The sequence below is a fragment of the Hydractinia symbiolongicarpus genome, chromosome 11 (genome assembly GCF_029227915.1).
Source record: "Hydractinia symbiolongicarpus strain clone_291-10 chromosome 11, HSymV2.1, whole genome shotgun sequence".
Classification (NCBI taxonomy): Eukaryota; Metazoa; Cnidaria; class Hydrozoa; order Anthoathecata; family Hydractiniidae; genus Hydractinia; species Hydractinia symbiolongicarpus.
Window position 1 is genome coordinate 17,882,424 of NC_079885.1, and position 121,896 is coordinate 18,004,319.

At 33.6% G+C, this 121,896-nt stretch overlaps 9 protein-coding genes across 12 annotated transcripts in view; 5 read left to right on the top strand and 4 right to left on the bottom strand.

Annotated features, from left to right (window-relative positions):
* LOC130614273 (protein SOX-15-like) overlaps window positions 1–325 on the top strand; it is a 3,618-nt gene extending 3,293 nt beyond the window's left edge. Inside the window, exon 4 of the mRNA XM_057435695.1 lies at window positions 1–325. This exon is cut by the window's left edge and continues 1,162 nt beyond it. The gene's annotated coding sequence lies outside the window, so the exon portion shown is untranslated.
* An 8,959-nt stretch (window positions 326–9,284) lies between these two features.
* Window positions 9,285–13,134, bottom strand: LOC130614345 (nuclear envelope phosphatase-regulatory subunit 1-like). The gene is made up of 6 exons (XM_057435768.1): window positions 13,010–13,134; window positions 11,276–11,347; window positions 11,068–11,141; window positions 10,742–10,851; window positions 10,457–10,511; window positions 9,285–9,500 (listed from the first exon to the last, which is right to left on the bottom strand). The coding sequence occupies exons 1-6, from the start codon at window positions 13,050–13,052 to the stop codon at window positions 9,423–9,425; spliced, it is 432 nt and encodes a 143-aa protein (XP_057291751.1). The 5' UTR covers window positions 13,053–13,134; the 3' UTR covers window positions 9,285–9,422.
* A 582-nt stretch (window positions 13,135–13,716) lies between these two features.
* LOC130613489 (peroxidasin homolog) lies at window positions 13,717–17,374 on the bottom strand. The gene is made up of 5 exons (XM_057434825.1): window positions 17,314–17,374; window positions 17,035–17,202; window positions 16,688–16,904; window positions 16,355–16,634; window positions 13,717–16,196 (listed from the first exon to the last, which is right to left on the bottom strand). Exons 1-5 carry the CDS (start codon window positions 17,372–17,374, stop codon window positions 15,063–15,065), a joined length of 1,860 nt encoding a protein of 619 aa, XP_057290808.1. The 3' UTR covers window positions 13,717–15,062.
* Window positions 17,375–20,042: 2,668 nt separating this feature from the next.
* On the top strand, window positions 20,043–23,167 carry LOC130613490 (peroxidasin homolog). The gene is made up of 7 exons (XM_057434826.1): window positions 20,043–20,103; window positions 20,215–20,382; window positions 20,513–20,729; window positions 20,813–21,033; window positions 21,235–22,321; window positions 22,426–22,511; window positions 23,025–23,167. The coding sequence occupies exons 1-7, from the start codon at window positions 20,043–20,045 to the stop codon at window positions 23,165–23,167; spliced, it is 1,983 nt and encodes a 660-aa protein (XP_057290809.1).
* A 7,590-nt stretch (window positions 23,168–30,757) lies between these two features.
* Window positions 30,758–41,843, top strand: LOC130613971 (uncharacterized). The gene is made up of 2 exons (XM_057435351.1): window positions 30,758–31,775; window positions 38,609–41,843. Exons 1-2 carry the CDS (start codon window positions 30,894–30,896, stop codon window positions 39,809–39,811), a joined length of 2,085 nt encoding a protein of 694 aa, XP_057291334.1. The 5' UTR covers window positions 30,758–30,893; the 3' UTR covers window positions 39,812–41,843.
* A 3,891-nt stretch (window positions 41,844–45,734) lies between these two features.
* LOC130614274 (DNA replication complex GINS protein PSF2-like) lies at window positions 45,735–52,682 on the bottom strand. Of its 2 annotated transcripts, none has more exons than XM_057435696.1 (7): window positions 52,563–52,682; window positions 51,410–51,426; window positions 51,018–51,145; window positions 48,791–48,905; window positions 47,723–47,852; window positions 46,911–47,037; window positions 45,735–46,313 (listed from the first exon to the last, which is right to left on the bottom strand). In XM_057435696.1, exons 3-7 carry the CDS (start codon window positions 51,123–51,125, stop codon window positions 46,194–46,196), a joined length of 600 nt encoding a protein of 199 aa, XP_057291679.1. In that variant the 5' UTR covers window positions 51,126–51,145; window positions 51,410–51,426; window positions 52,563–52,682; the 3' UTR covers window positions 45,735–46,193. The 2 variants fall into 2 exon arrangements, with proteins under 2 accessions (XP_057291679.1, XP_057291680.1); XM_057435697.1 differs by having other exon boundaries at window positions 47,753–47,852; window positions 52,563–52,679.
* A 4,163-nt stretch (window positions 52,683–56,845) lies between these two features.
* Window positions 56,846–62,869, top strand: LOC130614177 (plasmanylethanolamine desaturase-like). Its single transcript, XM_057435589.1, has 4 exons — window positions 56,846–60,499; window positions 60,791–60,910; window positions 61,267–61,358; window positions 61,663–62,869. The coding sequence occupies exons 1-4, from the start codon at window positions 60,232–60,234 to the stop codon at window positions 62,143–62,145; spliced, it is 963 nt and encodes a 320-aa protein (XP_057291572.1). The 5' UTR covers window positions 56,846–60,231; the 3' UTR covers window positions 62,146–62,869.
* A 1,038-nt stretch (window positions 62,870–63,907) lies between these two features.
* Window positions 63,908–78,504, top strand: LOC130614606 (zinc metalloproteinase nas-14-like). Of its 2 annotated transcripts, XM_057436043.1 has the most exons (9): window positions 63,908–64,097; window positions 64,508–64,585; window positions 74,753–74,905; window positions 75,238–75,358; window positions 75,742–75,829; window positions 76,008–76,095; window positions 76,332–76,422; window positions 76,815–76,954; window positions 77,303–78,504. In XM_057436043.1, the coding sequence occupies exons 1-9, from the start codon at window positions 64,073–64,075 to the stop codon at window positions 77,812–77,814; spliced, it is 1,296 nt and encodes a 431-aa protein (XP_057292026.1). In that variant the 5' UTR covers window positions 63,908–64,072; the 3' UTR covers window positions 77,815–78,504. The 2 variants fall into 2 exon arrangements, with proteins under 2 accessions (XP_057292026.1, XP_057292025.1); XM_057436042.1 differs by lacking the exon at window positions 63,908–64,097 and having other exon boundaries at window positions 64,217–64,585.
* A 1,272-nt stretch (window positions 78,505–79,776) lies between these two features.
* Window positions 79,777–121,288, bottom strand: LOC130614374 (1-phosphatidylinositol 4,5-bisphosphate phosphodiesterase gamma-1-like). 2 transcript variants are annotated; one of them, XM_057435803.1, is made up of 38 exons: window positions 120,820–121,288; window positions 119,143–119,286; window positions 118,404–118,497; window positions 117,090–117,137; window positions 116,706–116,787; window positions 116,410–116,490; window positions 116,017–116,060; window positions 115,489–115,540; window positions 115,214–115,321; window positions 114,389–114,504; window positions 113,920–114,005; window positions 113,624–113,741; window positions 113,385–113,470; window positions 113,152–113,234; window positions 112,801–112,861; window positions 112,620–112,687; window positions 111,482–111,598; window positions 111,151–111,182; window positions 110,818–110,943; window positions 105,593–105,773; window positions 105,471–105,493; window positions 105,183–105,317; window positions 104,865–105,021; window positions 99,158–99,178; window positions 99,010–99,075; window positions 98,765–98,868; window positions 98,408–98,501; window positions 84,838–84,904; window positions 84,596–84,684; window positions 84,314–84,467; window positions 83,892–83,988; window positions 83,364–83,534; window positions 82,997–83,102; window positions 82,544–82,658; window positions 82,013–82,171; window positions 81,682–81,770; window positions 81,408–81,568; window positions 79,777–81,110 (listed from the first exon to the last, which is right to left on the bottom strand). In XM_057435803.1, exons 1-38 carry the CDS (start codon window positions 121,049–121,051, stop codon window positions 81,062–81,064), a joined length of 3,816 nt encoding a protein of 1,271 aa, XP_057291786.1. In that variant the 5' UTR covers window positions 121,052–121,288; the 3' UTR covers window positions 79,777–81,061. The 2 variants fall into 2 exon arrangements, with proteins under 2 accessions (XP_057291786.1, XP_057291785.1); XM_057435802.1 differs by having other exon boundaries at window positions 84,838–84,910; window positions 120,820–121,287.
* Window positions 121,289–121,896: the final 608 nt, after the last annotated feature.

Genomic DNA, 121,896 nt, shown 5'->3' on the forward strand with positions numbered 1-121,896 from the left:
ACAAGTAACTTTTATCGATTAAAAAAGCGATGTACACAAGTGTTACGTTTTACTTGTTACCATGGCAATCTCCACATCACTTCGTCCATTTCTTATTCACCTTTGATTTAATTTTCATAAATTTATCTTCGTTGAAACGAAGAAAGGTATAGATAAATGTTAGTGTCATTGAGATACGATTATTTAACAAAGTATAACTCCGTGTAATATATTCTCATCTTGTTCAATTTAGACAAACGGATAAAATATAAAATTATGAGTAATAAAAACAGTGTTATATTTAAGAACGTTAACTTTTTTTTGTGAAAAGGATCAACCTAGAATATTTTTGTGTGCTGCAAATACGGCTTCGTGTAACTCAAATCTGTCTTCATTACGGTCAAACATGCTAATAAAAATAGGAGCTGAAGCCTTGCGCATTTTGTCAACGTTAGTCTGACCACTCTAATTATAGTTGTTGTTTTTGTATTTATACTTAAAAAAGATGTACATAAATATTCACGATTGCTTTTGCAGAGATCATCAGTCAAATGTGAATAAAATAGTTCGCCTAACCGCGCCTTGCTTTTTATGGAAATCGCATTTGGGTTTCTATAAAAAACAGAGACCTGGGCAAGAGAATGAGTTTTTAATTGTCGATAATGAGGCTATTAAAAGCATGGCGGTTGACACGCCTAAAGAAGCATTTATTAACACCATGCAAATTCTTCCCTAATTTGTTATTTATCGGCTTCACTCAATGAAAAGTATTAACAAACAGAAAAATTCAATATTTGTTTACACCATCTGTTTGGTTAAGCAAGCAAATGTACATTTATTTATCTTCCCTTGTGCACGTGGTATTTGACAAGTCGAAACGAAAACACATGTGTAACACCTGATCAATGTGTTGTAACAATGTGTCAAATCACTTTTATAGGACGTGAGAACGCGGTATATCACATCACTGTGTCATTGGCCGCATGTGAAAAATGGGACACATTTTAAATCTTGGTGGGAAGTATTATCTAGAAAGCCCAAAAAAATAAACAAGGATAAACAAAAAGACTAATTTAACGAGAAAAGGATAAAATCAAGGTTAGAAATAATAATATGGTAAAATATGGTCTAATATCAAAAAAAATTATTTACGTTTAAAATTTCCAAACCCACTGAATTTTACAGAGGTGATGTAAAGGAAAAATTACAAGTAAAAATATGAAGCTAACGCTAAAGGTTATTTTTTTAATTTATCCAGTAATTTTAGTTCTAAGCATTTCCGAATGGATATTTCTAAGCTAAAAAAAATTCGTCATATTTACTAATTTTTCTAATTTTTTGGACCACAAGGAAGCATTAAAATTGCAGGTACTCTTCATTTTCTTATAACAAATTGGTTTGACCGAAAAAGATTTTGTATAAAAGAAGGTAGTTTTTGTACTATTGCTTTGTAAAAGTTATATTCTTCACTTATGTATAAAATGTAGCTATTTTAAAATGATGTAAAAAAACTAACAATTTTGGTTCACATTTCATGTAATCTTTGACAGAAAGGAATCCCCCTTCCCCCCCTCCCACCCACATCGCTAAAAAGATGTACAAAAAACTGGAAGTCTGTCATTGCAAATTCGTCCCCATGGCTCTTTTCACTTCTTGATATCCGGATGGCAGTGAAAAAACCCAAGGGCACAAGATTGACCCTAAAGCGTCCTTTATGTCCAAAATCTGCCTGTTCGTAGAAGAAATATGGAATGACTAAAATAGTGTCAAAACTGAAATTTAAGTCCATAAATTTCCTCACAAAGCCATTTACTTGCAAAGAAACTTAAATAACGAATTATTTCTGAAAACATATAGGCAACTTATTCAACACTTTTTGGGTCGTAACCGCGTTTACTTTTATTTTATATTATACAGTGTTTTTACGACCATACAATAGTGCATGTTTCTTTATATACTAAATTATTTATTGCAATGATAAAACTAAAAAAATCGAAAAGTAATTCGAGCAGACGTAGATAAAACATAACGTGTTAAATTTTTTTTCCAACATTAAGCCAAGTAACAATAGGAACGGAAGCAATTAGCGCGCTAATGTGCCTGCTAATGTGTTTTAATTTCAGTAAACATCAAATATTGACACTTGCACTTGTGAACTGTTGAAATGTGAGATGAAAAAATGTTTTTATATACGCGACAATATAAAACTTGCCTTTTTCCTGGTACTTTGTTGAAACTATTATCTACTTTGTTGAAACTATTATCGGCTTTATTTACTCAATTTATCTACTTTGTTAAGCAAACCAACCTAAGGTTAAATGCTTTTGTCTCTCAAACAAAAATGGATTATAAAATCAACAAATGGCCCGTAAATATATGCAAAAATATTTTTAGAATGCATGCGTCAGCAATAATTATGGATGTTTTGTTTTGGCTTTAATAACGCATTGTTAGCAAAATTTTGATATCCTCACCCATCTTATTGTGCGTAGCAGGACCCTTTAACCCCTTCTAACGCCTCCCCACCCTCAGCTATTTTAATCAATTTAATGTTTAAAGTTCATTATTTTTTGGTATTAGCAAAACCTTGAATGTTCTTAACATGTTCTAAAGTTTTGGACTGCTACGTCATTTCATTTTTTTTTATACAAATTATTTAATTTTCTTACACAAAAACAGTAAGTTTATTTCTAACTAAGCTAAAAAAAAGTAGCTTTACTAATTTTTCTAATTTTTTGAATCACAAGGAAGCATTAGAAATGTAGGGACTCTTCATTTTCTTATAACAGATTGGTTTGAACAAAAAATTAAAAATTTAGGTGTAAAAGAAGGTATGTAAAAGTGTTTTAGAAGGCTGTTGATATATCATTCTATTAAAGCTGATATGATACAACGATATTAAAATCCATATTGTACTGTATATGTTATATAGCTATGCTCGTTATTTTTATAACAAAATGTTCTTTCTTATTTACATGACCGTCCAATAAAAAAATTAGTTACTTTAAAAAAAGGTGCAGGAACATCAGATTCACACCCAGCCTGACAATTAATTATGCAATAGTCAATTATTATTGTTCATGCGATTTGCATAAATTAAATTTTTTATTTTCTCATGACAAATTCTAAATAATAAATATATATTTTTTATTTTCCTCTTATTACTATGCGCATGTTAAACTTAAGAACAAACACTAAAAATAGTTCGGTGTTATTATTAAAAAATAATGTCCGATACATAGTCAAACAAAGCGGGTTAAGTTTCTTTTATCTTTTCAACAATTTAATCAGTAGCTTCTGTTCACTGCAAACCGCTTTTCTTTCTATACACCGCTTTGTTTGTTTGTTTTGTTTCTGTACATATTTATTATTATTATTACTATTATTATTATTATTATTATTATACATGCATCGTGAAACATTAAAATATAAATAATGAAATTGTAAAAAATGTGGCACAAACGTTTTTTACAATAACCGCCTGAAAGAAAAATGTGCCTTGAAAAAAAAGTCTGATTAAAAAATATGGGAAACTCAGTAAATTTAAAATAACCGCTCTATCTTTGAATGACAGCCCCACCCTCTGAGTCATTCAATCCTTCTGAACTGATGGTAAAAGTGATTGTCATGCTTATTGTACCAATGATATAGAAATGTAGTATGAAGAAGACCTGAGGACGAGGTTGTTCTAAAATTATTTTAAAAAGTAATCTGTCACGTATAATACCCATCACTATCTTAATAAGATGATCACGTGGTTACGTGGTTACGTGGTTTACTGCAAAAGTTGCGATATTTGCATTGTGCATTTGCAGGGAATCTTTATTTAAATCATAAATTGTGTCAAACTTTTTTTGTCATACTTTCAACTAATTTTAAGGCTTCTTGCAGCTATTAAAGGGCGCCAAGATGAACATTTGCAGTTATTATAGTGCGCCAAGATAAGCAAATTTTCTTTTAATCGACCGCCTGAGGGCAGTCCGTGGTTTGGGCCGCTTTCCCCACTCTTTAACTTTGCACGCTGTTTCGGTGCCATTTTATCTATTGCTTTCGCAAGGCAAAAACAACGGTACTCTTGGATGAGACGATCATTTTCACTCACTCAGACATATATATTTCAGATGACTATCTCCATCAGTCGCTACGTAGGGACGAGTTCTTGACAATGGTGCCTTGTTTGTATTGGCGAAAGTAACACAGTGAAGCAGCTCAAACCACTCAAAACTAGTTTTATTTTACGTATTTTACATCAAATTGGTAGAAAAAATTGAAAATCCCTTTTTATTTCACAGGAACATTCACGGAGGTCAAATAATTCGTTTGTTTCTTCTTAAAAATTTAAACTTTATGTTATCAATATGTATTTTTTGTCAAATTAAAAGTTCAGAAGAAGAAGTAATGTTACAAAATTATTTTAAGTAACATAATGTTGAAAGTCATGGCGGGTGTGAACTTACGTGAAATGATTTTTTTACCGTGCGATCTTATTTCATACAACAAATTATGGCAAATAACTTTTACATCTCTCCGCCTTTTTTTCTTTTGCATTATTCTTCGTAATATTATTAAAAAAAGCAATAAAGCTTTGCTTCGTTAAAATTAATTTTGCTACGAAAAAGTAAGATGGAACATCTTTTAGTGGCTACATACTTTCTCTTTATTTACAAGGATCGATATGGAACGATGTTCCTGCCTTTTGCTTAAAATCATTCGATTTGTCAATTCAATGATGCACTTAATTGCTTCAATTATGACAAACAGCTTTTCGATTATGTAATATGACTATTTATTTATTTACTTATTTATTTATTTATTTATTTATTTATTCATTCATTCATTCATTCATTCATTCATTCATTCATTCATTCATTCATTCATTTATTTATTTATTTATTTATTTATTTATTTATCTATTTTTATATTTATTTATTTATTTACTTATTTATTTATTTATTTATTCATTTATTTATTTTTATATATTCATGTATTAGTAAAAACTAATATAAACCAATTATTAAAAACTAAAAAGTATTAAAATTATAAAACGTTCAGAATAATTGTCAATACGAACACTGCCAATATATTCTCGTGTTTCGTACCAAGGCTTCAAACATATTCAAAGAGGACGCCTTTTTTAGGGACCCTAATAAGTGAATCCACGCCATATCCTAGGTGTAGTATATCACTTTGTAAGCCCGTCGCATTTTGTAACCCATTTTGTCGCACTTTGTAATCCCATAGCACTTTGCTATCCCAAACCTATCGCACTTTGTAATCCTTTCATGTCGCACTTTGTAATCCCATCGCACTTTGTAACCCTTTTTGTCGCACTTTGTAACCCTTTTTGTCGCACTTTGTAACCCTTTTTGTCGCACTTTGTAATTCCAAACTTATCGCAGTTTATAATCTTTTTATGTCGCACTTTGTTAGCCCATCGCATTTTGTAACCTATTTTGTCGCACGTTGTAATCCCATTAAATATTCCTCTTGTACAGGATGACAGTTACAGCTACACGTCGATTTGTTCATAGCTGATGTTTTCCAAAAAGACAAAGTTATTTAAGTTATTTACAATAAACTTCTAGACAGACTTGTTTAAAAAGTAAAACAGATTTGAGACTTTACGAAAAACTTGTCTGAAGACGACTTAATGCAAAACATTGTCTTAAGTAAGGTATAGACAAACTTCGACAAGAATTAATTCATGTTTAAAAAAAGATGTGCAACAAATATTAATGTGAAAAAAAATAGAAAAGAACAACACAGTGACTAAAAAAGAATATCAGATAAATGTACCTGGCAGAAAAATACAAGATATTATTCTGAAAGTGGAATAATAGAACTTTCTTCTTTATATGCACTAAATGCCCAGTATTTATACGTTTCTTTAGCTTAGAAGTATTAGAAGAAAAAGTATTCACTAAAAAAGTAAAAAAAAAATCTTATGTTCATTATTTTTTAGGGATTACAAAGTGTGGCTTGGTTGGATTACAAAGAGCGACAGGATTACAAAATGCGATGGGATTACAAAGTGATAGACTACACTAAGGATTCTAACACAGACTTCTCTCCTGAGCTCAAAAGAATGGGACAGTTTTATCAAACGTAGACCGTAGATCATCATCATCATCATCATGATGATGATGATGATCATCATCATCATGATCATCATCATGATGATGATGATGATGATGATGATGATCATGATGATAATGATCATCATCATGATCATCATTATTATCGTATAATATAACAGAGAAAATAGTACCTAAAATATTCAATTTCGTTGAACTAGTAGCGGGACCGAAGGACTTGACGTCATTATAGCAGAGAAAGATTGTTAAATTTGGTTTAAAAGATATAAAACTATCCGCTGGCATTCTCTTAATTTTACTAACATTAGTCGGCAAAAAGTGGCCTTTTTAGTGAAGTTCAGGCGTGTGTGATGTTTATGATATATTTATCACAGTGGACTCAAATTATCTGTTCATTATCCAGTGGATTCAAAGTTCTCCACCATTTTGATTTGGAACAAAAATTGATGTTGTTGTTTTCTCCGACCTATGAGCCCTTAAGGGAAGAAAAGTTTGCGCAACAAAAGTTTGCGGAATTAAAGATTGCGAATTCATGGTCAAAAAAGTTAGTAAATTGCGGAACTAAAGATTGCGAATCTCATATTTTGTGTCAAGAAATTACAGAATTTAAAATTGCTAATTGAAGCATTGATCCATGAATTTTTAAAAAAAATTGCTTGATAATTTTTTTCATCTTGGTTAGACATTCTTATAGCAAAACAACGACAGAAATAACTCTTTTTCTGGGAAATCGACAAAGTTGGATTGCTAATTTTATTTTTTTCTTGAAATTGCGTAGAAAAGATTGCGAATTGCGTTACTTTTTCAAGAATTGTGGAAGAAAGGATTGCAAATTGCAATTTTTTTAGAAATTCGGGAAAAAAATAGTTAGCAATAGTTTCTTGAGCAATACTTTTTTTCTTTAAGGTAGCAAATATTGGTTTATACTGATTTATATTGATACAATTTGTGCCAATAGTTTAGGTGGTGAGTTTAGGTGGTGTTGATAAGTGTTTCAAATTTGTCAACATGAAAGGATAAGAAGAGCTTCAGCTGTTTTTTATTGAAACTTTGAAGAATTACTTTTTTGATACGAAAGGAAGCTTTTATATCATAGTTTAAATATGTTCAGATTTTTATTTGCAGTTAATTTTTGTTCTTCTTCTTTTGGTTATATTTTTAGGTTCTAATTACAAAAATTTTAGTGAACTAATATTTGAACGGTCGATGCATATTTATGTTAAAATCTTATGTAGCTAGTGATATCTTGATGTTCTCAACTTTCTCAACTCAACAACAACTCAACAACTACGTCAAACTCTACAGCATGCAGATTGAAGGTCGATAGGGTGAAATAAGCAACGATCTCATCTGCTGACTCCTGTTAAGACTGTCAATACTTTGAAATACGGTGGAAAGAAATGTTGTGGCAAAAACGTTATCGTCCTTCAAGTAGCTAACGGTTGCTACCTTTCGTCAAGCGGTCAGTAATCGTCAAGTTTTAAACCAATCAAATAGCAGAAAAATAATAACTAGAAGGCAGAACAACAATTTAAAGATGGAATCCGAAAAGCATGGACGTGTTTTGTTGCGAAACAATTTTCTAGAAATTAATTTATAGAGCTGTGCTTCTCCACTATATTTCGGTTTCGTCGCGAATTTTCCTGCATCGTATTAAAATTCGTCGTAAAAAAACCTCTATTGGTGATTCGATTTTAGCGGGCTGTTTTTGTTGCACAATACGAACTCCTCTACCGGCAATTCTCTCAATTAGGGGACAGGGAAGAAAATACAAATGTTTTTTAATTTGTTTTTTATTTTCATGTGAATTGTTGCAACAGCGTTGATTTAACTTAGTTTAGCGGAAGAGAGGATGCTTTAGCGCAATAAATATAGGTAACACATCGTCAAGTTGACCATGGGTTATATATAGTTCGTGGGTAAATTTCTAAAAGTCTGTTTGCTGTCGAACTGAAGCAGAACAAGAATCCCTTCGACTTAAAGTTTTCCGCCATTACCAATAATCTGAAAAAGTACTGAACTCTGAAGAGGACTGAGTAATATGGGGGAACAAAATCATTGAATATTTTGAAGTTTTAAAATTCAATTTTTGATTATTATTGTAACTTTAAATGATAGTTAACTTAACTTACATAAACTTCATTTCTCTATAAGAACAATTTTAAAAGAAAAATAATAAACCTGAAAATTGATGAACAATAAAAACAAAATAAGAACAACGACAAGGCTGAAAATTTATCTATTTTCTCTTTTTCTCTGAAAAACAACTTGGAAAATATCTTTTAAGGCGGCAGCAATTTTTTTTGCATAATCAGTTACGAAAGGTTATTTTCAGACTATATATTCATATTTTTTCTTTTGTAACATACTTTTCACGATTTTATAGCTATAACACATATCTTTTACCAAAAATATTCAACCTCAACAATTCCTCTTTAAATTAAAATTCATGAATAATTAATTACGTGCTTGCGAAATTGTACAGAAGGAAATGACGTAATTATTAAAGGGAAACGTTAATAACATCAAGACGATCTTCATTATGCTACACTGTACGAGCTTTAACTTTCGATATCATATGAACTTAAAAATTTTAGGATTAGGATTTTCATTGGCTTAAAACTCATTTTAGCCTCGTTCTTAGAAAAAAATCTGTCAAAACGAGGTCTGTCTGTCTGTCTGTCTGTCTGTCTGTCTGTCTGTCTGTCTGTCTGTCTGTCTGCCTGCCTGCCTGCCTGCCTGCCTGCCTGCCTGTCTGTCTGTCTGTCTGTCTGTCTGTCTGTCTGTCTTAATTTTTTGTTTGGAAATATAGTATAGCAAACCACGCCAATATGTGAGTTTAAATTAATTAATTTAAATTTTATCATGCTGTTGGTGCACAATAATTTAAGACGTTCTATGTATTGTCCTTTACCCGATCCGTGCACAAATAAAAGCTGTCTTTATTAACTCCATTTTTCATCCTAAAATCCCTTTGAATTACCAAAAAGCCGGATTAATCGAATTGTCGTTTAGTTGAACACTTTACGTTTTCCTTACTATACTATATACGCAATTTCTGAACAGACTGTTACCTTGCATGTAAAAGGTTATCAAGTTAGACTTATATTTTAACTCGTTTGAAAATTCAACAGCTTTTTATTAAAACGCGCGTTTCTTTTCAAACTACGTGGTAAAAGAAACGAAGCTTTTAAAAAAATACAGATCAAATTATGGAATAAAAAATCAATTCACTTCATATAAATGTTGAAATTACACGGTGTCGCATCACCACAGCATAAGCGTACACTATACGTATAGGTTAGGCATATATTTGTCTTGCTTATTATCGTCTGTAGCTTTTAGAGGTCAACCATGTCCTTGATACATTTTATGGTACGAGTCAACGTCTTTTGATAGGCGAGGTTTTAAAATTAATCTACCTCTCTAAAAAGATAAACTCATATGTCATATAAAATAAAATCATATAAAATCATAAATCATGACACCAACCAATTATAACATTAAAGCTACATTCACACCCTTACATAAAAATTATTTACATGTGCATGTGGCTTAGCAGATGACATTTCGTAAGGATGAGAGAAATATATTTTATGTTTTTTTTTTCAGGAATAGATGAAATAACATCATAACAAAACCTCAACATAGCTGGTATTTTATACATTTTTCTATAGCTGACGGCATTTCAACGTTCCAAGACTGACCTCTTTATAACAGACACGCCAAACAATGCGTCATATGAATTAATTCTTGTCGAAGTTTGTCTATACCTTACTTAAGACAATGTTTTGCATTAAGTCGTCTTCAGACAAAAAAGTTTTTCGTAAAGTCTCAAATCTGTTTTACTTTTTAAATAAAATATGAAATCTACAATATATTATTTTTAGGGTATTCCTTCTCGCAAAATCGGCCTCTCGACACACTTTATGGTCGATTTCTCTTTACCTTAATACTCCGGAGCAGGTTTTCAAAGCAATGTAAGTTAATTTGGGAAGAAGATTTATGCAACGAACATCTCTTTGTTCCGGACATGTTTTAAGCCATGATAGAGTGAACTATAGAGAAGTTTCACTGCACTTAAATTCTCAGCGGAAAACTAAGCCGATAAATTTTTTTCGGAAAGCAGAATGCAGTGCAAGATGTACTAAAAGACTCAAAATATTACTTTCATAATATGCGCATTTGGAAAAGCTTATGAAATTACCCACTTTCTATAAAACACTTGAGACGCACCGACATACTTCATAGAGCCTGAAGTTCGAGATTAAACCAACAATCGGGCAAATTCAAGGGAGAAATTGATCGGCACTTGTCACAAGGACTTTTTTGCATTTTGACAGAGAATTTAACAATACATACGAAAATCGACAACAACTCACATCATCACACGACATGTTAAAATCTTCCAGTATTTTTCTTGATCTAGCTAAAATTCTACAAGCTGGTTAAGGTAGCATACGAATCTCCGTGCACACATGAAGAATATCGAACGTAACCCATCGTATCTCAATAAAGTTTCTGATAATTTCCTACAAAATGGATCGAATTTTGAACATCTTGTCTAATTATGCACTCATACGGAAATCTATTATGTCAAAATGAACTCACTTCTGTGAACAGACACCTGTTAGTTTTTATATCTGGTTTCAAGTGGAAAAGGATACATATTTTGTGCAACTATGCGTTTATGAGCACCAAACAAAAATAAGATGATTAATATACACAAATTAAGAGCGAATAATCTATGATTAACCAATGAACTAAGAAATGAAATCTAAAAGAAAGAAAAAATATCATAACTTATTTTAGTAATTACAGTGCACTTTCTCAACTGATAAAAATTCTACATTTACAACAGCCAACATAATTCAAAATCTTTCAAAACTAAAGTTCTGAAACCTTGCAAGTTATTGTTCGTTAAAAGAAATATGTATCACTGGGTTTAACTGCTTTACTAAAGCAGAACTAAAAATACAGGTTCCATCTATACCTCTGATGTCTGATGATCAAGTGCCCAGCTCCAGCCAGTAGATGCTGTTGCAAAACACGTGACAATTAAAACCACTAAGAATATTAAGATATAAAAAATAAAATTATATATTATTTAAACATAAGCAAGTGGTGGTCCCTAAGCCACATTCCTGGCGCTCCTTTCAAAATTCTGCTTATAATATACAAGATAAGCAAAATGAACTTACATCTCCATTTGTTTGCAGTTGGACCAAGAGAGCTGATATATTCAACAAGCTTTCTTTCGAATGCTTTTAAATCTACAATAACAGCACATAAAAAAATATGGAGTCAAACATAATTTAAAGAGATGACACATTATATACCTGTACTAAGCCCCTTTCCCAGATGTGTGACAAAGTTTACCTGGACTGAGATCTTGTGAATATTTCTTCTTAGAATCCAATATTTTTTTATTTTTCAAAAATTCTATATTTTATAAAAGAAACCTGAAAATCTGCTGAAATTTATTTATAAAAAATAGCTTTCTGTTCGTTGTGATGCACACCTGTCTAGATACATGCTTAGTCTGGACTGTTCGCTATTATGGGAAACCTGTAAAATACTTAAACATCCATTAGCTACCTTATTATTAAAAATGAAAAAATCCTCTGAAAATCATATTACCCAGCTAATAGTACTTTCACTTTGAACCATTAGTTCAAAAATAAATGTGCCTCAGGAGCACTGGCATTATAACAAATGGCTTAAAATCTCAAAATAAATATTATATATGTGACCATCCACAGACTTCAGAAAGGAGTTTCTGTTCTGTAATTCTCATTGTGGTGTGCCTCAAAATCTTCTAAATCTAATTAGGAAAATTGTTCAATGCTTCCTCTTATTACTCATGACATTTCATTTTATTGTCTCCAGTCCAATTCAAAGTCATGATTTCTTAGCCAATTAAAAAGTTCAGTTGTGTCACTTTCACAATTTCAGCCCTAGCCAATACTATGGAAAACGTCCAAGTGCAGGTAATTTTTTTAAAAAAATGTGCTTGCCTTAAAATCGTCAGATTTTTTCTGCTGATATCAGCATATTTAAGCTCTTGAGTCCAAGCCTTTAAAAGATGTTTGAAAAAAATAAAGAAAACCGCTTTTTTTAAATGGTATTACTAAAAATGTGTGTGAAGCATACTGAGAATGTTGGGTAGTTATATAGCTTTTCGCCCATTCCTGTATATATGTATCTGGTTTTCATTTCTGGTCATTGCATCGCAAATACATACTGCATCTGCTGGCTGGTTTGTTTTGATTAATAACACATACACAGTGTTACATTTTTTGTTATTTACGGCCACAGTTGCTTCTGGGAAAGGCCTAAATGGTTGCCCTTAGCCTAAATAGTCTATTCCTTGAATAAGTTGATCTGACGACTTTTGACTAATTTTAATTAATTAATTTTTAGTCTTGTAAAGCAAACTATACCAAACTTTGCTCAAACAGATTACTTAAAACAAGCAACCCAAAAAATAGCCAACTGGTTGTTGATCTCCTAACTAGTCTATGGAAAATCTGCTAACTAAGCTGCTATCCTATATTTGGCATGATAGTCTAATTTGCAGTTGTCCCTGACTAAACTCTCTGGACTGGCTAAACATGTGTTTAGCTAGCTAGCTAGCTAACTTGAATATTTGAATATAAATATAAATATTTTGATTTATAGCTTATAATCGTGACGTCGACATAATGTTCTAGATGCGGATCAGGTGATTCTAAATCATGTTTTTTTTATTTTTGGTGTGATTGCACAGGCGAGCCACACAATGCAGGTGAGTTCTGAATATGTGAGCATACAAGAAAGAAAGAAAAACAAAAGCAGCTTTACAATCTACATAAGATCAAAATTTCTAGATTCCTAAACACGCACGACAGGCACTACTATAACCAAGCAGATATAATAAGATAATAGCCAACTACCTTCAGCCTGGGCCATAGACGCAAACGCACCAACAGCCGCCATTTTGATTTTTTGTTTTGATTTTTAATACCCTTTGCCTGGGACAAAAAATGTAGCGTTCAGAAATTTTTCATGGGTAGTGTGACGAAGTTTTTCCTAAAAAAAACTCTTATGAAAGAATCTTGTTACAAAAGAAATACTTGAACCACCTTTATTGGATTTCCTTTATTATTCACGCAATTCTAGTTGATATTGGTTGAAAAAATAATCCCACCTCTCTGCATGCGAGATTTCCGTAATTTCTCAGTCTGTACCGTATTCTGAGATCAGGACGGCAACCTAACATCAGAAAGTTACGTATACTCCAATATTTCCGTCGCATATAGCGGTGAAAGTAGTTTCACTCACGAAATAGATTTGTCTGTAATTTATTTGTGTTTTTACGCATTATAACTCTGTAGCTTTTTCATTTGTGGAAAATAATACTAACCCAATTTCCATACTATGGAAAAATAATCCGCCGCTCTAATATTCCCGTCTCTCTCTCTCTCTCTAGCAACCCTCCTTTATTTGCGAGGGTTGTAATTTATAGTATTTACATCAATAATCTAGATTCGGCGTCGAGACTTCCAAATTTCATATTGAAGGAAATAAATCAGGATAAGCGTTCTTTTTGAAATTGTTAACAGGGAATTAAAACATTGAAAGGAATGGTACACAAGAAATAGAATTTCGTTAAAAATGTAATTAAAACAAAATATTTTAATATTATGAATCTTCTAAAATATCACTCAAATTACCTTGTTTGATTTTAAATAACATACATAAACATTACAAAGGAATAATCCATGAATTTTTGAGGTGTTTTGTCGAATAAACATGCTTGTTGCATATTCCCCAATTAAAGTATTTCTTCAATTTTTTTCCTGAAATCTCAATAATATTGTGGCGCTACGCACACTAAGTAATTGGGGAATTTTATGTCATAAAATTTTCGTCAATATAATGCTGAGTCATCTATTCCCTGTAGCAGTGCGGCTTTACGATTCCCACACATCCTCAACTCAAAGCGTCACCTAATTCTATTGAACGCTAGTAAAACATAAGATGTAGACATAACAGGTTTTTGATAATACATATTGTTTTACCTGAATTGGAAACTATCCCTTGTGTCTTAAGGTAGAAGGGGATGGTGTGGTAAAACAAACTGTGATAATAATACCTACTTTCTTCAAGACAGATTTAATCCACTTTACTACAGTGGATGAAACAATTGCATTGTGGGGGTTTAAAGTGTAAACAACAACTGTGGAGTATCTCGTCATGCTTTTCCTATCCAAATAACAGGAAATAGTATCAACTACACATCATTTTTATTCTCTAAAAACTTTTCTAATTTAACAGAAGGAGAAGATGAACCTTTTTTCTAGCTTTATTTAATTTGACCAAAGTAAAAACGTAATTATTATCCACTCAAATCCAAATGAGAAATCTCAGAACCTCTTGATGCAGAGGCTCAACTTTGCTAACTTTGTCAGATAGAATTTGCATAGGCAAATCTTCACTGTCTGGGAGCGTATTGAAAAAATAATTTTTTTTACAAATAAAATTTGATCGAGGTCCTGTTGGCCGTAAATTAGGCACACTAGCTATAACAATCATAAGTAAGCAATCTTCAGGATGTGTACCTAATTTTTGAACTTTATAGGCTGTTGATAGGCTCAAATAGCTGACCTGACCTATGAACAATATAGATTGCTTTATATATAGTCGTGAAAATCAGATTATTTACAATCTGTCTTCTTATTAGTTGTAAACGAAACGAAGCTTTTCCATTGGCTTTTCAGTAACAAAAAAAAACAATGGCCAGGGTCCACGCAAATGTTTTAGCCTAAATATCACAACCCCGTACATCCAGCCTAGCTACGCTCTCTGTATCTCTCCCTCAATGCAATTTTAAAAATTCCGCCTCGCGTAGCGGTCGGCGGAAATCAATAAAACTGAAACAAAAAAGAATCGATAATTGGAAATTACTGGTTATATTATGATATCACATCGGGATTACAACCTTTTTTAATAAAAATGACCTTGATAATAATTGAACCAAGCACTGTATTCAATATCTGGTATACTACCACATTCCTTTCGTATTGTGGAAGATCTCGCAGCTTGAAATACATCCTCCTGAACAGAAACGATACCATTCAACGTGTCGCATAACACTCTTGCCATTTTCACTTTCTTGATTTGCTCCTTCTGTGCGTATGTGAACATACCAGGTTTTTCGAAATAGTAGTTGTCGCCATCTCTTAATCTTTCGAATTGTATTTTTTGAATACATTGGAAGGTTGGTCCCAACATCTTTCCATTGGCCAGATTTTCAGCCATACCAGCAGCAAATATGTCGATATCGTTCGGGTTACTGTACACCGTTTGGAGTCTCGAAATTACTTCGTCTGACATTTCTCCTCTCAAATCGGAAAACGAGAACACAGGTTTTAAGTTGCATATTTGCCTCCAAGCGCCGTAGGTTGGTATTCCATGATCTCTAGCTCTTTGGATATTTAGTGCTGTCAAATCATTGTGCCGGTTTTCTCCAACTGGTACGAATAATCTTCGTGCAATTCCAAACGCAAACGTCGTATCTACTGCTTGCGATTGATTAGCCAGTAAGCCGAATACTGTCGGTTCAATACCACGCTGACGAATTGGAACAGTGTTGAAAAATGAAGCTTGAAGGGAGACGTCGTTGAACGCCTTGTCAAAGTTACTGTTGAGTTGAGGCCATGCAGTAGGAACCAATGTGTGACCAAAGCGGAAGGCTGCTGTGGAGAAAACGTTAAGTATGCTGGCATCCACTGATGGATCGTACCCTCGGTAAGTTTTCAAATCTACAATATTTGGCAAGAATTCGTTATAAACTATATTTTGAAAAATGGCGATGTTGATTTTTCTTGCAGTTTCGAAAAGAAATTCCTCGCTAGCTGCTCTGCTCACTCCTTGAAGCTTTTTCACAATGTGGTTATGATTTCTGACGAAAACAACGTGAATGGTATTCAATGCAATGTTTTCATCTCCACGTGCTGGATCACCAACCAGAGAGCAGCCGGCAGGATTATTGCATTCAGGATCTGACGCTGGAAGTCTTATGGGCAACAAATCAGATTGATCAACTTTCATTAAACCAGATCCTAAATTACGTAGAAATTATTAGTTGAATAAGGAATTTCTCCCACATCTTAAAACGCTTTTAAGCTATTCGATTCCAATGCCTGTTAATGACAAAGCATGGTACCAGATTTGGTGATTCTTTGATGCAGGCGTAAGAGTATTTTCTAGAAACAGCTTGTGTTGTATTAGTTATTAAACTGATACACTCTCAACAATCTCTTACCATCTAATCTTCTTAAGCTTTTGTGAACTTCTAATTCGCTACTGTATACTTGAGAAAGGTCGATATATGAGGAAACTTCGTTAATTTGTTCTCTTGTTGAACGTTGTCCAAATCTGGATTGACAAACAGGAAACGAGCGAGCGAAGGACGTACAGGTTTGTCCATTTCTTTGAAATCTTATTGGAAAACAAGGATATGTAAACGCTGTCACGGATCCACACCTGAAGAAAATATGGATATTTACTCCCACGCTGAACCTGCCTTTCTTTTAACCAGACACGTTCTGTGAAGAATGTGAACTTACCCAGCAGAAACATCGCAGCTTGGATGTTCAGTCAGTCCGAAATCGTGGTCAAGGAACTGTCCAAATGCCATAAACATTGCTGACAAGCCTCTGGTTCTTTGCACATTTTGATTTTGGAGTGAAAATACAGCGCCTGCTACTTGATTGGCGGTAGGTACCACTGGACTTGTTCCAGGAAATCCACGAGGAGTATCAACACCGTCAACATAATCACCAGCTAAAAAATAAATTGTCTTAGTGTTTAGTTACGGACGAATTTAAAAACTACAAACTAATAGCGAATGTGTGTATTATTGCTCCTTTAAACTGAACGGTTTAAAAAGGTATTTTTAAGAAAGCATACTAACGTAGTAATCTGGTTAATCCTGTGAACGCTGCTCCTTGTGTTGGACGGTAGTAGTTGTTGCAGGTTCCATCAATGGAACGAAATCCTTTGTAGTATCTGTACGGATTACAATATGATGTTTGAACGGCAGGAACACAATTTGATAACGTGTCTCCAGGATTGAAAGATCCTAAAATGAAATAACTTGCGCCTAAATCAAACATTTTTCACAGGTAAACTACAAAACTGTTGAATAAACGCTCTCTACTTCTACCATACTATTTTTTAAAGGTTCACTTACCTTGACATAGACATTGCCAACACAACGATAATACCGCTGAAATAAATAACATCGATTTCATTGTTAGTTCTTTTCAATACTATTGAGAAAGCTGAGTAAAGTGAAATGCGAGCACAGCGCTATTTATGTAAAATAAGGCCTCCAATGCTTCCCATCGAGTATTCCGGTTGTCTGCCCTTTTTGTGACCTTTTCCTTTCTCGGGTAAAATCGCTTTGTAATTCTTATCTTGCTTGCAGTGTCATTGTTAAAGGATGTTGTGATAAGAGTAGCTTTGGCAAGGCAAGACGGAGTATTGCACCCCAAACAGAAACAGTGGGATAGATTCACCTGTCCAACAATTAAAAGGTGCTATGCATGTTTGGCAAGAATAGCTTTATCAAGGTAAACTATGTGTGTTTTTGACAATTATTTTCAGTTTCGTTATTTCAGTTTCTGATTTTTGATTATATGTCCTTCAGAAGGTTTGGAGTAAAGTGTAACTTGCGGTTTTAAGCTTGTTTCCGTTGAAATCCATACTTTTTTTTTTACAACAGTTGTTATGCAACAGTGGTAGAGATGGAAAAAAATTCAAGAATTTCTTATGGAATATTCTTGTTATTGAAGTTATTATTTCGGTTTGTCTATTCAGTATTCATATCTCCCGAAACGTCGCCTGCTAAACTATCATGTTCAAGAAATGATAAACTTTCCACAGAATATTCTTGTGTCGGTTTGTTTTACAACCTGTGTCTCAAATAAACAGTGACTGTGACTGACTTTCAGATAGTGAAAATTCAAAATCAATATACATTGCGTTCTTCTTACTCAATGAAACCTAGAAGGATAATAGATGTCTAGTTACAACTTTTCTCTACAGTTTAGAAAATAGCTTTTCCGCATCTGTTAATAAAGTCTTTTAACATTGGAAGCAAGGTACTCAATGGTGAGCAATTGATATAGGAACAGTAACGTAAAAACAGGTTCTTTAGCAAGTGGCTAGGAAATAATGAACGCAAAAATTGATAGTCTAAACACATAAAAAAATAAAGTTAAAAAGAAATCAGTAAAATAAATTGATGATAAAAGGGTGACAAGACATTCCCAATGCATGAAAAGTATTTTTTGCGAAACTTGGCTTAAAAGAGAATTCCTGTTACCTTTGTTAATTTTAATTACCGGTTGCAATGCTTACCCCGCACTGGACATGTATGTGCCAAAACAAACATAATTGTGTTTAATGACGCTTTTGTTGTTTCCTGTTCGTAGGTGAAACACTGCAAATATAATTTCAAAATATTGTGCCTGAAACTACAAAATGTTGTTGTCTCATGTATCTGTAATTGTGGGGAGAAGAAAAGAATGTCGATGAATGTCGATGTTCTATAACAATGATGAAGAGAAGAGAAGATTTTGCATTGTGTATACAAGGTGCAACACGCAAGTTTATCACACAAAACAAACAAATTAATGCCCAAAAAATTTGAAACTAATAAATCATCTACTCGTCATCAACATCGTTTTTGTGGAATGTGAACTGATCCATAATTAAGTGTTAATTAAGTGTGAAATTCAAAAAATTGATTTTCACACGCAATTTCTCTTTTTTTTCATTATTATTTTTTTTTTAGTGTAAGATTTTGCTTCTCTCCAAGCCTGCTATATTTTGAATTTGATTTAAGATTGGGAATGTACGGCCATGATATATAAAATTAACAATGATGCTGAAAATAGAATGGTGTTTAATCTTATATCAAATTTCGTTAGTCCAGCAAGTTCTTTTAAATTCATGTCCTATCATTAAAACGTTTTGCGACGATACAGCTTTTTCGTGCATCCCTCTGTTAATTGACTTTGTTATTTCCATGTTGTAATGAGTATGACATCACTTGAAGTCTGTCTAGACAGCTTACTCGTGTGTCTACAGGATACAGGTGTAATACAATAATAGTTTTGCTATTCGTTGCTCAATACACTCTGTCACGATGTAAAAAACAAAAAAGACATATGTCGACATTGTGTTTTATTTTTTGTCAGCCTTTTTTCAAATTATTTTTTCGAAAAAAATGAACAAATAAGATAGAAATGTTTTTAATCAGACTTTTTTTATTGCTTTTGTTTCTGGAATCGTACAATTTGACTTTTTTCCTGTTTTTTTAGAAATAAATAAATATTAACGATCTTGTTAGAAAATAGAACCAATATCCTTTTACTTATTTCAATTTTGATGAAATAAAGGCCAACCAATTTTTTTTGTTTTTAATCTTAAAAAGTTCTTATTGTCTCTTGGAGGAAGATTGTCCGAAATTTAAATTTTCAAAAATAACTCTAAAAATATCAACTTTCCAAAAGGGAGACACCTTTAATTAGCAGTTTATTTTAGGTAGGTTCGAAGGTTAATTACCGAGATTGTGAGGTAGGATGTTAAAGTGGAAAAATGTAGCACTTTGCCAAACATGCATAGCATCTTTTAATTGTTGGACAGGTGAATCTATCCCACTGTTTCTGTTTGGGGTGCAATACTCGGTCTTGCCTTGCCAAAGCTATTCTTATCACAACATCCTTTAACAATGACACTGCAAGCAAGATAAGAATTACAAAGCGATTTTACCCGAGAAAGGAAAAGGTCACAAAAAGGGCAGACAACCGGAATACTCGATGGGAAGCATTGGAGGCCTTATTTTACATAAATAGCGCTGTGCTCGCATTTCACTTTACTCAGCTTTCTCAATAGTATTGAAAAGAACTAACAATGAAATTGATGTTATTTATTTCAGCGGTATTATCGTTGTGTTGGCAATGTCTATGTCAAGGTAAGTGAACCTTTAAAAAATAGTATGGTAGAAGTAGAGAGCGTTTATTCAACAGTTTTGTAGTTTACCTGTGAAAAATGTTTGATTTAGGCGCAAGTTATTTCATTTTAGGATCTTTCAATCCTGGAGACACGTTATCAAATTGTGTTCCTGCCGTTCAAACATCATATTGTGATCCGTACAGCTACTACAAAGGATTTCGTTCCATTGATGGAACCTGCAACAACTACTACCGTCCAACACAAGGAGCAGCGTTCACAGGATTAACCAGATTACTACGTTAGTATGCTTTCTTTAAAATACCTTTTTAAACCGTTCAGTTTAAAGGAGCAATAATACACACATTCGCTATTAGTTTGTAGTTTTTAAATTCGTCCGTAACCAAACACTAAGACAATTTATTTTTTAGCTGCTGATTATGTTGACGGTGTTGATACTCCTCGTGGATTTCCTGGAACAACTCCAGTGGTACCTACCGCCAATCAAGTAGCAGGCGCTGTATTTTCACTCCAAAATCAAAATGTGCAAAGAACCAGAGGCTTGTCAGCAATGTTTATGGCATTTGGACAGTTCCTTGACCACGATTTCGGACTGACTGAACATCCAAGCTGCGATGTTTCTGCTGGGTAAGTTCACATTCTTCACAGAACGTGTCTGGTTAAAAGAAAGGCAGGCTCAGCGTGGGAGTATATATCCATATTTTCTTCAGGTGTGAATCCGTGACAGCGTTTACATATCCTTGTTTTCCAATAAGATTTCAAAGAAATGGACAAACCTGTACGTCCTTCGCTCGCTCGTTTCCTGTTTGTCAATCCAGATTTGGACAACGTTCAACAAGAGAACAAATTAACGAAGTTTCCTCATATATCGACCTTTCTCAAGTATACAGTAGCGAATTAGAAGTTCACAAAAGCTTAAGAAGATTAGATGGTAAGAGATTGTTGAGAGTGTATCAGTTTAATAACTATACAACACAAGCTGTTTCTAGAAAATACTCTTTCGCCTGCATCAAAGAATCACCAAATCTGGTACCATGCTTTGTCATTAACAGGCATTGGAATCGAATAGCTTAAAAGCGTTTTAAGAGTGCGAGAAATTCCTTATTTAACTAATAATTTCTACGTAATTTAGGATCTGGTTTAATGAAAGTTGATCAATCTGATTTGTTGCCCATAAGACTTCCAGCGTCAGATCCTGAATGCAATAATCCTGCCGGCTGCTCTCTGGTTGGTGATCCAGCACGTGGAGATGAAAACATTGCATTGAATACCATTCACGTTGTTTTCGTCAGAAATCATAACCACATTGTGAAAAAGCTTCAAGGAGTGAGCAGAGCAGCTAGCGAGGAATTTCTTTTCGAAACTGCAAGAAAAATCAACATCGCCATTTTTCAAAATATAGTTTATAACGAATTCTTGCCAAATATTGTAGATTTGAAAACTTACCGAGGGTACGATCCATCAGTGGATGCCAGCATACTTAACGTTTTCTCCACAGCAGCCTTCCGCTTTGGTCACACATTGGTTCCTACTGCATGGCCTCAACTCAACAGTAACTTTGACAAGGCGTTCAACGACGTCTCCCTTCAAGCTTCATTTTTCAACACTGTTCCAATTCGTCAGCGTGGTATTGAACCGACAGTATTCGGCTTACTGGCTAATCAATCGCAAGCAGTAGATACGACGTTTGCGTTTGGAATTGCACGAAGATTATTCGTACCAGTTGGAGAAAACCGGCACAATGATTTGACAGCACTAAATATCCAAAGAGCTAGAGATCATGGAATACCAACCTACGGCGCTTGGAGGCAAATATGCAACTTAAAACCTGTGTTCTCGTTTTCCGATTTGAGAGGAGAAATGTCAGACGAAGTAATTTCGAGACTCCAAACGGTGTACAGTAACCCGAACGATATCGACATATTTGCTGCTGGTATGGCTGAAAATCTGGCCAATGGAAAGATGTTGGGACCAACCTTCCAATGTATTCAAAAAATACAATTCGAAAGATTAAGAGATGGCGACAACTACTATTTCGAAAAACCTGGTATGTTCACATACGCACAGAAGGAGCAAATCAAGAAAGTGAAAATGGCAAGAGTGTTATGCGACACGTTGAATGGTATCGTTTCTGTTCAGGAGGATGTATTTCAAGCTGCGAGATCTTCCACAATACGAAAGGAATGTGGTAGTATACCAGATATTGATTACAGTGCTTGGTTCAATTATTATCAAGGTCATTTTTATTAAAAAAGGTTGTAATCCCGATGTGATATCATAATATAACCAGTAATTTCCAATTATCGATTCTTTTTTGTTTCAGTTTTGGTTTATTTTCTTGTTTGAATCTCGAACCTCGTTTGGATCGGGAAGTTCCAAAAAATAAAATTTCAATAGATAAAATTGTGGGTAAATCTCCAACTGTAACTTTATGATATCTTTTGATCTGATTCGTGGGTAAATTATCATGTTAAAAATATTCTCTATCAAGGGAAGGAGATAAAAAATTAGGTAAAGTTCTTGTGTGAGGTCAAATAGGGTTTACGATGAAGAAAATATTAATTACAGATTGGGTGTCCCTACTTTTCCGAAAGAATGTTGTGGGGGTTAAGAGATTACCTAAGAAACAAGGGGCTTTAGGCCTTTTCTCTTACACCGCTTTCTGTTCGGGTAATATGTATAATATGTATAATATATATGTATATATGTACATATATTTATCCGTGATAAAACCAAAGCTTTTGACTGACAACAACAGCCATTTTATCCTTAAATTTTGAACGTTTTAAAAAGAACTTTTCCGTTTAAATAATTTGTATTTTTACTTTTAATATAATAAGTTATTCTGTTAAAAACCACATGTTCTTAATAGAAAGGACTTTTTCTGTGATTGATCAAGTATTGATCCAAAACATGATGTAGCTCTTGATAAGTACACCCTTTGCATCTTGTGCAAGATGGATGTAGGTACAAATATCTCAACCTCCGCCCTAGCTCGTGTGGCGTTTTTTTATATGAGGATGAAACGCGGACGAGGCCCTTGTACAACAGACTTGTTCAACTAATTAGATCCCGCGTACGGCTTTTTTAAAATATGTTAAAAAGATAGTCAATGCTGTTTTAGCAAGTGTTGCATTCTTTATCAACAACAAATATGGCGATGAGCATTACGATTTTTTTGGTAACTTCTTCATGAAGAAAATATTTATTAATTCACAATATTTTTGATTTTCCTTGAATCGTTAAATTTATCGAAACTGTTCAATATTTTTATATATTACTTTGGTTTCCCACTAATGCTGATAAAGGCAGCTGGCAACTCAAATGGTGCAATTCAGAAGTAAGGATGAGCATCGGTCCTGCGAACGAAAGTAATAGGTGGAAATACTGTTGGCTTGGAGATGCACAAACATTTACAACAATAACAAGTAATTTTTTTTATAATATAACCAATGGCCTACAAAGCATAAAAAGCAAATTTCTAGAATGTAAAAATTCATTTATGTACTTTTCCCATACAGGTTAGAACTGGTCATCATATGCATACCAGGTGTCCGAGCAGCGAACCTCGTCAAATAACACAAGCTGTTACATTTTTTATATACTACTCGTTAGCCCGTGGAAAAACCACGGGTTCGCCCGTCGCAGCTAAGCTACCATTTTGCGTGACAGACAGTCGGACGGACGGACGGACAGACGTATACGGGCATTATAATATAGATTTCGGTTTTCGTTAACTTCCTTCCTCTCTCACTCAAAATTGCCCCTGGATGACAAAACTTGAATCCGTATTAAACTGGATGTTTAACGCGAATTCAAATTTTGTCATCCAGATGATGGCAAGACTTCTGTTTTATCGTTAAGACAGCAGATTCCCCCAAATCCTCAAACAACGTCTGGACGGTGTTTTCCTCAAAATTTAAACCTCATAACTTTTTTAAGAAATTTTGATTTTGAATAATTGCGCTTAAACAAGTGACTACAATGACATGCACCACAGAATGACTAGAAAGCTATTAGTTAACAAAGGTTACTTATTCTTTGATTCTACGGTGTATAAAAAACAAGTAACGCTCTCGGTCACTCCCGCCACTAAAACACCATCTTTGATTGAAAACGCCACGCATAATTTTTCTCTGCATGCTTAATTTTGAGCAAATTTTAGTTTTGTTTACCAGGGCCTCGTAGGCGTTTTATCCTTATAGAATACTAAAGGCCCTGGGATCAAAGTTGCATGATTTGATTCTAAACTCAGCGACCTAGAAAGAGTTTCTGTCTAAAAAAAGTCATGAAATAGTAATCAACCAACGCATATTTTTACCGTCATTCTTCTAATTTAATCCTCCGGTAAAAATAATTATTTTGAAGGAGTCGTACTAATAATAAGAGGAAATAAAATACCTTGGAAATTGAAGTTGATTGTCGTACTAATAATTAGAGTAAAATAGGAATCAAATCGTATTAAATTAGGGGTTGAAAAATTGAAAACACACTTTTTGGTACTTTTTATTTTTTTTTTCTTTCTTTTTTAAACTCTTATTTATACCAACTTTTCTTCTCCCTTCAAAGTTTTCCAGTTCCTTGAGAACTTTCTCTCTCATTTGATTGTGAAGTTTTGCATCGACTGTTTTGAAGACAAAATCAGCTGGTATCTCCATACCTCCTTGTGGAAGATCGAATGAGAATCTTCGCTCTCCTGTTACCTTTATTGATAACGTGCCTTCGTATTTAAGAAAAAAGAATATCAGTTGCGAGAGAAATTTAGGCACATGTCCAATTGTTTGTCCATTATCTAATACAGCAATGGAATATTTATCTTCAACCAAAGCACCCGGTCTCACTTCTGGTTCGCTCGTTAAAATTGATCCTATTTCAGCTTTCCATTGCTTCCATCTGTAAATATGATAACCTCTGATGCAACAAGGAACAGTAAATTCTTTTTCCAATGGTATTGGTATCTCTAAATCAAGAAGTAGTAATGGAGTAATATCGTCGGTCATTTTTCTACAACTTTTCTGAGTACGAATACTGACGTCTTTGCATTTCGAATCCAATGTTTTTGTTCGGAGGAAAATCCAAATGATATTGCGAGCTCATTGCATTGCAAATCGAATGTTTCTTTTCATAGAGGAAAACCCAAATGATTTTACAAATTCAAAACAATCGATTTGGAGCACTCTTTTCTTTTGTCAGTGCTGTTAGTCTGTCGCGCGTGGTATCATCATGTCAACCCAAACCAAACTGTTTGGCTATTTTCAAAGCAACGTTAAAAACCAACGAAAGCGTCAATCAACAATATCCTCTTATTTTGATCCTGGAACTGCAAAAGATGACGACGTGGTTTATTTAGGCAGTAAGTAAAACTTTAGTTTAATGTGCCTCAAATTATGATTTCAACTTTGAAATGAAAGTGACAGAATAACTCATAGGGGTGATTTTTTTTCTCAAATACTATACATTTGAGTTTAAGTTATTATTTGCTCAAGGATTCTTTCTATTATTATTTTCAGGACAAATAGCGCCTCCTCCAAGTAAGAAGCCTGTTGGTAGGCCACCCAAACCGTACACAGGTGAACAGATCGAGCGAATGATAGAAAAAAATCACGACTTCAACAATCTAAAGCAACAATCTCAGCATTTCGAATCGATCATATGTAATTTCTATCTACACCAACGAGCCAATATCGTCGGTGGAAACGAACACACAACACGTAAGAGATTCACTGAAAAAACGAAAATCGAAATGCGAGAACACTACGCACTCACGAAAAGTTATACCGAATCAGCCAAAGCTTTCCATGTGCAGGAGTCAACTCTTCGAAACATCGTGAAAACTCCACGCAGAGCAGTTAAGCTGAGTGATAAAGGGAATCGTTTAGGAGCTGGTCGACCAATAACATATCCGTTGGAAGTCGAGAATGATTTGATTTGATGGATTCTTGAACTTAGAGATTTGCATGTCCCAGTGTCTGTTCTTGCGTTACAAGAGAAAGCAAAAGGTGTCGTCCAACCTCACAATCCTGATTTTAATGCTAGCCGAGGCTGGGTCGCGAAGTTCTTTCAACGACATCGTTTGTCACTGCACAGCAGGACATCAGTGAGCCAAAAGCTTCCACGTCAATTGGAAGAATCGACTTCGAAGTTTTATGCAGATGCCGGTCGTTTCATGAGAATTGGGAAATATCCCAGATCATTGGTGGGAAATATGGATGAAACTCCAGCTTTTTTCGATATGGTCCCAACAAAGAGCATCTGTAAGATCGGTAGCAGAGAATGTGTTGTTCGAACGTCAGGGAATGACAAGAAACATATCACCATCGTCCTTTCAGCTGCTGCTGACGGTACTTTGCTACCGCCGATGCTGATTTTTAAAGGGAAGACTGAAAGAACTATCGGAAAATTGCGTGTTCCTGAAGGGTTTGTCGTAAAAACTCAAGAGAAAGCATGGATGGATGAAGATCTCATGATTGTTTGGCTGGATGAGATATGGGTCAAATATGTGAAGAAAATCAACAAAGAGCTCGGATTGGAAAACTCCCTGTTAACCTATGATGCCTTTTCTGCTCACAAGACAGACACTGTGGCGAGTAAGCTGAACGAAAACAAATCAGATGCCTTAATGATCCCAGCCGGTTGTACTTCAAAGTGTCAGCCAATGGATGTATGTATTAACAAACCATTTAAAGCAATTCTACGAAAATGTTGGGTCGAGCATGTCAACAAAGCAGTCGAGAAGATGCCCACACCTACACCTAGCGATTATAAGCTACCTCCGCCAACCAGACAGGACATGGTGGATTGGGTTGAAAAGGCATTCCAAATTATTTCAGATGACAAGGATATGATAATGAAATCCTTTGATGTATGCGGAATAACTACCACAGATCCTTCAAAAGTCCGAAGTGGCGAATTTTATTCAAAATGCATGGAAAAAGCTAAAACCATCCTAGACAGTGACGATACTGAAGACGATCCATTTACTTTGTAAATTAGATTAAAATTTTTCATGTTTTTTTAAAAAAGAAAGTTTGAAACAAAAAAATTACGTGTTTTTTACTATTCGTACTATAATTAGAAGAAAATTTGACCTTTATCGTACTAAATTAAAGGAAAATCTGAAATTAGTAATTATGGACTCGTACTAATAATTAGAGTTAAATAAATTATTTCATTTTGCCAAAATAATTAATTCGTACTAATTAGAGGACGGATTAAATTAGAAGAATGACGGTATGATGCAACTTTGTGATTTTTATCGTGTAGTCCAAATAAGGAAGAATTTTCAATTTAAGTGTGCGTTTAATCTTCTCAACATGTTCGTAAAATGTATTTTAACATCATATCCGCCTTTCTGGCTGGTAGTCATAGCAACAGCGAAATGACTGTGATTATCCATCCTACGCACGAGACAATTAATTAGCCAATTCGTGTTGCTGTTGATTAAGAAAGTTATAATCGCTTTGTTAGAATTTTATTAACAATGACACATCAAAATTTTAACACACGCCCGTGGGTAAGAAGTTATAACAATATTGGCTCCACATCTGCTTCTAACAAAAGCAAATAACCTCAAGAATTCAGGCACTGCGTACTTTGTCAGGAACAAAGTTAATCTATAGAGATTATAAATTTTTACGATTTGAGGTAAGTTGAAAGCTTGATTGAAGGTAATAAAAGTGTGACTTCACAAATTTCACCTTACCAATAAAACTAATCTCACGTCCAATTACACAACACTTCCGAACAAGTCACGTGACAATGACTTTATTTGATGTCTTTTGATATTCTGATCTTTTTTTCAAATCTGGTCTGTAAATTTTTTGCAAACTAGTATAAAGACCATCCATTATGAAAGTGCTAAAAACTGGTTCGTACTTTATTCTCAGAACATTTTTGATATAAATTGGCCGTATCAAGTAGCCCAATGCGAAAAGTCTTTAGAAAAATAATTTCCCTTTATTGGAACTTTCGTTTTTTTAGCAATGCTATTATCCTAGCAAAATAGTTGTAAAGTGCATTTTTCCTCACCCCCAGATCTTCTTCTGACTTCTCCATCATCCGAACAGCAATACAGTAAGAGGCGCTGAAAACGCGCTTGTTTTATCAGGACGCTCCGTTATTAAATCTATTTAACAAAGACCATTTTAATGAATACTTCCTCGACTACTTCCTTGTATATTAATTTTAGATATTTTAAGTACCAGATCGAGGCTATGTATCAGAGTGAGGCTATTTAAAAGATTGAGGTTATGCATCAGAGTGAGGTTATGCATCAGATTGAGGTTATGTATCAGATTAAGGCTTTGTATCAAATTGAGGTTATGTATCAGATTAAGGCTATGTATCAGATTGGGGTTTTGTATTCGATTGAAGTTATGTATCAGATTGAGGCTATGAATCAAATTGAGGCAATATATGTAACAGATTAAGGTCAGTCTCAGATTGAGATTAGAAAGTACTTTTTCTTCTGATCTAAACGGAGTAACGGAGCAGCGGAATGACGGAGTAACGGAGTTATTGCTGGACATTGACAAGACTATTGAAAAAATAATTACTGTTTTAAATGATAATATAGCTATTGTAAAAAAATGTTCAGAAAAATGAGCAGATATAATTACTGTGGGTACTTTTAGGGAGGTCTAGATAAATGCGTCCGCTTTACCACAACAGTGCGCGTTTCAAGGGTGTTTGCTAGGTGGTGGTTTAGAGCAGTTGTCTTGTTAAATTTTTCAAATAGCTATATTGTTCATTTTATGGATAATTAGTTTAAATTATCAACAATTAAAAATTAATTAAATTAAAATTGTTCCTGATTTGCTATACAAAGGATCTTATTTGAGGATTTAGCGTTATGCATTTGTTGAAATTTTGAATAATATCGAGGTATCTTTCATGGGTTTTTTTAATGCTTCGTCTAAAGTAAAAAAGATTCACTTAGGAAAATATTAAGCGAATGTGCTTGTGCGACGGTGCACGAAATAGGAAATAGCTTGAAAACTGAGCAGAAGTAAGTAATATGCAACACCAGTCATTCAGCGTATAAAATAAATCACAACAGGTTTGAACGTGAACAGTAGATAAATGTGAAATTATCGCTGATCGCCGAAAGACATTAAAACAAGTAACCATCGATCTTTTTGTATAAAACAAGTAACCATCGATCTTTTTGTATAAAACAAAAGATGTGACATAAACACGTTATTCGTATAAACACAATGAAGGGTTTCCACGGAACGAATTGTGAGTGAATGGAGAATTCGGAGACGAGCTGCGAAGTATCTTTTTGATTTTCACGTGAAACGAAAAACATGTGGCGAATTTAAAATACTGAATGTGCGCACTCTTTTGGGTATTAAAAATAAGACAGTTGTTTTGAATTCTTTCCAGTAATAAGTTTTCCTGAGAATAAACACTGAATATTGCGTTTTGAGGTTTTGATTGGTTAAGTTTACAGCGAAATATTTCGCCGAAGCGAATTTTTTAAAGCAGAATGAAAACAAATAAAACTGCGCATGGTCAGATACATTTCGCCAGCGAATTCGCTGTCCAATTCGCTTCGTAAAAATCCTCCTTAAACGATATGCCACAAAATATCAAAATAATTAATAATTCTGACAAAGTGACATTTCTCAGCTTCTATCGGTAATCTTTATTTATTTCAATAATATTTATACATATATATTATATATACATGATTGTTTTATCAGTTTAAAAAATCTGTTTTCCATAAAGTCCTGATTCAAATTAAAAATAGTAGATTAGTTATATACAAATATTAATAAACATCTAAAAAGAAAAAAGACATCCAAAACATCAGAAATAAGGGTCCTGCGAAAGGAGTCTTAATGCACTAAAATTCCTCTTCGAAGCAGCAGAAGTCCTGTAGACAATGTTATGACAGAAAAGGATTCATTGATCGAGGTGTGTTGTGATAACTCCACCATGATCTAAAGGCGCGAAGTGCAATCACACCTAAATTGAATAAAAATCTTAAGAAATCTTAAAGAACAAACAAATTCATATTTTATACTTCTCTTTTTCTTATTTTTTTTTAGATTATAGTTAGTTTATTATGTGGCTTGTTATGTTGTTCGATTATTATTCACTGTGCTATACAGCTAAAAACTTTCATTGTAAACCAACAGTAAGATTAAAAGAATTCCATCTACACCACTGTGTGTTTGTGCTTCCAGAGATACCATACGATACACACGCTCTTCTTTACTACAATCCAATATTTTTGCAAGCAGCCATTTCTTCTGACAAGTAAATGTTCTGCTATGCCAGGCGTATACGCATTTGTGAAATGTCGATTAAATTCGATTAAATATTTCCGATTGTCGTTGATTATGTCAGCATTTTCGCTTTCTACTACGGTTTTACCCCGGTTATGATATGTCGATAATTCGGCATGGACGTATTTGTGGGTAATTAAACCTTTTAGCCAAATTTTGCTTGCTTTAATTAATATTGAATACCACTTGATGCTACACTTGATCCTTATAACATTGTAGATATTTCCTTGATTTTATTTAGAAAGATGCATTGAGATAAAAAAAATGGTACGAAAATTTGACGCGATTTGAGCAAAACAAGTCGCGCGCGCTCTGCCTGACACTCGTTTTCGGAATTGGTGTAAATCTCTCGTTTCGTTGCCGTGTGTTTAGTTACACTTTTTTCTGGGAAGAAGAACTTGACGACAACAACCCCACATTGAGTACAATTTTATTTACTATGTCTGAAGAGGAAGCAGATGATGAAGGAGACACACATATTGTTTAAATAAAAAGTATGATAATTTGTTTTTTATATACATTTGTTATGGGTTGTGCTGTTGGAAAAGAAATAGCTGATGGAAATAAAATTGATGATAATTTGCCTCAACTTGAAGCAGGCACCCTTGTGAAAAAGTCAAAGCCAAACTTCGAGGATTTTACTGTGCTGAAGCCAGAACCTGTTTTAAAAACTCCAAAATATAGAACTAAAATTGACTCAAGAGTAACTTCAAAATATGATGTAAAAGCTCTTATAGGAAAAGGTTCTTTTAGTGATGTGCTTAGGGTTGAGTGTAAAACTTCGAAGCAGCCTTATGCCATAAAAGTTGTGAAAGTTCATACGTTACAAGAACAAGAAGTTGTTAAGTCAGAACTTCATGTGTTAAAACATATTGACCATCAGTTTGTTATTAAATTATATGAAGTTATAATATCGAAAGAGTGTTCCTATATGGTCATGGAATTAGCAACTGGAGGTGAACTTTACGATAGGATAAAAAGTAGGGGCCACCTCGAAGAAAAATATGCTTGTAATATAACGCAAATGGTTTTATCTGGTATTACTTATTTACATTCAGAAGGTATTACACACAGAGACTTGAAACCAGAAAATTTGTTATTTTATCACCCGGGAAATGATTCTAAAATATTAATTACAGACTTTGGATTTGCTAAAATTCTTTCAGATGAAAAAGAAACCCTTAAAACTTGGTGTGGTACGCCAGAATATATAGCTCCTGAGCTTCTAAAAAAGGAACCATATGGAAAAATCGTAGATTTATGGGCGCTTGGTGTTATTGTTTATGTTATGTTGAGTGGCCATTTACCATTTAGTGCTGACACAGCACCAAAATTATTTAAACAAATTATGGATGGTGTTTATGGATATCAACGTGAGGTAAGAATTTGTTTTTTTGTATTTTTGCTGTTAATTTTATTTTCAAAATGCTGTCTTCATTGTCAAAAGACTATTTTATAAGCTTACTATCTAAATTGACTTATTACTATTTTTGATCTAACAATATAATTTTTTTTATAATTCATAAAGTTTATCTTTTATTACTTTTTCTTTTTTACTCAATTGCCAAATTTCATTGAGCTAACTTTTGAAACATGACAACTAATGTGAGTATGTGAAGAATTTCCCCTGCGTAGCAAAAAATCTACAATGTTAGAAAAATAATGGTCATAAAAATAAATACCACAAAACTTATAGAGTCATATAGATGGGATTATTTTTATTTGTCTAAAAACAGTCCTGGATCAAAAACAATATTTCACAACGATGTGTAAGAATTCTGTATTTGTATACATCATAAGTAACAGCGTCCATCAAATAAAACATGTTTACTGTCGGTTTTTTACAATAACTTTTTTTTGCTATGTTGCATGATTATGATACTTGCTAAGTTTTAATATTTATCTATTAGGCACCTGTATCCCAAATTTTTAGGTTCCATACCTCTCAGAGCCTGAAATATTGACTATTACTTGAAACTACCCTTAAAAAATCTTTATGAAATTCTTATAATTAGGAAGATATATGAGCTTTTGTTAGGATTATCCATAGAACTTAAAATTTCCAACACAACTTTATTTTATCCAGGGGAATCATTCCGTAATTTTTTGAAACACATTATTAATTTGATTTCCTGATTTTTTATAGTTGATTTTTGACATGTCAACTGTTTAAAAACTGGAAAATATGCTAAATACTTTTTATTTAGCTGTCAGAAACTTTAAATATATTGTTAGCATTCGATCTTTAACTTAAGTAATTAAATTTTAAGCAGATAGTGGTGTTTTGGAGAAATTTCAAGCATGCAATGAAGTCACAAAAAAACTATGCTTAACATTTTTATATGACATTCCAATTGTCCTACAAGAATCGATATGTTTGCCGACTCCATTCTAAAGATGTACAGTATTGTTAATGTAACTTTTTTAATATGATGTAATAACCTAATGTAATGTAACCTAATGTAACACATGTAAAATGCAAGCTATTGTTTAAAAGCACTAGTGACCCCAAAGGCTATTAAAATTTATTATATATTTTTATTAAATAAACAGCCACACGTGAAAAAGGAAATGCTTTTGAAAAAATTTTTTGAAACTGTTTTTAGATAAAAAATATGCTTATTTTTAACCTTCGTTAGAACTTATTCCCATCATCTTAGAAGGTATTATATATGAATATTTTTAAGCTGTGACATGACATTTTCTCATCATTTTAGATCAAAATACAGCAATTTTTAAGTTTCGCAGGGACATTATGTAGTCATTTTATAACGAATTGCAGCATCTTTCAGCCTTTGTGATTCAGCATTCTGAGCGGCAGCAGAAATTTGCAGATACAATCTTCGAATTTAACATAGCACTTTGGCAGATTCATAACTCACGTCGTCAAAATTCTGCCGGCGTAATTTTTGCATTGACAGCGTACGTTGGCAGATTCATAATTCATGTCAGGAATTCAAACTACGGCCACATGAATGTGAGAATGAATGAACTGAAAGAAACAAATGTGTGAATAAATGAAACAAAAGAAAAAAATTGTGCTGAAGATAATTACAGTCGTATGTCTGAGCACCTAGGTATTTCTGCACTTACAGGTAAACATGTTAAACTTGACTCTCAGACCACCGCTGTTCTCGAACATTTGATGTCTTGTAATCACTCTCCAGCATTGTTTCACAACTTCTCAGTACTTGCATAGTACTTAATACTAATGATTTCAAACTTACTCTGATAAAGAGTTTATCAATTGAGCGTGACCCTCCTATTGAGAATAACGCGGTATAGCCTATGCCTTTAGACTTATTTTGATAGTTTTATAGCTACAATTTAATTCTTATTGTTATAATTAGTATTTAAGCGTAATCGTATGAATTAGAATTAGTGTGAACCTGGGTGTTAAAGAAACCATACTTAGGAAAAAATAGATTTTGGATATCTCTTAGATTTTGTCAGGTATTTTTTCTTTCTTGATATATCAAAAAACTGCTCTACTAACTTGGTACAAGTGTTATAAATACGGTGTGATAAATAAAATGTGTGAAAAAGTTAAAACATTGCCTTGCTTTATGTTTATATCTTTTTCTTTCGTTGATCACATGATGTTAGAATAATTAAATACAACACTAGGTTATAAGCTAAGTTTACATGAGATAATTAAAGTTAGTTTGTGAGACACGGACTCTATTGTTTTGGACATCCAAAAATAGCTAATGTATTTAGTACTGGATTAGTGATACTAACAACAGTTCAGACACTATCGAAAGTTTGTGTGGAGATGCAACTATTAAATACATGTAAAGGTACATAAAAGCATTACATGTATGACTAGTAAACGATTTTTCCACGTACTAATGGTTTGCCTATATATTGTAATACTGATCGCATCTCTGTAAAATATAAAGATGGTAGCAGTGAGTAGTGAAACACAAATTCCCTTAATTTTTTGAATGTGCGAATTCCGGTTGTTTTTTCCATGTGCTAACAACTAGTTTACATTGCATTTTTATTCTCTTTTTTTTTATTCAACAAAATTTGTATGTGACATATTTTTTACAAATAGTCAGTTTTTATACATATTCGAATAAACAGGCACTTTTAAAAAAAATGACCTTATTGATAAAAATTTCTTAGCAATTGCGAAATTCAATAACAAAAAGGTGATGTGAACTTTTGAATGGAAGAATAACAAAAGTAAATATTAGGAGTATTTTTCTGTTTTTTTTTAACATTCTTTCAAATACATACTTTTGTGAATGACACACACCAAAAAAAGTACACCGTACTATGTCAATGTTTACAAAATCCAGTGATTAACCTTCTTTAACTTTTTTGTAAATTTTTTCTTATAAAAAAGGTGTTGTTGTGGTGAAATTTAAACTTGATAAACTTTTTTATCCATTGAAACAGCTGTGACATTCATTGATTGCTGTAGCTTTGAAAATTTGTGAAGTGCACATTTTTATGCATATTATTAACCCTATTAACACCAGCCTTTTTAGTTCTTGTAGCACAGGGGGCATAAAGTGCCCGTGGGCCATAAATGTGCAACTATTTATGCTTAGGTGACAAAAGTTGGCATACTTGTAAAAAGTCCTAATACAAATAGATTCCAGGTAAGAAATTATTTCAATTACGTCATTGGGATCAGAAATAATGTCACACATGCGTATTATAAAAGATCATTTTTCCAATTTCAGAATAGATTTAAATTTCTTAAGCTTTACTAAAGATATGGCCTTAAGTGTTGGTACACTTATTCACTGGATTAGAAGATTGTGAATAAAATTTATATAGGTCTTTTTTTTTTCTTTAACAAATCAGTTTTAAGAATGTATTTTGTATATTCAAATCTATAGAATGTTAAAAATTTGACCATATTTGGACGCTGCAGGACTAAATATTGAATTCATGTAAATTTCAAATATTGTTGCTGTCATATTTTCTCTTGATCTTGTTGTAATTTGTTATGCAAATTATTAAGAGGTATTTTTTTCGTCCTATTTTTTCGTGTTCGTGACTGCATGAGAAGAACATTATATTCTCTTTGTTCATGATTTTGGGTTTATTGGCATATTGCAACACCATTATATTTTATATGTTCATGACTTTAATAACCTTTATATGAAATATTAATGAATACAACATTATTAATGAAGTATGGTTAGTGTGTAAAAAAACGTTTTATAATTCAATGTATATATACTTATTGAATACATGTGGAGACTAGAGTAGTTCATCAATTTGTTTTGCTAAACAAGTATTATATATTTATTAAGAACATTTCTACTTTTACAACCATCCTTTTTGTAGCAGATTCAGATGGCTTTGGTGTTTGTAAAGCAGTTGTAAAGAATTTTTGACATTTATTTACTCCTAAGCATTTTTGAATTTTTTTTTACTCCCAACACACAACCAGCATGCATACCTTGCTTTTTTACTGTTTGAATCTTCTTGAATAATGACCATAGAAAATATTTCATATTTTATTGTATTAAATCATGCGATAATATTTTTTTTACGAACTGTAGCTAATCATTGAAAATTGAAATACTTCTGAAACAAGGATAGCAAACTTATTAATGTTTGTTTAAAAACCTTTTAATGCTTGTTTACACTCTTCTGAATCACAGTAGATTACAAAACCGTTCTTTTTTTATTGGAATCCATCAGCAAAAAATGACAAAGCACATTTGGGTGTCTCAATAAAAATTGCACAAGTATGGGAAAAAATTAAATTTTCTGCGAAGCAAAAGTTTGTAGCAAGTACTGTTGCGTACGCATGATGAATTTGCTCTACAGCCTGTGCATGCAAGCATCTAGCTTCTCTCAAGGATAGTTAAGTTCTATTTAAGTAGAATCTGTTTTGACGATGATGATGATTTTGTTCTTAAGGGTTGTTACTTAGTCTCAGTTGTCGTTTTCTCCGTATGTTCACTAAGTAAATCTCTTATGTTAGAAGAAGTTTTGTAGTTGATACAAATGATTAAATGATCAGACATAAAGAAAAATAATTTCAACTTTATTTTTGTGACTTTTTTTTACATTTGTAACAATTGTTACACCAGTCAAGCTGTAAGTTTTCAGAGAGAAAAATCTGTTTTTAGAGATATTACACCATGGTGTAACATTTACCAGGGCTGCGGTTCCTTGTCGTTTCATAGTTCTTTAGAAAATTTGCGAAATTAATTTCCACAAACTATTAAGCTTTTTGCAAACCACAAAAATAAATTCTGCAAAATTTTTAAAGTTTAAATCGCGAAAAAATATCAGCTTTAAAACCAAATCCTCTGATGTTGTTTAGTTTTTTATCTCATTGTGCTGATATCTCTAAAAAGTAGCATAAGTAGCTTTAACTTAAAAGTAATTAGAATTTTGAAAAGAAGTTCGGACTCTAAAATTATGCAGAATTTTTTTTATTTTTTTTTTATCATCCTGCGAATAATAAATTCCTGCAAAATCCATTGAAATTAATTAAAGGTTTTTGACATTAGAGTATGTTCTTTTCACAAATTGTTCACCTCTTAGTTTGGGGTTATTTCTTTGTGAAATTTTATTTTTACTATGAGTAGTGATGAAAACTGAGAAAAGTGAAAAGAAAAATCATTCATTTTAAAAATGTTATAGATAGCTGTATATTTGTACTATTTAAATTGATTATAAGCAGCAAATTTTTTTTAATTATGAACATAAATACAAATGAATATGTCTTAATTATAGTCAGCAAAATGCACATGTAAAATATGTTGATCAGCATTTCAAACTCTACTCAATAAAGGGAACAGTTAAACAAATTAGTTTTTTTTTTCGTCTAATTTTTCAAAATGTCAGAAGAGGTACATGTTTGTTTCATGGCTTGCATTTAGAAACATTTCTAAGTTATTCGAGAATTGTGTTACGAAAAAACATTGTTAGTGTCTGCCACCCTAAATCTTTTTTGCTGCTGTAGAATGATAGAACATGTAGCTGGCTCAAGATACCTCAAACCGTGGTAACATAGCATATATTTTTTCAAACAAAAAGCAACCAACATTCTTGAAATTACATCCATCCTTACTGTCAGCCATTTTGATTTAAAATGATAATTTTTGTAATTAAACTTGTTTGAAATCCGAACAAAAACATACGAAAAAGACGTTTGTAAGGCTGGTGGTCATAGCAACGCGCGTCAACATGTCCTCCAACATCGGGCGCCTTTTTTAGAAAATTATACACATTTTTTCAATCTTTTTTTTTATCAAAACAAGTAAAAACTTTTTTTTTAATTTATTATCAACTGCGACTTAAACGACTTCTTTTAATATGTCCCTTACATGGAGCATTTTTTTTAAAGTGCAGAAACCAGCACAAGCCTACCGTCTTCCCCTTGGTTTTTTTTGGGGAGAGGCACTTGATTCCGTGCGTAAAAAAGTTGTGAAATACTGCATTCAAAGCTTTTACTAATTTCATATTTTCATTTATTTCCTTCAATTTTAAATCAGATATAGCTCTTTATGTAATGATTGGCCCGCTAATAATTCGGTGTCCATAGTAACAGCTTTAAAAACAAGAATTTATAATAAAAGGAATGGCATTATCTGTTAAGACATTTGAAGAAATAGTAGAAATTTTAACAATAGAGCTGCAATCATCACATGAAACCAAAAGTAAATCTTTTGTTTTTCTTTCCTTTGGAAATAAAATTGTCATATTTTGATTTTATTGCATGCAATAATCTCCAAAACAGCAAATGAATAAAAAAATTATATATGCGTAGAAAAATTGCACATAAGGAGCGCCATTATGTGTTTAAAAACACTGACTAAATAGATATCCGATTTATACTCTGCCGCCCACGTGTTATCTTAAAATAGCTGTGATTCGTTTTACAAAACAGCGTGTTATGTTGTTTCTCTGAAAAGCGTTCCTTATTATAAAGATTAAGTTAATCGCTTTAGGTTTATCTACTGCGTGCTGAAATTAAAAAAAGTTCACGTCAAACGAACAAAAAAGAATTAAGAAAGCTTTTTCACATAAAGTAACATAGAAAATGCAACGATATCCGATAAAAGTAGTTTCTCATCAACATTTCGAATTTTAAACAACCTTTTACCCAGACCCTTAGTTTGTTTGTTTATGGAAATGTTTATTTGTTTGTGGGTTTTGTTTGTTTGTTTTTTGTTTGTCCATCTTTCCTCAAAAATCATATACGTCTTTTGTTTGTTGATGTTATAGGTATGGTTGAGTGTGTCTGAACAAGCTAAAGACTTCATCGATAAACTCCTTCATGTCGATCCAGATTTTCGTATGAATGCCAACTCGGCATCGTCCCATCCTTGGATGTCTTCTTATCCTCCTTTGCATAAACTGAAAAATGTTCAGAGAAATAAAAAACGGCTGAAAGCAAAAATATCAGACCTAACCACGAAGGAAGGTTTTATTCCATTGACTAATCGTAAGCGCTTTTCTGTTGAGTATGACAAAACGAATGGCGATCATTATGACTCCAATAAATTGGAGAAGAAACCTTTTGCAGAAAACGCAAGAGTAGCACAAAACGGCTTAATACTTCCTTTTACGAGCGATTTTTCGCATGACGTCATATCAAAGGACAAGATACTAGAAGATAACGGAAGCACGATGTCTCCTAGCAACATCGATTCGCTGCTCGCTACCGAAGATACGAACTCAGTGGCGAGTAATTTAGAAATGTTTCAACAATTTTACCAGAAATACGCAGCGACTGACGATCCAGTGATCAGGGAGCAGATGAAACATGAATATATGCAAACACTGCATCAGAGTAACTTGAGATTGCCTGTTCAAGTTGGCAATCAAACCCCTATAAATAATAATGGCTTTACATTTCCTAACAGAGGTTCGGTAAAAGACCGCAAACGTTCAGTGCACATGCAGTTCGAAAATATCGACGAAGACCCGGATAACGAGTCTTTGTCAACGAACACGAAAATGGATTTATCAAAGTTAGATCGCATTCACGCGAGCGGGGGTTCGCTCGTGTCGTCGCCTTCTTTTAAATCAGAGCATATACCAATCGAAACGAATTTACGCTCTGGTTACATAGAGAAAGTTGGCGTGTGGCTGACGGATCAAGAAGGGAGAGATAAGAAGGGAATGCGGGATAAATATAGTGCTGCCGACCAGTTTTTCACGGACGGTCGCACTATGTCGGCCAAAAGTAATTTGACCGTTAGTGATCATTCACAAGCCAGTTCGTTTAATAGATTCCTGCTACCCAACTCATCAGCAACACAAAAGTCACGACTGGATATGTCACAGAACATTTCGTTTCGTCAAAACGCCAGTTTGGCTTCGAATCCAACGACAGAGGAGATCACATTTACAAATTCTTTCACATCATCCACAGCGTTCCAACCGCTCATATTAGAGAATGTTGGCCACGCTAGTTTTGCTTGATCTCTCACGCGGATATGTTGGCTCGTCCTGCGCATAGTCTTTTACAGTTCAATTTTAAGACATTGGTTTTTAATACAACAGCCTTATTGGTCTAACCCAAAATTTTGGCGCATGCGCCTTTTGGCAAGGTTGAACAAAATGAACCCAACAATGGTTTGCGATGGTTGGCTGCTCACATGTTACTTTTCTTAATTAATAGAAGATAAAAACATGTTTTTATTATTTTGCTGCGCAAATCACTTTTTCAAATTGATACCATGCGCCTTTCAATACGAGGCTTCAATTTTATAAAGTCCCATATATTGTTTAGAATATTAATTTGAGCTTGTTGATTTCTTTAGCAAAAAACAGACAGATTCAAATTTTTTTATCACTTTCAATTTTCTCGTACATGAGGTGCATACACACTGTTTTATGTTTTTTGTTGTTTTTTATTGTTTTAAGGTCTTGCCGAACATGTATATTTAAAAGATTTATTTTCATTTATTGCATACATGTAAATTATAACATATCGCAACCTAGTACCAAGCGGCCTTTATATTTTTGGTGCAAGTCGATGAAATCCTGTAAAGCGCCCGGAAACTACATGTTTTTTTTTGATAAGCAATTGAAATTCCAAAATGAGGAGTTATTGTTGTCAAGAAAAACTGCTCACGAAACAAAAAAAAAACATTTTGTTAGCTTCACATAATGCTTAGCATATGCTTAAAAAATGACCAAATTTAAGCCCACGATGCTTGTGAATGTTATGCCTACAAAAGAACACATGTAGATTGAAAACAATCCATGTCCAGCAACTTTTTTTTAAATTTTTTTTTTTCAATCTTTTTACCAGCCCAAGTTTTGGAATGTAGATACAGTTTAAATTTTTTTAGTGGGATTGAAGTTTTTTCATTTTTCTAAGAGTTATTTTTTAATATACTTTTTCTGTTATTCTCCTAGAACCCGTGTTTGAGAAATATTTTCTCACCTTCTTTGACATTCGTTTAAGGCTTGGGCAAAGCATGCAACATTTCGTCCAACATAAATTTCAGAAGTTGTTGGATGCATAGATTTGACACATAGTTTTTGAAAGACGAAAAAGAAGAAAAAAATCGTGTTGGATGAAGTTTGACATGAGTCAAACTTTTTATCAACATTTTTCTCCCACATCCACCACAGTGTATATGTTGGATGCATTTGAGGTAAATTTCATCCAACTCATTTTCTCAGTGTGATGCGTAACTACTCGAATACTATTTTCAAAAGTTTTTTTTTTGACAATGAATTGTGTTTTTTATGGAATGTTTTATAAACAAATCTCCAATAGTAGGAAGAACATGTGGAAAGGAAAAATAAGTCAGCATGACAGCCATATCAAGTGATTTAGAAGACCAAGAGAAAAACGCAGGAAAAAAAATGCTGAAAAGTGTAAAATGGCTGAAAACACTGACAATGACAAAAGTAAAAAAAAAAACAAGAAAAGGTCAGCTTTTATTGGTCTAGTTCTACCTCCCCCCCCCCCCCCCCTGTAACATTTCTCGGAACCTTTGTCTGTCTTCGATCGAAGTTCTTGGATGATATTCGTAATATACCCCCTTTCTTTTCTTTTCTTCACTTAGTTTTTTGTTTTTCCCAAAAAGGTTTCATCATTCGACTAAAATGATGCAATGTCCTTGAATGTGAATTGTCAAATAAATGAAACAGTATGTTGGATGAAACAACTCAAATGCAAAATTCAAATTTTTCAGCATTGTAAATGTCCTCCAATATTCATCAACATTCTCATCAAAATGTTGGACGCATTTGCACCCGCCTTGAGAATAAATAATTGAAGGTAGTTTTCAGAGTAAACGTTTAAGGGTGTTTTTTTTTCATGTATATATATTTGTTTATGTAATGCATATTTGTGTGGATATTATTTTGTCCAACTATTTTCTACCATTCTTTATTTGTTCTTATTTGTGGTTGTATATAGCGAGGAATTGTAAATGACGCAGTATTTTTCAGTTTATAAGAATTCTTTTTTGGATTAAAATATTAAGTAAATAAATCTTGTTCTTTTATTGTTGTTCTTAGCCTGACTTCCTCAATCGACATTCCCAGGACAAAAAGAGTCTGGCATTCCTGAAAAGTCTTAAAAATGGAAAATACTAAACTTCGTCACTGTTAAAGAAAGAAAATTTGAGAAAGTTCAGGGTAGCCGCTGATTCTAGAACCTCTTAAAAAATTAGTTTCTCTTAAAAAAATAGTTTCTCGCGCAATATCCACCAAAATTCGAATTGTGCAGTAATGTATATATCACTCAGGATATCGTCTCTCAATGAAGATATATTTGAAGTATGACATATTTCATTTAACAGGTTATTTCTTTGCTTCTAAAGCGTTATGCAATTCAATTATTGTGTGTTGAAGGGATTTTTTCCAATATTACAGAGAGGACAACATATCTTAAAGGGAAAAATTTGTTTTTGCAAGAAGATCCGTGACATGAAATTTGGGCGAAATTATTGTTGGCGTATTTAGTTAATCTAACGCTCTTTGCCTTTTTAACACCCTCGTTCTATTAACGCCACCTTTTTAACACCCTCGTTCTATTAACGCCACCTTTACATGCTTAAAAAGGAGGCTTTTAATTTAAATTTGAATTTTTAACAAAAAAAAAAAAAATGCGCAGAGAAGACATGAGTAAAATTTATTGATATTTTTAAATAAAACGCCCACTTTCTAATTAACGTTCTCCTAATCACCTTAATTCATCAAATTTCTGTGCTCGTCTAATTTTCGGTGCATTCAACGTGCGAAAATTTAATGTGTGCGGAATATTTCTTTTAAGAAGGTGCGCGAAAATTTAATTGAGCGGAACTAGAAAAAAAATTAATAACGAATTTAGCAATCTCGATCCCAGGACTCATTGTCTCTTTAATGCAAAAACGGCGAGACGAATTCTTTCTTTCTCACCTCCCTAATATCAAAAAGAGAAAGGAATACCCTGGGGTCGAGGTTGGAGATTTAAATTAAACATAAAATTATATAGAGTTGTGTGAACACCGGAATTATAATTAAAAATAGTTTGCGGAAATTTAATCTTGGATAAATTTACTGAAATCTATCAAACAACTCCTAAAAACGAAGAATTTTGTTATCTCCGCAATGAAATGTTCACAAAAAAAGAAAAGTGTTTTGAAACTGCAATTATGACGCATTTTCAAAAACTTAAGATTTTTTTGTGCGGTGCTTAATCTATGTCGGCGCTTAATTTCATGGCGGCGCTTATTCAAAAAAAAGATATGGACTTCTTTAACAACTGAACCAGTTGCATTACCTGCGATTATTGAGTACTCCCAGCCGTGGACATATAACTGCTTTTTCTTGTAACAGTGGCTCTGCTCATCAAGTGAGCAAGCAATAAGCAAATTTAATGCTCAACGCATAGAGGAAGAGGGGGAGCTGGTCATGTTTCGAAAATCACCTCACTATGCTTCTTCTTGGTGGAGCCTTCAGATTACCTGTTTCTGCGTTAATTTCCCCTAAAGCTAACCGCTCATCATATCTCTTACGTTTATAGGACTCCCATCCTATCAGTTTTCGGTTAAAGAACCTTAACGATTACAAGGCCCCAAGAACGTTATCGACCCGAAAATGTGTTAAATCGGTACCCATCCTTCCATTTGGAGAACTTGCAATGGCAGCTTGACTTTTAAACTTCGTTTATATAAGCTTTTACTGCGCAAGTGGTGTTTCCAGGACGGCAGACTAGTGCTCGAAATCGACCAATTTAAAGCAACCCGGGCAATACTCAGCAGCTTCATTTTTTTTTCAAATTCAATTTTCGCAGATGTATATGTGAAGTAAATACCCTTTAAAATTTCCTTGTTAAGTTTAAAAACATTCATACATTACAGTTCCAATCCACATCGATGCCCTAAAAGGTTCAATAATTCAAGAAATTACCGTTTAGCGGATATCAACAAACAAACTAAGATTTTGTAAAATTGACAAGTCAACCTAAACAAGTTCAAAAGTAGATAAATGCAATGATTTCGCGAATTATGTCCACATGTGATGTAATTTTTCGCATAAATGCTTCTGTCTTCTGTGGTTTTATGTAGCAAATTTCAGGTCAAAAATATTGGTTCAGTTTTTACTATTGTGACTCAGGTTCAACTATTGTGGTTGAGATTGAGCTATTGTGGTTGAGATTCAACTATTGTGGTTGAGATTGAACAATTGTGGTTGAGATTGAGATATTGTGGTTGAGATTTAGCTATTGTGGTTGAGATTCAACTATTGTGGTTGAGATTGAACAATTGTGGTTGAGATTGAGATATTGTGGTTGAGATTTAGCTATTGTGGTTGAGATTGAGCTATTGTGGTTGAGATTCAACTATTGTGGTTGAGATTGAGCTATTGTGGTTGAGATTGAGCTATTGTGGTTGAGATTGAGCTATTGTGGTTGAGATTGAGCTATTGTGGTTGAGATTTAGCTATTGTGGTTGAGATTGAGCTATTGTGGTTGAGATTCAACTATTGTGGTTGAGATTGAGGTATTGTGGTTGAGATTGAGCTATTGTGGTTGAGATTGAGCTATTGTGGTTGAGATAGAGCTATTGTGGTTGAGATAGAGCTATTGTGGTCGAGATTGAGCTATTGTGGTTGAGATTGAGCTATTGTGACTTAGGTTCAACAATTGTGGTGGTTGAGATTGAGATATTGTGGTTGAGATTGAGTTATTGTGGTTGAGATTCAGCTATTTCTATTCAGGTAAAAAAAATTGTACAGGTTCACGGTTTGCATGTTCACGTTCATTTTTTGTATTTAGATCTAAGGATTTTCTTATTCATTAGCAGGGTTTATACATTCAGGTTCGGTATATATTCAGGTTCGGCATATATTTAGGCACAGCGTATATTTAGGTTCGGCATTTATTTAGGTTCTGTGTTTTTAGATTTAAGTTGATCAGGGATTTTTATATTCAGATTTAGCACACTTTTTTAGTTTAGCCTTTTTATTATCTATATTTATTTTGATAATTTGTTTATTTGTTTTCTATTACATTTGGTTATTTTGCGTGGTCTTAACGCTCAGCAACAAAACGTTATCAGATATTGACCCTAAAAATGAAAGACAACACGATGGACAATGGTTTTATCTTGTCATACCTATCAGTTGTTTTTTCCTAACAACGTTTTAAAAATGTGCAGCACAATTTAATGTTCTTCGCAGACATCGCATAATTAGCATAAAACCGCAATAGTACTTTCTTCTGTCTTTTTTTAGTCTTAAATATGTACCCCATTTTAAAGAAAGGCTTAAAAAAGGCTGTAGATGAATTATGAACAAGTACTGAAGTACAAAATACAACATAAGATCGTTCTGACCACATCAAGTTTCGTGTTTTTACATCCTTTTCCAATAAAAAGTTGAAAAAGCCAAAACGTTTAGTCTAGTTGAGATTTGCCATTTTAACAGCGCACCAAAGTTTTTGGCCTGTGTATTACGTTTTTGAAGCTAGCCTCCAATGATAACGGGAGTTGAATTAATAGCGTCACTGTAATTTGAAATTCTGTGTTGCATATATTTAAAAAAGTACTTTACTATATAAAAAAGTGGAGACTTCGATACTGCAACAGCATCGCGTAAAAGAACACAACAAAAACAAAAGGAGGATATTGCGAGGTAAGCAAATCTAAACCTAAATTTTTCATTATTATTGAATGTTCATCACATACACCACACATGCAGTGGTCTTTCTAAAAACGTTATAATAAACTTGCATATTTAACGCACAGTTTGGACCCTTTTTGACACTTTAAACCTAATTTTCTCTCTTCATTTGAACTTTTCTTATCTGGAACAATTATTTCGGTCAATTGCGAGTTCGAGCAAGTAGAAATGACAGAGTAACTGAAAAACACCACAGGCCAAACCAATAAAACACAACTGAAGAACTATCATTTCCTTTCAATGTATGTCATTTACTACAATTTAAATCATAATTCTTTTACAAATTTTCAGTCAAAAGTCAATATGTGAAATTTAAAATATGAAGATCGATAAATGAAGATCGATAGCGCAGTTGGTAGAGCGAGAATTAATTTTCGTGAATTTTTAAATAATTTTTGCGGAAACAATTTTCGCGCATTACAAAACAGTCGCGAAATTCGCAAAAATTCATTCCTGTATTAAGGTATAAAAAAAAGGTTATCGGGCAGTTTTTACCAGTTTTTATGTTCTCCTTAAATATATTGTCCATATGGTATAAAATGACCCATACCATCACTACTACAAGTTTCTGTCACTTACAACGACAACGTCGGAACCACACAATATCCACACCGTAAAATTAACACCGCGAAGTGAAAAATTCGCTAGATATGGTTTCAACTTCCAACAATGCTAGTTACGTGTTTGAAGGTGCTGGTAACTGCGTGACGTAGCACCTCATATTATGCATCTGATTCAATGCGGGTAGCAATAAAGTTCTCACTTGGTTCATTTCCATCACTGTTAAATTGTCGATCTAAAATGATAGGGTACATACGGTGACCAAATCGATGAAAAAATAAATATTTTAAAAACGAAATATACGCTACTTTGATAAGGCTCAAATTTTGCTAAACCCTGATGTATATGGTTATTATATGCTTAACTGTTGCCTAGTTGTTGCTTCGTTGGTCATTACTTAGGTAGACTATTACGTTCTTTTAAATTTTTATTTATTAGGCCACGAATGTACAAAAGACCTCTATGGTCAGGCTTCTGTTTTACGTGAAACTCTTTTGTTGGTAATCAGTTCGTTTTTTGAAAGATTTGAGCCTCATGTTGCTTTGTTGTTCATAAAAAAGAGTGCACTGGAAGAAATAAAAAAAGATACCAACTGGAAAGCTAATAACAAATATAAGTAGTATGATAAAATTTTCGTGGCTGGAACTTTTTTCGCGAAAGTTTTTTAACGATTTTTTAATTTTTTTTAATTGCTGGGAAAAATTCTTCTCATAAGTTTTAAAACTATGAAACTTTTAATTTTGTTTCGTTTAAAACGTCATACGTTTTAAGGAAAAAGGAAAAGAAAAAAATAGCGACACTAGTGCAAAAGATAAATTGAACAAAAACTGACTTCAGCATGAGGTTCCTGTCTGATCACCATTTGATCAACATCCCGTCGCAGTTTTGCCATTCTGACATCCCAGATATCTTTGATCAGTGTCCTGACTTCATCTGCTTTTGGAATATCTTCTGGAGCACTACAGTAGAACAACAGTTATTTGATAATTGGGTGTTAAATAAGGCACATGCATGTGTTTTGCACCAATATATTCATAGGTAAATCAAGCTACGGTTTACTACCTTCCTATCTGAAAAGAATCACAGAGGCGAGGGTTTTACTGTTGTTGTTTTTTTTTATTACTTAATATGCTTAACCTAAAAATGACTAAAATATTATGTACTATTTTAAGGTTTTATGTATACTGAAGCGAATCGTGTCTACATATTGTTTTAGATTTTCGTTTTAGCGAGAAAATAAAAAATGTCTGATTCGCAGTTTGTTCACTAAATTTGCCCTCAAATAGCCAATAGCTGGCTATAACATGCCAGCTCCTTTTTAATATGAATTTGGGTCTGTAATAAAACATTGTAATGGAAATTCAAGTTCTTTCCAAAAGTTTGCAATACCTGGCCACAAAAAGAATGTTTTGATAGATGCTCGTCATGGCTAGCGAAGTCATTCTTAACCAAGAATATTCATCCAAAGCAGAACTTTAATTGTGATGGGTTGATGTATGTATATATACATGTTTGGAATACAAGAAATTTTTGTAGTAAACTCACACCCAGAAGCTTTTTCATTGTTCCTTATAATCTCTACATAAAAATAAAATCGCAGTAAAATTACTGCCAGTCATAAAATTAAAGTTTTAAAATATTTACAAAAATCCAGAAAACCATGTCAACGCATACCATCGAATTAGCATAGACGCAATTTCCATATAATGCATTGATGGAGGTTTGGTGAAAATGTCAGAATTGTTCTCCGATTCTTTAGTTTCTTGCAAAGCATCTATGTTACAATTAAAAACAATTTAAATCAATAATTCATAATAATTAGAAAATGAGGCCAAAAAATAAATAACACAAACACACCTACATATGTACCCTTGATTGGTGGCCTGACAAATAGCTTTGGTTCTAATTAGGTCTTGTTTACTCACATGAAGGAAAACGTCAATTTTTCTCAACCAATTAGCATACTTGGCCTCCAATTGTTACATTGGACCCTAGTGTAATGGTTTCACTAATATTGAGCGGCCTTTGATCAAAACATCTGTGTGTTTTTAAGCACATACATTAGAAACGGAAATTTTAGGACTAAAAAAATTTTTCCGTCCTAAATTTGTGTCTGCCGTAAGTCCTTTGTCCGAAAATTTTGGTTTTTCTATTTTTTTTTAAAAAAGGACCAGTGCATAGAAATAATATATGGGGCAATCAGAAAATCAATAAAAAAGCAGTTTTTTAACTTATTTTCGTTATTTTCACATTTGGCTGAGGCTTTTTCTATAAAGTTGGATCCTGAAGACCCCTTTATAGATCTTGATTAAATATATGTGCACGTTGAATGCTTCTAGCCTTCTTTTTGTGTCATTTCGCGTAATCATTAATTTTGATATTTAGTTAAAATTCGTTCAAAAGACTCACCCATACATTTTTCGACTTCCGCTGAAATAAAAACTTGTGTCCGAAAGTTTTTCCGGCGAAAATTTTAGTTCTTAATATATAATGTACACATATAAGATATATTTAACAGGGATACTAGAACTCTTGTTATAATGATAGACTGCCAATATAATAAAGTCAATATGTTAAATTCCGTTTGCAACTTGAAAGATCACTATGTCCAAAAAACAATTTTAATTTCAGTTTTAAAAATTAAAGTTTTAACTAATTTATAAAGGTATATATGTGTACTAACTTTACGCGAAAATAAGGGCGAAAACCTACCCACATCCAGCCAACTTGGCGGATGAATTTTGCACTTCCTTCTTTGCTTCAAATTCACAGCCAACCATACAGGTACATCAACTGGCAAGCCTGGGCTAAATGGACCAAAGTCTCCCTGAAAAATCAGTGATATAAAAAGGAAAAAAAATTAACAGAAATATTAACCCTCAAAGTTGTATGATACACCCAATCTTATAAAGTGAAATATACTTTCAAGACCCTGACTAAAACTCAAAAACTCCTTACCATTACTATTAGAACCAACAATTGTATCTTAAGTTTTCACGAATGTTGCCCTAATTTGCGAAAATAAATTTTCCCAAACTTACCAATAGTACACAATACGCTATAATTCCTTTTGTGAAATAAATTAAAAATGCCCATATGAGAAAATTAAATGACATTTTCCTAAAGAAATTTTCTAAAACCTACTTTTGATAAAGAAAAAGCCTAAATAGGAATGGCCTCTAATTTTCAGAAATGTCCACATTTGCTGTTTGAAAGATTTTATTTAAATTAATAACTTCTTCCACGAAATTTATTTTCAGACTCTTGATTCGCAATGCAAATATTTCTTCCAATGAATTTTTTTTCCAAGTGTAATAATGAATTGTTTCAACGGGAAGGGTGACAGTCTATGTACATACAGCAATGCTAGAAGCCATGTAAGGATTAATAATTCACTTAGTAATTAATTTTAGTGTAAGTGATGGTGTAGCCGGGTCCATGGAAGAATTAATTTAAAGTTTGAGAAGTGAAAGAAATGACTATAGAAGAGAAAGGGTTAAGAGTGAATGCAGCAAAGTCTAAAGTCATGAATAGTAGCACTTAAGCTAAGTGTGGCTTCGTAGTTGGAAAATGACCTCGTCGTGTTTGCAGGAAAGGGGCAGTAACTCAATTTTTTCGTCAGACTTGCAAGCATTGGGTACATAAGAAGTACAGTGGTATTGGAGGAAGGTTAAAAGCTGACATTCAGTTTGTATGCAAGTGTTGCAAAGGTGAGATTATAGACAATGAAGTATTTTTAGATTTAATAATGTACAAACGTGACTCGTTAGAGATAGCTGAGGACTTCTGTTACTTATGTGATATGTTGGGTAGTAAAGTTAGTGATGAAAGGAGTGGTACTTGCAGGATAGGTTTTGCTTGGAAAAAGTTTACAGTTACTTCCTTTGTTGACTAACAGAGTCTTGTCAATTAAAGTAAAAGGTAGGTTGTATGAGGCCTGTGTAAGAAGTGTTATGTTGTACGGTAGTGAGACATGGGCAGTGAAGCAGGAAGATCTTGACCGTTTAGAAAGGAACGACATGAGCATGGTTAGGTGGTGTAATGCACGTCTGAGAGACAGAAAGAGTTCTGATGTGCTAAAAAGCAGGCTAGGTATTTGTAGCATTAAAGATGTTTTTTAGATAAGAAGATTGAGTTTTTTTGTTCTTTTTGCTTGTTTTTTTAAATTTTTCTAGCATAAAAAACTTGGTAACTTGGTGGTACCAAAAAACTTTCCTTACTGTCTATTTTCTGTTTATTTAATAATTTAATGACACCAGTATCTACTTTTCATAAACAATACAGTTCCCTCCTTTTTTACCTTTGGGTGACCTCTACATTCTTATTAGCTTCTGCTACAGTATTGGTCTCCTGCCATGATAAATATAGTAATTATAGTGACTATTAAAATCTAGCACTTGAAATGTTACACATTTTCTTACTGACAAAACAAATTGAATTGAATTAAGTTGGTTGGGACACTTGGAAAGAATGGAGGATGATAATTGGGTAAAAAAAATGTCTTGACTGTTTCAGGGCAAAGCCTGAAGGTAAATCAAGAAAAAAACTTAGCATGAGCTAATAAGGACAGACTTGATGCAAATGAATTTGAGTTTAGATCTACCACTAGTCTAGATCAGATTGGAAGAGATGGGGATATCTAGATATATTCTCAGCATTTTGAGTTTCCTTTTGTCATTCTTCTACACAAAAAGCTATCAGTAAAAAATCTATATTATAATACCCGTATACGTCTGTCTGTCTGTCAAAATGGTAGCTTAGCTGCGCAAGTAGCAAGACACACGCAATGCCCCATAAAAAGAACGGGCGAACCTGTGGATTTTTCTATGGGCTAACGACTAGTATATTTAGTTTCTTGTCAAAAAAAGAATTTTAGCAAATAGCAGCATAATCACCTGACAAAAAACAAGTTTTAAAATAATTGTCTATATATACTCACCGTCAAAAAGAACAATTTTTTTTCCTTAAAATTTGGTACTATTGTGACACATTCTTGTTCAGCCAAAAACTCAATTTCAGCAGGAGTTAAATACGGTTGATTCTTCATGGTCTTTACACATATAATTTCTTAAAAATAATGCATACATAAATTAAAACTTGATGCAACAGGGTTGAACTTGTTCTCAGTCATTATGCATATACAGCATTTTATATTATTCATACACTCTTTCAGATGTAAAAATCTTCTGTAAATTCTTTTATTTTTTCAGCCTAACTTCAATTAACTGCAAAAACCAGACAGAATGAAAGTACAGCAGTCTTAAAAAATAACAAAAATTTTTGAGCAGTATGTAATCTTCGATACCATGTGGGTGGGGACAGGAAACTTACTTGTGACTTCCTTCCATCTAAACACAACAGCAAAAAGCATATATATACTGAAATGAAAAAATGTTAGAATGACGAGCACACAAAAAATACCTATAGCTAGCTAGCTACAAAAATTTATTCATTTATTTATCATGCCTATAACATGTGTAGTATATATAGGTAGTAAATAGTTTTGATTTTTTTGCCATTGTAAATATTGTTTTTCCTAAGTCAAGTCCACAATAGCAATTTTTTAAAAAACATTTGGCATCACCAAATTTACTTTGAAAAATTACTATTGTGTGGCGTTATAAAATGAAAAAGTAATAAGGACTACACTTCACACGTTTTGGTCGTTTGACTGCCATTTTTAAGTATACAAGTCCTAATACATTTTGCTTAAATATACAATATGGTAAAATTGTATCGTTTGATCATAAACGTATCCCAAGGGGAAAGTCAAATAGAAATAATGGCATAGACGCAATATCAACACACTATCCTTCAACTCCAAATCAAAATTTTAGTATATATATAGCGGTGGAGAGTACAAGAAAGTTCTCTGTGAAAAGTAGGTCTATTTTTAAAGAAAATTACATGCTCCAGTACCGCACTATGATACACGTTTTCAGTTATTATAATATGTAGTAATACATGAAGTAGTGGTTTCAAAAGACAATGCCACACGGCTATGAGAAAAATCTTCACGGAGGGTACTGCGTAGAAACAGAAGAAAACAACAACAAACAGGTTTGTCAGCCCACAGCAGTGGGTATTTTTTGTAAAAAGGAAAGGTCGTTTTCAGTTTTAATATTGAAGTTATGCCTTCTAAATTGGTTTTAAGATGATTAGTATGGTGCAACTAGTTATACAGATAACTTGAGTTGGATAAAGTAAGGGTATGTTATTTTTACTCAACTGTGAAAAGGTGTATTGTGAGCTTTGAACGAATTTAATAGATTCCCTATACTGATAAATCATGCTTAAATGCCACAAATTTCCACTCCAAAAACTGTCTTTTTCATGGCAATTAGGGTAGGAAAGGTGGACCCTTCTTGGTGCAGATTAGTAGCTAAGTATAGCTAGCTAGCTACAGCCTTGTAGGAAGACAAGATTAGAAAATAATAATAAGGTAGGAAGATAAGACTATAACTAACTGAGCTTGACTACTAACATGTTTCCCAATGACAATTAAAATAAAATTTGGTAGTTTTTTTTTGTGTTTGCTTTGCGTTATCAGCCAAAAAGTACAAGCCTTGTCCTTCCCGCTTTTCCTCTTGAACTAAATGACACGGTTTCAAGCCATGCAATAAAAAGTACTGGTAACGAGATGGTAACAAATGACGGAATGCAGAAGAGAACTGTTTTATTCAAAAAGAAGAGAAGTGATTTTAAATTGGAAGAGAAGTGAGTCACCGGAGGAGCCATCGTAGTTGTCGTTGTTGTTGTGCTCTCCTGATATAAAGTTCAAGAAGAAAAACTTATTGAAGCATCTGTTATCACTGTGCTATCTATGACTTGAAAGAACGCATGTAAATTGTTTCTTATAAAACGTAAATATTTTGAGATATGTTTGTAGTAGAGTGCATTTTAGCTAGTCAGAGTGTAGAAAGTTTAATCGCAGCGGCGCATAATTCTGCTTTATGAAAATCCACCCTTAATCTTCCACATAAAAGAAAAGTTAGGAAAGAAAGAACTAATGGGTAAAAGATTGGCTCCGTCACACCAGAAATGAAATGAGAGCATATAATACCATTCCTTGCCTTGCGGCTTGATACTTTCTTAATGTACTTGGCAATACAAAATTATCTGACGTAACTTTCAGTCATCTCTTCACTACTATTTACTCTCAATCAAACTAGTTTGATTTTATTATATTAATTTTTGAATATTGATTTGTGTTTTTACGTCATTTTAGTACTATAGTTCTATTATTTTTTAACGATATATACACAACATTTTTAGATCAATTTTAGTTCAATATTTTATTTTGAAAATTGTAAATGTTCCGTGTATTTGGGCCTTTAGAGAAATTATATCTCAAAACTCGTTTATAGTTGTTTTCAGCTATCGCGCTAAGCTACGGATACAAAGCGAACAAAGGCAACCAAGTGTGAAATTTCTTTCACACGTGTAAACTTTACTTTTTATGAAAACAATTTTATAGGAAGAATGAACCTAAAAAAGAAAGCACATCTCTGTCTACAGTTAAACTTTTACTGAATTTACCTATTTTCTTGAAAAAATTTCACTGAATTTATCTATTTTCTTAAAAAAAACAGAACAAATATATTTCAACATGAAAAAAAAATGAACATTCAGGCTGAAACCAGATTCACAGTTTTTACATTTGACAGTGGTTTTCAGGTGCTAATGACATAACCATTTCTCTAGCTCTCTTAAAATACTAGTAATAATACTCGGTCGTCCACCACCACGTTTAATTCCTAGTAAAGCATGATGGCTTTCCATCGGACGCGGTCCTCTAGAACGCCAGAAACTAAGTGCACTAGCTTTTCAATGCAATACTTTGTCTAGCGACCGCTCAATTAGGAACCTATACATAAATCACGTGGTCCACGCTTTCAGACAAATAGCAAAATAAATTTTCACCTTAAGCTTATTATGACCTATAGTCTAAAGAGCCTACACATAGATCGTGTGACGTCACATCGCCAGACAGTGCGCAGGGAGTCTCCTTCAAGAGGCAAAGTGGCGCGATGTTTCAATTCGTTCTCCTCTGTCCCAGGCCTCTAAAACACCGGACGTGGTGTTGTTATTTAATATTCGTGCTAATTTTGGCTGGTGATGCAAGAATAAATCTTAGGGTGTTCACTTGCTTTTATATTTTATTTTGTCTGCAATTGAAGGTTTGGTGAAACTGGTTCAAATTAGTTGTTTGCGCATGTTTTTAAGTGGGCTACTACATCCAGATAACTATGCGGACATGCAGATCGTTTTGATTCACTCAATTACGTATGCTTAATTACATTCTTCATCCAAACCTTTTTGTTTTTAAAACAATATAGTACAAGGAATGGGGAATGAAAACCTCACACACTTTGCTACTATCGTACGTACTTCGACATGGTAGTACTGGTGCGGGTACCAGTTGCACGTTGTACGAAATGGGACTTTTTATTATGCCAACCTGGTTTATTTCTTGGTAAATAAAGTGAATAAACCAGGCGATCTAAGTTGAAAGACAACGTGGAAATATTGTATAAATCGCTTTTCCGTGGATGGGTAATAATAATCGTGTTTCCAGGAGGAATGTGGTCAATAAAAGTTGTAGCACCTTTATGATCTACTTTAAGGATTTTTAGCTGTAGCCAAGTTTTTTTTAGCTTTAATTTTAGCCATATATTTGAGGGCAATATAAAAAAGACTTCGTTTGCAGGGTCACTTCCCCTTTCTTATTTTGGGACGGCGGCCGATTGAATAAGGCAACACGCTCTGGGAACGAGGTTGTATCAAAAGACTAACTCTGTTTATGATATCTTGAACAGTTTGAATACCGTCCTCCTCGACAATTATTAATTTCTTGGCGCGTTTAGTGCGCTACTTCTAGTTGAAGTGTGCCACCAAGCTCTTTTTTAGGTCAAATAGCCGTGCATCTAAAAATAGCACGCGCAGGCTGATTCTTTTTTATTTGTTGTAAAGTCTTTCAATCATCATTTTCTGACCTTCTCATTATTTCGTTATGTAACTTTTCTGTCAGTTGCATCGAGTTTTCGTATTCTGTTGGAGCCATTTCTGTAATAACTCTAATACCAAGATCACCAAGTTTTGGTTGTAAAGACAGAAGTGTTTGCTCATCGTCGTTTACAATGTGTCACCCAGTAATGGCAGTAATAAAGCAGTGTCTGATGCATTCTCCTAAGGCCGTTAAAAATTTCTTCAATACCTGGTATGGTTGAGGTAGTATGAAGGTTTGTGTTGGTAGCCGTTGGTATAGCACGCGTAGTAGTTGTAGTTGAGTCATAGCGGTTTTAGAAAGAAACGTAATATCCTCTATCCACTTCTCAATCAGTTTTTGACAGCTTTTACTTTTGAATTCTTTACTTTCAAACACTGCACCAAGATGACGTTCTCTACGAATTGATATTTTAATACTTTGAAAGATATCTATGGCTTTTTGCTCATGTTGCTCTTTGACAATTACCAAGATTTTTTGGTTAGGGCGTTGTAGCCGAATGCCGTACTAATATCAATTAATTTGTCCAACCATACATTAATGATTTACACTTTTCCACAGCAGTGATAAGGTCAGCGAAAGCTACCATGTTTGTGTTGACGATTAGCTGTAACATTATGCCAACAAGTCGCGTGAGGCCAATTGCGTGTATAGCCATTCCTAAAGGGTCCCCTTGAAAAATTTCTTTTCCGGATTTTACCTCATATCCTCCAATAACAAAAGCCTAGCTGGAATTCGGTAACAGTTATTCACATAACCAGTAAGGATGTTAACATTTAAACGCGTTTAGCAGCGTCTACTAAAAGTACAGATTTAGACTCTTCTCCTTCGTTATCTCTTTTATAGAGTGTATGCCTGCCTCACTTCCAGCAGCATGACCGGAACACATTTGTACTTTACTACATGAATTAATGATATCTTGCTTAAAATGAAGCAGGATGTCATAGATTCATGTTGTACTGCCATCAAGACTTTTCCCATTCTGGACCCCAGAGCTCCTAATCTCAAAGAGCTCTGGGGACGAGAATGGACTTTTCCACTAATACGTCTAAGAATTTTGCCCACAATGCTTGACCTTACTCCAGGTTGCTCTTCGACTGGAACCAGTTTACAGACGTGTGAGACTTCGAGCGTAAACGTCATAAACTATTGGAGCTATTCCCGGCAATATTACGTCTTCGTTAGCTTGTTTTTCTGGTGGATGTTTTTGCATTAATGTCTGTAACGTCTCTTCGTTCAACGGAAGAGTTCCTCCTGGCATATTATTAGTTAATGCTTTCTGTAGAAGTAAAGCAGGCATTATATAAGTTGTTTTTAATGACCCCTTCCCTTCCTCTAATAAAAACGTTAGCTGCCGGGAGTTGTCTTTCACCTGTTCGTTCCGCTGCAGTAATATTTTCAATGGAGGAAGAAAACACAGAACCCGTATGGAATGTAGAGAAGTGTATAAGAACAAAGGAAAGGGAAGTTGAAATAGAATGGATAAATGGCAATGATATTAAAAGAAGGAAAGTGAGCAAATACTTAGAGTAGTATGTCAACATGGAAAATAAGGAAATGGAATATGATTGGAAATGGAAGAAAATTGGATGAAAAGTTGTTGGAAAGCCTTGCACTAATGGAATTGCTTGCCGTGAAAAGCAAAGATCGTGACAATTCGACGATTTAAATATCAACCTTTATTTTTCAATTTAATTTCATCAATTCGTTGCGTAGAGAGTGATATCAAGATAAATAGGAGTAACTTTAGAATACCGCTTGCTGTCATAAAACGTCCGTCATTTTGGGAAGACACTACACAACAACAACCTTTCCCGTCCTAGATACCGCAGATTTTGTTTTAGCACTGGCCTCTTGCACGGGAAAATATTTTTTCGTAGTTGGCCATTGCTGGCCACTATTCTGGTGTGCAGGCCAACACTGCTATAATTCTTTTCCTGGGCAAAGTCCGATACGTTCTGGATCATCCCATAGGCAGCAGGGCAGCTTTGTAGAATGTGTTTTGCATAACACACGATAGTCTTTTTTACTGCAAAATTACTTGTGCAGAAATGTATGTACAATGCTTTGTTAGCTAGACTGTATTATTTGCCTGGCAGTAAGTATAGCTACCTATGGTAAGGAAGTAAATTATTTGTCGAAGAGGATAAAATTTACAATGTAATAAATTTTATAAGGTGTTAGCTACACTTGCTGCATTTACTACAGGAGAACGGCACAACATTAAGCTGAAGCAGTGGTGCCAATTACCCTAAAAAAAGAGATGAACAAATGCAAACTAAAAGGGTGTTGATAAAAGATTTATGTCTATTTTATCATATGGTCAATTACAAGGGAGGGGTTAAAACACAGTGACCAATAAAAAAAATATAAACAGACAAAAATCTTTTCAGAATTATTTCTACTGGGAAATAACAAAACATGATTTGGGTAAGGACCATATTTTTAAAACCATATTGTTAAAACAACAATAAAATCAGTTGATATTTCACAACAGATACTTGAAACTCGTTTCCAGTTTTCAAGGTACCGATCAACTACCAAAAGAATAGTTAAAAGAAAACTAATTTCAATTTCAGAAGGATTGGCATGGGGGAGCTCAAGGATGTTTTTTTGTTGTTTTTGAAATTTCACTAATTTTTAATATTTGTCTGAAAACAGAGGGGAAGTGGAGGGGTCGGCCATATGCTGATAAAAAAGGTGAAAATCATTTGTCAACACCCCCTAAAGAGTCAGACACAAGGACATAACAAGACATGGAAAAAAAAAGAACAAATAATTTGTTATGGGAAAATTTGCTGTAAATTTAAATCACAGAAGCACTTTGAAAAAACACAAAAGAAGAAGCAATTTCAAAACTTAGTTATGAATAAAATGCTTGATGAGAATTGATTTCATCTCAAAATTTGATTTACTATGTAGTCTAAAGGGAAAAATCAGTTGCAAATCATTTCAGTCTTTTACAGAGTGAAAGCGAATTGATTTTACAGTATAAATAGTTGACTTGACTAGAGGTAATTTAATTAAACCACATCTACGAGCCTTAGTTTGGATGATAAAAATCAATTGCAAATGTCTTTGTAAGACTAATATAAGTGACATTATAAACAAAAGGTTATTTTGTATGGCATTTTAGATATATATGTTTTACTTAAATGCAGGCTTCCATTCAAAAATTTATTTTTTTGTTATGCAATAAGGAAAAATACTACGCAAACAATAAATTTGAAGTTGTTCTCCTAGTTAACCAGCAGAATATTGAAGTCTAATTTAGATATACGCCAAATTAAACTCTACAAAAACAGCAAGTTGCAACCACACACTCTTTGATGATCATACAAATTTTGGTGTAACTAAGTTTCGCTAAAGGAAAACAAATTTTGTCAATTATATGATTCTTTTCTGCTATGTTTAAAACGTACAAGGCTTATATACATCACTTAATTATGTCAAAAATTGCTAAAGTTGATGTTAAAGAAACTATTATACCAAAGCAACAGCAATCTTGTCATTCTAATGCAATTGGTGTGCAATTTTTAGGTCCTAATCATACCCGTAAGATCCAATATCACTTGTGCATAATTCATTTTTTTTGGCGATTATAACAAAAATAAACTGCCTAAATTGTAGCTACATAGTGAGATTACCGATATCCCCAAAATAGTTACAATACAATTTTAAACAAGACAGTTTATTGTTATTGTAACACCCTCCTTCAATATGATTTTTATATAATGCAGAGAGTAAGCTAGCGACAAATCAAATCGATTTGATTTCATGCCACATTTTTTTGAATGTTGCAGACAACATGCAGCAAAGTTTCGGGTTGTTGCTTTGTCTCCCATGGTTTGCAACATAATTTTGCTGCATGATGATAATCTATCAACCAGAATACGGTTTTATGCACTCACGTTTTATGCACTATCCTGTTTGTAGACCTTCTGTAACAACAATTCAAATTGTGTTCTATCCAACCTCAGATAGTTCTCGAAGGCTATATTATCTAGCTTTAAGTCAGTGAATAAATAGAGTATGAAACGCACCATATTGTCTTTTTACGATTTATGGTTAAGTCCATATTCTATTTCTTCTTCTTTCTTCTTCATCTTCCTCGTCAAGTAACAACGCTATGATAGCTGGTCTATGCACAGCCATATTGAGTTAGTGAGTGAAGAAAGTGATAACTTTGTTGCATATAAATTGTTGCACAGATGGCGACACAAGAGCGACTTTTTGACCTTGCAATGCAACAAAATCGCATTGCATGCGGATAAAAAAATCACATTGTCTCCCCAAAGCTTAACTTCTTGTATGACATTTAAAAAAACTCAAGTATATCCTGTATAATTTTCGAAATAGCACAAGCTTGCTGCATAACGTTTAAAAACAAGTTTTTGAGCATGCAAGTATTTTTATCTAGTTTTTATTAAAAAAAAAAAGAACAATTTTATCTAAACTTTTTTTTCTGGTGAGACAAATTATTATTATTTTGCTTCATCATAAAAAAAAAATTATTTATGAATTGCATGCTTAGAGCAAATTACAAGAAAAAATATCCTTTGTTGTAACATCCTCCTCAGTTGTAGAAGCTTATAATTGAAAAATTAAAAATCGCATGCTTAGCCTTTTCTTCATTGACAAGACTGCAACAGCTCTGGTGCGTTTTCTAATCTAGTCATAAGCCCATGGAAAATCTTCAGGGGTTTACCTGTCGACAGATCTATGGGAATTCGCCCATTGCTGCTTGTGGCTACCATCTTTGACTCACAGACAGACAACGAGTAAATATAGATTGCATAATTACAGACCCTGGCTTATTGTATGAAGGTAAAAGAGTCAATTTTGTGGCTCAGTTTTGATCTTAAAGAAGTTGAGCTGTTGTTATAAAAATTAATTCATCCTGGTGCCACATCCTTAATTAGCCTTCCATCTTATTTGGAATCACCTAATTAGCAGTACAAACTTAGTTTGCAGTTTTTCTGAGCTGTTCTGCTTGACGAACTAGACCCTACCAAAATTTCCAATTTAAAACCTTTTTATTTTAAAGAAAAAATAAAAAAAAGAACAACTACAGACTCAAATATACCATTAGATAGAATAGACAATTAATACATATATATACACAATTCTTTCAAGAGCAAAAACCATGATGAGTGACATATCGATGCCAACAGCTGAAACAAATATGTCTCCTGAGATGATTATGGGAGCACTTGAAAATTTAAGTCAAGTTCCGAAGCAAATAGCAGAAACAATGAACAATAATTGCGCAGAAATTAAGCAGTATATGTCCACAAGTCATGCAGAGGAATGTGAAAAACATGCAAACAATTTTCCAAAAGAACCAGCAGTAGATCTTCATACATGTGGAAAACAGAAAAGAGCAAAATTACTAGCTGATGGATACACTAAAGGTTGATTTTTAATATTATAGATTGTCACAGCGTCACTGAAGTATTAATCCTATTTTACAAGTGACAAAGTTATGTTCTTATAAACTAGTCTGTTGGTGGTTAAAAGAATAGGTTTTTGTTCCCTATGTTTTTTTGCAGGTAACTATGCAAACATTCCAAGCAAAGGCAACTTAATCAGTTGTTCTACAGGCTAGGTTAAACTACAAAGCTATATAAATTTTACTTTGGAACAGAAAAGATTATCTATGCTTTCAAATCTTTTAATTAACTACTAATTGTTTGTCATTTAAGAAAAATGGTGGTTTGATCGGATCAGTGTAGTGTTTGGTATTACAACAATGTCAATCTGGACATTACAACTCATCCTGAGGTTTGATCCGCAAGATGTTCTAGGAATTATTATAGCTTTAGGTAAATACTATTTTTAAAGAACAAAGTCCCTGCTAAGAATCATGGATTATTACTCTCTTGGCCCTAACATAAATCCAAAGAAACTTACTGAAAAATACTATTCTGTAAATTTTCGTTGAAAAAAAAAACGATTAATTATGAATTTCTCCTCAATTTAGAGGTTCTAAAATTTTTACTGGTGTAGTGATCATGAAATGTGAATTTTTGCGTCCAAAGCTGTATTAAATACAGGAACTATGTCTTTCTTTGCGTGGTACATCGATAAATTAAAAATGGTTTATCGTACGAAATGCTTACTAATTATTATTTCCTGCTTGTTTTTTCTCAAGGCCAAGTTATTTTTGTTATCTTTGTAGTATTTGGTTGCCTAGCAGCAGATTTCATGTCTGGCATGGTACACTGGGCAGCTGATACATGGGGCTCTGTAGATCTTCCTGTTATTGGTAAAGTAAGTGGGAATTATTTAATCATTCAGTTTTGTGATCTTAGCTAGAGATAGTGGCGAACGTAATTATTACATTAGAGTACAAATAAGTTAGGAAATATGCCCTCATAAAGACTTGTATAAGGGTAAGGTTTGACTTTCCTCCTAAGAGAGAGGGGGAAGCATTTATTTTTATTGTTACAAGCATCATTCTTTCGTGGCATAAATGCATCAAAATTTAACACGCTATTTTTGTCATATTCCTGGTAGCCTGTATTTGTTAGGTGAGCAGTTTTCTTCTCTAATCGTTTGAACAATTTGTTTTCAGGCATTCATTCGTCCATTTCGAGAGCACCATGTTGACCCAACTGCAATGACTCGACACGATTTTTGCGAAACCAATGGCGACAATTTCCTATTGGTCTATCCGTTCGTATTATGGTTCACCTACAAGGGTTACACGTACGGCGGCGACTTGTTACGCGAACACTACAGATTCGATCTATTTATGTACGCATTAGGTTTGTTTGTTATCGCTACCAATCAAATCCACAAGTGGTCGCATACTTATTACGGACTACCCGCTTGGGTTGAATGGCTACAAAAATATCATATCATTCTACCGCGCAAGCATCATCGAATTCACCACGTATCGCCACATGAAACCTTCTTCTGTATTACGAATGGCTGGCTGAACTATCCACTCGAGGCTGTAGGTTTTTTCACTAAGTTAGAATGGATTATAGAGAAAGTGACAGGTGTCCCTCCACGAAAAGATGACATGAAATGGGCAGGCAAAAAAGTGGACTGAAATTTTATTGTTACCTGGTGAGAGATGTAAAACATGTACCATTTACTTGGTTTAATATGTGGAATTTGTAACAGAAGTTTGATCGTCCTCTCCCTTGTTTATTTTAAACGGATAGAAAATATTTATTTTAGAATTCTACCACAAGCATTAGTTTAAATGCGCATTGTTTTATAAAACCACATTTATTATTTGGACTCCCTGTGGCGTTGAAATATAGATGAATTTTCCATCGTGATGGCGTGAATAATGTTTTTCTCGTTTTTATGTTCCCACCACCTGTTTCGTCTTATACTTCGAACTCCTTACGCCTCAAAGAGCAAGAAAAATCTCCTTCATGTGTTTTTTGTTTTAGGGTGAATTGGCAAATTTCTCTTTTCCATGAGTGAATGTAATGAGTAAAGTCACGTGGTTTAAACACGTACATCTTTTGTTGTGAATTATCTGTAAATACTTCTGTTGTAATGTTAAAGGGAATTTAAAAATTCAGGGAATATTTTTTTTTAAATATCTCTTGAATAATTTATACCGTTCGCAAAAAACAATTCATTTTGTTCGTGATGAATTGTTTGTGTAAACTCTAGAATGGTCTTAGAATTAATCTTTTACTGTTGTAAAATGTACAATTTTTTCTAACGTTTTATACTTGTTTCGTTCATTTTTATTTAAAAAAACACGCTTGTGGAAGTGAAAAAGATATCTTTGCAACAAAGATAGTCAAACAAAACTGTGTTTGTTGTTGTTGTTGTTGTTTTCTCCAAACCCCAGGTTACACCATGCGTTTTGTATGTAAGCAGTTTCAAGTAGGATTAACTCTTCTCTATATTAATAATATATTCTGTGTGTGCGCAAAAAAAGTCAAGCCGCGAAAATATTTTATCGACTGCGTTAGCTTACGAATAATAATAATGCTAGAAAGTAAATAAGCAGTGACCTGATAAAAGTATAAATACTTGAAGGTCTGGTTTTTTAAAATGCTATCTCGCACATACCACGCGTTTATTTTATTTTGTCTTCAATCAGAGGTAAAACTTTCTTGCAAACTCAACATGCCGAGTTTACCTTTTTTTTCTTCAGAATGATATTTCGCTCTTCATAGCTTTTCATTTATTACCCACGGAAAATAACGTTGCGCAATATAATCGTCAGAAATAGAAACAAGAATACGAAGATGTAAACTGCCAGGTCAAATATTGTGAACACTAAATTTCAAAAGAAAATGTTCATATGAATACTACCGCCAGGACCTAGCTGTAAAAGAGCAAGCTCGGACCCAGTTCCTTTTAATGAAATACCAGATGTTCGTCGCCTTTAAGGGACGATTAAGTCCAAAGAAAAGTTTGCAGCACAATTATGTTTCCTAGTAACAAATCCAACCCGGATGCGTCATCAAACCGGCATTTTGTCGGCAGTAATCTTAACATTCGTGTAAAATCTATCACAACGTCGATAACACGATCATATTACCATGGGAACTACAATATTCCTTTATCATATATTGTATGACATGCGTACGACGTTGCATTAAAACATAATGGAAGAAGAAGTAAATGTTTAGAGGACTGGTGATGAGATGATAAGCTAATTAGCAACCACGGTAAAAATTACTTACACGCAACCTCATCCCCAGCACTTTAATCTGTTAGTTGAGAAAGTTAAGAAAAAAGGTTCTGAAAATGAGGTTAATACAATTTTAAAACTACTTATTTACTTACTACTTAGGTTTAGTTAGATGTAAAGGATGGTCACAAAGTATTATTTTCACAAACTTAAAACTTTTTTTCATTTTTAACATTTATAGGTTAATGACAGTTCTAGGAGTATTATAAGTATTATAAAAAAGGGGATATCTTAGAGAGGATGCAGAAGTATTCGTGCATTTAACTCAAGAAATGTTACTTTCATTTTCTTTATAGAAGCATATATAAGAATGACAAATATTTTAAATTTTTTCGGTAAGATAATCCTAATCGTATGTACTTTTTTTCTTTGACCAATAGATGCGCTTTGCGAGTTTGCATCCGCGCGACATTCAGACTGCGCGAAATTCAGGCGGCGCGAAAAGAGTTAATTAAATAGCAAAACAAAATGTATAATTCGTTTAGTTTTTTTTGCATTTCTTTTTTGTCTCTTCAAACTCACAAAGTTTATTCTGTATCATGGTGCGGTTTAAAAAACATTTCATGTTTTTTTTAGTTATTTTTTCATGAGGGAATTTAAAGTATAACAAATTTAGTGCGGGAAATTAAAACGCGCGAAATATAACGTATATGTTGAATGTTTGTGATATGAAGAAAAAAGATGGCATTTGAGATAATAGTGAAAAGTTTAACTGCATTAGTACGATTAAGTATCTTATTTTCAGGTTTCTTCTTTTTTGTTGTTTTGACTGATGGAAACAAATTAAGTATGAACTACAAACATAGGATGATACAAGGTCCACGTAAGTTTCCATTCATTCGTGTTTAGTTGTTATTTCTCTGAAAGGTAAATTAGACTGTATTTTTGGTTACGCGTTCTCCAGCCCGTTTTTAGATGATGTTTCTTCGTTGTGTTAATCGTCCTTATTTAATGTGTTATCGCCTTATTTGGTGTGTTATCGTCCTTATTTAGTGTGTTATCGTCCTTATTTGGTGTGTTATCGTCCTTATTTAGTGCGTTATCGTCCTTATTTGGTGTGTTATCGTTCTTAGTTAGTGTGTTATCGTCCTTATTTGGTGTGTTATCGTCCTTATTTAATGTGTTATCGCCTCATTTGGTGTGTTATTGTCATTATTTGGTGTGTTATCGTCCTTATTTGTGCGTTATCGTCCTTGTTTGGTGTGTTATCGTCGTTATTTAGTGCGTTATCGTCCTTATTTGGTGTGTTATCGTTCTTAGTTAGTGTGTTATCGTCCTTAGTTAGTGCGTTATCGTCCTTACTTAATGTGTTACCGTCCTTATTTGGTGTGTTATCGTTCTTAGTTAGTGTGTTATCGTCCTTAGTTAGTGCGTTATCGTCCTTATTTGGTGTGTTATCGTCCTTATTTGTGCGTTATCGTCCTTATTTGTGCGTTATCGTCTTTGTTTGTGCGTTATCGTCATTATTTGGTGTGTTATCGTCTTTATTTGGTGTGTTATCGTTCTTAGTTAGTGTGTTATCGTCCTTAGTTAGTGTGTTATCGTCCTTATTTGGTGTGTTATCGTCCTTATATGGTGTGTTATCGTTCTTAGATAGTGTGTTATCGTCCTTAGTTAGTGCGTTATCGTCCTTATTTGGTGCGTTATCGTCCTTATTTGTGCGTTATCGTCCTTATTTGTGCGTTATCGTCCTTGTTTGTGCGTTATCGTCATTATTTGGTGTGTTATCGTCTTTATTTGGTGTGTTATCGTTCCTAGTTAGTGTGTTATCGTCCTTAGTTAGTGTGTTATCGTCCTTATTTGGTGTGTTATCGTCCTTATATGGTGTGTTATCGTTCTTAGTTAGTGTGTTATCGTCCTTAGTTAGTGCGTTATCGTCCTTATTTGGTGCGTTATCGTCCTTATTTGTGCGTTATCGTCCTTATTTGTGCGTTATCGTCCTTGTTTGTGCGTTATCGTCATTATTTGGTGTGTTATCGTCCTTTTTTGGTGTGTTATCGTGTTTATTTGGTGTGTTATCGGTCTTAGTTAGTGTGTTATCGTCCTTAGTTAGTGTGTTATCGTCCTTATTTGGTGTGTTATCGTCCTTATTTGGTGTGTTATCGTTCTTAGTTAGTGTGTTATCGTCCTTATTTGTGCGTTATCGTCCTTGTTTGTGCGTTATCGTCATTATTTGGTGTGTTATCGTCCTTGTTTGGTGTGTTATCGTCTTTATTTGGTGTGTTATCGTTCTTAGTTAGTGTGTTATCGTCCTTAGTTAGTGTGTTATCGTCCTTATTTGGTGTGTTATCGTCCTTATTTGGTGTGTTATCGTCCTTATTTGGTGTGTTATCGTCCTTATTTGGTGTGTTATCGTTCTTAGTTAGTGTGTTATCGTCCTTATTTAATGTGTTATCGCCTCATTTGGTGTGTTATTGTCATTATTTGGTGTGTTATCGTCCTTATTTGTGCGTTATCGTCCTTGTTTGGTGTGTTATCGTCGTTATTTAGTGCGTTATCGTCCTTATTTGGTGTGTTATCGTTCTTAGTTAGTGTGTTATCGTCCTTAGTTAGTGCGTTATCGTCCTTACTTAATGTGTTACCGTCCTTATTTGGTGTGTTATCGTTCTTAGTTAGTGTGTTATCGTCCTTAGTTAGTGCGTTATCGTCCTTATTTGGTGTGTTATCGTCCTTATTTGTGCGTTATCGTCCTTATTTGTGCGTTATCGTCTTTGTTTGTGCGTTATCGTCATTATTTGGTGTGTTATCGTCTTTATTTGGTGTGTTATCGTTCTTAGTTAGTGTGTTATCGTCCTTAGTTAGTGTGTTATCGTCCTTATTTGGTGTGTTATCGTCCTTATATGGTGTGTTATCGTTCTTAGATAGTGTGTTATCGTCCTTAGTTAGTGCGTTATCGTCCTTATTTGGTGCGTTATCGTCCTTATTTGTGCGTTATCGTCCTTATTTGTGCGTTATCGTCCTTGTTTGTGCGTTATCGTCATTATTTGGTGTGTTATCGTCTTTATTTGGTGTGTTATCGTTCCTAGTTAGTGTGTTATCGTCCTTAGTTAGTGTGTTATCGTCCTTATTTGGTGTGTTATCGTCCTTATATGGTGTGTTATCGTTCTTAGTTAGTGTGTTATCGTCCTTAGTTAGTGCGTTATCGTCCTTATTTGGTGCGTTATCGTCCTTATTTGTGCGTTATCGTCCTTATTTGTGCGTTATCGTCCTTGTTTGTGCGTTATCGTCATTATTTGGTGTGTTATCGTCCTTTTTTGGTGTGTTATCGTGTTTATTTGGTGTGTTATCGGTCTTAGTTAGTGTGTTATCGTCCTTAGTTAGTGTGTTATCGTCCTTATTTGGTGTGTTATCGTCCTTATTTGGTGTGTTATCGTTCTTAGTTAGTGTGTTATCGTCCTTATTTGTGCGTTATCGTCCTTGTTTGTGCGTTATCGTCATTATTTGGTGTGTTATCGTCCTTGTTTGGTGTGTTATCGTCTTTATTTGGTGTGTTATCGTTCTTAGTTAGTGTGTTATCGTCCTTAGTTAGTGTGTTATCGTCCTTATTTGGTGTGTTATCGTCCTTATTTGGTGTGTTATCGTCCTTATTTGGTGTGTTATCGTCCTTATTTGGTGTGTTATCGTTCTTAGTTAGTGTGTTATCGTCCTTAGTTAGTGCGTTATCGTCCTTATTTGGTGTGTTATCGTCCTTATTTGTGCGTTATCGTCCTTATTTGTGCGTTATCGTCCTTGTTTGTGCGTTATCGTCATTATTTGGTGTGTTATCGTCCTTGTTTGGTGTGTTATCGTCTTTATTTGGTGTGTTATCGTTCTTAGTTAGTGTGTTATCGTCCTTAGTTAGTGTGTTATCGTCCTTATTTGGTGTGTTATCGTCCTTATTTGGTGTGTTATCGTTCTTAGTTAGTGTGTTATCGTCCTTAGTTAGTGCGTTATCGTCCTTATTTGGTGTGTTATCGTCCTTATTTGTGCGTTATCGTCCTTATTTGGTGTGTTATCGTCCTTATTTGGTGTGTTATCGTTCTTAGTTAGTGTGTTATCGTCCTTAGTTAGTGCGTTATCGTCCTTATTTGGTGCGTTATCGTCCTTATTTGTGCGTTATCGTCCTTATTTGTGCGTTATCGTCCTTGTTTGTGCGTTATCGTCATTATTTGGTGTGTTATCGTCCTTTTTTGGTGTGTTATAGTGTTTATTTGGTGTGTTATCGGTCTTAGTTAGTGTGTTATCGTCCTTAGTTAGTGTGTTAGCGTCCTTATTTGGTGTGTTATCGTCCTTAGTTAGTGTGTTAGCGTCCTTATTTGGTGTGTTATCGTCCTTATTTGGTGTGTTATCGTTCTTAGTTAGTGTGTTATCGTCCTTATTTGGTGTGTTATCGTTCTTAGTTAGTGTGTTATCGTCCTTAGTTAGTGCGTTATCGTCCTTACTTGGTGTGTTATCGTCCTTATTTGGTGTGTTATCGTTCTTAGTTAGTGTGTTATCGTCCTTAGTTAGTGCGTTATCGTCCTTATTTGGTGTGTTATCGTCCTTATTTGTGCGTTATCGTCCTTATTTGTGCGTTATCGTCCTTATTTGGTGTGTTATCGTCCTTATTTGGTGTGTTATCGTTCTTAGTTAGTGTGTTATCGTCCTTATTTGGTGTGTTATCGTTCTTAGTTAGTGTGTTATCGTCCTTAGTTAGTGCGTTATCGTCCTTACTTGGTGTGTTATCGTCCTTATTTGGTGTGTTATCGTCCTTATTTGGTGTGTTATCGTCCTTATTTGGTGTGTTATCGTTCTTAGTTAGTGTGTTATCGTCCTTAGTTAGTGTGTTATCGTCCTTATTTGGTGTGTTATCGTCCTTATTTGGTGTGTTATCGTCCTTATTTGGTGTGTTATCGTCCTTATTTGGTGTGTTATCGTTCTTAGTTAGTGTGTTATCGTCCTTATTTAATGTGTTATCGCCTCATTTGGTGTGTTATTGTCATTATTTGGTGTGTTATCGTCCTTATTTGTGCGTTATCGTCCTTGTTTGGTGTGTTATCGTCGTTATTTAGTGCGTTATCGTCCTTATTTGGTGTGTTATCGTTCTTAGTTAGTGTGTTATCGTCCTTAGTTAGTGCGTTATCGTCCTTACTTAATGTGTTACCGTCCTTATTTGGTGTGTTATCGTTCTTAGTTAGTGTGTTATCGTCCTTAGTTAGTGCGTTATCGTCCTTATTTGGTGTGTTATCGTCCTTATTTGTGCGTTATCGTCCTTATTTGTGCGTTATCGTCTTTGTTTGTGCGTTATCGTCATTATTTGGTGTGTTATCGTCTTTATTTGGTGTGTTATCGTTCTTAGTTAGTGTGTTATCTTCTTTAGTTAATGTGTTATCGTCCTTATTTGGTGTGTTATCGTCCTTATATGGTGTGTTATCGTTCTTAGATAGTGTGTTATCGTCCTTAGTTAGTGCGTTATCGTCCTTATTTGGTGCGTTATCGTCCTTATTTGTGCGTTATCGTCCTTATTTGTGCGTTATCGTCCTTGTTTGTGCGTTATCGTCATTATTTGGTGTGTTATCGTCTTTATTTGGTGTGTTATCGTTCCTAGTTAGTGTGTTATCGTCCTTAGTTAGTGTGTTATCGTCCTTATTTGGTGTGTTATCGTCCTTATATGGTGTGTTATCGTTCTTAGTTAGTGTGTTATCGTCCTTAGTTAGTGCGTTATCGTCCTTATTTGGTGCGTTATCGTCCTTATTTGTGCGTTATCGTCCTTATTTGTGCGTTATCGTCCTTGTTTGTGCGTTATCGTCATTATTTGGTGTGTTATCGTCCTTTTTTGGTGTGTTATCGTGTTTATTTGGTGTGTTATCGGTCTTAGTTAGTGTGTTATCGTCCTTAGTTAGTGTGTTATCGTCCTTATTTGGTGTGTTATCGTCCTTATTTGGTGTGTTATCGTTCTTAGTTAGTGTGTTATCGTCCTTATTTGTGCGTTATCGTCCTTGTTTGTGCGTTATCGTCATTATTTGGTGTGTTATCGTCCTTGTTTGGTGTGTTATCGTCTTTATTTGGTGTGTTATCGTTCTTAGTTAGTGTGTTATCGTCCTTAGTTAGTGTGTTATCGTCCTTATTTGGTGTGTTATCGTCCTTATTTGGTGTGTTATCGTCCTTATTTGGTGTGTTATCGTCCTTATTTGGTGTGTTATCGTTCTTAGTTAGTGTGTTATCGTCCTTAGTTAGTGCGTTATCGTCCTTATTTGGTGTGTTATCGTCCTTATTTGTGCGTTATCGTCCTTATTTGTGCGTTATCGTCCTTGTTTGTGCGTTATCGTCATTATTTGGTGTGTTATCGTCCTTGTTTGGTGTGTTATCGTCTTTATTTGGTGTGTTATCGTTCTTAGTTAGTGTGTTATCGTCCTTAGTTAGTGTGTTATCGTCCTTATTTGGTGTGTTATCGTCCTTATTTGGTGTGTTATCGTTCTTAGTTAGTGTGTTATCGTCCTTAGTTAGTGCGTTATCGTCCTTATTTGGTGTGTTATCGTCCTTATTTGTGCGTTATCGTCCTTATTTGGTGTGTTATCGTCCTTATTTGGTGTGTTATCGTTCTTAGTTAGTGTGTTATCGTCCTTAGTTAGTGCGTTATCGTCCTTATTTGGTGCGTTATCGTCCTTATTTGTGCGTTATCGTCCTTATTTGTGCGTTATCGTCCTTGTTTGTGCGTTATCGTCATTATTTGGTGTGTTATCGTCCTTTTTTGGTGTGTTATAGTGTTTATTTGGTGTGTTATCGGTCTTAGTTAGTGTGTTATCGTCCTTAGTTAGTGTGTTAGCGTCCTTATTTGGTGTGTTATCGTCCTTATTTGGTGTGTTATCGTTCTTAGTTAGTGTGTTATCGTCCTTATTTGGTGTGTTATCGTTCTTAGTTAGTGTGTTATCGTCCTTAGTTAGTGCGTTATCGTCCTTACTTGGTGTGTTATCGTCCTTATTTGGTGTGTTATCGTTCTTAGTTAGTGTGTTATCGTCCTTAGTTAGTGCGTTATCGTCCTTATTTGGTGTGTTATCGTCCTTATTTGTGCGTTATCGTCCTTATTTGTGCGTTATCGTCCTTATTTGGTGTGTTATCGTCCTTATTTGGTGTGTTATCGTTCTTAGTTAGTGTGTTATCGTCCTTATTTGGTGTGTTATCGTTCTTAGTTAGTGTGTTATCGTCCTTAGTTAGTGCGTTATCGTCCTTACTTGGTGTGTTATCGTCCTTATTTGGTGTGTTATCGTTCTTAGTTAGTGTGTTATCGTCCTTAGTTAGTGCGTTATCGTCCTTATTTGGTGTGTTATCGTCCTTATTTGTGCGTTATCGTCCTTATTTGTGCGTTATCGTCCTTATTTGGTGTGTTATCGTCCTTATTTGGTGTGTTATCGTTCTTAGTTAGTGTGTTATCGTCCTTAGTTAGTGCGTTATCGTCCTTATTTGGTGTGTTATCGTCCTTATTTGTGCGTTATCGTCCTTATTTGTGCGTTATCGTCCTTGTTTGTGCGTTATCGTCATTATTTGGTGTGTTATCGTCCTTGTTTGGTGTGTTATCGTCTTTATTTGGTGTGTTATCGTTCTTAGTTAGTGTGTTATCGTCCTTAGTTAGTGTGTTATCGTCCTTATTTGGTGTGTTATCGTCCTTATTTGGTGTGTTATCGTTCTTAGTTAGTGTGTTATCGTCCTTAGTTAGTGCGTTATCGTCCTTATTTGGTGTGTTATCGTCCTTATTTGTGCGTTATCGTCCTTATTTGTGCGTTATCGTCCTTGTTTGTGCGTTATCGTCATTATTTGGTGTGTTATCGTCTTTTTTTGGTGTGTTATCGTGTTTATTTGGTGTGTTATCGTTCTTAGTTAGTGTGTTATCGTCCTTAGTTAGTGTGTTATCGTCCTTATTTGGTGTGTTATCGTCCTTATTTGGTGTGTTATCGTTCTTAGTTAGTGTGTTATCGTCCTTATTTGGTGTGTTATCGTTCTTAGTTAGTGTGTTATCGTCCTTAGTTAGTGCGTTATCGTCCTTACTTGGTGTGTTATCGTCCTTATTTGGTGTGTTATCGTTCTTAGTTAGTGTGTTATCGTCCTTAGTTAGTGCGTTATCGTCCTTATTTGGTGTGTTATCGTCCTTATTTGTGCGTTATCGTCCTTATTTGTGCGTTATCGTCCTTATTTGGTGTGTTATCGTCCTTATTTGGTGTGTTATCGTTCTTAGTTAGTGTGTTATCGTCCTTAGTTAGTGCGTTATCGTCCTTATTTGGTGTGTTATCGTCCTTATTTGTGCGTTATCGTCCTTATTTGTGCGTTATCGTCCTTGTTTGTGCGTTATCGTCATTATTTGGTGTGTTATCGTCCTTGTTTGGTGTGTTATCGTCTTTATTTGGTGTGTTATCGTTCTTAGTTAGTGTGTTATCGTCCTTAGTTAGTGTGTTATCGTCCTTATTTGGTGTGTTATCGTCCTTATTTGGTGTGTTATCGTTCTTAGTTAGTGTGTTATCGTCCTTAGTTAGTGCGTTATCGTCCTTATTTGGTGTGTTATCGTCCTTATTTGTGCGTTATCGTCCTTATTTGGTGTGTTATCGTCCTTATTTGGTGTGTTATCGTTCTTAGTTAGTGTGTTATCGTCCTTAGTTAGTGCGTTATCGTCCTTATTTGGTGCGTTATCGTCCTTATTTGTGCGTTATCGTCCTTATTTGTGCGTTATCGTCCTTGTTTGTGCGTTATCGTCATTATTTGGTGTGTTATCGTCCTTTTTTGGTGTGTTATCGTGTTTATTTGGTGTGTTATCGGTCTTAGTTAGTGTGTTATCGTCCTTAGTTAGTGTGTTAGCGTCCTTATTTGGTTTGTTATCGTCCTTATTTGGTGTGTTATCGTTCTTAGTTAGTGTGTTATCGTCCTTATTTGGTGTGTTATCGTTCTTAGTTAGTGTGTTATCGTCCTTAGTTAGTGCGTTATCGTCCTTACTTGGTGTGTTATCGTCCTTATTTGGTGTGTTATCGTTCTTAGTTAGTGTGTTATCGTCCTTAGTTAGTGCGTTATCGTCCTTATTTGGTGTGTTATCGTCCTTATTTGTGCGTTATCGTCCTTATTTGTGCGTTATCGTCCTTATTTGGTGTGTTATCGTCCTTATTTGGTGTGTTATCGTTCTTAGTTAGTGTGTTATCGTCCTTAGTTAGTGCGTTATCGTCCTTATTTGTTGTGTTATCGTCCTTATTTGTGCGTTATCGTCCTTATTTGTGCGTTATCGTCCTTGTTTGTGCGTTATCGTCATTATTTGGTGTGTTATCGTCCTTGTTTGGTGTGTTATCGTCTTTATTTGGTGTGTTATCGTTCTTAGTTAGTGTTTTATCGTCCTTAGTTAGTGTGTTATCGTCCTTATTTGGTGTGTTATCGTCCTTATTTGGTGTGTTATCGTTCTTAGTTAGTGTGTTATCGTCCTTAGTTAGTGCGTTATCGTCCTTATTTGGTGTGTTATCGTCCTTATTTGTGCGTTATCGTCCTTATTTGTGCGTTATCGTCCTTGTTTGTGCGTTATCGTCATTATTTGGTGTGTTATCGTCCTTTTTTGGTGTGTTATCGTGTTTATTTGGTGTGTTATCGTTCTTAGTTAGTGTGTTATCGTCCTTAGTTAGTGTGTTATCGTCCTTATTTGGTGTGTTATCGTCCTTATTTGGTGTGTTATCGTTCTTAGTTAGTGTGTTATCGTCCTTATTTGGTGTGTTATCGTTCTTAGTTAGTGTGTTATCGTCCTTAGTTAGTGCGTTATCGTCCTTACTTGGTGTGTTATCGTCCTTATTTGGTGTGTTATCGTTCTTAGTTAGTGTGTTATCGTCCTTAGTTAGTGCGTTATCGTCCTTATTTGGTGTGTTATCGTCCTTATTTGTGCGTTATCGTCCTTATTTGTGCGTTATCGTCCTTATTTGGTGTGTTATCGTCCTTATTTGGTGTGTTATCGTTCTTAGTTAGTGTGTTATCGTCCTTAGTTAGTGCGTTATCGTCCTTATTTGGTGTGTTATCGTCCTTATTTGTGCGTTATCGTCCTTATTTGTGCGTTATCGTCCTTGTTTGTGCGTTATCGTCATTATTTGGTGTGTTATCGTCCTTGTTTGGTGTGTTATCGTCTTTATTTGGTGTGTTATCGTTCTTAGTTAGTGTGTTATCGTCCTTAGTTAGTGTGTTATCGTCCTTATTTGGTGTGTTATCGTCCTTATTTGGTGTGTTATCGTTCTTAGTTAGTGTGTTATCGTCCTTAGTTAGTGCGTTATCGTCCTTATTTGGTGTGTTATCGTCCTTATTTGTGCGTTATCGTCCTTATTTGTGCGTTATCGTCCTTGTTTGTGCGTTATCGTCATTATTTGGTGTGTTATCGTCCTTTTTTGGTGTGTTATCGTCTTTATTTGGTGTGTTATCGTACTTATTTGGTGTGTTATTGACCTTATTTGTTGTGGTATTGACCTTATTTGTTGTGGTAATGTCATTTACTTCTGTCTTGTAGCGGAAATTATTTTTATTATTTAATCCCTTTCTAGGATCGATTCTCTACTTAAATTTTTGTGAAATATTTAAAAGAAATATAAAAAAATATAAAAAGGAAAAACTTGACCGAGAAAACCTCACGCGCTGAAAAATCGGAGCGTTAAGTTACACTGCAGAAATTTATGTGCAAGTATGTTTTTGCAGCCTTTCTTTATTGGGATTTTAACGTTTAACGTACGTGATTTTAAGTAGATGTCGTTGTTTCGCAATTTTTTTAACTTAAATCTTCTGTAATGTCGTTATTAATTTTCGCTGCATGACGTCATCTTTGTTGCACGTAGTATATAGTTTTATATATAGTTTAAAGTTCAGAGTTAACTGAAGAAGAACTTACTTGCTAGATGAAAGCGTTGGTGCTGACATCGAGACTGGACGATAAATAGAGTGAATAAGAAATTATAACAATAAGCACGCGATAAAAACAAAGATTATAAATATTTTCAAAGGTTAACGAATCTTTTGGTGATTATTTTGTTTCCAGACGAAGGTGACCACGTGGATCATGGTGACATCATGTTTATAAAAGGAGAAGAAGAAGCTTTGTATGGTGAGAAGGAAGAGAAGAAAGAAATCACCATATTTGAAGAAAGAAGATGGCCTTTACCTATACCCTACGAAGTGGACGCCGACTTGCGTAAGTGAAACACGAAATGTTAACTTCAAACTTACAACATCTTCGCATTTAATCATAGATTGATAACCATAGCAGCGTAGGTAGGGGGGGGGGGGCTATTAATTCCGAAAGTAAAGTTACATTTTCCGAACCCAAACATAATCCTTTTGGAAGAGTAAAAAATACTTTGAATTGAAACTTAAAAATTTGTTTATGGTCGACCAGACTGTGAGAGCATCGAGTACTTTTACGACTATTTGCTAGGTTAATCTGATCCCCTATTTCCAGGCTTCCTAGCTCACATTCGATATCAGTCTGATGATAGATAGTTTTGTTTCCACGCATTTATTTAGTTGATGAAATAAAGTCAGGCGTAAAGGCCGGTATAAACGAAATCGAAGCAAAGACTTGTGTCAAATTTCGTAAGCGAAAGAAGGATGATAAAGATTATCTTTACTTTGTCGAAGATGACGGGTAAAAATTTGTTGTTGTTATTGTTGTTGTTGTTGTTTTTGTTGTAGTTGTTGTTGTTGTTTTTGTTGTTGTTGTTGTTAGTGTTATCTGGGCGTTTTAAACTAACATTTGAATCTTGATGTAACCTGCATAACGACTTAAACAAGCCTCGCTTAAACATGATGGCGGACTATGAACATGTAGGAAAGATATCCTGTTATTTCCAGTTATCAAACTGGTGCTATGTATGTTGGTACGGCTGCTAACTGCAACCAACTTTACAAATAACCATTTTTTAACTTGATTTGTTGAGAGCTAGGCGAGAGTAACAAACCATACGGATTTTTAAGTCGAACGCGTTTCGAATGTTTTTTCTTTTCTACCACTGACTGTTTCTTGTTTAGCTGTTGGAGTTATGTTGGGCGCAAGGGCGGAAAGCAAATAATCTCCCTTTTGTTTGGTTGTCATAGCAAACATGCAGTAGTTCATGAGGTGGTTATTTCATACGCCACAGTTGTTAAATGTCAAATACACTAAGATTTAAACACTTTTTTTTAATTTGATCGAAGCTTTAAAATTATTTTTTCATAACGCACCGTGAGAATGTTTGGATATTTTTGTTTGACATGAAATATGAAAATTTGTGAAATAAAGAAGTTCTTTTTTCTAGATCATGCATGCACTTGGTTTCTTTCATGAGCAAACAAGACCTGACAGAGACGAGTATGTTAACATACGCTTGAAGAATGCCTTTGATTGTAAGTTAATTGTGTTTTTGAGTGACAATTCTTAAAACATTCACTTCTTCGGAAAGATCAGTTTTATTAATCCGTACATGTCCTCAGACATGTACGGATTATTCAAACGTCCCTGACGATATTCACAACGTAAAAAGAAACAAGAGCTAGTTTCAACATTATTTGCTGGAACTGGGTGGGATCTTAATGTTGGGTGGGAAAGAGTGTTGGTTTTAACAGTCAGTATATTTCTTTAGGGGCACGTCATAACTTTGAAAAATTGAAATACTCAGAAATCATAAAAATCAAGCACCCATATGATTATAAATCTGTGATGCATTACCCCAGGTAGGTTTACTTTATTAGTGTTAGAGAAAGCTAGTGCAAATATGAAGCCTTGATAATTCTAACTTTTGAGAAGGAACTATAATGTTTATTACCAAATATTATTTTATGAATCGCTTATTATTCCCCCCAAAAAGTGGTATATCCCTGCGCAAAGATCTTAAGATCTTTCTTGCGAATATTGTTTTATAAACTGGTCCGTTGAGAGGGAGTAATTACTTCTAAACTAAGTGAGAATTATTTACATGCATCAAATTCCGCGGGGCCGACGTATGAAAAAGATGCTAGGTGTATTATCATCAAGCCTAAGATATATGTTACCGAGGGCCGTACAAGGGATGCTTTATATGCAAATTTTCTTATGTAAATTAATCCACTCTTTTCCACGTCTTTAGAAATGCGTTTTCAAAGAATGGAGAAGACACAATTGTTGTTCCATATAAACCAAGGCTAAGTCTTGGTCAACCCCCCACTGGTGGTCTTTCACTAATTGATGCTATGCAACTTAATGAGTTATACTGCTCCAAAACAACAGGTGAGTAGAAGTGTAGATATTTTCAATATTTTCGACGTAGCTTTCTTGGCCTACAAACCTGTGAAAGTATAAAACTTGAAACCAGCTGGCTGCACATTACTGGCCAAGTGATGCTAGTAAATTACCAAAGAATTAAATTTCGTTACAATGTTAATAATGTTAGCAGAGCTTGTATCAAAATAAGCTAAAGTGTTAAACTTAAGAGTTTAGCTTTAGTTTTGCTAAGTTTTTTTTTCTTGCGTTCGTCATATCCGCTACTGCAGTTTCCACGAGATCCCAAAACTATAAGTAAGTTTCCTGGAAAGTTTAAAAATATCAGTTCTTGCTTAATTTTTTTTTTGAACTTAGGTAGGCCCACCACATCAAAGACAACATCAACGCAAAAAACATTGAAAACATCGACGATGGAGACGACAAAGAAATCATTAACAGCAAAATCTACAACACCATCGATAGTGAAAACGACAGTAAAATCGACAGTAAAATCGACAGTGAAATCGATAGTGAAATCGACTGAAAGAACAACAACACGATTGACAACAAAATCTACAACAAGATCGAAGGCGAAATCAACCACTAGTGCAAAGTCTTTGAATTCAACCAATGTCAAACCCACAACTATGAGTGTCGTAAGTCCTACTTTAACTAACCCACGTCGTCGTAGAGCTTTTCGGTCCAGAAGGAGAAGGTCGACGTTTAGACGTCGGTTGAAATTCAGACGACGAATTCCGTTATATCGAAAGAAAGCAAAAAAATATAGAAGACGAAACAGATCGCATAGAAGGCGTTCAAAGAAGCGCCAAAGTAAAAAAAAGTTAAGAAGATGGAAACCACGAAAGACATTTAACAATAAAGTTTGACAATAAAAGTTTATAAATAATAAGTCTCGACCCAAAGCTATTTGAAGGCCAAATCAAAGATAAGCTTAAAAGTACAATTTTCAGAGGAAAATCCTTAATCCCACTTCTATCCTTTCACCTGATAGGCATCCGCGCCCCAGGATCTCTTACCCCTTATCGATTATTAAGGGGGATTTCCACGAAGCGAATTGAACGGCGAATTGTATCTGAGCATGCACAGTTTTGTTTGTTATGATTTTGCATCAAAATATTCGCTCGCCGAAAAGTAGAAACAGATCTTACTTTTTCGCGGCCAACCAATGTAAACAATGAATTTGGCGTTTAATTTATTTTGTCGTGAAAATTAAAAAGCGAATTCGCCATCGAATTCACCGTTTAATTCACTTCTTGAAAATCCCCCTTGACGCAGCAGTCAACAGCATTTTCACCGCTATCGTAATAATAAAAAATCATTTGAACTTTTTTTGTTCTAAACAAACACACAAAAAAATTTTGTTTTGGCATTTTTTTCTTTTTCTTTTATTATTTATACTTTTTCACTTATATATTTAGAAACTTGCCTCTGGTCATAGACAACTTTCATATGAATTTCATTCAAAACGTAAAAATTCTTGTGTATGTTAACTTTGCATTATCAAACATGAAGGACAACCTTCATAATAAACCTACAAATATAACATTCTCGCATAAGTTCATTATATATTTCATTACGTTGTTTATTTATAAACATCGCCATCTTGTGTGTACAAGCCCATCATAAAAAGCGAATGAATTGATTCACTCTCTCAAATTCGCATGGAACCGAAAACTTTGTTCGAGATGGGGAAATTTCGACATGAAAAAAAAAAACAAGGTTCGAGTCTGAAGTAATACAATTTGGAGAATTAAATGCGTGGCCTGGTATAAAACTTTTAAACAATAAGATTAATCATCATATGATTTATTGGGAGTCATTTTTAAATATTAATGCGTGACAAGTGTGTCATAACCCTTTCTTAACCACGACAGATAGGGTCTAATTCACCTCTCATGCTCTAGTTGGTTTAGTAGGAGTCGTATCCTAATAGATCAATTAGCTAATTAATTCACCAGAAGATTTTTGTACAACATTTTCTATCGATTGACGCATAGTTCTCCTTTGCAATCACCTTGAGTTCTGCAAGTTTTTCGCTCATCAGGAAATAAAACAGATTCGATATAATTCAGTAATTGATAATTCTGCACAACCTTTATTCCAGTCCCTATTTCGAAAAAAGGAATCTTTATGAGTAAAGACACATATACAAATATCTTGGAATAAAAAATGGATTGGAAAAATTCCAGACAAAAGTGACACAATTTCTTGAGAAAGATGAATTATGTACTAGAATACTAACTAACCAAAAAAAGAAACAATAAAATTCAAAACCTAATAAAAGGGATATTTTTTCGCCGTCGAATAATTTTGCGAACCTTATTTGTGCTAGCCCACCCCTCGCTGTTTCAGATCGAAAATTGTTTTTACAATGGAACTTTGAATGTCTATGGTAACGTCATCAGTTTAAACACTGGAAACGAAAATGAAATAGTTTTGGGTTATCGTTTATCTTATTATTCATGGAAATTCTTGGACATAATCCAATGACATAAATACATATAGAATTTATAGAAATATAAAAATTGGTAAAAATATTGATCACACCACCGCCTGTCAATAACTTAGTCCCAGGACCAAAAATTGATCCGATATTAAAAATTTTTTTTGCTAAACTTTTTGTTATTAAATTTTACGAAAAGTGAAAATAATTAGAGCAAATCGGTTGACTTACGCTAATGAATTGGCAAGGGTGGGGCACAGTAGTAGGGATATGGTTAAGCTACAAAAAATGTATTTTAAAGTGTAAAGAAGACTGCTGTAATACAAACAACGGATAGCTGGTAAGAAAAAAAATGTCGAGCAGGGGTTAAAGACAACACGCTTCCGACAGTTTTAAAGGAGTCAACATTTATATATTCTTACAAACGAGTTATGGTGCTGTTCACACCACAAGGAATATACCTTTGGCATTGTTTACACGAAACAAAATACTCCTAATAATATAAAAATAATTTTAAGTTTTAATCCAAAAAAATACAACTGAACAGGAGATCTTTTACAGCAGCGCCGCAGGTAGCCAAAACTTATCTAATAAACTTTTTTGTTTAGGGGGGACAAAAATATAATATTACGAAAAATTTTTATGATTTTCACAAAAAGAATCCAAGGGTGAGGATAACGAATTGGATGTGTTTAGACACTTTATCGTATTCTGTCTTCTCTTGATTCTAACTCGACTTGCTAGAAAAATAACCACCAGTTAAATTATTTCGGGGAGGGGAATGGCACTCCTATGGCACTACACAGACCAACTGAGTTAAAAACAGAGAGAAAAATGGATAATTTCTAATGCACGTAATTCAAATGATATCAAATGACTAGAAGAATTGGTTGAAAGAATTTCTGTAAATCCCAAAGTGAAATACAAACAGCTTTCTTTTTTTAAAAAAAATTCGTTTTGAAGACTGTCTTGCGTGAAATAATTGAATGTTGTGCGAAATATTATTATAATCCAACAGGTAAATAAAAACAGAATCTGAAATTATTATAATCAGAATGTCAATTGATATATACAAAAATTATTATTTGCAGGTTGAACTTACGGTATATTTGTGCAATATATGCTAAAACGCCCGTAACAATTGAAATCCGCAGTAATAATACAACGTAACAATTGAAATCTGCAGTAATAATACAACGTAACAATTGAAATCCGCAGTAATAATACAACGTAACAATTGAAATCCGCAGTAATAATACAACGTAACAATTGAAATCCGCAGTAATAATACAACGTAACAATTGAAATCCGCAGTAATAATACAACGTAACAATTGAAATCCGCAGTAATAATACAACGTAACAATTGAAATCCGCAGTAATAATACAACGTAACAATTGAAATCCGCAGTAATAATACAACGTAACGGCAACGGGAACAGAAATTGCGGTAAGGAAAGTATCATGCGTTTTTGAAAAAACTACCCAAAGTAAGAAAGAAATTTTGGTTCACACTCTAAAAAATATTTGTATGTTTTCTTTATTTTTCATTGTTACGTGTAGATAAAATAACTGGCTCAGCAACAGGCATTGGTTTTTTCCAACCCGATCAGTGTTGTTAGTAGCAACTGCCAATGAAAGGTGAGAGTGATCATTAAGCGTGCAAATAAATTATTCTTCATCCCATTTTCGACCAGATCTTTTGTCGGCTTCTTGATGTCTGAAAATTGAAAGAATTAAGTTACGTTAACCGCAAAGCACGTATCGCCCCTACTTATTTTTAAAAATAAAATTCCGTGTTTGTTTAATTGAAAGCTTCGCATTTTATAACTTCTTCAATCAAAACCTTCTATTTTCAACTGCTTACGATCAAAAGAAAAAAACGTGTTTCAGTATGAGCCAAAAATATCAATATCAAAAGATCTGTTTTCTATAGCACAACCTAAGCAAACTTTTTGGCATGACAAAGAGATTTTGATAAATACTGATGCAGTTTAAGCAAAGAGTATAATGATACCTTGTTTCCCGCTCGTCAGTAAGCCTACTGAGCTGCTCTTGATAGCGTTGAAGTTGAATCTGCGTCTCCTCCTCGTCCTGCGATTGAACGGAATCTTGCCTATCCATAAGTACTTGCATTTTATCACGAAGCTCTGCGATGGAGGCGTACTCCTCGTCATCCTATAAAGAAGCGACTATATTTAACTGTCCAACAGGGCGAGTTTTATGCAGAGTTTCACAACAGAACAATAATTAGACGTGACGGATCTGCACAATGTGTACAAATATCCAACCTGAGCATTTTGCATTCTTAGTTCAATGAGAAGCGCACACAAAGGTATCTCTTCACTGTGAGCATTCTTTAATGGAACCGAGCGATGGCCTAAAACAGATAGAATGTAAAAACGGTGTTTAAAACAAATAAGCTACCCGTTATATATATTTCTCGAATGTCGGCAACTCCTCCAACAACACAAAAGATAAAACGAGAAATATAAAGTTCGTAAGGCGCTGCGTTAGATGAAAAAGGCGTCCTTGCTACATTTATTAGTGTGATCAAGTTCAAAAAGCCGTGAAAATGTAATTAAAATGAACAAGATTGTTAGGGCGGACAACGTAACGTACCGGGGCGTAGGCTGGATACCGGATAGCAGGCTTGAGCCACAAAGTTCGGATCACCAAACATGTCTTCGTCATATACTGTGAAACGTATGAGAGCTAGTGGCGGACAGATTACATCGAAATCAAATGTATCAAACCACGTTGGAAAGAAACCATTGTCAGCTGGAATAGAAAGCGGAAATAGCTGATATGTGAGGAGATCTCATGAAAACTGACAGTAACATATTTATAAGAAACACGAGGATCAGATTATAAGCAGCATTTGGTTGATAAGATAATGAGATTAATAGAAAAAGTAAAATTACTGACAAGGAACAAAAAAAAAACAGTAGATAATAGGACCAAAGTTCTACAAATTTTTTAAATATGTGTCTGAGCATTTTTTGCATAAAGTATACTTTTTTTATTTATTAACTACTGGCTTAGTTGTAATATATTCAACCAGAGAAACTACTTCTCTCAACGTCTTCCAGATTTTTGTCCTATACTTTTTACAGCCTGCTCCTATACCCTGATTTGTTTTTTAAAACTTACATTTCACTTTCGTTCTGTACAAACCATAATCATATGTCAAGCCGACAACCTCGACTTCAACAAACGGAGATGTTATACCGCGCCCTGTCTTTGGTAAGTGTCTTGCTGCTACAATCTAAAAAAGAACCAAAACGATAGATAGTGATCATCTGGAAACAACTTCATGAGTAACATCAAAGTGTTGATAAAATTGACGCGTCATATTCATCCAGAGTTCAGACAAAAAATTTCCTGCCTTTTATTTAATGTGGTAAAAGTGGTCTGTTGTATGAGTGAGTATTTTTTTATCTGGACTATTGAAGAAGTTTCCAACATCTTATATGATGGTCCTTACTAACCAAAAAACAATATTTACTAATAAAATTATTTCACAAATCTACCAGACTCAAAAAATATACGACTATGGCGACGACGGCTAGCAACGAGGCACAAAAAAAGACGGTAAAAATTTACCGTAATTCGAATATTTAACGGTTCCACTGTACCGCTTATTGAATTTTTATCAAACGGATCGAACTTCGGATCACGGAAAAAATCGGGCTGCAACAAGTAACCGCATCTGTAAGCAAGAATATAAAATTAGAAAATATAAAATTCACCATGGAGACATGGCGGATAATTCACCTTAACTGAGACACACTCAGCTAAATTAAATTTAAAAATAAAAGTTAATGCATGGTTTTTATTGCACCTACTTGTACTCTTCGTTACGCAGTCCATGTAAAAAAACAGCAACAGCTAACCTGAGATCTTATGCAATGGATTTTATACCAAACTAAGCCTCGTGTACGGACAGCACGAATAGCAAACTTTTACTCACCTGCCATTATCCAGAAACTTTCCTCTTTCAATTTGCATGGACTTATCCGACGTTTGATAGTTCAACGCACACAACTGTACGCCGAAATTCCAAAAAGGGACAGGGTCGTAGTTTGAAGAGTCTACTCGCGTACCTTTCGGATAGACGCGACTGATTTGACGTTGGTGATACGTAAGTAAATGTTAAAGAAATAATGTTTTAAACTTACGCTGCATTTTTTTACAAGGACACTGCATAGTAAGATTTGGGAAGTTTTAATCGTCCGGCCTTAAAGTCTAAATTTGTTTTTAAACAGTTCTCTGAAATAGCAAATCAAAGAATAGCAAATCAAAACCAACAACTGTGATGACGTAACTACTCTATTTTACAACAGAAAAAATGTAATGCTTCATTTCATTTCTTTCTTTTTCCTAGATACAAAGTCAGATGAGGACTGGACTACCTTAGTAGTTTTAGTTTTCGCCAGTCCCAATTGAAGCAAGATACAAAAAAATTTACGCAGAATGTCAAGAAATAAGAAAAGGATATTTTAAGAAGCGTAAATCATAACTCTTTCTGCTCACCACTTTTTCCAACTTTAATTCAGGAAACGAAGACATCTCGAAATACTTGCCATTTTCAAACGCTAACAATAAAAAAATAATGAAAAGTAAATATTTCAAGGCTGAAAACAATTTCTGTATACATAACCAAAATTGTCATATTATGAAACGTATTTAAATAAAGTAGCAGAAAACATATTTTCAAAAGGATAGCGTTTATGTTGAACACAAAGAATTTTTTTACTGATTTTATTACAATCAATTATACTCAAAAAATTTAGCAGTGAAAGTATACATCATAATATACACAGCGTGAAAAAGCTTAGCATATTGCGTAATTATTTTAAAATTTAAAACACGGCCTTTTGTCAATTTAATTAGTTCATTGATGCGTGACGAATTACTCACTATCGTCTGTAAACGGAACAGTGACACAATAAACCACCAAATCAGACAGTTCTTTTGCTATGTTTTTCTGTTCAACTAAAGCTCGAATTTTATTTACAGCGTGCTCAGCTTGTGTCGACGCATCCTGTATGCATGTCAACCACTCAACCATCTCCTATAGAACAAATGCAAGGAAATTTTAATAACTGATGTATGCTAATAAAAGAACCTAGGGTTAGAACCTAATAATGCAATCTTTTATTTATTTTTGTGGTTTATATTAAGGCTGTTTAAAGACATTACCTGTTCAGTATCCACTGCACAGTTAAATACACCGCTTCTCGTGTTCAGTCTGAACATGTACTGACGTGTAGGTTGCGATGGAAGTATTTCTAAAATCAAAGTTTTTAACTTTGAAAACAGACTACGTGACGACGTCTCGCCATTTTATTGGAGCTTTGTATGTACATGAAATTCAATGGACACACCGTTTCAATCGAGTTACTTAACATTAAATAATTTTTTTCTCGAAGTATTACACCTACGAGGTTGACAGCCGGTCAAATCGATAGCTCCTTTTTGCAGTGAATCTAATGCACCTTCTGCTGGTTTCTGCTCCTTAAGAAAAACAAATTACAAAATAATTGTAATATGAGAGGCAGTTAAATATTGAATCAAGACAACTGAAAAAAAAAAGAAGAAAACAGCAACTCATAGCATGCAGAGAGGTCGCGTCACGATATTTGATCTGAGAGGCCTAAGATAGGTAACAAAAGTTAAAAAATAAAATGTCGGACACCATAGTTGAGCGTGCTTATTATTTTTTCACGGTTGTAGCGAAGTGGAGATCCGTGTTTCAAATCCAAGCTTCTGTGCGACTACGCTCTTCGCAGTTTTGGGAGTTTAGAACACAGTGTAAGTGACTCACGAAATTTGCTATGCGGAAACCATGGACAGACGCTGAGCTATATTTGAATGCGTCTATTTTACAGAATTTATTTTCATCGAATAGACCATGATTTCTCAAAGAACTACACGACGAAGTCAGATTGACCAAGTCAAATTACAGATTTTTTAGTTTTAAAATTTTCCCCCACAATATATCGTCGAATAATCAGCAGTAATTTACTCAGTGCTTGTTGCTCTTTTCTTTAGCTAGTGCAGCTTTGTGGCACCATAAAAGCTAGTGCAGCTTTGTTGCACCATAAAAGCTAGTGCAGCTTTGTTGTACCATAAAAAGCTAGTGCAGCTTTGTCGCACCATAAAAAGCTAGTGCAGCTTTGTCGCACCATAAAAAGCTAGTGCAGCTTTGTCGCACCATAAAAGCTAGTGCAGCTTTGTCGCACCATAAAAAGCTAGTGCAGCTTTGTCGCACCATAAAAGCTAGTGCAGCTTTGTCGCACCATAAAAAGCTAGTGCAGCTTTGTCGCACCATAAAAAGCTAGTGCAGCTTTGTCGCACCATAAAAGCTAGTGCAGCTTTGTCGCACCATAAAAAGCTAGTGCAGCTTTGTCGCACCATAAAAGCTAGTGCAGCTTTGTCGCACCATAAAAAGCTAGTGCAGCTTTGTCGCACCATAAAAAGCTAGTGCAGCTTTGTCGCACCATAAAAGCTAGTGCAGCTTTGTTGCACCATAAAAGTACAATTAATATAATTAATATATATGTTATATTATATATAAAAAACTGCTACTGTGCTAGAGGTACATGTGGTGTGAATTGGATTGAAATGTAAGATGTCTCTCCTGAAAATTACTCATGGATCGTTTAATCAATCCCATTCTATGTTCGGCGAAAGTGCTGGAAAACAGTGTGCATGTTGTAGCTTGTAGCTATGCAGTTTCTTTTTCAACTAGAGTAAAGTCCCCAGGTAATTGGAATGTTAATGATATTGATTTTATCATTACAGAAGCAGATAAACTATACAAATCTCTCAATAAAAACACATACCTTACGGTACCTGATCTACCAAACAGTGTGCCTATATTTGGATCTAATGTTACAATTACTTATTTAGATAAAGAATATGGTCTTTTAAGTAGCTATTCTATTCCGCGCTTTTTGTCAAATTTGAATAACTCAATTGGAGACGGGTTACTTTTTTTCGTGAAATTTATTTGTTGTGCGATACTCCCTAAAAAGAACTGTGTCTACTTGTTTGATTCTCATAGCAGAAATAACTGCAGTCAGCCAACACCTGATGGTTTTTCTTTTTTAATGAAATTCCAAAGAAAGAGAGATTTAGAAATATACCTTCATACAACCTACATTGATCTAAAGACAGTTGATGAGTCATATGAATTACAATACATAAGTATTGATTCAGATGAAGAAGTAAGTCTTTCTCGACTATCTAACAAAGTCAATAGAGAAAAGAGTCGTTTACGCATGGCAACGGAAGCCAACAAGGAAAAATGTAAAATAAGACATGCAACTGATGTCAACAAGGAGAAAGCTAAAAAGCAGCATGCAACGGAGGAGAATAAGCAAAAAGCTAAAAAACAGCAAGCAACAGAACACAACAGGGAGCAATCTAGAAAACGAAAAGAAACTGTTTCCAATAAGGAGAAAGCAAATACATATAACAATGCTGATGCTAAGCGCAAACAAAAAAGTGCTAAAACAATAAATGATTGCATTTTAAATTTCCAGAAAGCTATTCAGAATGGCCCCTACTATGTCTGCATAGTTTGTAATAGGAGCCTTTACAAGAAAATTATTTAGCAAAAACAATTATGAAGTAAGTTTATACTATGTGTTTACAGATGTTCTATGCTTTGATTCTCATGCTTACATTTGCATAACTTGCGATAAGTATTTAAAAAAAGCTGAGATACCCCCGCAGGCTGTTTGGAATAAGTTAAATATTGTTGATCTTCTAATGAAATTCAATGTTTAAACAGACTTGAGCAAATTCTGATTTCAAAAAGAATATTATTTAAAAAAAATAGCTGTTATGCCTAAAGGTCAACAACAAAAGATAAAAGGTGCTATTTGCAATGTTCCTATTCAAGTAGAAGCCGTTAATAACTGTCTTCCTCAGGGTATAGATAGTAGTGGTGTAATGTTTGTTAAACTGAAGAGAAAATTGGCTTATCGAGGCCATGTTGTGTTTCAAAGTGTACGTCCTGAGCTTTTAAACGAAGCCCTACAATATTTGAAAAATTTTAATTCCTTTTACTCAGATGTGCTGATAAGAATGGATAATATAACCCAGGAATTTTTAAGTTTATGTGATACAGATGCTATGGTTGACACAAATGAATTTTCAGTAACAGTTGACATTGATGATGACAATTTAGAAGCTGAAAACCCCCCTAGGTATGAATTGTGCAAGTAGCGATGAAATGTGTGTTATACCAAATTTCCAAAATCCAGATGATGAGGTTTTAGATATTGCTCCTGGTGAGAATAAACAACCACAATCTTTTTTTTCTGACCAATACTGTGAGGAGCTTGCATTTCCCTTTTTATTTCCCACTGGAAAATTTGTGTTATAAGGTTGCTAGACCAGTGTACTTGACAGCAACAAAATATTTCAACCAGCGTTTGTTAAATTTTTCCCAGCGCTTTTCTTCAAATGCTGATTATATATTTTTTGCTCATTATGTAATGCCACAGTCAAATTTGTTTAATCAAATAAATATTGCAACGAAAAAGGTAAAGGGCACAATAACGGCTGGGCAGTTGCAAATTAATTTTCATGAAACAGTTCATTCTTTTATTTGTAAGGTCAAGGTTACCAATTTATGAACTCTATTAAAGGAACACCTGCTTATTGGAAACATTTTCTTTACGATGTTTTAGCAATGGTTAAACAGTTATCATACTTCATCATACTCCATCATACTTCCTTACTCTGTCATGTGCAGATTTGAGATGGGATGAACTGGTAGTGATAATAGGAAAATTGAATAACATTGATGTTAGCAGTAACGAATTGGATTATTTTAGACGTTGTAGTATTCTTAATCAAAACCCAGTTTTAACTGCAAGGCACTTTCAATACAGAGTAGAGAATTTCTTTAGAGAAATTTTGCTTCATAAGAGTAGTCCTATTGGCCAAGTAGCTAATTATGCTATTAAAGTCGAATTTCAGTTTAGAGGTTCACCCCACATCCATGCTTTTCTTTGGTTGTTAGATTCACCAACTCTTACAAACGAAACCACAGACAGTTACACATCTTTTGTTGATAATACAATACGTGCAGACCTCCCTGATCCATTAATTGAGCCTGAATTACACAACCTTGTCTCTCAATATCAAATCCACTTTCATTCAAATTCTTGTCGCAAATACAAGAACATTCCATGTCGTTTTAATTATGGACGTTTCTTTACTGATCGAACAGTTATAGCCAGTCCATTACCAGAGAATATGTCTGATTCTGAAAAATTGAGTTTATTATCAGAAAGAACTAAAGTATTAAAGAAAGTCAAATTATTTATCGATGAAAACTTAGACCCTAGTAAGCCTAACTACTTGAGCGACAGCTGCAAGTCCATACCAAAGATTTTATTGGAACTTCACATATCAGAAGTTGACTATTATAGGGTTTTAGCAATATCTCCAAATCAAGACTTTGAAATATACTATCATCGACCACCAAATTCATGTTTTGTAAATAATTACTTTGCAGCAGGACTTTTAGCTTGGAAAGCCAATTTGGACTTGCAGCCTGTGTTCAATTATTATAAAGCAGTGTCATATATGTGTTCTTATTTCTCTAAATCGGAAAATGAGTCATCTCTTGCAATGAAAAAGGCAGCTGAAGAGTCTGAAAATTTAAACTTGCCAGATCGTATGAGAAAATTAGCCTTAGCATTTTTATCACACCGCCAATGTTCATTACAGGAAGCTGTTTATCAGGTATTGCCAGAGTTATGGTTACGTAAATGTTTCCCAGGAATTGTGTTTGCTAATACAAATTTGCCTGATAAAAGATACAGAGTTTGTAAATCTGAAGAAGAATTAGAAGAATTGCCTCCAGATAGTACAGATGTTTTTAAGCGCAATAGTTTAGATCGATACATGGATCGACCCAATGTTACATTTAAGCGTGGTCAATATTATATGATTGACAATTTATGTTTTGCTGAATTTCTTGCGTATTATGTGCTGGACACAAGTAAAAAGCTTGGCATAGTAAATGATTATCAACCAGAGGTTCTTTTAGATGATGATGAAATTTGTAATCCCTTATTGCGTTTACCTAAGTCTGTTCCTCTGATGTCTTCCAAAGAAAAATTGAAACGGAGAAATAAAAAGCGTGTTGTCCGTTATCATACTCCTATTCCAGTTAATAAAGCGGAAGAGTATGCCCACCATTTGTTGATGTTATTTTATCCCTTCAGAAAGGAATCTGATTTACTTAGCGAAGTTGGAAATTCTTATGTTGGTAAACTTAATGATCCTGAGGTTCTGAGCATTGTTAATGAGAACAAGGCTAGATTTGAACCATGGGGTGATATGGTAAATAATGTTTTAATGAATGCTGATTTTTCACCTCGAACTGATCAATTTGCGCAACAAGAGAATGACAATGTTGAGGAAAATGTAGTTAGGGATAATGAATATCAAGGTGAACAAGCTCAAGGTTTAAATGCTGCAGCTTCTTCGAATGCAGGGCACACATCAACACAGATTAATTTAATGTCAGATGATAGTATTAATGAATTAATACTTAGTTTAAATGAAAAACAACGTTTTCTTTTTGACGTAATTAATAGATGGGCCCGAAGGGATGTTAAAAATTTATCAGCTGAAGAAGTTACAGAAAATCCTCCTTTGCATTTATTTGTTACAGGTGGCGCAGGAACAGGCAAATCCCATTTGATCAAAACTATAAGTGCATCAGTTTCAAAAACTTTATGTTATAGGTCTTCATGCATTGAAAAACCAAATTTGCTTTTGCTTGCACAGGTGTTGCAGCGGTGAATATCAATGGAACCACAATACATTCAGCTTTAGGAATTTCTGTAGAGTCTCGTGGGTTAACCCTTCACAAGCTTCCAGATAAAAAGAGATGTAAATTAAGGCAAGAGCTATCAGATGTTAAAGGTATCATTATTGATGAAATATCTATGGTATCCAATAAGTTACTGTTGTATGTGCATCAAAGGTTAATAGAAATATTTGGATGTGTTTCTGATTTTTCAAAACCATTTGCTGGCTTAACAATAATTTTAGTGGGTGATTTGCATCAATTACCCCCCGTAATGCAAAAACCAATTTATGCAGAATTCAGCGATGAATTGTATAACATTTATCCACTATGGCGAAACTTTCAGATGTGTGAATTGACTGAAGTTATGAGACAACAGGGTGATACTGTTCTAATTGACCTACTAAATAATGTTAGGCTAGGAACTCTATCTTCACAGGATGAACATCTCATCCGTTCACGATTCATTGATGAAAGTAGTAAACACTACCCAATAAATGCATTGCATATTTATGCAGAAAATGAGCCAGCTAGAGTTCATAATGCAAGATTGTTAAATAGTTTAAACAGCGCTTTGGTAACAATAGATGCCATTGATCAAGTTCCGAAAGAAGTCCCTTCTCATGTTTATGAAAGAATTCAAAACTTAAGCCAATCAAGAACTGGTGGATTAGTTTTCCAGTTATCTTTAAAGATAGGTGCTAAGGCAATGTTGACATCTAATATTGACATTCCTGATAAGCTAATAAATGGTCAAATTGGTACAATAGTCCATGTTGTAGCGCAAAATGATTCAATTAAAACCATTTATGTTGAATTTGACAATCTAAATGTTGGAACAAATAAAATACGTTCAGACAGACTTGCACAACAATTAAATGCAGTACCAATTGATTGAGTGACTACCGAAATAAGAACAAACGAGAAAAACTGTCCTCTCCGGTCATTAAACGTACCCAATTTTCTTTAATGTTATCATGGGCTTGTACTGTACACAAAGTTCAAGGTCTAAGTTTACAAGAGGTTGTCATTAGTTTTAATTTGCTGAAACAGAGATCATTCAATAATGGACAGATGTATGTAGCTCTCAGCCGTGTAACGTCTTTGCAAGGGCTCCACTTAATAGGGGTGTTTAAGTCCAGTGCCATCAATGTTGACGACAAAGCTAAAAAAGAATATCAGTATTTAAGAGAAAATCAAAGTTTAAGTTTTACAACAGATTTGGTGGCAAAGGAATCCGAACATAGCATATTGTCTTTAGTTGTTTGTAATGTAAGATCATTGCGTAAGCATTGCAAAGATTTATCTTGTGATAAAACACTTTCATCTAGTGATATTATTCTCTGCACTGAAACGCAACTAAAAAATACTGAAAATTTAACAGATATCATGATTGATGGTTTTAAATTGACGTGTAAGAATGATAATGAACACAGATTTTCTAGCTTAGCAATGTATTACAAAAACAAAATTGAATTACTAGATCATTTCAAAATTAATGGTTTTTCTGTTTTAGAAGTTTTAAATAGCCATAATCTTCCATTGAAAATTAAAATATTGTTATTGTACAAAATATGCTAGTTGGACAATTTTTAGAAACTCTAGGCTACCTTTCTGTGTCTATGAACATTGATATTGTTGTTGGTGATTTTAATCTAAAACCAAATACACTGCTAGAACAAACGCTTAATGGTTATGAACAGGTTGTTTCAGAACCAACGCATTTAGGGGGGTCGATACTAGATCATGTATACATAAAAAAATCGTTATTAGAACAGTTTCTTGTTTATGTGAGTGTAAAAAGTTTGTTCTTTACTGACCATGAGGCCATTACAATTTGTCTTAGAAATAAATAAATTTACAAGATTCTGGGGGAGGGTGTTGTGGGATGGTTTTGAGTTTAGGTTTTGCACTGACAATTACATAGGGCTTAAAATAATGGGCGGTTGTCACTGCAAAGAAGAGGCTTTTCAGAGCATTTTTAGTCCACAAGATGGCCTCGCCTTTTTAGAAATGCTCTGAAAAGTGAAATGCTCTGAAAAGTCTTTTCTCTACAGTGATGACGTCCTGTTATTTTAATAAGCCCTGAAGTAGTCAAGTAAGGATTCGAAATAAATAATATGATGTGATTGTGGAAATAAGAGTGAGTGTCTGCTCAACACTTTTTGAGACATTGATTTCAAAGCACCTTTTTGTTTTACCACCACCTACAATGAGAGGCTACTTACTTTATATGTGTAGAGATATGCATGGCATTGATAAAAATAATGCTAATGTTGATTTTATTTTGTGATACTGTATAGTTCATTGTAATGTTTATTCTCTTTCTAATTTAAAGTAAGTAATAAGCCTTCTAATTGTTTTTACAATAATTATGTATTTTTCGTTTATAAAACTCTCGATAACTAGAACTCTGAAGGAGTATTTGGGTTATTGAGAGGGAGTTGCACTGTGGGACCATCCATTTAGTACGTACGCATCTAAGTGGGGAGGGGATCTGATAAATGCGTACATCTATTGTTTGAATGACATCACTTCTAATATTTTCTGCGTACTATGGGGGGAGGGTTTTTTTTGCGTATATACTTTGTGGATGCTCCTTATATTAAATTGCTTTTTAGTATATGTATTTGAATGTTATTAGAAAATCTTTGTAGAAATTCTCCAACGATATACAAATCTAATAGACAATTGAAATAATAATAACATTCACTTCGAAATGGCAATAGACTTTTAACTCACGTATCTCAAAGAATTGGATAACGAAACTTAAAACTGAAATCCACTTTGAAATAAATGTTGCTGGTTTTCAAATTGAAACTGTTGAAATTGTCAAATTGAAAGTGCTGTTTCGAATTAAAAGATTTTTTTATATGGATATACCTACACAATGTTGTCATTGGATAACCATACCTTACACAAAGCAATGTTTCCTGTAAGTATACCATATACTTCACCAATTCGCGAAATATAAAAAATCCCAAAATTTCGATTCACAAAATTTTTTCTCCCAACAATTTATTCCTTTAAAATGCCACATTTTTGTCAAAAAGTTGATTTTGGAAAATACTTTTAATGAAATGGCTTTGAAAACAATGAAAATTTTGAAAAAGCTGTTTCCGCTCTTAATATAGCTTAGTTTAAAGTTTATGTAGTTTGCAAAATACAGGTATGTGTTTTGTATAGGTTATAAAAAAATTTGTAATGACACCCATTTTCTTAATAAATTATTATAAGGCCAAGACAAAAAGCTAGTGAACGAATTATATAAAATTTCGGCAGATTACGATGTTTTAATCAGAAGTTATAGCCCTGTCAGCCCAGAGAACTTGGGAACAAAAACAGCTTTTTTAAAAGCCTATATGAACCCATTGTTTTCAATTTGGAATCCCTCAAATCTTATTATTTGCTTCTTTTGTTTATTTCTCACCCCCGGATATGCGTATATGCGTATATATTCTCTTTTTCTCGTTTGTTGAATAATTTATCAAAATAAGTTTAAAAACGATTGCTTTTACTTTTTTAGAGTTAAAGATATGTTTAATCAATAATACAAAAACAAGTATTCCAGCTCTGTGTGATAGCTAAACGAAGCCACCATCTTCATAATTCTACCTGCCAAGTGGTTTGTGTATTGTTTCATTGATACCTGGTGAAGAAGGTCTATGTGATATTTATTATAGTAGAAGATGTCATTAAGACGACAACCCTTCGTTTTATTTCGTGAGTTGATGAAAAGAGAAATTTACCGCAGCAATTTTATACAAAATAAACGTACTCGGGAGTAAAATATAAAGCATACACTACTTCCATATAATTTATTTACTGGAAATCAGACTGTTTTGTCTGGCAATTTTTCCTATGCCAAATTCAATTAAAGCTCAAGGAAATGCAAGAGAAAGGAATCGGCAAGGAGTCTGTTCTCACTGTTTTATTTTCATGTTTAAATTTTATTCTTACGAAAACCTATGAACAATTGTAATTGCGCTTTCTTTTGTTAAATCTATGAAAGCTAAAATCCGCACAACACATGTTTTGATCCCTTCACCTGATTTGATGTAGATAATGACAGTTGCCATAAATACCCTAGAATCATGGATAGACGCCAGTGTCTGTATGCGGATAAGGCGTTTGGAATTAGAATTAGAATTCACCTGTAAGATTAATATATTAGAGCGTTTATATTCACGAATAATCGATTCTACTCTATACATTCAAAAAAATAATTTAGCCTTGCCTTGCGATTACTAATATTCTTTTTCCATAAAAAGGCTAAGTGTTGAGTAACTTGTAGAAAGATCATAAAATAGCTGCTCAAAGTCAGAACGTTGGAGGGTGTTTTTGTTCTGGCTTTATTGAGAAAAATTTGATTGGCTTATTTTAAAATTAATATTTTTCGGGATTAATTTAGTCGCGAATTTATATTTGCGACTGCCAGCCATTCCAGACTGTACTTTACGGATCTTATTTCAGCGATTTGGGGGCAAAACCGGAACAATTTAATGTCCGCTAAAACTTATGCCCTTAAGATAAGATAATAATACTCATGTCACTAAAGAACTCTGGAAAGTTATTATGAAACGGGATGCCTCGCAATGGATTGATTTCAGACACAATACAATAATATTCCTAGTCAAAGATTTCCGTCTCTCCTATACGCATGGATATAAAGCTGGTTCTTCGCGCGAGACAAAAAAATCCTGGGAGCTAGAGGCAGGTTTAATAATACTTTAATGAGATCAAATTTCGCGGTAATTCAATTTCATTGAGATTTTGGCTTTATTCGGCAAATTACGCGAAATTTTATCCTTTCAAAAATGCAAGAAGAAGGGACCATCTGCGAAATTTAGCGTCACCAAAGTTTTAATTTGCTGTACGATCTAAAAAGATAGCGTTATTTCAGTGGAAAACAACAAACAGGGCTTTTCGAATGAGAAAAAATGCTACTAAAGTAAAACTTCATAAAACGCGAAATTAAATCCCCGCGAAATATTTATGGATAATTTATCCGCGAAATTAAATCCCCGCGAAATATTTAAATTTCGCAGAAGAGTTCATCCGCGAAGTTTTATCCCATTAAAGACCAACCTCTTCCCCAGGGCTTTTTCTCTCGAAATTTCACTCGTTATCTACAGTCTCGCCCTTGTTTTCCGCTGGGTCATCTCAGGGCGTGGTTCCGCAGTCACATAACTATAACAGGGTGTTACTTATGTAATTAGATATTTGCACTGATCAATTCTTTACGAAAAAAAAATACTGTTTTACAAAAAAATGTCATCAGAAAGTTATTTTATTATTTAATTCTCATTCCATTTTTATAAAATCAGGCTATGGATATTCGTTTTTTTAAAAACATTTCTCCATACCTTCTCACACTGCCCCCTTCATTGCATTCTCTACCCCCCACGACGAAGTAGCCAGATTGCTGGCTCTGTGCCACGTTTTTACCCTTTCAAAAATGGACTCCAGCAAGAAAAGCAGTCAAAGTGGGAAAAGAGGGGCAAAAGACTTCTCCTCCAGTAGTAAAGACTCCTCCTCCAGTAGTAAAGACTCCTCCTCCAGTAGTAAAGACTCCTCCTCCAGTAGTTCGAGCGACGGTACGTTTAATCTTTTTTGATTTTATTATAAATTTCCCATATTACAAGACTATTGTCTTTACCAAAAAAAACCTGTTCAAATTACCTCACGCCACCACCCACGTGTTTTGTTGCTCCACACGAGTTCTTAAAAATGACGTATGTCATTACTACTTTTTTAGTTTATTTCTGATAGATTTTAGCTGCTTAGTTTTTACCTTGCTTCGATTGTTTTTTTTCCTAAGAATCTGCTTTTAGAAAACTTTGCAAAAACAAAAACTTAAGCAAGGGGGTTTAAGGATGTTAATTTCCTGGGATGAGGTATATTATAAAAGGTGTTAGTAAAAATCAGCTTGACTTTTTCCCAAATTTGGAACCAGTGAATCAGTTACCTTTTTCTTCTTAAATTCAGGTGCCTTGACATGTTACCTCCATGATCTCAGTCCAGTCAAAAAGGCAAGAAATAGCAGTGTTGGTTATTACAATTTCACTGTCCAAACTGATGAAACTGTTCACCGTGGTGTGTCATTTCGTCTCCACCATACCTAAAGAAGTCCTTGCATTTTCCCATAAAAAGTGTTTCAATCAGCCAGAAGGTATATAAATGTCCTTGGTGTTTTACTCAAATTGAAGAATCTACGCTTGGATAAGATTTTTTTCGTTGCGCCAAATGTAAAAATAGTACAAAATTTTTTTCGTTGTCATCAAATGTTACGATCCAGTTAATAACGAATGAAGGACAAGAAGTGGTTATGTATAGCACTCAGCTTAACCAATATCTCCTAGCGAAAAGGGAAAGTGTTGAAGTTGACGATGAAGACCAAGTATGCAAGGTTTTGCTGTTGGATGAAAAATCTGTGATTTCTGTTAATCACTGTAATGTTGTCATTGACTTCTAAACTTTAAATATAAACATTGCTTTTAAATTTTGATGCACTGCAAGCTTTGAAATTACCTATTGTACACCACATATGTAGTACATTCTGTATAGTTGCTAGATATGAACTGGAAGTTATAGATACACAGAAAGATCAGTTATTTCAAGTCTTGCAGTGCATATGCATGTTACTGGTTAGCATTGCATTTTGTTACATTTTGTTACTTTTTTTTTCTGTTCATACATATGAACAAGCCTGCAGAAAGTTCAGTCCTTCATGGTTGATGTCTGACGAATATTCAAGGCTTGTTCATAATGTATATAACTATAGTTTCACGACTTGCTTTGTTTTGTTTACTCCTTGCACCTGTGATTGAGTGTACTTTTTCTGTATATAGTTTTCAGCCTTAAAGCAAAATATACACTCTCACAAGTGATGTCTAACAGTTATTTCAAGGCTTATTTAAAGTAGTAAATGTGGAGCAGTAACTAACAAACAAAGTAACAAGACATGCTTTTGGCTTGCTTTGTATTAAGCCGTGAATATATTTGTTTTATGCTATACATATATACTAGTTATATAAGTGAAATAATCATCAATCACCACTGTGATTGATGATTATTTCGAAGCATTTTTATCCTCCATATTTGGCTGGAAATTCCTCCTCAGTGATTATCAACAGTTATTTCAAGCCATCCATCTTTTTGGCATATTTTCTGTATATAACCTTCAGCTGTAAAGCATTTTCTTGAAAAAAACAGCTATATTCTTACTAGAAGTCATAATTCTAAACCCTATACAAATTTGACTGTTCCAGTCTAGCTCCAACAAGTCAGTCTGTAAATTTAAAACCCGATTTTCCCGGTTTTGATAGTTCTGCAAAACCTCTGAATCACGTCTGGGCTTTTAGATGTCACAATGCTAACGCCTATACAAAATTGGTTGTCCTGGTCTGGCTCTAACATAAGTCGGTCCGTAAATTTAAAACTGGATTTGATAGCCACGCCCGGGGCTTTTTTTATCACACACAATTGCTCGGGCAAATCTTACTCAGGTCATCTATGACGTTTTTCAAAATTTAATCCAAATGTCCAAAATGGTCACACGCACGATAAACACTTCTGCAGCCTTATTGTGCGCATGACCATTTTTGGACAAGTGCACTAACTTTTTGCGAATGCACAAATTAAATTTTTGCTGTGTTTTGCTCAGATTAAATTTCGGCGATCGGGATATTTTGGAAGTTCGCGTGAATTCGTTTTCGCGAATATGTGCAATGCATCATCACTTGCATAGGCACATAAGTTCAAAATTTTTCGACACACTGCGATTTTGGTGAAAAATTATACCAAATGCTGAACGGGCCAAAGAAGTCATGTGCATGCTGCAACCGTGTTCGCGCCATAAGGCTCTTGTTTAGATGTAAAACAAATGAATCAACCTGTTTAATTGTTGTAAATTTATAGCTTTGAATGTAATATTACTTCTTAAAATAGGTAGTCTCATAGATAGTATGTTTATAATATGCAATATGTATAATATAATAATTTACGAAACCCATGAAATACTTTTTCATCTAAAAAATCAAATTATGATTATTTTTTTTAGCCGACATGTGAGTTTGGTCGTCGCCTTATACTTTTTTCTTTTTATAATGCAGAGGATATATCAGAGTTGAGACACATACTAACACTTAATTCGAAAGTCACGTTTTTACCTCAGCTATTTCTTCTTTTGGTTTTTGTATTGTTTCTTCTGTAAAATTGACTGGAAACCATTTTTGTACTTGGCCGTTGTAATCTCCCTGCCACCTGAATAAAATATACTTATAAAATCTTAATGTCTAACATAGAAAGTGAAAATAAACTTTATAAAATTGGTAACATGTTTGACAGGGTTTTTTACACGTTTTGGCATTTTGACAATAAAAAGTTGTGGAGTTATGACATCAGCGAGCTTTTGGTTCATTTGTAAACACAATTTTCTCTCGTAAAAGTTACTTGCACTATAAATCTATAAAGTAGACAGTGAGAAAAACAAAAATTAATTAAAATAAGACAACTAGTACACTTACCAGCCTCCATCATACTTCACAATGTTCACAATAAGAGCGCCTTTGAGAAAAGTTAACTCGTCTGGTTTTCGTCCTCTGTAATCATACTTAGCAAGACACGCAGGCTAAAAAAAAATCATAAACACAGAGTTGCTTATTAGTAAAAACTATTTCATTCACTCAAACTTTTCTGCGAAACCTTTTTATAAAAATTTGCAAGTTTGTTTTCACATCTTTAAAAAAATGCACATTAAAAATGAACTCACCCTTGGAGTAGTCATGTTAGGTGTCGTATAAAATTCCTCTGGACCTTCCTCTTCTCCATCTGGACTCTAAAACAAAAATTTACAATGAAATAAAATTTACAGAAACGAAAAGAAAAATTAAATAGAAGAAGATGAAGAAGACACTTACAATACCAAATTCTTGAACAACCTGAGAAAAACAGAAAAAGACATTCAAATGTGATTTAAAAAAATCAATTCGACTTCAAAACAATCTAACAATCTACAAGTGAGGGAGTGAAAGAACAGAGGGATAGAGAGGTTAAACAATAAAGTTAATTGGGGGACTGAAAGAACAGAGGGATAGAGAGGTTAAACAATAAATTTAAGTGAGGGACTGAAAGAACAGAGGGATAGAGAGGTTAAACAATAAAGTTAAGTGAGGGACTGAAAGAACAGAGGGATAGAGAGGTTAAACAATAAAGTTAATTGGGGGACTGAAAGAACAGAGGGATAGAGAGGTTAAACAATAAAGTTAAGTGAGGGACTGAAAGAACAGAGGGATAGAGAGGTTAAACAATAAAGTTAATTGGGGGACTGAAAGAACAGAGGGATAAAGAGGTTAAACAATAAATTTAAGTGAGGGACTGAAAGAACAGAGGGATAGAGAGGTTAAACAATAAATTTAAGTGAGGGACTGAAAGAACAGAGGGATAGAGAGGTTAAACAATAAAGTTAATTGGGGGACTGAAAGAACAGAGGGATAGAGAGGTTAAACAATAAAGTTAAGTGAGGGACTGAAAGAACAGAGGGATAGAGAGGTTAAACAATAAAGTTAATTGGGGGACTGAAAGAATAGAGGGATAGAGAGGTTAAACAATAAAGTTAATTGGGGGACTGAAAGAACAGAGGGATAGAGAGGTTAAACAATAAAGTTAATTGGGGGACTGAAAGAACAGAGGGATAGAGAGGTTAAACAATAAAGTTAAGTGAGGGACTGAAAGAACAGAGGGATAGAGAGGCTAAACAATAAAGTTAATTGGGGGACTGAAAGAACAGAGGGATAGAGAGGTTAAACAATAAAGTTAATTGGGGGACTGAAAGAACAGAGTGATAGAGAGGTTAAACAATAAATTTAAGTGAGGGACTGAAAGAACAGAGGGATAGAGAGGTTAAACAATAAAGTTAATTGGGGGACTGAAAGAACAGAGGGATAGAGAGGTTAAACAATAAAGTTAATTGGGGGACTGAAAGAATAGAGGGATAGAGAGGTTAAACAATAAAGTTAATTGGGGGACTGAAAGAACAGAGGGATAGAGAGGTTAAACAATAAATTTAATTGGGGGACTGAAAGAACAGAGGGATAAAGAGGCTAAACAATAAAGTTAATTGGGGGACTGAAAGAATAGAGGGATAGAGAGGTTAAACAATAAAGTTAAGTGAGGGACTGAAAGAACAGAGGGATAGAGAGGTTAAACAATAAAGTTAATTGGGGGACTGAAAGAACAGAGGGATAGAGAGGTTAAACAATAAAGTTAATTGGGGGACTGAAAGAACAGAGGGATAGAGAGGTTAAACAATAAATTTAATTGGGGGACTGAAAGAACAGAGGGATAGAGAGGTTAAACAATAAATTTAAGTGAGGGACTGAAAGAACAGAGGGATAAAGAGGCTAAACAATAAAGTTAATTGGGGGACTGAAAGAACAGAGGGATAGAGAGGTTAAACAATAAATTTAATTGGGGGACTGAAAGAACAGAGGGATAGAGAGGTTAAACAATAAAGTTAATTGGGGGACTGAAAGAACAGAGGGATAGAGAGGTTAAACAATAAAGTTAATTGGGGGACTGAAAGAACAGAGGGATAGAGAGGTTAAACAATAAAGTTAAGTGAGGGACTGAAAGAACAGAGGGATAGAGAGGTTAAACAATAAAGTTAATTGGGGGACTGAAAGAACAGAGGGATAGAGAGGTTAAACAATAAAGTTAAGTGAGGGACTGAAAGAACAGAGGGATAGAGAGGTTAAACAATAAAGTTAATTGGGGGACTGAAAGAACAGAGGGATAGAGAGGTTAAACAATAAAGTTAATTGGGGGACTGAAAGAACAGAGGGATAGAGAGGTTAAACAATAAAGTTAAGTGAGGGACTGAAAGAACAGAGGGATAGAGAGGTTAAACAATAAAGTTAAGTGAGGGACTGAAAGAACAGAGGGATAGAGAGGTTAAACAATAAAGTTAATTGGGGGACTGAAAGAACAGAGGGATAGAGAGGTTAAACAATAAAGTTAATTGGGGGACTGAAAGAACAGAGGGATAGAGAGGTTAAACAATAAAGTTAAGTGAGGGACTGAAAGAACAGAGGGATAGAGAGGTTAAACAATAAAGTTAATTGGGGGACTGAAAGAACAGAGGGATAGAGAGGTTAAACAATAAAGTTAAGTGAGGGACTGAAAGAACAGAGGGATAGAGAGGTTAAACAATAAAGTTAATTGGGGGACTGAAAGAACAGAGGGATAGAGAGGTTAAACAATAAAGTTAAGTGAGGGACTGAAAGAACAGAGGGATAGAGAGGTTAAACAATAAAGTTAATTGGGGGACTGAAAGAACAGAGGGATAGAGAGGTTAAACAATAAAGTTAAGTGAGGGACTGAAAGAACAGAGGGATAGAGAGGTTAAACAATAAAGTTAATTGGGGGACTGAAAGAACAGAGGGATAGAGAGGTTAAACAATAAAGTTAAGTGAGGGACTGAAAGAACAGAGGGATAGAGAGGTTAAACAATAAAGTTAATTGGGGGACTGAAAGAACAGAGGGATAGAGAGGTTAAACAATAAAGTTAATTGGGGGACTGAAAGAACAGAGGGATAGAGAGGTTAAACAATAAAGTTAATTGGGGGACTGAAAGAACAGAGGGATAGAGAGGTTAAACAATAAAGTTAAGTGAGGGACTGAAAGAACAGAGGGATAGAGAGGTTAAACAATAAAGTTAATTGGGGGACTGAAAGAACAGAGGGATAGAGAGGTTAAACAATAAAGTTAATTGGGGGACTGAAAGAACAGAGGGATAGAGAGGTTAAACAATAAAGTTAAGTGAGGGACTGAAAGAACAGAGGGATAGAGAGGTTAAACAATAAAGTTAATTGGGGGACTGAAAGAACAGAGGGATAGAGAGGTTAAACAATAAAGTTAAGTGAGGGACTGAAAGAACAGAGGGATAGAGAGGTTAAACAATAAAGTTAATTGGGGGACTGAAAGAACAGAGGGATAGAGAGGTTAAACAATAAAGTTAAGTGAGGGACTGAAAGAACAGAGGGATAGAGAGGTTAAACAATAAAGTTAATTGGGGGACTGAAAGAACAGAGGGATAGAGAGGTTAAACAATAAAGTTAAGTGAGGGACTGAAAGAACAGAGGGATAGAGAGGTTAAACAATAAAGTTAATTGGGGGACTGAAAGAACAGAGGGATAGAGAGGTTAAACAATAAAGTTAAGTGAGGGACTGAAAGAACAGAGGGATAGAGAGGTTAAACAATAAAGTTAATTGGGGGACTGAAAGAACAGAGGGATAGAGAGGTTAAACAATAAAGTTAATTGGGGGACTGAAAGAACAGAGGGATAGAGAGGTTAAACAATAAAGTTAATTGGGGGACTGAAAGAACAGAGGGATAGAGAGGTTAAACAATAAAGTTAAGTGAGGGACTGAAAGAACAGAGGGATAGAGAGGTTAAACAATAAAGTTAATTGGGGGACTGAAAGAACAGAGGGATAGAGAGGTTAAACAATAAAGTTAAGTGAGGGACTGAAAGAACAGAGGGATAGAGAGGTTAAACAATAAAGTTAATTGGGGGACTGAAAGAACAGAGGGATAGAGAGGTTAAACAATAAAGTTAAGTGAGGGACTGAAAGAACAGAGGGATAGAGAGGTTAAACAATAAAGTTAATTGGGGGACTGAAAGAACAGAGGGATAAAGAGGCTAAACAATAAAGTTAATTGGGGGACTGAAAGAACAGAGGGATAGAGAGGTTAAACAATAAATTTAAGTGAGGGACTGAAAGAACAGAGGGATAGAGAGGTTAAACAATAAAGTTAAGTGAGGGACTGAAAGAACAGAGGGATAGAGAGGTTAAACAATAAAGTTAAGTGAGGGACTGAAAGAACAGAGGGATAGAGAGGTTAAACAATAAAGTTAATTGGGGGACTGAAAGAACAGAGGGATAGAGAGGTTAAACAATAAATTTAAGTGAGGGACTGAAAGAACAGAGGGATAGAGAGGTTAAACAATAAAGTTAATTGGGGGACTGAAAGAACAGAGGGATAGAGAGGTTAAACAATAAAGTTAATTGGGGGACTGAAAGAACAGAGGGATAGAGAGGTTAAACAATAAAGTTAAGTGAGGGACTGAAAGAACAGAGGGATAGAGAGGTTAAACAATAAAGTTAATTGGGGGACTGAAAGAACAGAGGGATAAAGAGGTTAAACAATAAAGTTAATTGGGGGACTGAAAGAACAGAGGGATAAAGAGGCTAAACAATAAAGTTAATTGGGGGACTGAAAGAACAGAGGGATAGAGAGGTTAAACAATAAATTTAAGTGAGGGACTGAAAGAACAGAGGGATAGAGAGGTTAAACAATAAAGTTAAGTGAGGGACTGAAAGAACAGAGGGATAGAGAGGTTAAACAATAAAGTTAAGTGAGGGACTGAAAGAACAGAGGGATAGAGAGGTTAAACAATAAAGTTAATTGGGGGACTGAAAGAACAGAGGGATAGAGAGGTTAAACAATAAATTTAAGTGAGGGACTGAAAGAACAGAGGGATAGAGAGGTTAAACAATAAAGTTAATTGGGGGACTGAAAGAACAGAGGGATAGAGAGGTTAAACAATAAAGTTAAGTGAGGGACTGAAAGAACAGAGGGATAGAGAGGTTAAACAATAAAGTTAATTGGGGGACTGAAAGAACAGAGGGATAGAGAGGTTAAACAATAAAGTTAATTGGGGGACTGAAAGAACAGAGGGATAGAGAGGTTAAACAATAAAGTTAATTGGGGGACTGAAAGAACAGAGGGATAGAGAGGTTAAACAATAAATTTAAGTGAGGGACTGAAAGAACAGAGGGATAGAGAGGTTAAACAATAAAGTTAATTGGGGGACTGAAAGAACAGAGGGATAAAGAGGTTAAACAATAAATTTAATTGGGGGACTGAAAGAACAGAGGGATAGAGAGGTTAAACAATAAATTTAAGTGAGGGACTGAAAGAACAGAGGGATAGAGAGGTTAAACAATAAAGTTAAGTGAGGGACTGAAAGAACAGAGGGATAGAGAGGTTAAACAATAAAGTTAAGTGAGGGACTGAAAGAACAGAGGGATAGAGAGGTTAAACAATAAAGTTAATTGGGGGACTGAAAGAACAGAGGGATAGAGAGGTTAAACAATAAATTTAAGTGAGGGACTGAAAGAACAGAGGGATAGAGAGGTTAAACAATAAAGTTAATTGGGGGACTGAAAGAACAGAGGGATAGAGAGGTTAAACAATAAAGTTGCTAGCCTAATTAGCAGATTGCACTACATAACCATTACTTATACTGTAAGTCAATTGAACAATGCGTGAGTGAAAGTTAAACAGAAAAAAAGGTCAAGGTTGTTTATTCAAGAATATTGAATATTAAGCTGTCTCTTACAATAGAAAATTGTCCAAAATAGTCATGCGAGGTTAATATTTCCCTTGCCTAAAATAATTTGCCCTGGTTTAACAAGTCTTAAATATGTACGCATATTACTTAATTTGTGTGCCCTTTTTAACACCAAAGTATTAAACAACCAGATTTACGAACTTAAAAACCGATAGTAAAATCACATGTCAAATCCCACGTGTGAAGTGAGCAAGATATTTAGAACTTACACTTTGATTGCATGAATATTTTAATTTCGTTTTTCTGTATAATGGATATTTTTCGTAATGATTTATCAATTCCAGTAAACTTTCAAATGGTGCTAAACCAATCATGAAAAGACGGCCTTCTTTCTTGATAACGCAATGTTTGATCGAACCAGCAGTTCTAAATACCAAAGCTAACTGTACATCTATTTTTTTGTAAATCGTTTCAGTAAAAGTAATTAGAAACTTGGTTATTACAGCTTCCTGTGGAAACATTTTTATTTTATTATCGTATCACCTTAAAAACTTCACATACCGCAATATACAACAAATGATCCTTACCTGAAAGAGATGGCATATGATTCTGAGTCAGCTTCACTGTCTTGCATCCTCTTGCGGACTAAAAAGTAACCATCTTTACGCATCCTTCTCAACATGTCTTCAGCTTGTTGTCGCGTCAGATTCTCGTGATACCAACTACAATCGATAAGAAAAAATTTGGCAAAACAACATTTTTGGGGCAGTTTTTACAGATCAACTTGCCAATACCCCGTCAGCAGGGAGACGCAAAGGTACAAACTACACTAAACTACAACAGATAACCCACACTGGAAGATGTAACATACTTACTCTTTTCCTACATGTGCATATGGCTAAAAAAAATAAAAAACGTAATCAAAAATCGTAGAGAGAATAAATAACATCTAAAATTAGAAAATTAAATGAATAAAATAAAAACATGACAAACTCACCTGTGGAACGGGTTCTGTCAACGTCATTTTGAATTGTTCTGATTTCAACGGATTTAATTGGTAATAATTAATCAAACTATACAAATTGTCGAAACTTTTTTGACCGACTAAAAAGTATTTTGTTGTTCCATCGTTGGCAGTTCTTGATTTAATGAGACAATGTTGAACTTTGTTCCTCCTCCTGCAGACATATTAAAACATAATAATACATCTAAAAAGCATTATAAAGCTGGCTAAAAAAATCTTACACTGTAAGTATTGAATCATTTGTTGCGTTTTATAAAATGTACACTGCTTTTCCTACTTTTTACAAAAAATTGCTAAACTTCTAAATTTTTATGTTTTATGTGAAAAATAAGCCCGTCTCCCTAATATCCTAGAAATTCTAGTAAATCCACCTTCACTTCTAAGATTGAAACGCTAATCCTGCGGCAGGAATAATGGAGTAAACACGATATTTATCCAACTTTCACAACTGTAAGAACACAGTCCCACATAACATACTATTTCTAGTCCAACAAATGTTGTAAGCACAATTCCATCAAAGGAGAAATCTTATTTTTAAAAAGTTGCATTTTTCTTACCATAGTGTTGTTCCAAAAAATATGCTGATTAAAAACTAGTTAAATTTTCAACGCTTTTTGTCCTATTGTTTTAAAAGCACACTCCCTCAATTTATACACAGACCTCCTAAAAATGTTCAAATAGAAAGAATAAACTAATTTCAATTCAATTATTAAAATATTTGTTTAGTAAACTTTCAATAATTCGAACTTTGCTTAAGGCGTGAGTATACAAAAAAGGTGTGATATTTTAAAATGCTATTAATTCACCAAAACTTTATTTCGATACATCAATGTATATATTTTTAGAAAGCTTGTATGATTTCCTATATAATGGTATAAAAATTATTAAGAAAAAATAATTTTGAAGGTTTAATAAACACGAATAAAAAACTCCTCTCCTACAAATGAGATCCCATTTACAAAACTACTAGGTTCTCATGTTTGCTCTTTTTGGGAACACAAAACATTAATCTAAAAACGATTTTTAAATTTTTTCTTAACATTTTTTACTTTTGGAGACATTTAGTATTACATTTTTTTACAATTTTTAACCTCTGATCGTCGGAAAACTCATCATTACTCGCCCTCTACTCAAACTCACGAAATAAAAAAAATCGTTTTTAGATCAAACATTCCTCTCCAAGCTAGAGGTGCTCTCCACTCCAGAGCCTTTATAGTTTTGTAAAAGGGGTTTTAAACGTACGAAGTACTCTCTTAAAAAATAAGCACTGTGAAAAACAGGTTTAAAGTTTTTTACAGAATTCCTATACTTCTGCATAAATAATTGGTCACTATGGTAACGACTATTAGCTAACAGGTTTCTTTAATATCTTTTTATTCCGCACGTGTTTGCTCACATTCGCAATCATGCACAGTCGAGTATGGGTAAAACAAAAACAAACTGTAGAAACAAAAATCACAAAAAGCCTGATGACATTGAAAAGTATATTTTTTATGGGAAAAGTTGTAAAAAAACTTCAAAAAGAATCTTCCAACTACATACAAAAATCGTTTTCCTCTTGGAGCCGCTATCATTATGACCTTGAGTAGTAAAAATTAATACCGGGGGTGATCATGTTTGAACAAATATTTGATCTTATCACATAATGACTTATTTTTTCTTGTTGGGCGCTTCGTCTACAGTGCAAATTATATCGTATTTGCACTCTAAAATCTTAACCGAACTCTTTAAGGAGCGCCGATAATTTAAAAAATATATATGATGTTATAAATTCGAACTCAACTCATTATGTTTTTTATTTTTTTTCTAAATAAAACATCCTCTGATTGTTAATCATGATTATGATTAATAAGAAAAAGCCCATAAAACACTAAGGTGATAAAAAGCCCATAAAACACTAAGGTAATAAAAAGCCCATAAAACACTAAGGTAATAAAAAGGTCATAAAACACTAAGGTAATAAAAAGGTCATAAAACAATAAGGTAATAAAAAGGTCATAAAACAATAAGGTAATAAAAAGCCCATAAAACACTAAGTTAATAAAAAGCCCATAAAACACTAAGGTAATAAAAAGCCCATAAAACACTAAGGTAATAAAAAGCCCATAAAACACTAAGGTAATAAAAAGCCCATAAAACAAGGTAATAAAAAGCCCATAAAACAAGGTAATAAAAAGCCCATAAAACACTAAGGTAATAAAAAGGTCATAAAACACTAAGGTAATAAAAAGGTCATAAAACAATAAGGTAATAAAAAGTCCATAAAATAATAAGGTAATAAAAAGCCCATAAAACAATAAGGTAATAAAAAGGTCATAAAACAATAAGGTAATAAAAAGGTCATAAAACACTAAGGTAATAAAAAGGTCATAAAACACTAAGGTAATAAAAAGCCCATAAAACAATAAGGTAATAAAAAGCCCATAAAACACTAAGGTAATAAAAAGGTCATAAAACACTAAGGTAATAAAAAGGTCATAAAACACTAAGGTAATAAAAAGCCCATAAAACACTAAGGTAATAAAAAGCCCATAAAACACTAAGGTAATAAAAAGGTCATAAAACACTAAGGTAATAAAAAGGTCATAAAACACTAAGGTAATAAAAAGCCCATAAAACACTAAGGTAATAAAAAGCCCATAAAACAATAAGGTAATAAAAAGGTCATAAAACACTAAGGTAATAAAAAGGTCATAAAACAATAAGGTAATAAAAAGCCCATAAAACACTAAGGTAATAAAAAGCCCATAAAACAATAAGGTAATAAAAAGGTCATAAAACACTAAGGTAATAAAAAGGTCATAAAACAATAAGGTAATAAAAAGCCCATAAAACACTAAGGTAATAAAAAGCCCATAAAACAATAAGGTAATAAAAAGGTCATAAAACACTAAGGTAATAAAAAGCCCATAAAACAATAAGGTAATAAAAAGCCCATAAAACACTAAGGTAATAAAAAGGTCATAAAACACTAAGGTAATAAAAAGGTCATAAAACAATAAGGTAATAAAAAGCCCATAAAACACTAAGGTAATAAAAAGCCCATAAAACAATAAGGTAATAAAAAGGTCATAAAACAATAAGAGAAATAACAAGAGAAATAAAAACAAAACAAAAAAAATTTCCAAAGCAGGAGAATAGAAGTTTAAAGAAGAAAAGAGAGAAAAATGGGGCGGTTTGTGATCTCAAATGAGGAAGGTAGAAAAACATTAGAAAGTTCGAGTAAATGTAAAAACACACAAAAATCAACAAAAGGATGGTTGAAAGTATTTTCGCAATAGGCTGAGACTTGAAACAAAGATCGAAGTGTATGAACCAACTTTACTAAACAAAACACTAGAACAATTTTATACAGAAGTGCGAAAAGTAAACGGAGAAGAATATGAGCCAGACAGTTTGAAAGTAATGCTAGCAGCTCTCGACCGCCATTTGAAAGACAATGGATTTTAAGTTTGAATTATCTCTGGAAGGGAATTTGTTACATCGAAGTGGAAAAGTAAAGAAACCAAATCGTGCTGAAAGTCTCACTGATCAAGAGGAGACAACATTATTGGATTGTGGTTAGCTTGGGGACAGTAATTCTCGGTCTTTGTTAAATGCTATATGGTGGTGTATTGTTCAACAATTTGGGTTACGAGGTCGAGAAAACCATTATAACTTAAAAATGGAGAGGTTTTCCATAAAAATAGACAACAGTGGAAGAAAGTATGTCCAGTTTATCGAAGGTCCCTCAAAAACAAGACAGGGTGGAACTAACTATAAGCCAAGAAACATAAACCCACGAATGTAAGGAAACGGCAGTGATAGGTGTTCAGTGAGATTATTTGAATTGTAAAAGGCAAAACGCCCAGCCGAATTACGCAACAGTGGGCCTCACTTCTTAGCCGTTTTTGATAACCTTAAAAATCCTGATGTTTGGTACAAAATTCACGTCTTGGTATTAATAAGTTGGCCACAATTTTGAAGTCAATGATTCAAAATTCACCCTTAAAAGAATCATCCAGTGAAAAACATATTACAAACCATTCCGGAAAGAAAACGTGCGTTCCAAAACTTAAGTCAGTCACTGGTCATTCAAAAGAAGAGCGTTGGATGCTTATGATTCAGGGAATGAACATGATTTACTTAAGATGTTGAATGCACTTGTAAACCAGAAAAACATGGAAATAACAGCGGATAAAAAAGAAAGTTCACCACAACGTAACTTTTCTTTTGGAATCGATTGGAACAAACATTCTTCAAATAAGCAACAAATTCAAGGAAAAATTATAATTAATAACTGCACAAATGTTTTATTGACAACCACTTCCCACAAACCAAAGAAAAAAAGACTGATCATTTATTCTTCCTCAGAGGAGGAATGAAGAAAACATATTTCATAGTTTTAATTTTATGTTGATTATATTTTTACTGTTGTATATATTTACTTGTCATTTAAAATAATTACTGTTGCTTTTGGATTCATACCCATAAATATTTATTTTCTCGCGTTTTATGATAAGTCAAAAAAAGACATCTTTACAATGAATCTAACTATAAATCAGGTAATAAAAAAATCAAAACATGGAAATTAATATCCTGTGCTACTCTTACAAAAATAGTTCATTGTGTGATTAGCTCGTAGTCGAACGTTTACTCGTGCAATTAGGAAATAATCGAACTCTATTTTTTTGCTTTTTAAATTTATCCTCGTCCGAACGGACTGGGAAAATTAAAAGCAAAAAAAAATACTCGTTCGATTATTTCCTAATTGCACTCGTAAACGTGCGATTACATATACTTATCACATAGTAAAAAACTGATTTGTGAGGAATTTTTTCATTTTTGGAAAATACCCTAAGTTAAATACATTTTTTAAAAAATATTTTTGCACCATTAGAAAGATCAGATTTTTTTTATCCAATCACTGTAAAAAGATTTTTTTTAAAAAAATCGACTTTTTTCTTATACTCACAACTTAATTTATATATATTCTAAATACATTCATATATATTCTAAATACATTTATATATATTTAAATACATTTATATATATTTAAATACATTTATATATATTTAAATATATTTGCTAACTACAACAGTTTTAATTTTTCTCTTTAAATTATTAAATGCTCCCTTGCAGACAAATTTACCTATATTAAACAAAAGTTATTAAAAAAACTTTCATGCAAATAAAATCTTTGAAATATTACCACTTACCAGAAAGAGAGGGAAAAATCACCAACAAACATATTACTGGGACGAACAAGAAAGGAGCCGTCTCCTTTTTGATATTCATTCAGTAGCCTTTCAGCACCTTGGCGAGAAATGTTGCGATGGAACCACCTGAAATATAATAAAGGATTGTAACGTTTGTTACCAAAACACTATTCAATAATAACTTCATTATTTGCAGTTTCAAAGTAAGAAACTATGGTAAGACTTTAGAGGTAATTCTTCAGTATAGGGGAAAAGAGAAACAATTAGGAACCTGTACAATTAACAATGTTCTCTAGGTGTGAAAAAGCCAGTATATAAGAAAATAATACACACTTTTCTGCAAAATGTAATTCATCTTCATTTCCCTAAAAACGAATTTTAAAAAATAAAGAAAAAACAGCAACATAACCATGACAAGAGTTGTTTCATGGCGAAAAATCTTAGTAGACAAAAAAAAATGTACTTCGAAAGGCAATTACACTTTGGGACGAAGTTTGAAGCAGAAATTAAAATGACATATATACCCTGTGGATTTTCAAAACATTTGTAACAAGGAAAAGTTTAATTATAAAATTTTCTAGGAGAGTTAAGCAAATTAAAGTAACCACGATATTCAGAGCGACGCAACTTGTGTAAGTCGTGCAGAAATCATAAAGACACATACCGGCTTCTTATCAGAACTATCATCTTCATCTTCTTCATCTTCATCTTCATTTATTTCATGTTCATATGAATACGAAATCCCTCGTGATGTTAACACAAACAAATGTCTATTCCATCTCTAAAACAACATTTAGAAGTGTAGCAAAAACTCTCTATAGCAATAGCAATGTGTTGTCTTTCTGTCTTCAAGAAAGAAGTCTCGTTAGGGATGCACAAAAAAGCAAATTCAATATATTTTTATCAACTTTGTTGCCACAAGCGTATTCTTACGGATTTTTTCAACAGGTAGGCTTCACGAATTAAGATTTTGTGTACACAAAATAAATTCACATGTAAGTAAAGCCGTCAGCTTATCTATGATGATTTTAATTTTGACATGAAATTCATGATAGCCTGACAGGCTAATAACTAGTCTTTATATTATTAGTTCTATATTATTAGTTCTATTTTGCGAATAAAGTCAAAGTCGTGCTATGGGATGCACAATATATTTATGCACAAACTACAAATGCAATATAATTTAATTCTCTCTAATATAAATGACAGGTTTTTATACCTATGGAGACTCATGAAGACCTTGTTGATACCTATGGAGACCTATGGTGTCTATAGCTATCTATAGACACCTATAGATACCTATGGATATTTTTGGATTCCTATGTGTACGGCAGGTGGAGAATGTTAGAAATATGCTGGTGAAAGTTTCCAAGGTGTCCGCATTGTAAAAAAAATTAGCGAAGGTCCAGGAAATCAAGAAAATAATTATTACAGTTTGAGGCATCTGATCTAACCAAATATGTTAAGATCTTGAGTTGTATGTCTTTTGTGAACAATCACAAGTAAATTTTGAAAAATTTAAAGTCCAAAGAGACAATAATGGAAACGCTGTAAATCATTGTTTGTTGATATGATCTTTGTAATTAAGCATTTATTCCAACAATGTTTTGAATATGACTGTAGTAAATAAGTTTAAAATGTTAAAAACACTGCAGAACAAATTAATCTACTTGCTTTTTAATTATCACGCTTTCTGAATGCCTTAAATCAATTTTCAAATAAGAAGTATTATTAAAATGTTATTTTAATTTTGAAAGATGTGAGGTCTTAAGCAAAGTAGGAGTCACGTTAAATATTTTTACCCGTTCATCGTCTTCCATGTAAACAAGCCCAGTCTTAATAGCGTTTGAAAGTAAGTTGTCATCGATTACTAAAAAGAAAAAAATCAATTGGTAATGAAACAAACAAACAGAGACTTACGGTTACGTTTACTGCAGTGTTTACTTTTTGGAAAAAAAATACTGTTGAACCTAAACAACTTACAAGAATCTCTACTGTTGAAGGATCCTCTGAATGTGTCATCATTTTTTTCAAGTCTTTTATACTAAAAATCACAACACAAAAATAGTTTACACAAAATATAAAGATGACAACATTACATATTACTATACTCAACAGAATAATACTTGTAACAATTACTTGGCAAACAAAAAACAAAAAAGAGGCATGCCGGGAAGAGATTCAACAAGAGTTAAAATATTAAAAAATTATTAAAATAGATTTAAGTCAAAGATCAACACACAGGTGGAATACTTTCTTGTTAGTTTTTTTTGTTCACAAACAAATCAGAGATACAATAATGTAAATATTAGAAAAATACAAGATGATACTTACTTTTAAGATGATTTTTTGCTTTAACGCTGTAGGTGATGGTAGCTGGCTTTCGTTGCTATCAATGAACTCTGTGACTAGGTACTCTAAAAAAAAGGTAAAATATGTAGCGTTATTTACAAGCTCTTTCGCTTTGTTGAAATAAAAAATCCCTTAAAAAACCAAGTGACCATTACACCTAAGTGTGCTGCATGACTAAACAAGGCATAAAAAAATGCAATATCCAAGCCTCATACTTCCAAGATATCTTTTAAACAGATCTGCCATTATCCTTTGCTGAGGTACTGTGCAATGATTTTCTAGTGACAGAATGAGTGGAAAGCTAAACAAAACAACAACACAAAATTACAGCTAAGCTAAAATACATATTAATTGGCATCAAGTTTAGTGAACAGTTTCGAGGTAAATGATAATTTTATTATCGTGTCATTTGGGTTTCTTAATATTACAAAGTACTTTAAATCGTGAATCTTACTCTGTTTCAGCAAATGCATGATTTGCAATGACTTTCACAACATCAACCAACTTTATTTTAGTTGTAAGGGTTAATCCATGGTAAATGATAGGTTCTGTAGGACCATCCCAACAATCCACTAAAAATACACAAGACAATTAGTCAAAGATGATTTTTAATAAAGATTTAAGAAAAAAATTAGCAGTGTGGCATATCCAGTATAGGACTCCGTTTACTTTACTTTTTTAATTTTGGGGTAAACTAATTATTAATATTTTATTGTTAGAATTGCAAATGGAAATTAAAATTTAACATACATTCTATACACCTGCATCCTAATCGTAAACATCTAATGTATGCTTCAACTGAAGATTCACTCTGAAGCTGGTCACCAGTTAAATAACTGCAAGAGAAGTTATAAGTAGCAAGTTGACATACACACCAAGAACACAATCATGACAACACAAAAATACACTTTGTGTAGAATTCATAAAAAAATATGTATTACTATACAAAAGACAAAGCATATACCAACACATTTGTCTTATCAAAGCAAAAATTATAAAAAGTCCTGCTGGACAAATGGACAAGATAAGAAAGAGCAACCAGAGATTTCTTGGTTCTCAAAAAAAAAATGTAATCAGTGCTATTATTACTAAGAGCCGACAAATTTCTCTGGACAAGTATAAAACTAATTTCTCTTTGGAAATTTTTCCACCAATATATATTTTTTAGTTATTTAGAAGTAGCCAATTTAAAAAATTATAAAATCTAGTGAAAACTTACGTGTTATGTGAAGAAGCAATCCAGTACCATGATAATGGTTTTGACATGTCTTGATACACGTTGTTATGATCTTCATTAAAAACGCTATTGGGAGGACTGAACAAAAACGTCAGAAACTAGAAGAAAAAGAAGAGATAGAATTTGCATTTGCTGTTTCAAGCATGGGCATACACAACAAAACAAAACTGTCTAGTATGAAAAAGAAACATAATTTATCTTCAGTTTGTCCCATTTTTTCTTTAGTAGTGTTTCGTAACTCACAACTTCAGTTACCAGTTTTTTAATATTTATTTTCCAAAATAAGGATTAATATTTGATTTGTGAGAACCTAGTGTGAAGAGTTAGTGGAAGACAGCTTCTTTTTCACTTTTAAGGAGAATTAATGATGATTAACATGCTTTTTTTAAAAATATTTTAAAAATATGTTTCATATTTCATTTCCACTTCATTTAACTAATTTTAATAAAATTATAAATAATAAAGCTTTGTATCTTTTCAAAGCTTTTCAAACAGTATTCTATCGCACTTATTATGTCCTCACCTTTGTTGACTTGATTTGTATTTGCTATATGGAATGTATACCTTTAAATGTCATTGGGTTAATAGGAACAACGTATCATATAAATCAATAATTACATATCAAAAGTATTAAAATGTACAAAAATCAAAAGTAAAAAAACATCAATAACTGCTACATAACAAAACTTAATAAAGTAAAAACATTATTTTACAGATTTATAACTTTTAGGTTGGTCATGAAAAAGACTGGTTAACAGCAAATCGCCTCTGTTGATTTCACACAACAACTAAATATAAAACACTAACTTGTGGCATATCATAGCAGGGTTCAGATCCATTAAATATACTTTCATCTGGAATGCATTGAGTCATAACATCACGGACATATTTAAAATTATTGGAAGCTTTAAAATCCTAAAATTAGAAAAGGTAATAAAGTATCGAGTTTTCTAAAAGAAAATAACACATTTCAAGAAATAGACAAAATATATTAATGACTATTCAAAAAGAAAAAATATGTGAAAGGGAGAATAGAACAAAAATCTAACTTTTGATGTTATATGTTAAAAACTATAGCTTACTCTTTGTTCTTCAACAAGAAACCTCTGAAAATCACTAAGTGTCATGAACATTCTAAAAGAGAAAAAGTTAACCATTCAAATATTTTTTTTAATATATTTAACATGAGCTTCTAAGATTTTTTGTAGGTTTTTAATTTCCTGTTTTGCAGCATTGGACTTTTCATTGTTTAAACTTTTTTTAGATTTCATTTTAGCAACTTAACAAAAGTAAATTAAAAAAGTGCAAAAATAAAAAATATAACAAAGCAAATGTGTAATTTTATAAACATAAAAGAGCATGAAAAAATCATTAATTGTAAAAATAAAACAATTATCTAATCTATTGTGACATTAACTTTGTATTGCCTGTTGCCCGTTGAAGCAGAAAGTAAGAAGAATGCTTGCAGCCTTTCTTAGAAGCCACCATCTCTATATCTAACGATTTTCTATTTCTCTCCTGTAAACAGTATGGAAAAAGTATCTATGGATTTGACAGATTTTCACAATGTTAATTTATTATATTTCTAATGAAAATGTGTTGATTATTACCCCTCATCTGTTTTGTGGAAGTAATCCTCATATCGTTCAGCGATCTAAAAATGCAATCAATGTTTGAACCGCAATCTGTCAGTGAATCATAACTGATGCACTAAAATATGACTTTGTTTCAACCAAAACAAGAAGAATCTAAATATCTTTAAAAAAAAAGTTTATTTAATTTCTCATTTTTAAACAGTCACAGCTTTGCATCATGGTTTTATTTTGGATTTTCAGAAAAAACTGCATTTTTCAATGCAAAACCTTTTTTCGCCAACATATATGCATTTCATGACAATTTGCAACCAGGTATTAGCTACAGCTATAAAAGAATGCTTCCAATAGGACCAAGAGAACGCCTAAATCGTTTTAAGTGTGTGTATGTGGATGTAGTTAAAACCTTACAGTTGGTTGAAATAGTAAAACTTCGTATGCTTTGCAAAATGCAGTTGCATCAATGCCAGGAGTTCCTCCATTGACAATTCTCTATAGGAAAAATCAAACAAAACAATGAATCAAACGCTGGAATCTTCTTAATACAGCTTGTCCCCATTCTCATAATGTCTTTTTTAGGAAGTGTTATAAATTAAACAAGGAGTTCAACACACAAAGCGTGTTCTATGATGCTGCAAGAGAGAATTTTGATAAAGGCAGTGCTGAAGAGTTTTGTACATAATGTATTTTCAATAAGTTTCTGATACCTGGTAAGTGTCTCTAACTTTATTATTAGATAATTTAACATTCGCTCGTTGCAAAAATATTTTATATTCTCTCATGGATAGCCTACAAAAAAAATAACAAAATTACAGATAAAACCAATATATACAAACATTATTTTCTAAACATTTAAAGAGGCCTACGCTTTGGATATAATGCATGTGTGAACTTTTTAAATGACAAACTTCAGATAACATATTATACAGAGGGCTTCTTATGGTGGAATTATGGTGACATAAACTTTTAAATTTCAGCCACTCTGATGCACAATAATTAAATTATGCATAACTGCATAATAGTCAGTGTATCAAACCAAACTGTTGAAATTAGTATTGCAATAATAAAGATGTCAACATTTCTGTACATACTTTTGTTGGCTGTTCTTTGGTAATGCTGACCATTCTCGACATAGCCACCTATAAAAAATTAGGGAATAGAATTTTTTCAAAATGTTTAGTAAATTAAAAATTTGCATGGACACATTTAAGCTATATGATGTACTTAAACAGTACCATCTGCAGTCCTGTGTTAAGGAGACAAATTGACATTTTTGCTGCGAACGAGAACAAAAAAAATAAGGATAATTAAGGAGAAAAAAAATTTTAGTTCTCTATCTTTTTGTTACATATATGTTCTATGATAAGAAAATTATACACATTATACCAATATAGATATAAATTATGCCCTTGCCCTGACAGAAGATTTCAGGTAACAGAGAAATATGTCTTATTTCACCGGTGATGAACAATCCATGAACACATTTCCAAAAAAGTTACGATCAGAAAAGTTAAGAAATAAGGAGAAATTAAGGAGAATAGCTAAAATTTCAACTTTTTTTAGTATATTTAAGTACTTTTAAGGAGATTTTCTTTTTCTAAGGTTATTTAAGGAATTTAAGGAGTGGTCACCCTGTCTCAGGAAAAGGATGTTTTATCATTTCTGGAAATGTTAAGCAACAAACTGATCATTTCTTTTCAGCTAGCGGACTGCGAAATCTATAGCAAGATAGATGCACTCTTGCCCGAAGTACAGGCCTGACATCAACAACTGCATTGTTGAAAATCTTGAATCTAATAAAATAACCCAAGATTCCAATTTTACTGTGAAAGATTAGTCAAAAATAATTACTTAGTAAGAAACATTTTCAAAATTTGATGCTCCTAATTAATCTTAGTTTGTACATAATTGCAGTACATGTCATTTTGTAATGTTTAATGTGACCAACTCCCCATGTAATGTGTCAGGTTTATTCAAAACAATCAAACATTCTTTTTCTTGAAGTCAGTAATGTTCTCCTGAAAAAAACAATAAAATATCAAATTTCCCAATATTCCCAAGAACCGGTTATCAAAGAAAATAAGATGTCTGCCTGTTTGTTACAAGTCAACTGTTAATATTCTTATATTGTACCACGTCTGAACGTTTTTTAGATGACTCGCCAATGTTCACAAAAACTTACAAAACTTTGCAGATTTTTGTACATGTAAAGAAATTCCTGTATAGGTAAAAAAACAGGACCAAAAATGTTTTATTACTGAATTTAAAACAAATTTTAGCATATATTTTGTTTTTTAAATGGTCTTTTTGACTTATATTTTTACATTTTCTACATGCAGGAATGAATGCGCATGTTCATTGTTCTTAATGCAGAATCAAAACATTAAATTTAATTTAAACTGTACCTGTGTGTTAATGCCAGTGGAGGGACAAACTGATTTCTATATTTCAAATAAATTAATCCTTTTACCCAGTAATCTCTTTCACTTGGATTTTGTGCTAAAAATATATATTAGCTAAGTATATATCTACATAAAGTGAAAAATGGTTTAAACAAAATAAATTTGGCAAAAAAAAATGTCAGAAAATATTAAAAAGTTCTGTTCAAACTAACCTCAAAATATTTGTATATATTTCATATAAATTTTAGTTGTAAGTTATCATTTTTGCTACGATCCTTCTGAAAAAAATCACTGTTTTTTCTCTACTCCAAATTATATAATCTTTACTTTGTATGATTTACTCGAAAAAGCTGTGTTCAAGTATTTTTTAAAGTAAAAAGAAAAGAAATTATATTTATATTTCATAAATTGCAAGTCTCTTATCTTCATGTGTTTCAATTTGTTTTGATAAATTTTATGACCTTGAAAGATACACTCAAAATTCCAATGAGAAAGAGGTTAAAAATTGTCTGAAAATATTTTGTCTAAAAATACTTTGTCTCAGAAAAAAAACCCTAAAATATATATTGATTAGACTTTTTACTGCATTAAAGCCAGTCATTAAGTATACATCACAGAACAGCTAAACTGTGGAAGGAATCTGTCAAGTATCAAATTTCAGGATTCTGGATTGGAAAAAAAGGTGTAGTCCATTTTGTGATCAGCATTACTGTCACAATTGAAAAAAAGAAACTTAACTCACCTAAACAAGACAGTGTTTTCAGTTTAAAGTTGTTACCATACACTATTACAATACAACAATTTGGATCATCAATGCGGCGAAGGACATTCGAAAAATCTCTGGAGGCACAGCCCTGGCGGACTTCTTTAATTTCTTCAATTAAAACTAAAAAATTATCATTTAGTAAAGAAATTATTGAAATAATATTCAATTTACATAACTGGTTGCGTGGGTATTAAAAAGTATCCTGAGGTACTTTTATAAGTTGACCTGACCTGAAAGCATTACATGAATAATTCATCACTGTAATATCACTTCTACCAAAGTAATATTTATCTGAAGTATTTACAATTTTTCTTTGACACGTTGTGGTCACTTTCAAAATTGTTTCCTTATGGTAAATATAACTGAATAGTTCTTATTCATATTGCACATCACAATCCTAGAAACATCTTTTCTTTGGCCTCAAATATTATTCTAATCTCTTATATCTTTGCAATCATTGATCAAATTGAAACGATTTGCTTCTAGTACTAGACTAGTATAGTATGTATTCTTAGATATACACAAAACTTTTCCCCTTTCAAAATTAGTTTTGAAAGCTAAATCTTAAAAAATGTCTCAAAATATATATTCTAACACTTGTAAAATATCAAATGATTGTTATGTCTATGTATCATACTTTTATTTTGCTGCTCTTTAATATGATGAAATATTTTTTACAATAAAATATCAACAGACATTTTTCACCTACATGATTTTTTTCTGTATTGGAGTAACAACTGTAAGTACAAACAAAATTTATCTGCCTTTATCAACACAGTTGGGTGACGACAAAAACAAATGTTTTAAGGCTAATCCTATTTTTAAGATTTTTTTAGCTATTTCATTGCTGTTCTAAACAAAATCTCACAATTGTTTGATTTAGGTGTTGACTTTTTCAACAATTAGGAAGGAGGTAAACTGAAACAAAGGTTTTAAAGACAGTTTCTATATTAAAACCACATGACTGCCAAGAGTCCAAAATAGGCTAGATGTGCATTTGAATTTGTATTTGTTCCTTTTCTCTAGTTTTAAATAGCATGTGACTCAGTATATTGCATGGTTTCCTTTTCTCTAGTTTTAATTGATTTTGTAGTTTCTGATGTTTTAAACATGTTGGTGTGACGACAAGAAATTGTTTTGTTACAAATACCAACAACAGAAATGATCAAAGACTAATTACACACAATGAACAAAAACAGCAATTCAATCTTAATTAATCTTGTAAAAAATTAATTATAGTCTTCACAGTATTCAAATGTGGATATGTCCATAATGTTGTTCTTACAAAGAGTAAAAAGCAATCTTGATTTCGTCTTCTCAAATTACATAATAGTTGTAGTCATAAAAGTTGTATATTCCAAAATAATTATAGCTTCACTCGAGTTTGTTAAAAAAAATTCAAATACAACACCTACAGTAACTATTCATAACAAAGCCCTTTTATTAAAATTATAAAAGACACAATTTCATAATCAGTAAAAACTTAAGTCTATATATATGAAATCCCACTGAAATAACAAAAATCCTAAATGTAGGCTGGTAACAGCAAAAGACAGTTAGTTTTAGGTAGGCATTTCCTGAGTCAAAACTAAGATTAATGAGCTGAATACCCAACCCATTTACATATAGAGAATAATAAAACGCATTACATACTTTTTCCTTCTTCTCTACCAGTCCCAGATCTAAACCAGGAGATCTTAAATTCTTCTAGATTCAACTGAAAAGTTTTCTGTTCTGCCTTAGCTTTTTTTCTTGATGTAAATCGTGTCATTGATGTCCCAAGTTTCAATGCTGTAATAATCGGTCCAAGCTCGACTTCATCAGGAATCCGAAGCACTGCCTGGTCATCTATATCATTATCACCACCTTGAGGCAAATGAGCCATGACAGCATGTCCTGTAGAGTTATGCCAGCTGTTGGAAGATGCCGTAGATGCAACAGAAGTCTTTATTGCTGAAATAAATTTCCTCTTCTTTTGACCTAGTCATACATGCTTTTAGACTGCAGTATTTCTAGTAGTACAAAAAGTTCAAAGCTTCTCTAAAACAATAAAAATCACTAATCAAACATCTGCAATTCCCAAAGAAATAAAATTCATTAGCATTCTATCCAAGTTTAGAAATATCTCAGAAAACAAATTTCTATTTAACAAGTTTTAGCAACTATTCTATTCATGTTTTGAAGATAATACATAATTGATTGATAGCACAGAAATGTTCAGGTGTAAAACAGAAAAATACATGTGAATATAACAAAAATCATTTTATATTGCTTAAATCACAAAAAAGTATAGTTTAAAAACAGACAGCCATAATAAAAATGTAAAAAATATTTAATAGATATATATAATAAATTATTTAAATGAATGAGTAAAAATGAGCAGATTGGATTTAATCTGCTGTAACTAAAATCAATTTTAATAAATTAAATATAGAAAAAGTTATTATATATATACATAAAAAATAAAACATCTTACACAGTGGTAAAAATTGCTACAGAGAGAGCCTAATAACATAATAACTTTGAATTTGTTGAAAACATATAACATCTACACAATAAATAGATTAACATAAAAAATAAATAAAGGCCTTCTGACATGATGAATTTCTTGTTATTTTATAAAAGTGTCTCAATTTTGTTTGGATTAGATGTCTGAGATTTTTTATGGCAAAATTCAAACTTAGGTTTTTTCTTGTTTTTTTTAAAAAAAAATGGTTTGAGCCTGAGGCT

Bases quoted from the DNA above. Each gene is read 5' to 3' on its own strand.
- LOC130613489 (XM_057434825.1), bottom strand. From the start codon at position 17,374: ATGAAATCGATGTTATTTATTTCAGCGGTATTATCGTTGTGTTGGCAA. The intron at 17,203-17,313 runs GTAAGTGAACCT...ATTTCATTTTAG, and splicing joins TTGGCAATGTCTATGTCAAG to GATCTTTCAATCCTGGAGAC. The intron at 16,905-17,034 runs GTTAGTATGCTT...TTTATTTTTTAG, and splicing joins AGGATTAACCAGATTACTAC to CTGGTGATTATGTTGACGGT.
- LOC130613971 (XM_057435351.1), top strand. From the start codon at position 30,894: ATGATAATTTGTTTTTTATATACATTTGTTATGGGTTGTGCTGTTGGA. The intron at 31,776-38,608 runs GTAAGAATTTGT...TTGATGTTATAG, and splicing joins TTTATGGATATCAACGTGAG to GTATGGTTGAGTGTGTCTGA.
- LOC130614274 (XM_057435696.1), bottom strand. From the start codon at position 51,125: ATGAAGAATCAACCGTATTTAACTCCTGCTGAAATTGAGTTTTTGGCT. The intron at 47,853-48,790 runs GTAGGTTTTCGC...ATTGTAACATAG, and splicing joins GCCAAGTTGGCTGGATGTGG to ATGCTTTGCAAGAAACTAAA. The intron at 47,038-47,722 runs GTAAATATTTTA...GTTCTACTGTAG, and splicing joins ACATGGTTTTCTGGATTTTT to TGCTCCAGAAGATATTCCAA.
- LOC130614374 (XM_057435802.1), bottom strand. From the start codon at position 121,051: ATGGCTCATTTGCCTCAAGGTGGTGATAATGATATAGATGACCAGGCA. The intron at 110,944-111,150 runs GTGTGTATTATT...ATTATATTTCAG, and splicing joins GAATTACATTTTGCAGAAAA to GTGGTTCCATCGCAACATTT. The intron at 83,103-83,363 runs GTGAGTAAAAGT...TCTTGCTTACAG, and splicing joins AAGTTTCTGGATAATGGCAG to ATGCGGTTACTTGTTGCAGC.
- LOC130614606 (XM_057436042.1), top strand. From the start codon at position 64,444: ATGGCATTTGAGATAATAGTGAAAAGTTTAACTGCATTAGTACGATTA. The intron at 64,586-74,752 runs GTAAGTTTCCAT...TTTTGTTTCCAG, and splicing joins TAGGATGATACAAGGTCCAC to ACGAAGGTGACCACGTGGAT. The intron at 76,096-76,331 runs GTAAGTTAATTG...ATATTTCTTTAG, and splicing joins CTTGAAGAATGCCTTTGATT to GGGCACGTCATAACTTTGAA.
- LOC130613490 (XM_057434826.1), top strand. From the start codon at position 20,043: ATGAAATTGATGTTATTTATTTCAGCGGTATTATCGTTGTGTTGGCAA. The intron at 20,730-20,812 runs GTAAGTTCACAT...TATTTTCTTCAG, and splicing joins AGCTGCGATGTTTCTGCTGG to GTGTGAATCCGTGACAGCGT. The intron at 21,034-21,234 runs GTAAGAGATTGT...TACGTAATTTAG, and splicing joins AAGCTTAAGAAGATTAGATG to GATCTGGTTTAATGAAAGTT.
- LOC130614177 (XM_057435589.1), top strand. From the start codon at position 60,232: ATGATGAGTGACATATCGATGCCAACAGCTGAAACAAATATGTCTCCT. The intron at 60,500-60,790 runs GTTGATTTTTAA...TTGTCATTTAAG, and splicing joins AGCTGATGGATACACTAAAG to AAAAATGGTGGTTTGATCGG. The intron at 61,359-61,662 runs GTAAGTGGGAAT...ATTTGTTTTCAG, and splicing joins ATCTTCCTGTTATTGGTAAA to GCATTCATTCGTCCATTTCG.
- LOC130614345 (XM_057435768.1), bottom strand. From the start codon at position 13,052: ATGGCGGCTGTTGGTGCGTTTGCGTCTATGGCCCAGGCTGAAG. The intron at 10,852-11,067 runs GTATAGATGGAA...TCTTTCTTTTAG, and splicing joins TTGATCATCAGACATCAGAG to ATTTCATTTCTTAGTTCATT. The intron at 9,501-10,456 runs GTGAGTTGTTGT...TTATCTTTTTAG, and splicing joins TTAACATGTCGTGTGATGAT to AGAGGTAGATTAATTTTAAA.